At 40.3% G+C, this 144,179-nt stretch overlaps 6 protein-coding genes and 2 long non-coding RNA genes across 13 annotated transcripts; 1 reads left to right on the top strand and 7 right to left on the bottom strand.

The window, feature by feature from the left end:
• Window positions 1-14,111: 14,111 nt before the first annotated feature.
• Window positions 14,112-29,709, bottom strand: LOC147214059 (uncharacterized). Its single transcript, XR_015104452.1, has 4 exons — window positions 29,628-29,709; window positions 28,781-28,879; window positions 24,085-24,192; window positions 14,112-14,739 (listed from the first exon to the last, which is right to left on the bottom strand). It is a non-coding gene; the product is annotated as an uncharacterized LOC147214059 (long non-coding RNA).
• A 9,132-nt stretch (window positions 29,710-38,841) lies between these two features.
• card14 (caspase recruitment domain family, member 14) lies at window positions 38,842-61,818 on the bottom strand. Its single transcript, XM_086142571.1, has 20 exons — window positions 61,557-61,818; window positions 56,540-56,677; window positions 56,136-56,461; window positions 55,522-55,674; window positions 55,319-55,438; window positions 54,820-54,945; window positions 52,000-52,149; window positions 51,800-51,916; window positions 51,257-51,357; window positions 50,775-50,830; window positions 50,545-50,605; window positions 48,982-49,201; window positions 48,768-48,894; window positions 45,620-45,860; window positions 45,475-45,538; window positions 45,281-45,401; window positions 44,640-44,804; window positions 43,945-44,063; window positions 42,249-42,364; window positions 38,842-40,363 (listed from the first exon to the last, which is right to left on the bottom strand). The coding sequence occupies exons 1-20, from the start codon at window positions 61,768-61,770 to the stop codon at window positions 40,156-40,158; spliced, it is 2,943 nt and encodes a 980-aa protein (XP_085998697.1). The 5' UTR covers window positions 61,771-61,818; the 3' UTR covers window positions 38,842-40,155.
• Window positions 61,819-67,370: 5,552 nt separating this feature from the next.
• ccdc40 (coiled-coil domain 40 molecular ruler complex subunit) lies at window positions 67,371-78,885 on the bottom strand. Its single transcript, XM_086142211.1, has 16 exons — window positions 78,751-78,885; window positions 78,021-78,104; window positions 76,937-77,156; window positions 75,884-76,041; window positions 75,662-75,784; window positions 73,836-73,957; window positions 73,359-73,602; window positions 73,041-73,223; window positions 71,544-71,789; window positions 71,208-71,421; window positions 70,959-71,128; window positions 70,792-70,883; window positions 70,440-70,548; window positions 69,099-69,287; window positions 68,857-69,015; window positions 67,371-67,716 (listed from the first exon to the last, which is right to left on the bottom strand). The coding sequence occupies exons 1-16, from the start codon at window positions 78,883-78,885 to the stop codon at window positions 67,465-67,467; spliced, it is 2,700 nt and encodes an 899-aa protein (XP_085998337.1). The 3' UTR covers window positions 67,371-67,464.
• Window positions 78,886-79,304: 419 nt separating this feature from the next.
• LOC147214056 (uncharacterized) lies at window positions 79,305-80,322 on the bottom strand. Its single transcript, XR_015104446.1, has 3 exons — window positions 80,231-80,322; window positions 79,989-80,145; window positions 79,305-79,381 (listed from the first exon to the last, which is right to left on the bottom strand). It is a non-coding gene; the product is annotated as an uncharacterized LOC147214056 (long non-coding RNA).
• A 2,471-nt stretch (window positions 80,323-82,793) lies between these two features.
• LOC147214055 (coiled-coil domain-containing protein 40-like) lies at window positions 82,794-97,776 on the bottom strand. Of its 4 annotated transcripts, XM_086142585.1 has the most exons (20): window positions 97,659-97,776; window positions 93,089-93,249; window positions 92,896-92,996; window positions 92,166-92,223; window positions 91,298-91,434; window positions 90,984-91,067; window positions 90,352-90,571; window positions 89,575-89,732; window positions 89,367-89,489; window positions 88,754-88,875; window positions 88,253-88,496; window positions 87,992-88,174; window positions 87,439-87,684; window positions 87,137-87,350; window positions 86,888-87,057; window positions 86,721-86,812; window positions 86,264-86,372; window positions 85,446-85,634; window positions 85,207-85,365; window positions 82,794-84,768 (listed from the first exon to the last, which is right to left on the bottom strand). In XM_086142585.1, the coding sequence occupies exons 3-20, from the start codon at window positions 92,986-92,988 to the stop codon at window positions 84,517-84,519; spliced, it is 2,853 nt and encodes a 950-aa protein (XP_085998711.1). In that variant the 5' UTR covers window positions 92,989-92,996; window positions 93,089-93,249; window positions 97,659-97,776; the 3' UTR covers window positions 82,794-84,516. The 4 variants fall into 4 exon arrangements, with proteins under 4 accessions (XP_085998711.1, XP_085998713.1, XP_085998712.1 ...); XM_086142587.1 differs by lacking the exon at window positions 93,089-93,249 and having other exon boundaries at window positions 97,659-97,722; XM_086142586.1 differs by lacking the exons at window positions 93,089-93,249; window positions 97,659-97,776 and having other exon boundaries at window positions 92,896-93,069.
• Window positions 97,777-99,723: 1,947 nt separating this feature from the next.
• Window positions 99,724-126,477, bottom strand: LOC147214054 (testis-expressed protein 2-like). Of its 3 annotated transcripts, none has more exons than XM_086142611.1 (13): window positions 126,277-126,477; window positions 125,753-125,833; window positions 111,566-113,114; window positions 110,493-110,693; window positions 109,889-110,201; window positions 109,480-109,706; window positions 109,085-109,246; window positions 108,811-108,910; window positions 103,749-103,875; window positions 103,199-103,312; window positions 102,683-102,892; window positions 102,244-102,364; window positions 99,724-101,558 (listed from the first exon to the last, which is right to left on the bottom strand). In XM_086142611.1, the coding sequence occupies exons 3-13, from the start codon at window positions 113,087-113,089 to the stop codon at window positions 101,409-101,411; spliced, it is 3,249 nt and encodes a 1,082-aa protein (XP_085998737.1). In that variant the 5' UTR covers window positions 113,090-113,114; window positions 125,753-125,833; window positions 126,277-126,477; the 3' UTR covers window positions 99,724-101,408. The 3 variants fall into 3 exon arrangements, with proteins under 3 accessions (XP_085998737.1, XP_085998738.1, XP_085998739.1); XM_086142612.1 differs by having other exon boundaries at window positions 103,199-103,306; XM_086142613.1 differs by having other exon boundaries at window positions 109,928-110,201.
• Window positions 126,478-127,246: 769 nt separating this feature from the next.
• On the bottom strand, window positions 127,247-128,893 carry LOC147214053 (myeloid-associated differentiation marker homolog). The gene has a single exon (XM_086142734.1). The coding sequence runs from the start codon at window positions 128,669-128,671 to the stop codon at window positions 127,802-127,804; it is 870 nt and encodes a 289-aa protein (XP_085998860.1). The 5' UTR covers window positions 128,672-128,893; the 3' UTR covers window positions 127,247-127,801.
• A 5,411-nt stretch (window positions 128,894-134,304) lies between these two features.
• LOC147214052 (perforin-1-like) lies at window positions 134,305-136,132 on the top strand. Its single transcript, XM_086142209.1, has 2 exons — window positions 134,305-134,837; window positions 134,941-136,132. Exons 1-2 carry the CDS (start codon window positions 134,305-134,307, stop codon window positions 136,130-136,132), a joined length of 1,725 nt encoding a protein of 574 aa, XP_085998335.1.
• Window positions 136,133-144,179: the final 8,047 nt, after the last annotated feature.

Here is a 144,179-nt window from a genome sequence, read left to right as displayed (position 1 = left end):
TGCTGTGAACATGGTAGGTAGAGGCCAGGGTTCTGTATCCTACAGTCATAATTAATGCCTTTTAATTCTGAGACTGGAAGCTACGGATTACACTGGTACTCGAGAGAAACGGCTGAATTGCAGCATTAGAAGTATGTTTAGTGTGGGGGTGTGTATTTGGGGTATGTGTGCAGAGAGAGGCAACAACAGAGGTGGTTCAGGCATATTATGTTTAAGGGGAGATGGATGGTAAACTCTAAATGTGATTTTTTTTTTTTATATCCTTGTTTCAACCAACAACATAGAATTCAAATACACAAAAAAATCATAAATATAGATTCCAGCTTCATGATGAATTCAAATCCCATTTACAACTTACACAGATGCTGTTGTCATCCAGTGACCTCTCAGATTCAATTTTGCGCTCAGACACTTTGGAGCGGAGAGAGGGAGGTGTGTGAGAGGGAGGTGAGGAGAGTGAAGAAGAAGTGAGATAGGTTACGATGGAGGACAAAAGCACAGCGTTGTGCAGAGGAGAAGAAAAAAATGCTGAGGACCAAATTGGCACGGGTGGACTGATGGAAAATTGAGAGGAGAGGCGACGAAGATGGATGAGTAAATGGTGGCAGTGTGATGGAAGTTGCAAAGGGAGGGGGGGCAGAGATGTGATTCGCAGCTTCGCCATTAACACATTGTGCAGCCTGGTAACACAAGCACTTATTGTGTTCGAGATGTACAGTTTACATTCGCCTTTGCCCTGGACAGTTAAATCTTCCGACAACATACTCGACTTTTTTAACAGCTGACTGTGCAGGATGCTTTTTCTTTCTATTGACGGATGCAGGTATCTGTCAAAATTCCAGAAAGCAGCCTTTCTTTATTGTTCGTACTTACAGATTCCAAAGTGATTGCAAAAAAGGAACAAACGAAGGAACTGTGAGACTCAACATCTCATTAAGCTCTACCATAATTCCTTGGCTTCCTCCCGAGTACGGTCATGGTTGTACATCTTCAAACTGTGGTCAGAAAAACAGCTTGTTTGCCTCATCAAAGCTTGGGCTGCAGTGATATAAAGGCCTGTAGTAAAAAACAAAGGCCTCCTGCTTTGCTTGCCCCCTTCTCAAATGCAACCCCCCTTCCTCCACCCCCTCTCCCCAGGGACACTATCAGGACATGGAAAGGTCAGGGGTCTGGTAGCAGTGCAGTAAACACACACACACACACACACACACACACACACACACACACACACACACACACACACACACACACACACACACACATGCATTCAGAAAAACACCCACCCACCCCCACAAAATTACACGCACCCACACACACACACACACACACACACACACACACACACACAGAATGTGACCAAAATCTACCTGCTGGCTTCCGTTATGTTTATTTTCTTATTTAATGGTAATTAGTTCAATTTTTTTCTAAATTGCCTTTCCAATTATTACCTTCTATTCTTTCATGTTTAATAATGAGAAATTGATTATTGCTATTTTGTTTCTTTTTATTTTTTTGTTTGTTTTCTGCCGCTTATAGTAATTGGATAAAGCTTTGGAAAGACTTTTTGGATTTGGTATCTGGAATATCTGGAGTATCTGGAAAATGTGTACTTTATCTCAAATACATACATTAAATACAATCATTACATGATTATTTTTGGATATAATGAGCTCCTGAAATGATGAATCTTGGTTTTATTGATTAACCTTAATTTATATTCTGTCAGATCAGTTATATTTCGACATTTAGTTGTTGGAATATAATAATTCAAAATGTTGCGTGCTTAATGTATGAAGACTCTCTTCTCTATCTTTTAATTATCCTCTAAAAACAATGGAAAACAAATGACAGCATTAAAAAGCATGTCCACTAATAAGAGTCTTAACGTGAATAATTTTAAATATTATATATAATACAACAAAGATTGTCATAACTGATTTTAACATTTAAATATTTTTTTCTGTCATCCAGTTGAGTGTGTTTATTATTTTTAGCATAGTTGGACAAATGTTCACAGTCAACTATATATAGAGTGTCTGCCTGTAGTAAACTATTAACCACCAAGTAGGTCTATCAACACACACACTCACACACACACACACACACACACACACACACACATTTCTTGCTCCTCATTTTTCAAAACCATTCAAGACATCAGGGTTGGTTGGTTGGTAAACTGATTATTGGCAAATGTTGTATAATGCATGACAGAAGCCTTTGAAATGTGAACTGAAAATCATGCAAGGATTTTATTGTTTCTCTTTGTGTACATGGTAAATAATTCAAGTTCCTTAAGACTGAAACATTCATTTGTTCAAACTTTAAGCGATTATCTTTTGTTTTTCTCACTTTCACTGTCTAATTAGTGCACAACTACATGTGAGGTAAATAATGATGAAAATGTGTGTGTGTGTGTGTGTGTGTGTGTGATGTGTATTGGCGCCATAGGAGAGATGCCCCCCCCCCGCCACAGTATACAGTATCTCCTTAAATAACACATCTCATTAAGCATGCTGAGTAATGAGGCGATTTGGTGATTTGCACAATATGCCTGGCGTGGTGTTAGTGGCTCTCCGCAAGGGTTTAAGTGCAGTGATTCAGACAGAATGGCTAATATGGCTGTAGGTTCAGAATGTAATTACCTGAATGCTATTACAAATAATGTGCAGGTATGTAAAGAACAAATTACCTTAATTAGCCTCGGTTAATGTGTTTGCCTGCAAAAAAAAGTTAAAAAGCCGGCAGGATTAAGGAAAGGAAAAAAGGAAATAGGGACTGATAGATAGATAGATGGCTGTGGATGGGAGCTGAAAAGCGTCTGACTGCATGTCAACGGTTCTTTGGGAAGGGCAGGGGGGCCTCAGCAGTAGTGAAGTGTGCCATGGCTATTTATAGTCCCAGTTGATTGCAGATTTATGTCTGTGTGTGTGTGTGTGTGTGTGTGTGTGTGTGTGTGTGTGCCTCTGTCGTGGGGAGGTGCAGGTTATGAAAAAAGAACTATTGTGGGAGGAACAGCTGTCTGTCAGATGGAATCCATCAGTTAATTTCCTTTGGGGAAGAGGTGGAATTGAAGGCAGAGATGAGACAACCAGAGGTAAAAAAAAAAAGAATCAACAAAAAAAAAAAAAATCAAAAAATCGGGCATTTGACAGATTTTGATCAAATAAAATCCGATATCTCCCCTTTTCAGCTTTCAGAATAACACTTGTCCACGCTGCTTCAAAATCCGCTGACATCAATCGAAACAAGACTATTACACAGATGAGCATCTTGTGAACCGTCAGCCTCCTTTCATTCACCACAACATGAAGCTTATGTTCCATTAAAGCTCCTTTCCCCTCAGACATGTAGAAGAATTTGTAACAAAAGGTGGTAAGCGAGCTCTTTATTAGAAAGGTTCTTTTGCCATTTTGTAGTCTGCGTTCCTGCATTAGTGAGCTTTTGTCTTTACCGTGCATGTACGAATCAGGCAAGAAGAATAAAGCACAGACGTAAACAAGGTTGTGCATGAGCCTGAATATTGCTCTGTTTTGACTGGGGGATGGGAGGTACTGTGGCTGGTACTGTGGTGAAGTAAATGAATTCCTCACTGCTGGCACTTATGGCATGATGTTGATGCGGTAACTGCAATATACACACACATTTTCCAGCGTTACGTTTGTTAAAGACTGATAACATCTGCATGCAAATTCAAAAGGTCTACATGTCAGTCGTGGCGAATGTCGTATTGGACCGCCGGGTTTGTGGTGGACGATCGACAATGTCGGAAATAAATTTTAGGGGGAAAAAAAAACGACCAGGCGGCCTACTTCATGTTGGAACAACCCATCTGGTTACATTGTTCAAAAAATGGTCAATGGATTGCTGTAACGGTGGTAACAACTGTCATTATTTCTTCTTTCTTCAAATGGATCTGTTGATGTGATTTTATCGGTCAAGTGGAAGGTGCTGAAATAACACTCTGGCAGTTAGTTCTTTCCCCCGACCACTGAAAATGTTTTCTGGAAAACTGTGTTTTCATTGTTATCTTGTCATGGACATAGTCAGTGATCTAATATGGAAAAAAAAAAAGATATATGTCTGGCTTGGATGTCTTCAGCCTGACTTACACGAGGGCTTTGGCTGCAGTGCGATCAGTTGGATATCAACTGCAACAATTTTTCCAATGTGAGCCAGGGTAGTTAATACACAAATATAAAAGAACACTTAAACAGTCAAGTTGATGCTCTGCGAGAAAATGGTTAAACTGTGGTCGGGAAAAAAAATGCACTTTCGCCTTTTGCCTTTTTCTCCAAAATCCTTTTAAATTCATGAAACCAAAGGTATTGCTTTTTGCCAAATAGAGCAGGATATTCTTTGGCGTCTGATCGACACGTTTTAATCCAAAACTTTATTTTGTTTGTTTCGAATGCTGATTGGGAAAGAGAAGAAACGAATAAGCAGCAAAATGGAGTAGATACATCTTTTATATGGCTGTATATATATGTATACATATATATAAATTACACTGTTATGTCACTTAGATAGGCCAGGGGTGCAATAGAAACACACTAGCTGCATATTTTGAGAGCATAAATGAGGAGTTAAACTAAGACCAAGTATTTAAGCTGGAGAAAACCAACCAATGCATCAGACATTAAATCTGTTAAGTTATTTACACAAACCGTTGCACAAGGTAAGTCACCCCATTGACATTTCAAATTTTCTTTCACCCTTGCGCGTAACCTTTATTTAATTTTATTTTACTTTGTATCAGGACAATTTAGTCTTGCCTTAAATTCTCTGGAAAAAAAAGACTTTTGATCCCTGTCTGACAGAGGCTTTGTGAATGTCCATGTTTATTGGTTAGTCTCACGGTCAGCCGGGTCTCTAAATGCTTCTTTATTATTTTACAGTTTCTAACAGAAGACAAAAGCCAAGCTAATGGAAACAAACAGCCAACAGCCTAAGAGCTGTTTGGCTGATGAATGGCTGAATGATAAAAGGTTTTCAGGCGTAACCCTGACATTTCCTGAACTCTGTGGACCAAGTGGCAGACGGACTGTGCCAAAATATGTGAATAATGTGAGTGAGCTCAGTGCTAGTATAAATGATCCAGTCAGAGGCAGAGGCAGTTAAAATTAATGGCTGAAGCATTATTCACAGCGTGACTTGACACAATACTCTTTTGTTGTGATTTACAAGTACGATTAAGGTTTGACGATGAAACTCATTAGCTATGCATTTGATACGGAAAACACATGGACGCAGAAAAGTTGCAAATATACTTAAGTTGTGATCAAGGTTTTTTGGACGGAAACCACCATGAATTTGGGGTTTTGACTTGCCAAGAAAGCTTTTTTGGGGGCAGAAAAATAAGTGAGCACATCAAAATGTCATACTTTAACACGAGGGACTTTATGAGGATTTAAGTTGAGTAATTACTGGTCTGTAAAAGCACATCACTGTGGCTTGGGAGAAAAATATTGTTTACACTCACAAAGACGTGATGGACAAACAGATCAACACACACACACACACACACACACACACACACACACACACACACACACACACACACACAATCAATCCCTGATGCCATCCCAGAAGACCATGCCTGTGCCAGGTTGCAGGATCATGTGTACTGTAGCTCGCCTGGCATCACCACTAGTGATGGATAGTCGGAGGTTGGGATCCCCTACCAGCACACGTGCACGCACAGACATAAACACAGGCAGCGAGAGATACACACACACACACACACACACACATGCACACAGTAGTCTACTAGACTCTAGTCTTTCTGCTGCCAACAAAAGCAGCATTACAAATACCTCACATTAGGGGAATTATGTCTTTATGTGCCATCCAAACAGCCAAAACAATAGCACAAGGGGGATTGTGTTTCCATTACAATTAGATGCATGTTAATCATTTTTTCCCTCATCTGTTTCTTTTCTTTCTCTGTCGCTTTGCCTTAAGGGTCTAAGTGGAAAGGAACAACGCAGTGTTACCGAAAAACAAGACCGCAGCAGCATCGACCACGATGAGAAAAACAAAACTGCTCTGTGAAACGAATCTGTCTTACAGTGTGACTTAAGGGGATGGATGGGCAGATACCAAATCGTTTGTGTGTTTGTGAGTACGCTGAGTATCTGTGACATCCATTTGGTATGAGAAATGTCTGGAGATGTTATCGTTCCAGACGTTTCAAGACGGTCGTGTCATAACCTTGACAAAAGAGAAAAGAAGTCAGGGAATGATAACTCATATGTACACATATACACAAAATATTCCCAAACAGCCAAATGTGGAGGTGAAGGTTTCTCACCCTTTGCTTGAGTGCAAGAAGACCTGCTGCCCTTTAAAATGCAATTTCCTGAAACAAGACACATGGACCAAATTGGGCCATGTTTTCCCCTCCTCTGCCTGCCTATTACTGCTCATAGAGCTTTGTGAAAGCCCCAGCCAGGCTTTCCGCAGGCACTTTGGCAAGCATGAGCATCTATTTTTCTCAGATAAGGAGGGGGGTTGTTGGAGGTGGTGGTGGTATTTTTGTCTGCCTGTGTGAGAGGGAAGGAGGCGGAGGAGCGAGGGAAGGGCAGGGTGGGTGGGGCGGGGGGGTGGATTGATGCGGTGATGAAGGAGGGGGGTGATTGGTGAAGGACATGTAAAAAGCTAATCAATCAGCATAGTAGAGAGATGGAGGATGAGGACAGGAGATGCAGACACTCTGTACAGCTGCTTGCAGGGGCAGGATTCAACCCGTCCTCTCCTCTCTCACCCTGGCGGGCCTGTTTGTCCGCCTGTCTGCCACGGCCTTGGCTGGGGATCTAGGTGGTGCTGGGACAGCTCAAACATCCTTTGTGCGGTCAACCTTCCTCTGCAATTTGAACTCTGGATTCTCTCTGCAATGTTTTTGTTTTTTCGAGTCTGGCCATCTCAGAGGAGCGAAGCAGAGTCCCGCTGCCGCTTTCAGGTGCTCGCCAAAGAGAGCAAAACACCCCTTGCGCACCTTATTTTATTGCCAAAATGATTTCCCTCCAAGTTCCACTGAAACTGAAAAGGTTATTAAAATATCCCTCTGAGTTTAGCATGGACATTTAGATCATTTAGGGCTACATTTAGACAAGAGCGCATGACTTTTAACTTCGCTTCATCCTCTACTGCTGCTCATAGACTGAAAGCCCAGTGGACTCTTATAGCCTGAAGAGTTTCTATTTTCACAAGCTAAATTAGGAAGTTGAAAATGGCACCAGGGGCTATGTTAATGTTCCAGTTTTTCTATAATTTTGCTGTTGTCGGAAATCTGAAAATCACCACATTTCACCGGACTGTCGTGCCGGTTCGGCAGAGCAACGTTTCATTAAATAAGATAATCCATTTCACATTTACATTGCTCGCAGAATAAATGGCTAGGATCCAGAAATGGTTAAGGGCTGTTGTCAGTTGGCGTCCGGGAGATAATTTCGGTACAAGCAGACTGTTACTATGAATGTTACTTATCCAAAACCTTATATCATGTTCTGCACGACACCTTTCCGTTCTTTTCTGTTGAAGTTAATCTGAAATGTATGACAAAAGACAATCTCCCAAATCCCAAACCAATCATCGAACAAGTCCTTGCGGACTGTAAAAACATTTTAGAAATGTTTCTCTTCACCCTTGGAAACAGAACGTACTTTTTTTATAGCAGAAAAAAAAAACAAAAAATGTAAGTGTTTTTTTTCGTCTTTTGTTTTGTTCGAGTGTCCCTTTGAATTGTTTAGTTAGTTATCAAAAGTGAAAAAACAACAGCTTTATATTTTATTTCAAGATTTCAATAATCTTTCTCTTCTTCTGGAGTTTTCAGCTCAATAGAAACTGACCTCTGTAAAGCCAGAGGTGCATTAATCCCTCGTGGGAATGCCTGGTTGGAAAAGCTGAATGGACGTAGAGTCATGGACATAACCTATTTTTTTGTGTAGTAGTGGAGTCTTGAATAGCTAAAAGCTTCGAGTGCCTAACTTGGTCAGAAGGAACTATTATTCTGACTGGCATACACACAAAAGAGACTAGAAATACATTCAGATAATACATACTGAGCAGTAGAAACACTCGAACCCTGTTCAAAAGTGTCTGCGAAGGTTATCTAGGTCACGGTCAATTGTCGCCAAATCTTATCATGTCGACTAGACTCCGTCTCTCTCCTTGAAGACTTTACACTTTTTCAATTCTGTTTGCCTAAAGATTCCATATCATCAGCGGTGTGGGGCTCTTTGTCAAACTATCTGTGAATTAAAGCTTCTTAAATTAAAATGTCCCAGGAAAAACCTTTGATTTATAAAATCCCTACGTATTTCCCTTTCTCAAAAGGGAAAAATTCAGTGAGATGAATTCCCCTGCCTGGAGGTCAGGGTTTTCCCTGCCTCGTATTTGCCACACTGCGTCACAGCCGAGGCACAACAGGTCGAGCGTCCGGCCTACAGTTTGCCGAACGGTGTGACAAAACACACCGGGCCGGACCTCACTCGTCTTTCCGGCAGCACATTTCAATTTGCGCAGTTAGTGAAAATAAACATTTATAGTGCTACTCTGTGTCTGCTCATTACCTCCGGGATGGTGTCAGCGCATAAACTGGTACCATGAAATGTACTATCATCTAGCCGTTATCGCCGTTTTAAAATTCAGTCATTTTTTTTCCGGTTGTGCCCCGGTGAAGAGGCTGCAGTTATTTTGCTTATTTTTCACATTTACCCTCCAGGAGACGTTCAATGTGTTTCATCTACTGCGAGATAAAATAGGACGTGATTACCCGTCACATTTTAGTCGCCACTCTCAACTGTCATGCAACGAAAGGACAAAGAGAAGCCCCTTACTGTTACTCTGCTGCCATGAAGGCATTTACATATCAGGCAAATAAAACAGGCTATTTACATGTGAGCGCGGCTGAGATAATGTCATGCGGTGCCTCTCTTTAGGACGGCTATGATTTGCTACATTTTTGAGAGGTGGTGCCTCTGTATCATTAATCCATTCGTGATAATCTGAATTTATCTTCAGCACATTTGATGCACTGGGAACTCAACGTGTCTCTCAGAAAGCTGTTTCTAAAATGAAAAATCTGTCAAACAGAGAGCACATTCAAGGGAATTGAGACGTCTACCGCTGACAGTTTTCTTATATGTAAAACTTGAAAAAGCCTTAATGTACTGATGAAAGTGTTTTGGAATTGAGTAGCTCTCTGCTCCAGTCTCATTAAGAGCCTGCTTTAATTCACTCAAGGATCCACAGGACGCCCACCTACCTGCTGCACCTGAACTTAACCATCGGCCAAGAGCAATTTGGAAGCCTGTTGACATGTCAGACATGGATTAATGGCTTTTATTCAAAACTAGGGCTGAAACAGTGGGAACATTACACAGTTTGATAATTGCCTCAGATATATTAGTCACTATTTCACATTTGTGAACGCTGCACCATCGGCGACATCCTTTTAATCGATTTTAAAAGATTTGACAAAAATCCTCTATTATTATTAGCAAGTGATGTTACCGCTTGCAACTTTTATTTACCTTCCGATGATCAGTTATTTTTATTGTTGAGAGGAATTTTTTTTTTTTTTTTTTGCCATTCCATCACCACGTTATTATTTTTCTTGATCGTCATATTTTGATCTCGCAAACGCTTGGTGTTGAACAACTTTTTTTTTTTTTTTGTAAATTGTAACACTGAAACCCTAATTTGACTTTCCACACAGGTGTTTTTCCTCCCCATGCAGAAGAGAAGAAGATATACAAATTATTAGATAATCAGCAATCTTTTATTTTGATAACAGCACAGCGCTACAACGCGAATCAAACTCTAAACCAAATCTTTCTCTCTTCGCCCGTTTGCGTCCGAATACGTTTCCCATCATACCGCAATTATGTCAACACAAATAAAAGGAGAAGAACACAAACAAGACATGTGAAGGATGTGAAATTCTCAGAATAATGATATGCTGCGAAAGAATGGGCACACTTCCAAATGGATTAGCTGACAGCTTCAAAGATGACCCCCTCGGTAAATACAGACTCTTTTTGTGAGACCTTGAACCCATTGTGGGTGTTCCAGATCTGTGTATACCTTAAATCCGTAAAGGTAGCTTTGGCTGCTGTGGGTGTCTGGTGCGTGGGATGCAAAGTGAGCAAGAAAGTACATGAGAGATGATGATGAGGGGATCAAGATGGGACGGAGATGTGAAAGGGAAAAAAAAGGCAAGGGAGGGACCGGGGGCTTTTCCTTTGTCTTGAGCTGCAGTCTGTTTCATTAGCACACCAGCCAGCTTCCCTCCTCCTCCTCGCCAACTCCCAAGCTCCAGACGGAGAGCTCGGTTACTGTCCTAATGGCAGCTCTGTATTCATTATCACCTCCGCATACGCCTCCACCCCCCCACTCTGCTCAGGATGATGGGGGGCTGCTGTAATTGATAATTAAAGAGCAATAACACAGCGGTCAATGCAATCTCGCCGCAGGAGCTCCTGAGACCCCCACCTTTCTCTAACACACACACACACACACACACACGCACAAGCACGCAGAGGCAGAAAAGGTTGCACTGATCATTGGATCATTGCAGTTAACCCGCAGACGACCTGCATACGCTCATACAAAGAAAAAAAAACACAAAAAAGTCCTCTTTTGGCACAAACACACACACACAGAGAAGTAAGCGGTGCAATCAAACAGGCTGCAAGACACACACACACACACAATCACACTGAGAAAGAAAAAGCAGAGAAGCACTGAAGAGTGGAGCCTCAGGAGAAACAAAGAGATGTACGTGTTAATTCAGCAACACAGGCGGATCAATAAGGCGGCAAGGCCACATCACCATTCATTATGAATAGGGACGATTCTCTTCTGCTGGCAGTGCCAGTGTGTGTGTCAGCCTTATTAACATCTCGTTAGTCAGCATATTTCATGAGCCAGGAATACTTCCAGCTAATCCAGCTAATTAAAATGACACATTAATTCAAGAGCAAACAAAAACATTTTTGAAGTGTGTTTAGGCACTGTGATGAATAAAAACACCTGCATATGTGTGTCTTGTGAAAGGCGTTCGTGTCGACCCGACCGCTTGCGCCCGTTTGATCGAGATGTCATATAGGAACCTCATTCTGTCAAACAGAGTGACAGAGAGACAACAGCGATGAGACACAGATTCATTGCATAGGGCAAAATTGCTGTCTGTCTTTCTCACTCTCACTCTTGAATCTCATTTAGCACGGCAACAACGCTTCAGTTTGCCCCCCGATGTGGTACGTGGGATGTAATTATAGACGGAGAGAATGAGGCAGAGCGTCCGATGATTAGCTAGAGAAAGAACTTATTATTATGTATTTGTTGTAATTGTCTGTGTGGGAGACACAGGTGATTTTCTGAACGCTATGAAAACTACACGCGGTGTCTTTTCAAATGGAAAATAAAAATAATAGCATGACTTTTTAAAAGAAGTTTTCAGCAAAACTTTGTAAATAGTAGCCGAGACATGGACATAAAATGGTTTGACACGAACAGTTTAGTTTCTGTTTTATACGACGGTTCAGTATTCTGGTCATTTTCCGAACAACCAAACTTCATACATTAAAACTACCTTATTTTTCTCAGTTTATTCGGCAAACAGAATTTCAGGGTGTTTTTTGCTGCTTGTAACACAAAGTGTCACATTAAGGTTTTTTCACTGGAAAAGGATTAAATTAAAACAGCAATTTGTGTCACTTGTATTTGATTACTTTATTTTTATAACATCCATATTCTTAAGCTTACTTAAGATGATCATCAGTGTGTAGACCAAGACAGATAAGAATATATACTTGTGCAAAATGGAGCATTATCTTGAAATTACTCCCTATTCCTAATTTTGAAAAAGGAAAAATTTACACTATTGGGAAATTCAATATGTTAATACATCAAAATCTAAACCATGTCTTGAATTTGGTGACCTGTTTACAAGAAAGTGCACAATTTTTTAGCAGTGCCAAACAACTACTGGAAGCTGGCGGGTCAAGTGTTACCTCATATAACATTTTCTAAACAACTTTAATTAAAGTTTTGACTTTTGACAGAACAACCTGCTGTCTCAGCAGCACTGAGTCTTTTGTGCTGAGTGTAAGACTACGTATCAAATAATGTGTTGGTTTGAGTTTTGCTCATGAAATGTTAAGTCTTCTGTCCTTGCATGAGCTCATATACCGAGATATCGTTATATGTGAATGATACATTACGTACATAGCTGGACAAGATCAAATGCACGTCACTAATGCCTGGATAGTATTGATAGATTATTTTGTTCTCATTGTCTTATGGTTTTATGCAGGAAAAATTGTACAACTTGAGAAAAACTCATATGAGATATGCAATATTCACCCTGCATAATCATGAATAGGTGCTACTGTACAGAGGTTTTTAAACCTTTCCATTCTCCCTCATACGAGTAACAATGATGTGGTCCACAGCCCAGAGTAGATGTTTCTCGGAGGCCTGCGGTCTGTAAGCAGCAATTTTGTGTGTGTATATGTGTGTGTGTGTGTGTGTGTGTGTGTGTGTGTGTGTGTGTGTGGTTTAATGATGCTGCCAGCTGTGGCTCCTAAATGTGTAAGGTCTATCATGAGAGGCAGAATGGTCTGGGTCTTAGGGTCATTGTTATTATTTCAAACAGTGATGTCCATGATGCTTTTTACATGAATAATGATTTTAACAAACCCCTTGACATCATTCAATAAGTTCCTTATTCACTGATGATTTTTTTAAAATTTGCACAAATGAAATAAAAATCAGGGACACATCTTTTGACGGGAAATACATCATTCTTACAGTTAAAGCGGAAGTGAAAATGTCATACATACTGGGAATTGCAATCGATATGTCTCCATGGAACCATTATTTTCCACATTTGCTGTTCATATTTATTATCATTATGGTCACTGTAATGTTGTGTTGGTCAGAAACTACGGAAAAAGCGGCAGAGGGAAAAAAACAATTAAAGTACTAGCTGAATTTGGTTCTGTGTATCTAGACTCTGAACTCTGCTAGAGATTAGAAAATTAAAGATATTCCCGTATATGAGGATGATAGATTTTCGACTTATATTTGCAACACAATTACATGAAGAAATCCCTGTCATTGAAAAGGACTGAAACTTTTGTTGTTTTTTTTTTTCCCGTAGTGTCATTTGTCCTCATGTGTTGAGCATTTGAATAGGCCAGTGTTCTGGTTGTTATCCTGTGGGTGTTTCTGCCAACATCATCTGTTTTACATGCTTTGTGTCACTTATATTTTCAGAACTCCCCAAAATTCCATCCTTGAAAAAACACTGGCCAACAAATGTTGGCATCGATGGAAACAATATCATTAAATGAGGTTGCTGTAAAGTGTGTGGCTCAGATGAAGCCAGTCAGGATGACCCGCAAGTGCGCTCTATGTAATTGATCACATGATTGTGCTTGTCAGACATCACCTCTGGCAAACCTGGCCATAAATTGGCGCGTCACACCGAACCTCAAAGCACTGCAGGAACAACTGAGGCTGGAATACAGACACCTCACCAGGTCCTGTACTGGCCACTGGTTTGAAAAAAAAAATATATATGTATCTATATATAAAACAAAAAGGCCACAGACAATTTAAATGATGACAAGTCCAATCTAATCCCATGAGAGCATGTGAGATTGTATGCTAACAGGTGGTTTATCAATCCCCTGCTGACATCCAAATCCAAACAATCAAAAGGTCACTAGAAACAAAAAAAAAACAACAAAGCAAAACAGAAAATGTAGGTCTTCATTAAGTCTTTCTCTACGAAAGCAAGAATTCATCAGGATTTAAATATTGAAAATGAACGACTTCTCTGGAATTATGGTCAATTCTTACATCCTTTAAAAGACAGGCCACTTAAAATCAAACTTGAATTTTACTGATAACTTATTTCAACAACAAATATAAATAAATGAAAAAAATATAAAACAGGAATATAAATTCCCCAAAACTTTGTCATCAAGTTTTTCTTCATTTATTTTCAGGGTGACTTGAATGGGAACTGTGACCTTCTGGTTGAGCGCAGGAGTCTGCAAAGAAAAGCAGACCCTTCTCTAAAACTGCTCGGCCATTAGTGGACTTAAATGGGTTGACAGATTTCAAGCCAAATTACAACTGTTCAGTCTGCTGGTAGTCAGACAGCGTTTTCTTCACGTCCCTCATTCTCTCTGGGATGAATTCAGATTCAGCTCTCCATTCAGAGCACGTACCCTACTTGTGATTACGGTTTCATTATTAGCTCATTTATAGGTGGATGATGAAGAGGTGGTAGCAGAGACACGGGGAGAAGGGTGAATAAATAATAATGGGAGAGTGAAAGTGCGCGGGAGTGTGCATAAGTATGTGTGAACACTGGTGCGGGTGAGCCATATGCTGCAAAACGGTAGCCCAGAGGGGGCGAGAGACCGAGAAAGATGGAGTGGCGAGCGCAAAGAGAGGGAAAAAATGAGAGGAAGATTGTGTGTATTAGAACAAGAGGGAAAAACGCAGGGAGATAAAGAGTGCGCTAGCATGAGAGAGATACATTTCGGACTAGATTGAGCGGAGCGGAGCCGTCAGATTGCTGTGCGTCAAATATGGTAGGTGAAGCCTAAGATACTTGGGCAATTGCCCACTCCTCCCTCCATCAGTAGTTCTCAACCCCTTCCTGCGGAGTGGTATTGACTGCATCCAATCACCGGTGGCTGTTTCCATTCTTCTCTGCAGGAGAAGAGGAGACAAAGCAACACAACATGGATTTTACTTACAGCAGCTGAGGAAAGTGGAAAAAATGCATTAGTAACTGGAAAGCTGTCTCTTTCTGTCCTGTACACTCCCTTGCTCTTCTACTCTGTAGGAAACATAGTAGTTTTTTTCACATATACACATCAAATAGCTCCTTCCACCCCCTCATTCACCATACACACACACACAGACATATACACACACAAACACACTCACATGCACCTCTAAAAGAGGCCCAAAGCACTGCAGTGCTCTCTGTAGTTCATTCCCAGGAGGAGCCCAGATTGGAAGAGGGCATAAACAAAGCCAGGTACAGCAGTCCATCATTTCCACTCACACTCTTTCTCCATCTCTTTGTCTCACTTACAAAAACATACAAAACATTCAAAATACACACACAAACGCATGCATGTGCACGCACAGTTGTGCACAAATGCTAGTGTGTGCACTCACACACACACTCACACACACACACACACACACACACGCACACACACACACACACACACACACACAGACATACAGACAATTATCTATCTACATATTTACAGAAAACTCAGACATACAGTAATATTGGCTTACATAGACAAATGTAGACACATACACAGACATAGACACACACATACACTAACACACACACACACACACGCGCACACACACACACACACACACACACACACACACACACACACACACACACACACACACACACACACACACCTCTGAGCTCAGCTGTGTGGAATGAGGCCACTTTGAAGTGCTTAAAAACGTCCTCCCTCCATCTCCACCACTATCCGCTCCCCGCGGGATGTCTTCTGTGGCATAAAATACCTCTCTCACACACACACACACACACACACACACACACACACACACACACACACACACAGACACATACACACCTACAGACACACACACACACACACACACACACAAACATACAAAGATGCACTTGCTTGCTTGTGGACACACACACACACACACACACACACACACACACACACACACACACACACACACACACATAATTTTGGTCTAAATCACATTTGTGTGCATGAATATAAACATACATCACACAAAGAACAGCGTCATGTGTGCTCACAGCCCTGACATCATCTAGATCTGATTATATAGTATCTGACAGGGAACACACACACAACCACACACACACACAAACACACACATAACTTTTTTCAGCTTTGCCTATATGATGACGAACATGTGTTGTTGCGCTACGGTGGGAAAAGAGGAATCAGTTGACAGCGAGGAACTGAGAGATGCAATGAAAATAATTAATGATTGTGTTGTTATCATGTCATAACTTGTTACATTATTTAAATAATCAACAGTAATATTTATTTCCACTGATAGGGCCTGTGTTATTTCGGAATACCCATCATAAAATGATTTATCAATGGATACTTTATTTGGTCTAACGTACCTGCAGCTGCCAACGCAGTAATTTCAATTGAAATGAAACCGTCCAATTTTTTGGAAAGATGAAAAGGAGACTTCTAAATATTTCCCTTGGATATAACAGAGAATATAGCATCAAGGGATTTAGTCCATATTCTCTATCTTTCTGAATTCAACTTCTGAGAGAAACTGTCCCAATTATAATTTAAAATCAGAGTATAATGATCTCTGTTTTCCTTTCTCAATGCAGTTATTTATATTTTCTGAAAAATGATCAGCTCACTACGAGAGTAATGAGTATCAAATCAAATTTAAATCTCATTTTGGCAATCTTGTAAATATATCACACAGACTTCTTGTGTCATTTTATTCAAGATTATTCAAACAGGGCTGGATTAGTCTGGATGATGTCCATTAAAAGAGGATTAGGAGAAATCAGTCTCCCAATAAACAAGATGATTGATCCCTGCTGGGGTAAAGAAAAGAATTGTCAGTATTAAATGCCCCCTATTACCTCTTAACCCTGGTGGTATGAAAAATTGCTTTTCTTTGCATCTTCGGAGAATAGAATCACCCCAACTCAGGTTGTCCTTTGTCAATTGTTATTGAAATGGAAGCATTGTGATTTTGTGTTATTAATTTATGTTTACGCCACTTGTTCTTCACACCATGTTTTGGTGCAAAAACAGTGATGCATCAACTTGAGAGGAAGATTTAGATTTTATTATTGCCTCATTAAGCTTCACATGAGATTATTGACATGCCCTGCACAACTATTATGTGGTACATGGGCTGATTTAGTATGAAAATCTTTATAGTAAATATATTATTTTATTTTAATTTTTATTTGAAACACCCAAAGACAAATCTTCAACATGACAATCAACTTGTTTCACCAAATTTTTGGTTCCCTTTTGACTTATCGGGAACTAAATAACTGGCAATTCGTGCTTAATGCGTGATTTAACTGCACAGTGCTGCCTGTGAATGTTTTTTTCGCTTTGAGTAAAGTTACAGATCACCTCACACCTCCTTTCCACCGCTCAGTCACGAGCTCCAAATCCCAGTTTTTAAACTATCTCAGAATCACTGTAGGAATCGGTGATCCCGTCTGCCAGATCAGATCAGATGAGATCACCAGCTCGTGTCTGCGTAGCGGTATGGCACTACCTACCGCTCTGAGAGTACATCTGAGCTCCCAGAGTTTAGCAGTGAGCTCAAGGTCGGAACCCTGCAGCCTCTCTCTGTCAGTTAGAGAGAGAAGTCGATGCACAGTAAGGAAAGCCTGTCAAGCGGAGACACTCCTGCGGGCGGCAGCTCTGTCTGTCGGAGATTGAACGACAGGGAAAGGCAGACTTATGTAAATGTACAGAAGCCTGATCACTAATGGAATCGTTTCTATTTATTACAGCTGACACATTCAGGTATATGATTGGTGTTTAACCAAATTTATGAGCCAAAAAGTGAAAATGAACCACATAAAAATAAAATATTATGTCGTTATTCTTAGTGTTCTGTGCTGATCTCACTTCACCTGAAAAATAAATAGATACATGGAAATTCTTACATGAGCTCAAAGTGCCTAGCACCTGGTGGAAAAGCTAAAAAAATGTGCTGATAACATGTATAGAAAGGACTACAACATATTTCAATATTCAAAATAGACTCTTGGCCATCTTAGCATGTCCCACTTGCGTGGTTGTTGAAAGGCTGTCAGAAAAAGAATCAGTAACATTGGATGTTCAAAACATGACGGTGTCATTCAAAAGATCTAAATCCATTTGTATTCATGAACAGATCTAAATTAGCAAATTAAAAGCAGAAATGCACCGTGTGCTCTTCGCCAAACACTCAGACGGTTACATTCAAGAACGTTTTCCATTTTTAGTCACATGTTATATTGCCCAGATGTGTGAATGAGGGAGTAAGTGGTTGTATATCTAATTGTTCCCTGTGATCAGCCGGTCCACTTGAAATATGACATTGACCATTTATGTGTATCTGCAAATTAAACCAGCACAATTATTGACGTATGCCTGTGGAGGTTCTCAGTCATCCAGGCAAAGTTTAATTCTGGTCAAATTCTTCTTCTCATGGCAACTGTACTTGATATTCTTCCCTGAAGATGTTTCACTTCTCATCCTAGAGGTAAAATGTCTTATTTATTTGTAATTATGGACATATTTGTTTTTTTAGCTACCAATATCTTGCTGCAAAACCACTGGGGAATAACGTTGGGGTATCTTTAGTTTATGTCAACTGATAATACCTAAATTTCAGATTAGCGAGGTGGCCTGCGCCCACCGTCCAATACAAAAAGAGTGCAAACGGGAATAAAGTGAATGAAATCAAGACACTATTTCTCAAATAGAAAAACAAGATTTTTTTTAATGGTTTAAACATAAAAGAGCCCCGACTGTGCACTGCGGCACACGAGTGTTCATTAAGTCGCCCTGGCTGGCTGGGTTATTATATTGTCTTTCCTTTTTGTATTTCTCTTTCATCAAACACCACCATTGTTCTCATACAGAAAGGGAAAAGATGCATTCTGTGGAATGTTGCTATGTTTCTGAGTCTTCTATGCATCGCGTGTAGCATCCTAAGTGAATCAGTGTAACATTAGAAATTTATCATATCTAATTTTTGTTATGTATTAAATATCAAATCGATATGAGTTGGAAAACCATTTGCGAGCAGGTGTATAAAAAAAATGTGTAATACATGTCAGATGCCACATACTCAGTTTCTTTTTTAACCTAAAAGGAATCGGCAGCAGAAGTCAGATTTATTAGTGCTTGTGATATTCATGTTGTACTCGATTCTACTTAAAACCGGATATGATACACTGGATAGGAGTTAAAGAAAATGATTTTCACAAGGTCATATTTACTCATTTATTACAATCATTTCTTGTATTCCATTCTTTCCATTCATTTACTTTATAATCATACTGTGGTAGACTATTACCATAAAAATCCTTTATACATATTTCATAAGAGGTTGTCTGGGGTGCTCATTTTAATAGGTCTGGCCATTTTTTAATGAATGGTTATTTTGTTGTGAGCAGAGTAAGATTATATGGTCTATCTGCAGAGTCGGTTTTGTTTTTGAAGGTGAGAACACAGTAATGCTCTTGTTCTGTGATGTATTTAGGAACCGGAGCGGAAAAAAACCAAAACAATCCAAAACAGAACTTGAGGTTTATAAGCAGCCCCGGCTATAACCGTCCCGTTTTTCCATGTACTCCACAGGTAGTTTTGCCTGTTTACACACAACATATACCCTGATGGGGCAGCGTGAGTGCCAAACCACCTGACCGACTGGTCACTCCAGTTTAGCTTTTGGAATCTCACTCGGTTTAAAATGTACAACGCTGCCCTGATTTGGATCACGGCCATTTGCACTGTGCTTAACTCTCCCTCTCCGGCACGCACATTTTTGTCCCAGTGAGCGAGCAGAGGTCGATACTACATGCTCTAATCCTAGCCCACAGGCACCCGCCACACATGGCCCCCAAATCTAATTTTGCCGCGGGCAATTTTTTTCGGGAGCCGTGTCGGTCAGTCCAGGCACCACCAAGCCTCCATTTCACAGGTATTCTCTCCTGTATTGACTGAATGGGTTCTGCCTCCATAATAAAGGTAATTTAGTGCTGTGATTTAGTGCCACGGAACATTATATCCAAGATAGGCTCTTTCCAATCCTAATGTAACATTTTAGCCGCAATTTTGGGATACTTACGCCTCTCCTTCAATCCCTGAACCAGACTGTCACCTCCTCCCAAAACCCCCTGGAGGAGCACTCAAACAGCCCCTTGAGACCACTGATTTACAGGATCATCTTCCCGTGTTTGTGTATGTATGAGTGTAGAGTGGTTTGTAGATTGCTGAGGGTTGTAGACTGATTTGGTTTTGTTCAGCAGAGAGGATTTGCACCACAGCAAAGCTTTAGCTCTTTTTAAGTCTCCGTCTCCCTTGATTTTTCTCTCACTCGGCTACTCTTTTCAATAGGGACGGGGAAGTAATTAACAGCTACTTAAATGCCCTTGATGGATTTTGTGGACAGAGGGGAGAGGGGGAAGGGGCAGCGCGATGAAAGATGTGCTCTATCCTCTAAAGCTCATTCTGATGCTCGGAGAGTTAAATTTTGCCCGAGCAAATTTCTGAGACTTGTTAAAATTTACGTCGTGTGATGAAACATTATTCAGTAATGGAGCGGAATAATGCAAGTTGCTGCTAATGCACTATGAAAACCTTTTTGCATTTTTTCCCGCTGACATTGATTACAAGACATTTTCAACTCCCTCTCACTGCTCAACATAGACTACCCTTTCATTGTGAATTTAATGGTAAATTCTTCGTTGCCTTTCATTATAGATTTAATGGTGAATTATTTTTGTACATGCTTTTCTCATTCCCCAAGGCACTTCATCTATGTTGTTTACTCTGGCCGTCCTGCCCCTCAAATAAATCGCTCAAACATTTTAATGATTTCGACTCAAGCACAGAATAACTTCCCGTTGGCTTCGTCACACCGTGCAAGCAGCAACCAAATAAGGTTTTCCACAGTGCCTGGTGGAACATTGCCATCCACCAATCAAAAAACAGCGCTCTCTGCTAACGCGCTTCAGGTTTCTCGCTGGTGTTAACGGCTGTGTCATGTGTGTCAGGGCTGCCAGATCAAATGTCCTGTGTCTTGCGCAGTTATCAAACCAGACAATGGACCTCCTGCTGCAGGCAGAAAAAATGCCGTCTATCCAGAAAGCATTCATTTCCCTTCCCTGGCTAATCCGCCATCCCAAGAGAGACAAGCAGGAGGCTAATGAATACAGAGGAGGAAATGTGAATCTGCAAGATGCTGCTCCGCACCATCAAACACCGATGGTCTTATTACACACATCGTCTAGGTACATTTGTAGATGCATTAACACACCCACACACATACATTTTACATTGTTGATAATTGTAAATCATTTTTATGTGTGTTCTCTTCTGATTATTGTATCTATATGTATGTGTACACACACCCACACACACACAGACACACACACACACACACACACACACACGTCGTATATTTATTCAATAATTCAATATATATATATATATTCAATACAAAAACCTCTGACCAAATTAATTAACATTGTAATGGTGGTTGAATTTATCCCATCTGAGTTTTTTTTCTAATGAAGAATAATAATGAATTTTTTATTATGGTACATATATTTTAATAAATTATTGTATTACACATTGTTTTGCTTAAAATTAAAAAATCAGGCATAATGCTAAACGCACTGTGAAAGGACACACACAAGCACACACATGGTTTATTTGAAGGATTAGCAGTTAGATAAGTCCTATTATGAAAGAGTGTGATTACGGAACCAACATGGCTTACTTTACACACAGCTGGCTGTGTACTGGAGTGCTTGTATGCCAAGGTATGTGTGTATTTGAATGTGTGTGTGCGTATGGGTGTGTGTGTGTGTGTGTGTGTGTGTGTGTGTGTGTGTGTGTGTGTGTGTGTGTGTGTGTGTGTGTGTGTGTTGCATAACTGTTCCAAAAAAGTATTCACTGTCCATCAAACTAAGTAAACCCTATCCAGGAGCTCTAACATGAATGATTCATCCCTATTGTTAAAGACCTTGAATTTTTCTCTATATGGTTGCAGCAATTTTTTTGTCACACTGTCAACTAAATGTATGTACTTAAAATGTAAGTATTTATTTAAATATATTTTCAGTTATTCATACAATGCAAGATTCCAACAGTTGTCTTAAATCCTGCCATTTTGCAATATTACAATCAGGAAAAACAAGGAACAATACGTCTTTGCAAAGCTGTATTGGTCTTAGTTGTATAATGTTGTAGCTGGAACTTAAAACAAGGGCACTGGGGAACTTTCTGTGAGGAATTTGCATGTTCTTCCCGCGTCTTTGTGGGTTTCCTCCCACAGGAACATGCGGCAGGTTATCGGAAACATTTGAAAAATTGCCCAGATGTATGAATATGGTTTGTCTGTCTGTTGCGATCTGGCCCTGCGATTGACTGCCGACACGTCCGGGGTGCATCCCTTCCCTCGCCTGACGGCATTGGGATAGACTCCAGCATCCCCTGCGACCCTGAGTAGGATGAGAGGATGGAATGGATGGAACTAAAACTAGGCTTTGAGTACCAAAATAACAAACTTTGTTTAATTTCAAAGCTGGATCTCATACACTAGCCAAGGGCCGCAGCGACCACGAACAAACAATAGCTGTCTTCACTTATTGCCTGACAAAAAAAAAAAAATTGAGGGGGGGGCAAAGAAAAAAATAAATGTTTAGACTCTCCTCAAATGCTCCCATTTTCTTTGCTTATGCTTTTCAAAAATGAAAGCATAAGAGCAATAATGAGTGCAAATATTTGCCAATGTGAGGAACTTCAGTCTTTTAAATCAAAAATTTACAATTAAGTTAAACACATTTAAGAAAACGGTGCATTGTTTTAACTGAGTGATAGGAAATATGAATTTATTGTTGTAATGCTTCTAGTCCTACAACATTGACATATTCCCATTAATTTCTGTTCATCTGTTAATTCATGTCAGTTGTGACTGTTTGATATTCAGTAGTTTCAATGAGATGATTGCATTGTTATAAAGTGAATTAGCATAAAACTGAATGATTTGGTTTTGGAAGCACACTGACATAGCACTGCCACCCGTCTAAGTGCCAGTTTGCAGACTCTTTCCGTCAAGTGTGTGATAGGTTTGGATATAAATATCCACCGTTGCAGGGAGCATGACAGGGGGCCGATCGAAGGACTGCTGAAACTGTGGCCGTCCTCTATGCACACACTCACACATACCTTTTAGCTTCCCTTAAAAGCATTACCAAGGCCTTTTACACCCCACTAGGTCAATATATTGGCTTAAAGAAAGAGTTATCACTTCTATTTTGAAAACAACTGCTCGAGATTATCAACTGAGGAGGTCTGTGTATGTACGTATGTGTGTGTGTGTGTGTGTGTGTGTTTGTGTTTAAGTGCCAGAGCCATCTCAAGCTGAGGGACAGATGCCTTACCAACTGCCCTTCCCCTACATTGATCGCCTTAGCCTTAGGTTTTAATTAGCTAATCAGTGGAACATGGGCTTTTAAGTGTAGTGGAGAACGAAGCTAAAACTTGTAATCAATACCCATTAGATGGGCTGCCTCAGCTGTAACTGTGTCAGGAAGGCCACAAAGTGACAGCCATTGTATTCTAGGCTGTATTAAACAGCTATTAATGCTGTTTTGTTTTTTTTTTGTTTGTTTGTTTTAAGTAACCAATTAAAAAAAAAATCCATGCAAAATGTATTCATTTTCTTTGAATCTCTCATAAAGATTACTCTTAGCAAAAACTTATTTCCGAAAATTCAAAACAAAATTCTAATTTTTCCACGTCACTTCATATGTGAAACTCTGACATCAGATCACAGATGTTTTTTTTTTTAATCATGTTGAGTTTCAGCAACGATACTTCATCCATAAAGGACGTTTGTTTCCCCGTGAGCAAAATATCGTGAATCTGCTAAATTTCCTCGCCACTAGCCGCTGTGCATACTTGTCATACGATAAAAGTTAAAATGGTGTGACGTAGAATCAGGACACAGGCTGAGCATTCAGCAACTGCTGCAAATTGTTCGGTAAATAATATTTATCCACATTAGTGTGTGTGTCAGAGGTTATAGTGGCGATGAGTGCGCGTGCCAGTATGCTGTGATGACATGTGTACTTCGTGCGAGTATGTGTGTGAACACCCATGTGTGAAAAGGCCTAATTTATGAGCTTTCAAGGCATGTAAGCAGACCCACTGTGCGTGACTTTGCGCCATGTTTTTGTATATGCTTGCGGTATGTGAGTATCCTGGTGACATTCATGTTTACCTTGAGCTCAAGCCTAGGGGTGGCGCCTGAGTTTGGGTGATATCACACAAGTGGTTTTAGAGAACTGGGACATCAGCTGTTGTCAGGATTCACGGTCCAGCCCGCAGACTAAAAAAAAACAACAAAAACAACAAATACCTCAGACACAAGCAGGAAGGCAAATGAGAAAAACATAGAGCTATAGAGCGAGGGAATTAATTATTAGTAGATCTTGTAGATCAGGATCAGTTTATTGCTTTTAATGCTTGGAAAGATTAGGAAATGATGAGAATATATAATTAAAGGAAAAGAGGGTGTGTCAACAAGCGACTGCAGAATAACCAGGCGTTTATTTTTCCCTACCTGCTTGACACTTTCTTCTCCATGTCAACATTAGAAGGTGCCTGTCTCTGAAACAACACCCACATAGCCACAAGTGGCCTGTAATAACAATTTTAGTTTGATTTATCTTCACTATGATTATATGTTAGGAAAACAGAACTGATGCAACCCAGAGTAACTGTTTAGTCTCTCGCTGCTCAGTCGTCTCCATGGTGCCGACACAATTTTATTCAAGAATCCCAAACTGCCTATACTGGCCGTTTCAAACACAGAAAATGATATACTTTTCAAAGCCTCGAAAAGGCAGAAAATCCCTGTTTCAATGCGCCCTTGACCTAAAATGTTTAGTGATGTGAAATGATGTATTGATTCCATTTAAAGCCATTGTCCTTTACATAAGTCCAAGCGCCCTTAAAACCAGTTCTATAAACCATAACCAACAAGAGTTGAATACTATGAATGTCTCCACCCAATTTAATGCCAGGCCACCTCCAGGTTTTTGAGTTTAGTTGTGTTCAGCCTCTACAACACAGTGCGTCAAAGAGCTGTATATAAGAGCGATATATGGTTGTGTGATCACAAGAATCGCCGGCAAAACTGCAGTAATGACTTATTTACTGCTCAGGAAATTACACTGTCATGGGGGAATTTTGGGGTATGTGGTCAGGGTGTGTTTTTTTTTTTTTTCAGAGCAAACAAAACAAATAACGAATGGTGAAATAGGATAATTTAAGAACAGGAGCGGTACGTTTGAGCTTGCTCTAATGACTTTTGGATACAATTACAATATGATAAAAGATTGTGCTGTTATGGCAAGAGGGAGAGATGGAGAAAAAGAGAGAGATTGAGATCGAGAGGGGAAGAGAAAGGGAGGGAGAGAAAAACATGGTTGGTTTGTTTCTAATATTAAGAAATGGACTTCGGGTTAATTTATACATTTATAAAATTTATAAATTTCTAAAAACTCATGTACTCACAACATTCAATCACTCAAATGTCTTGCACTTGCTGTGTACCCATTCTCAGGTGCACAAATCAAGAGAATTAAAGGATTTGCATGTTTTTCTGATTTCTTCAGCGTGTCTTTTAAAGACAAAGTCATGTAAGCAAAGGTTTGCTCAGAGGAAATCTGCATTCCCCCCCCCCCCCCTAAATCTTAAGTGAAATGGAAAACAACATTTTCTTTTAAAACATGGCCCATGGAAGCATCAATTTAAGCAAATACCGGTAAGTCAATCAATACCCCGTGACAATTTTGTTGTTGTTTGGACACAAAGTCGAACAACAGGCCTTAGATTAGCACTTAGATACATTAGCACCTTGAATTATGTCTCAAAAACGGAAGACGTTTATCCTGGCAGATTAAACCTAACACACACACACAGAGGAGGGGAGAGCATCACAGAAGATAAACAAACTCGCAAGGAAAAATAGGGCACTCCCTGTGTGTTGATTCAGTCAATGGTTGGGTCAAGATTTTCCACAAATAATTGTACACATGGGCTGCACTTCTCCTGAGTTCACCTGTTTTGTTATTGAGGAGGGAAACTTCAAAAACAGCAATTCCATACAAACAGAGAGAGAGATGAAATCATAATCTATACCAAAGAAGTAGAGAACACTTTAGAATAAATTTGATTCAAGTTGTTTTGTCAAAGCACTAATGCTGTCACGACAAACAAATAAACAAACAAACCGTGGAGTGTGTGGTGTACTGTGAGTGTTTGGAAAAAAAAAAACCTGAATAATTTGATGATGAGTCGTTCATATCTAATTAAATGAGTGTGATTAAACAGGATTATAGTGACCAGATTCATTGTGAAGGGTATATGGCTGCAGTAAAGGCTTCCAGTAATTCCCTCCACATGTTCAAAGTACACTTGAAGCCAAAGTGGAAATGCCAGTTTTATTACTTGCTTTCTAACAGGCTAGGCCTTCTCATCTTAAGGCTTAATATAATAAAAATTCTTTCAGCTCAGATGGGAAGATTAATGTATTTGTTTTGATTAATAAGCACAAGTATAGTATGAGTGCATCGGTAGAACATCTGTGACCTGGAATCATTTTGGGAATTAATCTTGATGTACTCGCTCAAATTTATTTTCACCTGATTTAAACCCAATTATTACTCATTTTCATTCATTGAGAATTAGAAGAGATCATGATTTATTTCCTTTTACCGAAGAGGTGTCAAATAGATATTTGTCAGATAGACAAACTGTTTTTGTCAACAACAGTTTTTCAAACTGCTTTTCATCACAAGTTAATTAATCATAGAAGTGGATACTGCATAGCATGTAGACACGTTACCATGACAACAACAGCTTGCCATGTGGAAACATTCACATGCTGCATGCAACAAAACTGACATGAGGTGGCAACATATTATAAGAAAGTTTAGAACTAACTGGGATGGCTGAGGCTGCTGTCATCAGAATTGGTTGCCAAAATATTTTTTACAGCCCAAAAATTCCCTCCTGTTTTGCCATTATTTACAATTCATGTTTCCTATCTGCTGTTGACCGAGTTGACGGAAGTCGTATCTTTCAGCATGTCATGGTTGATGAATAGCTCAGTGAGATTAGTTGGATTTCCCCTGACAGGAGATAAACAAATCTATTATCTTGCCCTCTACTGCCCAGCCATCCTGTAAAGTTTTTATTATATCTGTGTGAGCCGGGTGAAGTAGGTATAGTGTACTTGTACATGGGACACAAAAACACTTGTACTAAAGTCAGTGTATTGCAGTGAATCAATTGAAAGTATGCTGTTGCATAAAAACACTGTCATTTTGAGAATGAAACAATTATTTCACCTTGTTAGATGCGGTATGTGTATTGTTAACGTATTAGATTGTGGTAGTGTGTGTAAAATATTAGCCTCAAATTTAGATAAGCGACCCAAATCCTTTTCAGATTGCAGTTGTGCACAAACTTAAATACACTGTAGCATATAATTAGTCTTGTGACAATAATCCACCCTATAGTAGTACCCAAGAAATGCACCCAAGAAATGTTTCCAATTGTATCACAACTATTTTTACGTCATGGAGATGTTTTTCAAAATATGATCAAAATCACAAAACCTTTGAAAACATTTTACCCGAATGCTCTGCAGCTTTTTGTTATTAGCAAAAAGCTTCTCGGCGATGTTTTTTTTTTAACCACAAAAAAATGTGTGTACTCCCAACATGAAGGCACATGCCATTCTCCATAGGGACAAATGTTGTATGCTAAACAGACACATCTGTCCCATAACTGAATCTTCTTCATCGGCTTATGCTCCACCCACTGACCAGGCCTCGTGAAGATTAGGTCTGGTAATTTGTGTAATCCTGCCTCCACTTAGAGTGGGTTTAAAAAAAAACCCTCTGCATTCATTCTGCTCATTACTGGATAACAATATCTCAAACGCAGCAACATATTTTTTTCCTAAATACATTTATCTAATTTCTAGATAAAGAATGGAATTAGATATAATGCAAGACAATCCCAGCTAGTTAGATCTTAGTAAGAGTGTTTGTGACAATAAAGTCCCTTTGCAAGAAACTAGTTCAATTTTGCAATGGCAATTTGTTTAGCATATCAAACACAGTGCTAATAGTATTTAATCAAGAAAATATTTATTCGATGATTCCGGGTTTAGCATTTTACTGCAATGCCCCCAAATTGCAGCAAAGCAAAAGTCGAATGGCAGAAAATATGTTTGATGTTTCTTTCACCGCAACATCCTGCTGGTGTGCACACTCCTCAATATGCCACATCATCCACCTGCCACGATAAATGAGATCACCAGCACTGTGCTGCTTTTCAAATTCACGGCTGCTTTTATGAGGTGGGATTTCATGGCCCTGAAAACTCTGGAGAATTTAATAATTTTTCCAATGCATAATACACGGTGGAATATGGCAATAAAAGAAAGAACAACACGAGTGTCCATTTTGGCATGACATTTGTTCAGTGAGGAAAGCCAAGTAGGGCATTTGTGTGTATATGAGTCTATTTGTTTGTGCCGGCACATGCGTTTGAGTGCGTGTGCGTACATGTCAGCGGAAGCTTGGGGTCATTCACTGCTATTTTATGATGACAGTGGAACAGAGAATACCACTATCAACTGTGGCGACTGTTAACGCAGACAAAGACACAGTGAAGGAGCATCCACACTTCAGAAAATGGAGCTTCGCTGTTGTCTGATTAGAAATATCATTTGCCGATTCAAGTATTTTCTAATATTTGATAGGATGAAGCTGAAGAAGCATGGGTTTCATGTGCTGTTTGAAGGAGAGATAATTTAGGATAATTTATGATAGGGAGGAAGTTCCCTTACCAGCAGCTGAAGCTAACAGGAATACAAGTACACAAATGATCACACTAACCTTACTCAAATCGGTAAGGTGAAGGCTTTCATCCAAAATGTCTGCGTTTTTTTTCTTGACTTTGCCTCCAAGTGATCAATCTCCTATGTCTTTCAGCCTCTGGAATACACAGGAATAGATGAAAAAGCAGTCGTCAGTGACACACACACACACACACACACACACACGACAAATGACCTTTCACACATATTCCAAATTTTGCTGCTGTGGGAGATATAATCGTTAAGTAAAGTGCGGTTCGCGGTGACATTAAGCAGTTGCACTTCATTGCTATAACTGTGACGGTTGTTATAAATTAGTATCATCATCATTTTTCATGGGGCTGATTATGATGTCATTTTTCACATTTGTATGTTCAAATGACTGCTATGGCACTTACTATTATTTCATGGCTCATTTGCATACGCGTGTGACGTGCGTGCATTTTCGCGTCTTTAAACGAAACAGACTCGACTTCCCAGCCGAGTGACTGAAATGGCCTGATAAATGGGGAGGTAATAAATAGCCCGAGCCCGTCACGAACAGCATGCAGACAGCCACGAACACGTTAAGGCACACATGCGCGCACACTTCATCTCACTCCGTCTCTGCCCCTGTGGCCAAAACGGCATCTGCTGCTCATGCTGATGTCATCTGGAGATAATAACCAGCCCCAGCGTGGCAGCGGGCCACAGCCAGAGCCTCAGCCCACCCCTCAATGCCGCCCCACCACCACCTCCCTCCTCCCCAAAACAACACATGTGCTTTCTAAAATCTGGCAACCCGCATCAGTAGGGTTTGGAAGAGCAAGAAAATGGTGCAGTCGAGGTGTTGAAGGTATGTAAAGTATAGCTGCCGGGCCGCTCACCTCGAGCAAACGTTTAACAAGTTCCCCTGCATGTGCTGGATATAGTTTTCTCTCCCGCCAGGAGCCCGACAGCCCTGAGCTCTTGTACAGCTGAGGGAGCAGCACTGGCAGCGGCTCTTGGGGGATATTTTACAAGCAATGAAGACTCTAAACAGCTGGCAAAGCCAACATGTAAACAAAGTGCTTCAATGAACACCGCACAGCTCTGGATGGTTGCCTTTGGGTGCAGATTGTGTGTCATTCGGAGTCAGTGTCCCGGTGTGTACGCACACAATGTGCTTATCATCCAGTCCCTTCTAGTCTTCTCACATAACAGCAGGTCTAAAGATTGATGTTATGTTCAGGTGCCATATTGATTTTTCCAGCATTTTACAATTTATTTACACTGCGCGACAAAATGATCAATAGGTTCTGAAACAAACTGAAACCATGTAATAAGGTTGTTCAGACATAAAACACAAACAAAATTCACGGCACTGTGCTGAAAACAAAAAAAAAAAAAAGATGGTCATGAGGATGGCTCATAAGACAGTTTCATCGTGATTTCCTTTCTGCTTTATCTCGGAGACGGCAAGACCACCTCCGAGTTTCCCTCAGCACTAAACAAAAGAAGCACTTTGGAGAGTGTTTGATGTGTTGCGTGTATATAATGCATCGGTTCTAATTAGTAAGGACCAGTGACACATGATATACATTTCCACGCGAAATAACCGCTTTCAACTATGTCATATTACAACATTGAGGCCTATATAAACCGTCTCTAGAGCGCAGTCAAACTGCCTGACGCAAGCGCCTTTGGGAAAACATCCGGTCGATTAGCGTTTGTTAAACACGCAATCATTTTCTGAAGCTCCTTCATTTATACCATTATACGAGAATTTAACATGACACTGTTAACGATTTTAGATCTTGTGCATTTTTCACATCATACTTTTTTTTAATGTTTTTGCCGGTTTTAGTAAACCTCATACTAACAAACATTTCTCCCAGTGCTCTGACTTTCTGCTACCGCAAAGCACGCACTCGGCACGCACTTGTCACACATGTGCGCACATGCACACACACACACAACATATTTCTAGTATGTTTTATGTGTACATAATGCACATAATGTACACTACCCACAAACCAAAGTGACATTGTGTTTCCACAAGTTGGGTCACCCTCGCTATGATTCACCTTGGCCCAGTCCTCTGTGGTTTTGTAAATTAATATGTGAACATGACTGGTACGGGGAGAATAGCAGCTCCTGACCCCAATGTGCTGAAAGGAGGAAGAAGAAGAAGAGAATAAGACCGAGGAATTTTGTTCCTTTGGACTGGTTATACTGCGCTGCGTTATAGGAGCTATTAACGGAGCTAACAGCTGTCAATCTGCCCATTTTGACTGCAGCGAGTGGGAGGACTCCCTGGCTCCCTGGACGGCCTCACCTATTGTCTTCCTGTGTTTTCCTCTCATTGATGCACTCAATTGTTTTTTACTCTATCTCTCTTTTTGGTTTATTTTATTCATTGTTATTTCCTTTCTCCATCAATCTCCATTTGCTGCTTTATCTCTGTATTTGGATCACTGTCTTTCATATTACCTCCTGTGTCTTGCTGTCTGTATCACTCTTCCCCTTGGTTTGCTTATCCGTCAGTCTCTGCCATCCCATAGATCCGTTTTTCTGTGGTGGGAAACCTTCTCCACAGCGTGTATTCTGGGAGAAAGAAGCTTGAAGACAAAGAAATCAAATTGTCTGCACGCATCTAATTCCCCCCGACATCCACTTCAGCCCGGCTGGCTTTACCCGCATCCTGGAGGGGAGAAGAGGGGGTGATAGGGGTGGGGTGGGGTTGCAGGGGGGAGCTGTATAGCTCTTCAGTGTGTGTGTGTGTGTGTGTGTGTGTGTGTGTGTGTGGGGGGGGGGGGTCAGTTGGCTGCGGGCTCATTCTGACTCCCTGTGTTTCTTGACGTGGATCAGCCCATTGCTCAGACCTCAACTCTGCATGAATTTCCAATACCTACACTCTCTCTCTCTCTCTCTCTCTCTCTCACACACACACACACACACACACACACACACACACACACACACACACACACACACACACACACACACGCATATTAACACAGTTATGTATTTATTACATCAACTGCACCAAATTCCTGCCAATATTTGTAAATACATTGTAAAGCAAATTGTTCAGATCTATCTACAATTCAGTGTTATGGTTTTTAATTTATAACACATATTAAGGGACTTGATTTCATTGTTCGACTCAAAATAAATCTACATAATTTTATGCAGTATTTTTATATACGTATACATATACATATACATATACATATACATGTACATATACATATACATATATATTTTTCATGCACAAAGCAAGCGTGATTCTTAGTGTCTGGTGGTTGGCCCGTTGGGGATTTTTCTGATTATGTAAAATTGGAAAACATCATCCATCTAAAAATTGTAAGACAATGCCTCAGCTTTTTTATAATATTAAAATAAACAATAGCAAATGAGTTGCGTCTAATCCTTAAATCAATGGTAATCATGTATCTCAAGAAAGGAAAAAGTCATTACATAATTTTCTGAGAGTGCTTTAGGAAAGGTCGGTGTCAGTCTTTTCCAAATGAAATCTGCAGAATGGATTGCAAGCCATAGTTTTGGTGAGAGGTATGATAGTATAACGTATAAAGAAATTAAATATTAACCTATTTTGTATCTGCTGTAAGCACTAACTGTTTAAGTACTGAATGAATCCCCAAATGCCCAACAGAGAATCTACTAGTATCTCAATAAACCTTCTTTTTGTGTCTGTCATAAATGTCTGCCTTTAGAAATGTTTCCCAACTCCCATATCTTTGGATTCCTCCAGGCACTGAGGACAGATTCTAACACTTCAATCCAGAGGCTCCACAATGGGGTCGGTCGCAAAACAGTTGACACCTTCTTTGAGACAAATCCCATGAAATGAGGTAATAATAGGAGACCTCCAGTCTCGTCATTATCTGTGGTTCACTGTGAGTAAATGACATCATTATCAGGAGGTATTGATTGTCCTCTAGCTGGGTGACAGCAGGTCAGCTAATAGATGTTGGTTATTTCTACATTTATAGACTGGAAAGAATCTCAGACCAACACATTAGCACTTGGGTGGAAATAAGCAGTAAACTACGCGATGTGATTATCGACCTAAATTATTGACCATTTCTGCAAAGAATTTCTGCATAGATGAAAGTATCTCTGGCTGCGTAACAGTGGTCACTACTGATAACCCTTCATTAAATAATCATAAGTATTACCTTCTAACTCACACACAGCGTTCTGTCATCTGTTCAGGCCTGCAAATTTATGAACACCTATTTAAGGCAAATCTTTACCTATGTGTTTAATCTTGATGTGTTATTTGTCATTGTGATAATAGAAGGTGAGCATCTCTCTCTCTCTCTCACACACACACACACTCACACACACTCACACACACTCACACACACTCACACACACTCACACACACTCACACACACTCTCTCTCTGTCTTTTCCAGTCCCCATTAATTTGAGTTGCAGAGATGAAAGTGATAATGTCTGGGTGTGGTCCAGTAAGTCATTATCATACCCTTATGACTTCTCAATGTGACTTGGAAAAAGAAGACCGTAATATGAACATTAAAATAGTATTCACACAGAATTGTGTCTGAAAGGGTTAGATTCAGTTGAGTTTGTTTTCTTGTACAACCTTAAAATTAGTGATGACCACGAAACAAGCTATTTTACAGTAATAGTGAAATCATTTTCAGATAATTTGCATGGATTTATTGGTAGGATGCGGTTCAGTCTGTTGCTCGATAAAGACCGGGCCCAATTAGAATTTTGGTTGTAAAAGCTCAATACTCTCCTCACATATTGGGTGATTTATAGTCCTTTATTTTTTTCATGATCCTCCACCTTTTTCCCTCCACTGTTTTCGCAAATCCTCCAAAATCGAATAGTTCTGCCAAGCGTTCAGGCCAGCGCTGCAGTGACTGTGACCCTTGTTTTTGTGTGCGTCCCGACCCCCACTGACCTCCGGGCACAATGACTCCTCTCACTGCCGGCAACAACTTTCACCGTCAGACACAGGCTGGAAAGGAAGGAAACAGCAGACTTGGGAGGGGGTAAGAGAAAAAAGAAAGGGAATGAGGTTTATATTTGCAGTATAATGTTTCCGACGTGTTGTGGAAACTGTGACGCCCATGAAGCGGAAGGTGTTTCTCAGAGGATGGGGTTCATATTGAGTGACTGTGCAGCTGATTTAGAGGAGCCACCAAGAAAAGGCTGTCAGTGATGGTGGACCCACAGTGGGTAATAATATCAGCCCTTTTTTTCTTCCTAAATACTCAAACTACTGCAACTGTGTTTTATTGGATGTTAGTCATGGGATTCTTCTAACATTTCCCAAATTGTTGGATGAATACTTGCGTCATAAACATCTCAATCTACAGTCGTCACAAACTGTATTATAAATTGGCCAAAATAATCCACTTTCCTTGCTTCGTCTACAATTGATGTGAAATTCGGATTTGAGTCAAATCTATAAATACAGCTCCAAGAACTCCACCCTTTTCTGTCATCGTTAGATATTTCCCATAAATTACCACTTGGCTCTTTTTATGGTGTGCTTCTTAAAAGCCATTTATCAAACAAGGTGGAGATGATAATGATGAGCTGCTCACGTATCAATTCTTAAAAATACCAAAACTAGCGGACATTTTACTGATGGGTCTATAATTACGAACAAAGTCACACCCAGCTTTGGACACGGGCTCCCTTATAGATGTATTTCAGTAAAAGTAGATACAGCCCTTAGAAACGGTTGGGTTGACAGACAGACAGACAGACCAAAGATGCTGCAATAGAAAACAGTACAATGTTTCTGGCATCACAGTAAAATGTACAAACACACACTTTCGGATCAAATGATGACAAGTGGCACAATAATCTTTATCTTGTTTTAAAATTAATGTAAATGATCTTGTTACTGAAGAGAATCAAGATGAAAATTGTAGAAACTGCCTGCTTTGCTACGGTAAAGGACTCGCACGCTCTTTGCAATTTCCATGTGGGTTCCAAGACTGTCCGTCTGTTTTTCTTTCCCCCTTTTATTTTTAATGTTTCCAGGTCAGTCTGGCTTTACCGCTTTCCTCCACAATCGGGGCAAACAGCAACTGTCTTTTCAGAGCCTTGTTGACCTTGAAACCCTTGAGTAACAATGAATTTGTGTCCAATTATCAGTTAATTTCCATACATTTGCACTTTCTCAAATGTTCTTTTCATCAACCTTAGTCAATTGTTTATTCCAGCGACTGTCCTTAGTTTTATTCAAAAAAACACAAAAACAAATTTGTCAGTATATTCCGGTAAATATTCTAAAGGCATACTCAGACGTTTGTAGGTCAGCATTTGTGACGAGATCAGAAAGACAATATCATATTTAAAATCTAGATTGATATTCGAGACTTGAAGAAGAAATGAAGAAGTCCAAATTTAGGAATGATGTTTTAACTTGATTTTTCAGTACTTTTTTTTTTTTTTTTGTTACTGATTGTGTTAATCTTTACCTTGAAGATTTTTGGAGAAGTTTCATTCCTGATCTATCCACTCAAGACTATTTTGATATTTGCGGTTTTAATCTCTTTTTCTTTCCTTCGGGCTTTTACTCAAAAGATCAGGGCTGTGGTTAAATTGTAATTGTTCAGTGATGATTAATCACCAGTAAAATCCAGCCAGAAACCAGCCTTACGTGATGTCTGTATAAATGCATCAGTTACCTTTTTGTGACATATTACTGGTCATCATCTTGTCACCTTTTTCTTGTAGCTCTGTGGTTAAAGATAATGGTAAACGTTCGGTATCAAAAAAGGCTTTTTGCAATAATACTGCAATACCTCTGACCACAAGAGTTGGATAGCATGTTGATTCTGCTGTTCAATGGGAAAGAATTTCTGACAGAGAAAGGCTACAGCCACGTGCAACCTACACGCTCGCTTCTGTCCAACAACCACAACAACCAAGGTGATAGACAATGATTCATCGGCACAAAATAAATATTAATACATTGACGAGTCATGCAGCTATCTTTATTTCATTTGAATTTATCTTGCTATCATTTATAGACAAGACATTTACCCTGTGTAGATCCGATAACCTCGTGATAAATATCCTAATCATGTGTAACATACAAACAACCGCTTTGAAAATGTAAGTTTTTTGTTCTTTATTTAGACATGTGTCGTGAAAAGCAGCTATGTAATATGCATAGCTTTATTCAGGATTTTCGTGTAGTGCCCCTCTTTGGTTTGATCTGTATTTTTTGAGCATAAATGGAAAAGAGGAGCCAACTAATGAATAATTGATGTAAGGAAAAAAAAAAAAGAAATCCCTCAGATAATCATCACCAATGCTTTACCCTTGCTCATATCTTAAAATCCCATTGAATTGAATTTTCTTTTAGCACATTGCTCTGGTAGGAAATATATCTTGGTGTATGATACGCTTACAGAATCAAACGGCTGGCAGACAAAAGCTGTGAAATAAACAGAAAGACGACATGCATCTCCCTCATGTGTATGTTGAAGCCAACAGAGGTTGTTGCTGTTCTAAATGAATACCAATGTTTCTGTCTATATCGATGTGTATAAACCAACCTTTGGCAGAGCATCAAAACATGACCCGTCAGTCTTAGTGGCTATAGCTGTTCATACAGGTGAAAATAAGGTGAAATACATGATTGACCGATAATCAATTTAAATAACTATTTCTATTACATCGGGGTTAGCGCTTGGACATCAAAGCACGAAGGACTCTGGTTCAATTCTGACAAGGGGAACTTTCTGTGTGGAGTTTGCATGTTCTGCGTGGGTTCCTCTGGTTTCCTCCAGTCCAAAAAACATGCAGCAGGCTACTCGGAAAAATTTGGGAAAATTGAGTGAGTAAATGGTTATAAGTCTGTATATGTGGCCCCGCGATTAACCGGCGACCGGTTTAGGATGTGACCCGCCACCCGCCCAACGGCAGCTGGGTCGGCGGCAGCGTCCACCGTCACCCTGCGTGCGGGATAAGTGGAAGAAGATGGATGGATGGAATATAAATTTAACTAATTACTCCTCATATCGTAAAGGCCTCACATTCATGTGTTTTCATTCACTCTGGCTCAAGGCTTTAAGGCTATTGATGTGGTCATATTTCATGGGATGGATGGGAAAGATTCACATTTTGGATTTGTTAAGTGTTCAGATGATTGCACAACCCGGATAGCTTATATTTCTGAAGAGTTTTTATTAATTTGCACTGACACTGTTTGACATGCCAGTTCAATCTGGGTTCAATTACAGTGAAAAACAGACCTTTGTTGATGTGAGACATTCATGTTTGCTTGGATTTTTGGCTCTCCCTTTGTAATCATAAGCCTTGAATTCAGGATACACTGACTTATGGGCCATGAAAAGGCATCAGCTGATTTTCACCTCATTGACCACCAGAAAATTTCTCATGCAGCCGCCGTTTGGAGAGTAGCCGAATTCGGAACGAATAAGTGAAACCATCTGTGTAGGTGGACTATGTGTGAGCTGGTGTAGGAGAAAGGTGTTTATTGCTTACCAATAGCGAGAGGAAAGGAAAAAAATGAACTGATTCTCTTGGTCGAAAAGGAAAGCAAAAAGAAAACATGCCGTGCGGTAAAATGCAAAAATCCAGCAACCGTGCATATTTTAGGTCTTAGTCAACTGGAGCCATATAGAACATAAGCCATTTGCAGATTGTAAATCTTACACAGGACAGAAAGTAACATATGGGGACAGACAGAGAGAGAGTGCACGGTCTGAATGATTTGTGAGTCTAAATAAGTCTTCTTTGCTAAAAATTGAACCACTATTAATTAAACGGCAGCTGTTCTTACAAACAATTTTGCAGATAAACACTGTCTATTTTAATCCAGAGAGCTTATCCTCAAACTGGTTATAATGCCAGTGAGTGGAGAAAACGAGTTTAATCTGGCCCTGCAGTGCAGTATGCTGTGTGTGTGTCCGTGTGTGTCCGTGTGTGTGTGTGTGTCTGCGTGTGTTTTTGGGGAAGGGGGGCAGGGGGGGTGAAAGAAGAGGGAGCCAGAGTTGATGAGCATAATCATTTTTCTTTTAGAACCCCGACCTTTCTCTCTTTTCTCTCTCTTTTCTCCAGCCAACCGAGGTTTCCCTCTTCTCTCGCTCTCCCTCTGCCCATGTCACTGTCTATAATACACTCCGACAAGACACAAATCATTGGAATGGTTTCCCAGCAACAGGAGGGAGGGTTTGGGGTTTTGGACCCCGATGGAGCCAGAAATGTTTTCCAGGAGAGGAAACTGAATCAGTGTAAGTCTTCAAAAATCCTGAGATCTAGTCAATAATCACATCATAAAAAAAAAAAGCGGCGTTGCAGAGGGGAAGATGGTGTAGGGAACGCCGCTTGTCCTTACTTTCCGCTGCCGCACAGGAAATGCAAAGGTAAGAACAAGGGCTGGAAAACGGCCAAAGAAACAGCATGACAGTCTGATAAAACACAGAGGAGCCTCAGGCTTGTGGTCGGATCAAACCGTCCTCCAAAACATCTCCCAGCTCTCCCTGCTCTCAACAGCAACCATGTTTTCCTTTTCCAACCACTCCCTCTTACTGACATTCACTTCTCTCTGCTGTCCCCCTGTGACAGAACCAGCTCACAGCACAGTTTTTGTCATAAAATGATCAAATCCATACATATGAACAGCAATAATGATACTAAAGAAAGTCAGAAAAAGAAAAAAATAGTGACGATGATAACAACTCAAACAAACGGAGAGTAAAAACTGTTGAAATGATTTAGCAGAGGAAAGACCATCCGGAAATTCCAACAGGAAACTCTTTTGTTGATGTTATCTTTCGAAACCAAATCTGTACTTATTAATAGGCACTGAAACAAAAAGCACAGAACTGATGTCAATTTGAGAATCCATGCGATCAATAATGAGGATGTGGTTCGTGGGTTTTAAAGTGAACGGTTCAGTATCAAACCGACTGCATTGTTCCCGTTTCTTTAACGACAAGATATCCTTTTGGCTTTTAAAATGAGAATCGTTTTGAAAATGATGCACATAAATGTGTCATACAGAACTGAGAGCATTTTTATTTAAAAGAAAAATAAACTTACAGCATGTCACAGGAGTTGTGTGGAATATATTGGACACAGTACTGTAATGACATCTGTTAGAACATAGAGTCATCTATTAGTTCCCCGGAGACATTATTGGGCCAGTAAACAATTGTCCAAATTTTAATATTAGTAAATATTCAGAATTTAAAATGTATTATGTTCAAAAAAAAATCCTCTCATCAGTAATGTGATGTTGTCTGCTTCAGTAAAATGAGATTTTAGGACTCATTCATCTGATGACAGCTACCTGACCTTTTCAAAATATTCAAAATGCTGCTCAGCATTCCGTCACATGATAGATGATTAAGATCCTCCGAGACAAACTCATAACACGCAAAATAGATGTTGCCAAACAAATATTTTCCATGTTTTGAAGGCCGATTTTGACTGTCCAGCCAATGTTAGTGTTTTTTCCATCCCTCTCTCTTTGAACTTTAAGGGATAAAAAAAAGAAGACAAAACCTAACAACCTCTGAATCAAATACAATATGTGCGACGCAGGCTTTGTTTACTAAAACATTCTCTTCAGGCTACCCGATGGTGCAATTTCACATCCCCGGGATCGTCATTGAGAAAAATGGTAGAAATCTAAACTCTGCGAACTGCAAAATCTAACCGTAATCCTGATTTAGAATGCGGCTTTCCAGGCCCATTACCGGTCAGTAGTTTTTCTTTTTTTAATAATTAAGTCAGAGTTGCTCAATAAATCGAAGACAGTCAATTTTTTGAGAGCAATGTGTTTTCTATGACTTCTTCTAAAAAAAGTGACCAATGGTTAATCATAAAGGTCTGAGCTCCTTGCTACTGATAGAGATCAATCTGGGTTAACTATATAAGCTATCTTCACCGCATGTGTCGATAGTTTTTAATTTTCTCTATGTTGCATACTCTCAACTGAAGTGTTTCCCTAGAGCATGACGTTCTCATAAATCCCGATGGGCGGCTCAAACAGGCCACAGAGAGAAATAACAAACACGTTCTCGTCACGGCACATCCTAAACATACATTAGAACATTTGAAGCCAAACCCCTGAAACCAAGTTTTTTCTAAACAAATGCCTCCAATAACAGAAGCCAAACCCTCCATGGGAAATGTTTCGAAGAACAATAGACTTAGATTCACTAAAATGAATATATAAAGCATGATAGACTTTCATTACCCACTTACTAAGTATCATAGATACATACTCGTGTTTACAAAAGCACCTCTTGTAAAGTGTGTTGACAATCAAATACACATTTTGAAATGGAATGAAAAATCCCTTTCAGAAAATGCAATTCCTAAAAAAACTTGGGAATATCGTCCCCGCGTCTCCCTCGACGTTTTTATCCTTCGTTCACCACAGATCGGGCTCCACCCACACAATCTTCTTCTGCTCCTCCCAAATGATGGATTGCAGGTGGGTCAGCAGTGACGCCTGGTCGCACCAGTTGTCTGGAGTCACTCTGTGATAGAGACACGGCAGCTTATCCAGCAACGGCTCCTCGCCCCTCGAACACGCCAGCAGCTGCTCCTCCCACTGGTTGTGGCGGTGCAGTTTTGACCTTGCAGATTGCAGGAAATATGGTAGAATTCAACATTTTATTCTTTTTTTTTTTTTGGGTGACTTTGCCCCATACATGTGTCATGATCACGATGTATATTTGAATAGCAATAGAACTCAAGCAGAAAAAAAATGCTAACAGTGAACATTCAGTTCAGCATGGGTTGAAAAAACAAATCAGAGTTTGTGAATACTCAGTCGTGCACGTCATAAGACTCTTTGATAAATCTTATCTGAAGAAGCCTATTGGATAAGAGCTAAAATGTCCTCAAGATATGAATCAAGTGTGGATGCCAAGTCAAGATTTACAAACCTGATTTTGATTTGACCGTGCAACCCCTTTTCTTGCATTAGGGTGTTTAAATGAGCACAAATGATACGTTTTCCTGTATTTTATTTCTCAAAAAAAGAGAAGACGAAAGGATATAAAGTCATTTGGAATTCACATCTGGACTAAGATAAAAAACAGGCCCCCTGTCACGTAGAAGGATTAGCATTTTAACAGTTAGTCAGGTTCAGCTAGGGATTTTCCTTTCTGCAAGGAAGGAAACTTCACTTTTCAGCCAGGTGTAGTGGCATAGTGACAAGTTCTTATGCCACAAGAGGTTTAAATGAAGGATGAGAATTTACGTAATCAGCGACTCAAGAACTACTCTGGAAAGAACTGTTGACATTCCAGCCTGGATTAGCCCTGCACCAACCAGTCTTCCTGGATTCTGTTTCTTGTTTATACATTTTTTCCCCTGTCTTTCAACGTGCAATGATTTAATCTAAAAAAAAAAAACTGTTTTTTTTTTTTTTTGGCTTTATGGTATTTATTTTCCAGACAACATTACATTGTTGGTCATATTTGGAGGCATCACAGGCTGGTAATTAATTCCTGAAAGAATAACTGGATGGTAAAACAAGCAAACAGGCAAAAATTTGTAAGAACTATAAAATGAATGAATAAACCTAATTAAGTATTTTATATAAAACAGATGTAATGGCCTACATTCTAGAACATTGTTATTATAGAGAAATGCACGTCTTTTTTGTGTTCAGACTTCAGACTTTTTTTTAGTTTGCCTGGTGACGTAGAATATATATGCCAGTGTCCACAAAGAAATAGATTTGTGATATCTGGCACAAATTGGCAGGAAACCTGCTTGGTTCCTGGATGTGCAGTGAAATTGTATTTTGTCAGTTATACAAGAAGTGTCACTTACACAGTAGGTTGCCATATTAAACTCAGATTGCATTCGGCTCTGTTTAGGTCTGCATTCAAATGCTTTTAAATGATCTGATCCTGAAACGACGAGACTTGATACGGATGTAAACGCACCTGTTTTGATGAAAGGATGCATATTAACTCACAACAGCTAAAGTCGGAGGTACAAGCGCATCCTGGGCCAGATTTAAAGAAGGTCTACACACCTGATCACCCCTGTCGTCATGAACATTTGTACCTTTTTCAAGTGGTAACTGTGGCACTTTATTTTTGTACAAAATAGTGAAAAGCCCATAGTGAAAATGATACACTGCTGTTTCTCTCTCTATTCCTTTGTGCTCCATCAGTTGATTGCCTCCACCTCTCTCTGTCATCATCCTTACTGACAATAAAAACAGACAGAGCTATTCCACATTGTAAGATAAAAAATGTGATTATTTGTTTAACTTATTTAATCCCGGAAAACAGAAGATTGTATATTGTATTTGCCGAAAGAGCGGAGAAGCGAGGTCCAGTCACATGTGATTGATACGACTTTTGGTGACACCACGTGTGAAAACACACACTTACAGCGGCCCACGTATGATCAGACCGCTGTGGATGGGCGACGGTGCTTTCATGCTGGTTCAGAGATAAGAAAAAAGAAAGCTGTTGTTATTTTACAAAGAGAATTTACCTGAGTTTACGTACGCTGCGTGCCGACACACTGATGAAGATAATGATCGGGAAGATCTTGGCCCTGTGTAGACGACGTACACAGTCCAATCCGAGAGGCAACACGCAGTGAATACCCTGCGGATAGAGAGAAAGGGCTTTTACCTCATGTTAGCATGAAGCCTGACAGCTGTAAATAAGTTAGTCTGTTCCACAAAAGTTAAATATTAGGGTTTTCATTAAGCAAATCGACTCCACCACCTGCTTACTGTTGACCAGTAAGAAAAGTAATCGTTCAAAATCATTGACGTCAACGTCACAAGCAACTTTCAAACCCCGATGCAAATCGACATTTTTATGTGGATTTGTACATTTTATGTAGCTATACTTAATCCTGCTGTTCTGGTCTGAAAGATACTAGATGTTTCAAATTGCATTCAGCGAGGCAAGTTGATTCTTGGTTCAGTTTTCATGTGCAGTAGATATCAGTTCTGATGGATATGAAACATGTAAGGATTACATTTTTTGGGAGTAATTTGAATAATAACTGGAAAAGCTGCACCAAATAGTCGGTTATCTTACCTCACATATTTCAATATTTATGCAGCCCGGCAGGGGAAAGAATGAAGCAACATTTTGACACAATATTAACCGTTTTTGATGCACCTTATCACTAACCTCCCCATAGAATGACCTCCATAAGACTAAACAAGGTGACAATATTACTGTTTTATATTTTAAAAAATTCATTGGCATTGGACAAACCGGCCTTGTTTGAATCAGATAACATAGAGAATAGAGAAAATGAAAAACGGAAAACATTTAATCTCAATGATGACAGAAAAGGTGAATGTTGAGGGAGTAGAAATAAAGAAGGTAGAGGATTTAAAGTACTTGGGGTCAACAGTTCAGTGTAAGAGAGAGTGTGAAAAAGAGGTGAAGAGACATGTGCCAACAGGTCAGAGTGGGTTGGTGAAAATTGTCAGGGGTAATGTGTGATAAAAGAAAATCAGCAGGAAGAAAGGAAAAGTGCACAAGACTGTTGTGAGACCAGCGACGCTGTATAGTTCGGAGATAGCGGCACTCAGGAAAAGACAGGAAGCGGCACTTTCGGCAAAAATGAAGATGCCGATGTTTTCTTCGGGAGGCCTGAAAGACACGTACAGAGGAGGGATAGTGAGCATATTGGTTGGAGGATGCCTACGTTGGAACCGGCAGGCAGGAGGCCTGGAGGAAGACCAAGGAGGATATTTATGGATGGAGTAAGAGAGGACATGAAGTTAGTTAGGAGTGAGAGAAGAGGTTGCAAAGAATAGGGTTAAGATGGAGGCTGATGATTGGCTACGGTGAGCGCTGAAGGGAACTCACAGGGAAAGGAAGAAGATCGAGTCTCTACGGTGTCTCTATTATTGTGCCTTTTCATATTCATGATGACCCACTGACACATTCAGATATGACAAGCGATTTTGAAAAATGGACATGAGTAAATGAACAAGTCATTGAATAAATAAATAAATACAAACCGACATGTAAATATTTGCCAAACAGTGTCAGAAAAGATGATCAACTTATCCTAAATATTCTACCCTAGATTGATCATTGCCTCAATATGGATTTCCCTGTGCTGACAATATCTGAATTCCTAGTGACAAAAAATATAAACGGAAGAAAGACTGAATTTTTCCTTTAAGAGAAAGGAAAGAGTAAAAATCTCTGACCTTCTTCATGACTTTCTCAACACTTTGCAGGGTGTAGCTACAGTCTCTTCTCTGCTCACACTCTTCCAGAATCTCAGACTTCTGCAGCCGGACGGCGTGATCACTGGAGCTCAGTTCCTCTGAAGCAGGAGTTATATTTTGAAAAAATTGTTTACATACACAAAATCGCATTACAAGGTGATCCTGCACAAGGAAACCATGATCAAGCACTAAAAAGAATAAAACGTTTGAAAAATCAATTTATTATGTTATACATTTCAGACTAATATTAGGATATTGCTCATGCATGGGGGAGTGTTTGTGTGTTGAGGGTGTTGGTAAAGGAGTTTCATAGAGTTTGTCTTACATTTTTTTTGTGTATTATCTTAAACGATACCTTTTTATCATCACAATCACTGTAGAGACGACTGCTAATGACTCACTGATTTATACTGAGTTTCCTTTGTGGTTTGCAACAAAAACAAACATCAATATTCAGTACTCTAAGTTAATGCAGCACACTCCCGTTATTCATTACAGCATAAAATCCAAACACATTGCAGACACTGTACAAGCTGTTTCAATATATCATGCAGTCTCCCAGTGAATTTGGCTTAAGAGAGTGATAAGATACACTCTGAATTAAAAAGCCGTTTGGGTGAAAGAGAAAAAGAACTCAGTTCTGGCTCATGAGATTGGATTCTTTTCATTCTTACCGGGCTCACAGAGCTCAAAGCCCTGCCAGCTTGACAGCTTTTCATTCAGGAAGCGTCCTAAGAGCGAGGGCAGCAGCAGGATGGGCCTGCAGGTGGGTGGGTAGTGTGGGGTGACCAGAGAGTAGGGCATGAGGGTCACACAACTTCTGGGTGTTGATGTATCACCTGCAAAGGAGTATATCATGTTCAAAAGAATAATAATGTTTCAAGAAATCTGGGACAAAAATATGTAGCAGCAGTCAACCAAAGCAATTTGGGGTCTTGTAGTTTTGTGAGTACTATAATAGCCACTACTACCACTACTAATATGTATATTTGAGGGTTTCAAATTTGTATTGCTTGTTTCCACAAAGGACATTTCACACAATTTCCCCATTTCAGGTGATTTATCGTTGACTTTTTAAACATCACTTTAACCCTCTTATTATGTTAAGGGTCAATTTGACCCATTTCACCCATTGACCCAATGGGTCAAATTGACCCTTAACATAATAAGAGGGATAATATTCATTGCTAACATTATTTTCCATCATCAATTATTATTTATTGATTCTGAATATCATCTTAGTACTTCCCTTCCTGTGTCTTGAGGGCCTCAACTCAGCATTTGGGAACCAGTGTCAAAATACTTGTTCATTTACCTGAATCTGCACTCTTTGTCATTTCATCTTCCACGCTGACCCACATGGGGTTTCTTCCCTGGTGCCCCGTGCTGACGATCCTCACCGCTTTCTGTTTCGTCGAGGCCGCCACGCGTCCAGCCTGCGATAGGACGGCGGTATTCTCCGGTGTGAATTTGCACAAATTGGAGAAGCGGTCTTCGGATCTTTGTTACCTTTAGTGACATCTTTATTTGGAAGTTCATATCTTCGATTGCTTTAATCAGAAGTCCCTGCGCCCTGAAGAGTAGAATGATATGTTTTTGTCAACCACATCCGCTGACTGCCTCCACTATGTTTATAATAGAAGTCTTCATCTACCTGTAATAGTTTGGCACTGTTCCTTTCTGCAGGTCTAGGAGTTGGCAGGGGTGAACTTGGCTGGCGTACCACAGGTCCTCGGTGACCACTGGCTGTGTGTTGGTCACGTGGAGGATGTCATTGCAGGTCAATGCCAGACTTCCGTTGGGTCCAGCAGGCAGGGACATGTTGACACGCACGTAGAAGGAGTCTCCTGATGACATTGCATTCTCCTGAAGCTGCTGCAGCAGTATCTGGTAGTCTTAACAAGGGGCAGAGAGAGGGAATGAAAAGGAATCCATTATAAATGTTGATGTGGATAGCTAAACAGCTAGGTAGTCAGACAAATTGACAAATAAAATCTGATTCTGAAATACGAACAGTCATAGATGTGTTCACGTCTTCTTCTCCTTTTGGCTTTTCCCTTCAGGGGTCGCCACGGCGAATCAACCTTTTCCATCTAACCCTATTCTCTGTATCCTCCTCTTTCATACCAACTAACTTGATATCATCTCTCACTACGTCCATAAATCTTCTCTTTGGTCTTCCTCTAGACCTCCTGCCTGGCAGCTCCAATTCCAGCATCTGTCTACCAATATATTCACTGTGTCAAAGATGTGTTCACTCAAAACTCCCAAAAATCTCAGTCAATGCTGTAAACATGTTGTATGTGTAGTTTTTACATGTACACATGTTATATGTATCAAATTTAGTGATACAAGGCCCATCAGCTTTAGCTATACAAAGAATTACTCATTAATTCATTGCCTGAACTGTTTGTCTTGCACACAGTCTTGGTCTTCAATTGCCCACTCCATGTTTTCAGTGTCTCAAAAGTGGCAGAAAAACCTCCAGAAAGACAGGCCTCATTTATAATGTCAGGCAAAATTACGGCCGAATGTGCCAATGCTTTAAAGGATTAGTCCGAGTGATGAGGAAAAATGTGGAGGCAATAGATACTGGGGACTCAGGTGCAAATGTCTACAGATGCTTGAGCGTTTCTTGTTTGTTAAAAAGCACTGACCTTGTCATTAAGTTTTGACACTTCCAGTTATTGTCATAACCTTTTCCACTGTTATTACTGTTATTTCTTGTTATCATAATTTTTTGAATTATATTTTCATTCCTAAAATTTAGAAGAACCTGGGCTATTTACTTGCTATATCAATGAGGATAATTTTTCCTCAATACCCTTATTACTGTGTTTTACTAAAACACAGAATGAAAGAATAACTTGACATGGACATTTTGTAGAAAACATGGTCCAACTATGTCTCAAGGCATCTTATACTGATAGTCACAATTGAATAAATATATGAAATTAAGGCATTAATTAGAATGAAACCAAAGTGACAGCATAAGATTGTTCCTTTCTCTGAATATTTGGATGCTAATAAGTCAGTAAATTTTGAAGACATAAATAGTGCAGGATTCTTATTTAATACACTTCATCCATTCGCATAGCAATTTCAGCTGATTATTGCATTGTGCATTAAAAAGGGAACATTAAATGTCCATTTTTTTATCGTCTTTTTCTTTAACTGATTTGGAAACGATGTTATCTGTATGGATAAATGAACACGACGTAGCTCTCGCAACTAAGACGTACCGAGGAAGTCATAAAATGTTAGCAAGATCTCAAACACATGTGTCTCATGCCTCATCACGTTCTCACTACCCCGGTGCGGAGCTGTTATCCGATACATCCGAGGCAAGATGACATTTATGACTGTTGTTACCGGCAACACTGCAGTGGACTTCCCCCTGCCTCCCAGTAAAATACTGTCATGCAGGGCGTTGTGTTTTCCCACAAAGGGTCCGGCTGGTATGTGAGATTTGGCTTTTTGCAACCTTGTTTTAATTGACAGTAGCTCATGGATGTAATTCAGTAATTCTCATCTCCAATTCCCAGCGATTAGAGTGCACCGTTGGTTTATAAAGTGGTAAATTAAAATTCTAGTGTGTGTGTTTTAAATCCCCTTTTTTTTTTTCCTCTTTTCTCTCTCTCCTTTTCTTTTAAAAGGTTATTCTTTTCAGCTCTTCCACAAACTCTTAGTGTGGGTGGTGTAAGCACACTGACCTTGCATTCCTACCTTGGGGGTATTTAACTGTTTTATTCATATCGATAATAAATTCTGAATTAATCTATTTTGAGGACTAACCACCTTGTGTGGTTATTTTACTTAGATTTTTTTTTTTTTTTTTGCAGGAAGCCAAGAAGCAGTTAAGTTGTAAATATGCTGAAAAATCTGGAGGTTATATATATATGTATATGAACTTTATGTAAACTTCGTATCATAGTACCACAGCTGAACTCTTTGTATGAGTAGAATTATCAAGAGAGCCTTCTATCTCTATTTCATTGTATTGGGAGATGACAAGTCAGGTTTTAGCTCATGTGACAGCTGGCCATGCTGTTTATGTTAGAGTAAAAAAAAAAAGAAAAAAAAAGAAGTACTTCCTGGATGCCTTACATTGTCACCTTTCATAAACACGTGTTTCAACTGATCAAGATACAGTTACCCAACCAACCAAAGTGTATTTGTATATACCGATGAAAAGTATAAAATTCAATCAGTGTAATCTATTTTGAATTATATAATAATGATTCTTCTTAGCTGACATGATACAGACAAGTATATGAGTGACATCTGTTGTCCCCAGAGGGGGATGAGAAACATGCTAAACACATTTCATGTGAATACGACTGACTCCAAAATCTGTCTAAATTGTACCGGCATTGTCTTGTGGGTATCGCTTCCAAGACAATGCCTTTCAGTATATAGCTGCATTGCTGTGCAGCTATATATTCCAAAGCATGTCAGAGTAACCCGTCAAATGGCTCTCCATAATGCCCACTTTTTAGATTTAAAGGTGGAATTTTCTCTCCACAATTTCAATGATACCTCTCCAATGCTGACAGACTGCTAAAAGATAATAGCACCTGCTGGCAATGACCAGTCTCTCCAGAATGTGATGATTGTGCCAGGGATATAGGCTTTGTGTTGCAAGACAATACCTCTCTTGGTACAGTAAAAAATACATTAATAAATGATAAAGGCAAGGCTTCCTCAGTATGGGAAACAATGATGCAGATGAAGTAATATGACGGATGGAGGGCAAAGTGCTGGCCATAAAAAATGGGATGCAGCCATGCTACGGGACGTACCATCTTGTCTAGGCCGGACAGAAAGATGACAGAGCCCTGTGACCTGTCCAAGAGCCCACATGGCTTCTTCCAAGGAAGAATCCTCCAGTTCCATCCTCAGAACTTTCTTGTCTTGTTGGTACCTCACCTGCAGAGCAACGGTGTGTTGGGAAACAACTTGACAGACTGCAAGATAATCAGAAGTATGGGACAACTTACACAAACACACACTTACCTGTACTATCTGTGCTCCAGAGGTGATACCAACAGTATGGGCAGCACTGCCCTCTGTCACCTGATGCACAAACACTCCGGTCTTATTGCCTCCTATTACTGACATCTGGCTAAGCAGCACCTCCCCATGGAAGGAAATGGTCAGAACTCGTCCGTTGACGCGAATGGCTTTCGCACGAGAACGCACGAGGAAGGGAGGGGCTGCGGTGCGTTCCGTGCTACTGATGGGAGGAGCGAGAAGAGGTGGGGAATGTCACCCGTGATTTAGTGTGAAGGGAGAATGTTACAAAAATACAATTGCAATATTATGACTCCATTTGATTTGTTTTTTCTTCACAGGAGGTGTGCAAGAGGGAGAAACAACACAAAATGGTAAATCTGTGTATTTGTTGTACCGTAACAAAACTTCTGCTTTGTTTTGATATGAAATCAAAGAATACACCCAGAATCAAGGGAGGAGATTGAACTTATCGTGGCACCGATTTATATGTAAAGCAAATGTTTACAGGATGGAAGAAAAGCTTTGATCGGTCCAAACACCTAGCGAGGCATCAATGAGGATTTTGGCAAAAGGTGCCTTTAAGAACATAAAGTGAACCAGCTGGACAGCCAGAAATCAAATCCTTATTGAAGATTATTCAATCAATATAAATTGATATATGTTGATAAAATGGCATTTGTTTGAGCTGTTGCATAATTGATACGCAGTATAAATAGAAATGGTTGTTGCTATTTCCATTAGCTCCATTGTGGTCAATTTAAATCCGTAAATCACATTTCAGCAAATAATATAAAACAAAATTAATTCAACAAGGAATAATTGAGTCAAAATAAAATTCCAACAACTGTTTTGTATTTGCCCACTTTTTCAAGGTTTCTATCCTGACACCTTTGGAGCCAATTGGATGCTCTGAAGGATACGAATGGTTTTCGAACCGTTGGTCATCAGTTAATACAGCAGTGCAAAGAACAGAGATTTATCACGTGTCCATTTTACCTCACTGCATTGTCATGGCAACCAAGGGTACCTCACCTCTTGCCCGATGTCATCTGGGATTGGCTTCACCTTTCCCCATCTCTCAGTCAGCTAATCATTTCAGCTAATGAGTGAACTAATGAATTGCAATATTAAGTCAAACATCACTGCTTTGCCCTCATAATGTTTTTCACTTAAAATGTGATGCACTGAAGCTGACAGCAAAACTTTGATTCAAATTAGTGAAATACATGTTTTTTAATGAATGAATTACTAAAAAAACTGCCATTTGACAATGTTGGGCATAATGATGTACTGGAATTATAGTTTGGCATCGGGGCCCTGAAAGGTTTGAGAACCAATATAAATGATTCATTATACAAACCCACTAAACTGTCAACTTTCTGCATTTTAATCATTTTGTTTTGCCACCAAATGGTCAATTATTTATTCATCCTCTGACTTATTATCGGTGCCTCATAAATGTACGATTGACTTTAGCAATGCACATTGATTTCAGAATATGTTGCATGCTGTAAGATCGTCAGATCTTCCGAAACTATGTGTTATCATGTGAAACACCCTTACCTGCTGGTGTCGGTGCCAGAGGAAGAGGAGAGTTTCAGTGTGTGTTTTTCTTCACTTCCCACTAAACACCAGAGAGGCAGATTAATGATTCACCATCAAGGTTGGTTTCCCTTAACACAACAATCTGGAGTAAATGTGTCACTGTGAAGTCCTGGCAAATATTTTGCATTTGACAGTTGCTAATTAAAGTTTTATAAATCATACACAAAAAATGTGTTTCTCATGCATACCATCGGGGAGGAAGACAAAGTCATCCAAGACGGAATCCGTATCAGCTTTTTCCTGGCTTCAAGAAAAAAATTAACCTGCATGAGCAGCTGTAAAGCATTTCTTAAAAAAAAAATCCTTAAAAAATCTTTTCCCCATCCCAAAAGACATGCACACACACTGTGAGTACCATAGACGAAGTCTTGACATTAATTTAACACATTAAAGATAACAATCTCACTCCAATATCGGCAACGGAGTAATTACTATGATATGATAGCAAGACTGAAACTTTGTTTTTTGGTTTTTCAAAAGAACATTCAAAAGGTTTCTTGAATAGTACAATTCCGGCAAAACAGTAAGTGAAAAGTTAAGACACTGAAATTTCCCAGTGGTCCTTTGCTTGCTCTTAATTATTGCCATTGCCACTGCCCTGTCCTTCACGGGGTTATTTGATTGTGAATGAGATAAATAAACTATTCTAGAAGAATGTGGAGACACACACCAGGTCTCTGCGTACAGCTCGTCCTTCCTTCTGCGGAAAGATTCGGGACCAGGGGGCTCGGCACCGCGGGATCGCACGCTGCTTGCCAATGCATCTTCAAACTTCACACAAATGAAACACATGAAGATGCGTTAAAACGCAAATGATTTTATGAACAGGCAAATATTTAAATTTTGGTAATTTGATCATTTTTGAAATAATATTCTGGTTTAAAGCCTGACCCTTTTCTAGCATTACTTCCTTTGATTGATGATTATTAAATGGATCTCAAGAGAATTTCCTCTTCCTAGTAGTGTTACATACAAGTCAAAAACCTTCATCAAAACTCTCACATTACAGTGCTCTATTGTGAAAGTGCTTAGTGTCAAATATATGAGGGTTGAGAATGTGTTTGGACAAAGCTCAAGGCTGGATCGGGTTTCAACATTTCCCTAAGCAAATACACAGATTTTAAAAAGCATGAGGTTAGAAAACAGACTCCGATAAGATCATTAGAACTCTGTGGTTGACTTTTCTCTCCCTCTTTCTCTCTTGCTCACACACATCTGAATTGCAAGAAATCCATGACACAGGATTAACTGCATCACTGCGGCACAATCTTCGTCTTCTGGGGAACGAGGAATCTTCACAGCTGGATCTCTCCCAATTCATTTCTTTCTCCTTGGAAAAAGACACAAAAACCCGACATTAAAATTTTAAGGTCCTCATGCTCGTAAGCCAATTTGTTTTGTGTGAGCGTTTACACAAGGGATGCGTTGATCTTCCCCAGAGATTCGTTTGGTTTGTAAACTGAAGACCTTTTCCTGAAGCTCCATCATCTGACACCTCAGTGTGTCTTTGTCAGCCAGGGTGTGGGCGATCATGGCTTGGGCCTCATCTCTGGAGAGATATGCCTAAAAAAATAGGATGCTTTTGTGTTGTTTTTTTTTTTTTTTTTGTTGTTTTTTGCAAAACAGACTGCAAGAGATGCGCCTTACTAATGCACCATGCAATGTCCTTTAACTTCCAAGTGTCTCATTGAGGATTGCTAAGAAAAACATAACTGGTAATAAACCAGGTTGCGAAAATGGTGTCAGGGTTCATGTGTCTGTCCTATACATGGATGCATCATACATGACAATGTATGACACATTCTTAAAATGACACACAATCACAAAAATGCAGAGTAACAACTTAAGGCTTTCTGAAGACACATTGATTTGTGTTTACAAGGGCTCAACCCAACACAGTATATTTGGTTCATAGATAGAATCAAAGTCTTCTTCTTTGCATATTAAATTACATATGTTGTCATTATGGATAATGAGAAGCAACGCCAGCTTCACTTCTCTCGAGTTTACATGCACACTCTGTTGCATGTAAGGAAGAAGAAATAAAGCACGTAGAACTCCGAACACAGTTTCATTCATGTGTGTAGCTGTGTCACACCTTATACAGAAGACATGAAACGATGAATAATAACACCAAGGAGCTGTCAGCAATACCAAACAAAAATCCGCAAAGTTCAGGTGAAGCAGTTGGCAACTATGTGACTTCTTTGTGACCAGATGACATGTGGGTGGATTGTTCATTCCTTTCTTCTGAGGTAAAAACAACAATGCCAGGACAAGAAAAGCAAATGCTGGTAAATTGATTCAACAAATGGAATACAATGGAACCATTACATTATCTGAGGCGGGAAGTGTAACCGCGAATGCACAGTGATTATGAAGCTCTGCTTTCCTGTCGGCTTTTCCCTCACCACAGCGAATCGACCTTCTCCATCTAAATTCTGATATTTAGATACAAATGGTCAGAGATGTGTTCACTTCTTCATCTCCTTTTGGCTTTTCCCTTCAGGGGTCGCCACAGCGAATCAACTTTCTCCATCTGACCCTTTTCTCTGCATCCTCCTCTCTCACTACGTCCATAAATGTTCTCTTTGGTCTTCCTCGAGACCTGCTGCCTGGCAGCATCAATTTCAGCATCCGTCTAGCAATAAAGTCATATACTTTTCCTAGGTCTACAAAAACACAATGCAGCTCCCTCTGGCCTTCTCTGCACTTCTCTATTAGAATTCTCAAAGCAAATACTGCAGCTGTAGAGCTCTTTTGAGGCGTGGATCTGTTGTACATCCTTTCCATCTTTATCTCTCTGTTTCACCAACCTGTATAGATCACTCTCTCCCTCCTTACTGTCCAACCGAGCATACAGGTCATCGTACGCCCTTTGTTTTGCCTTTGCTACCTCTAGCTTTACCTTATGTTGTATCTCCCTGTACTCCTGTCTGTTCTCTTCAGTCCTCTCAGTATCCCACTTTTTCTTTGCGAAACCGCTTTCTCTGTGTATACTCCTGCACTTCCTCATGCCACCACCAAGTATCCAAACCACCATCCTATGCTGCCTTGCCACACTCTCACCTACAACTACTTTGCAGTCACTGATCTCTTTCAGATTACCTCCACTATACAGGATGTAGCCTACCTGCATTCTCCCACCTCCACTCTTATAAGTTACCCTATGTTCCTGTCTTTTAGGAAAAAAGGTATTCACTACTGCCGTTTCCATTCATTTTGTAAAGTCTACCACCATCTGTGCCTCTGCATTCCCATCCTGGATACAAAACCTGCCCATCACTTCTTCATCACCTCTTTTGTCTGCACCAATTACCACTCTCTCACCTCTGGGGATATTCTGCATCACTTCATCTAACTCTTTCGAGAACTTCTCCTTCTCCTCTAACTCACATCCCATCTGCGGGGCATAGCGGCTAACAACATTGAGCATCACACCTTCAATTTTCAATTTCAGACTCATAAGTCTGACATTCTTTTCACCTCCAGAACATTCCTAACAAACTCTTACTTCAAGATAACTCCTACTCCATTTCTCTTCTTGTCAGTACCATGATAGTACAACTTACAGGCTGCTCCTAAGCTTCTAGCCTTACTTCCTCTCCACCTGGTCTCCCGGACACACAGTATTTCCAGCTTCCTTCTCTGCATCATGTCAGCCAACTCTACCTTTTCCTGTGATGATCCTAATTAATCCCAAAATTTTCTATAATGGTTATGAAATATAAAGTTGATTGAGAACTAATATTGAAATATAAAATATGGACGAGGGCTATTGTGTGCTCACATAAACCATTTATTGCTTCAAGTTGAGATATGGAGGTCTCCAGGATTCTGTACCAGGTATTTGTGACCTGACGCTAATCTGATTAGATTTGATGCCACTGCTTGGGACGATTTGCCAAAAAATAAATTTGGTATTTTTTCGGTAAATATTATCTCAATGGCCCACATTCTTACTGCACTGTCTGAGGTATTTAAATACACACACACACACACACACACACACACACACATATATATATTTTATATATATATGTATATGTATATGTATATGTATATGTATATGTATATGTATATGTATATATATAAATGTGCAACAGGATAGTGGAACAAACACTACCTTCCTTTTGGGGGCTTTCCTTTCAACCCTGATTGTTTTTTGTTTCTTAAAGCATTTCTAAACCCTCTCCCTCCCCTGATTCTAATGTTTTCTCCAAATTTCCTTACTTGATTTCTCTCTGCCTGCAGCTCTCTCATCTGGTTTTGGATCACAGTGCTCTTCTGTTGGTGCATGTTACAGTCCAGAGTCAGCTGCTGCACCTGCAGGCTCAGATGTTCCTTCTGATCCAGGAGCTGAACAAACACACATAGGTCAAAGTAATGTGGTTGAAACTATTGGTATGCATTTCAAAATACACACAATCTGTTGAGCTGAGACTGTAAAATGTCAAATACTACCCCGTTTTCCCACCATATGTTATGACTTGAGTGCATTTAAGAAAATTCGATTGTTTACAAGCTACTTTCAAAAAAATAAAATATATTCACCAGACCGGCAACATCTTCCAAAACCAGTTGGTGAGTTAACCAAATTCTTTTAGAAGTACTACCTGAGTCGCTGCTGGACAGTAATAACGTATCATATTTCACTGGACTGTGGTGGCAGTGGAATTTGCATGACATCTCTATATATATTCAGAGCACACTTTGGAAAAGAAAGTCAAACCTCCTCCTTCTCTCTGAGTAGCAGCTCATTCTCTGCTCTGTGGCACCGCAGCTGCTCCGCAAGTTCTAACTGACTGTCGATGGCTTCGGCCAAATCCTGTGCAAGAATATCCTGACGGGCCTGATTTGGCAGAGGAAGCTGATGAGATGACAGACCACTGGCAGCTTCAAACTTGTGTAAAATTGGTAGGTAATTATTCTCACCGGGTTCAGTTTTTCTGCTTTCACCAGCTGGCAGCGCAGAATCCTGACTTCCTGTTGCAGTTGAAGGGCAGGAGTTGAACACCTGAGCGAGCGCTGCCTCTGGAAATCGTTCTCCGTTTGGGCCTTCTGTAGCTCTGTTTGCAGTTGATACACCTGCCATTGTGCAAAACAAACAAGGTAACTGATTGACTCTGCATTTGATGATTGTTACTTTTATGCATCCGGCTTCATGTTTCAAAATCATTGACTTGAAAATTGTGACAAAATGGAGGGAAATGCATCCTTCTGCCTGCCCCCAAAACAAAATACACAAACAAACAATAACAATTCATCCCTAGTAAAAATAAAAACTTGAGAAAAAAATCATAAAAATAATATAAAGTAAACTAAAGTACATTGTGGTATTTGTTTATAGACCGTGTTAATCCGGGATTGAGATTATGCTTTTTAACCCTCTTATTGTGTTAAGGGTCAATTTGACCCATTTCACCCATTGACCCAATGGGTCAAATTGACCCTTAACACAATAAGAGGGTTAAAAATGTTAGGTCTCCGTGCCACGCTCTTGATGAGGAATAATTGTATTATCTAACTTTATCAGAGGTTCCACTTACCTGCAGGTTTAGGTCGTGAAGCCGCATATTGACAGCAGATTTCTCCTCGATGGCTGCTGTGTAGCGCATATACAAATCACACTTTTCGTCCTTTAGCTTGGTGACTTCGTGCTGCAATGCAGACATGTGTCTGCGCATGCGTTCATTTTCTGATTGCAAGCACCTGACTTTCTCCCCCTGCTCGCCTATCTGTCCGATCTCTGACTCCAAGGAGGCACATCGGGCACTCATTCGCCCGGCCTCGCTGCGTGCCTCCTGGAGCTCTCCCTGCATCCCAGTCACCGCTTTGATTAAATACTCCGTCAACTCTGAGTATTTCATCAGGCCTGCCATGAGGTTTAAGAAGTCAGACATATAGCAAGTAAAACATTTGCCATTAAAATGCTATGAGACTTTTCACTAACCGCTGAATCTCGAAGGCTCAGTGCTGGGCTTCCGTCCAGTAACGTGGGTATAAAGGTTTGGATAGTGGATCATAAAACTCTCCAGCAAGGCGATAGCACCGTTCCTACCCTGTGTCCTGAGTAAATCCAGCATGTGACCTAGAATCAGTGGAAAATGGTCATCATATAAATATTTGCCTCAGCTGGAACTCAACCGTCCAACCATCATCAATTATATAGTTTAGTGATCTCACAGCAACATCACTGGAAAAAGGAAATAGTTGTTGTTAATTACAAAGACAGTTAACTTGAAATCTAAATGAAGGCAGAACCCCATTATTTGTTGAATTGTTGCGTAAAGCAGTGCATTTCAAGGTGTTGGAAAAGCCTTGTTGTATCAAGCTTGAACTTTCCACCAAGTGTTATGAAAATGGATGGAAATGGTGTAAAAGATAACGTTATTAAGGATCTCTCAAAAAAAGACAAAAGGTGAGAGTCACTGCCAGGCTGAAGTCCATAATATTGTCGCGACCAAGGAATAAAAGCTATAGGCTGTTGACCTGCCACTCGCCGCCACTTTGCTGATCACTGGACGGTGGGCTTGTCAAATAGGATGCAGTCCGGTGATTTGGGGGAAGGGGTGGGGAGGCATTGATGTGGGTGGTGAGTGGGAAGATTTGAGAAGTGAGCAGAGTCGAGTATGGTTGTATCAAGTGAAGTGTTGGAGTGAAAGCCGTTGCAGACGTCTTCACTGAAGCATTACACTGGTGTCAAAAGTGACGGCGTCTGGGCGGAGGTTGGCGCAGTTTTGCTCGAGTTAGCCTGTTAGCCAGCACTAGTATGGACGGCGGCAGAGAACCGACAGCAAAGATGGTGGAGATGTCTGACGGCGGTGCTTTCAGTTGGTCAAAAGCGCCGCTGCGGTGAAATTGGCTGGCCTGACGTCATGGGTGGGTTAATGAGGTAACTGAGCTGTTGAAGGCTGTGGCACTACAGCCAACATGTAGGATATGCCTGGAGCCCAGGACCTGCTGGGGGTGTGGCCATCCTGGATATTTGGTAAGAGAAGGGCCCCCATAGAGGGGGGTATACGGCCCCACCGGGAACGCAACCTCCGGATTCCCCACCACCGCAGACAGGGTCCCAACAGGACAACTGGGTTGCCAGGTGCCACCCCATCCAGAAGCAATTGTCTTTAGTTGTTCAGGCTAGGAGCCGGTCGTCGTGGTGGGACGGGCCACTGCAGGTGACTCTTGTTATGTTCCCGTCACTGTAAAGGTGGTGCCTTGGTCAGCACCAGTAGATATGGGGCCCACAGTGACTGTGGTGAGGCTGGACATGGTACCGGACAGGACACCGCTCAATGCCAACAGGGTGCATCTATGCAGCCTCACAGGTGAGCTGGATCATATGAAGGGCAGGGGCATGATGTTTGTGAAGGTCGAGGGAAGAATGATACATCACCCAGCTTGGATAGGTGCAGTAAAGGACCCATGTATCCTGGGTTTGGACTTTCTGCGGGCTGCCAGTTGGATCTCCTGCAAGGGATGGTGAGCTTTTTCTGAAGGGTCCAATGGTCACATTGTTTCCCAGGGTTCTTCCGGACACACCCCATATGTCCTATGATGAATGCCGTGGAGACTGTCACTCTTCAACCCACCCCCAGACCCCCAATTCAGGTGTCTTTTCCCCAGAGCGGCAAAAGCCCCTCAAGCCGGAGGAGGAACTCTCTGCTGCTGCCCCACTCTGGCTGCCACCAAATGAGAGAGAGGGGGAGCTGTGGGTTGTGGAGGAGGACGAGGGATCCTTCGAGTGGCGGGGGGAGGAGCTCCTATGCCAGGGGTGGGGGGCAGTGGATACGGCAGTGTGGAGGCAGCAAAAGGGTCAGGATGTGGAGCTGAGACCTGTTCTGTAGTGGGTGGAGGCACAACAGCAGCCGCCATGGGAAGAGGTGGCAGCATTCTCCACAACAACCAAAGAGCTATGAGCCATGTTTGACGTGCTGCGTCTGCACGCATTGTGTGCTGCAGCAGGTATGGAAACACCCTGGAACACGGGAGGATCGATGGCAGGTGGTGGTCCACAAGGGCCTGCAGGACGGGGTGCTCAAGGCAATGCATGGAGCCACCTCCGCCACCTCCGCCAGGCGTTCTACTGGGGGAGGGATGTAGAGAATTTCTACCACGGCTGTGACCAACGCACGGCCTGCAAGTGTCCCCCTGGGCCGGTCTCATGCACCACTCCAGCAGTTTCCATATTCTGCTGACACAGCCGCAGGTCCTGAGTATGCCTGGAGGCTTCAGGACCGCCTGAATACAGCACACAGTTTTGTCCGAGAGCAGTTGCAGAGGACTGGTGTCAGGCAAAAAAATAAACTATGATGTGAAGGTTCAGGGAAGACACTTTCGAAGAGAGAGTTGGTTCGGGTGTACAGTTCTTGGCGCAAGAAGGGCCAGTGCTCGAAGCTGAAGAGCTGTTGCGTGGGGTCTCTAAGTCCAATGGTGGCTGGGGGAAGTGGCATACAGGATGCTGTTGGCTGGCAGAAGAAGAAAGGTGGCCCTGCATAGAGACCACCTGGGTCCTTGGAGAGGGGGCCCCTCTGGGTTTCAGAGGACAACAGAAGACCCTTCCCAGTCTTTGTCCTCTCTTTCCCCACCTATAGCTCCCTGGTCTTGGAGTGGCCGGTAGCCTACCCAGACCCTCCTAGTTAAAAAAAAAAAAAAAGAAGAAAACATTTTGTTTCGAGTTGTTGTTCGTGTTGTTTATGCTTTGTGATTACATGTTGGCGGGACTGTTGTGCAGCTCTTTATGTCCCTCGGGGGTGACGACCTTTGTGGTGCGGGAGTAGTTTTGCGACCCCAAAATAAAAACTAAAGGCTGCTGATCTGTCACTCGCCGGCCTTTCACCGATCACTGGACGGCAGGCCTGTCATATAAGATGCGGTCCGGTGATTGAGGGAGAGGCAGGGGAGGCATTGATGGGGGTGTTGAGTGGGAAAATTTGAGAAGTGAGCAGAGAGCGATGTGGAGTAGGGAGTCGAGTACGATTGTACCAAATGAAGTGTTGGGAATAAAGAGACGACATCTGGAGTGAAAGCCCTGTTGCAGATGTCGTCATTGAGGCATTACAATATTTTAGACCCATTTCACTTGTGCGTGAAAATGGCAACGTTTCAAGATTATTTTTTAAAAGTCCTTTTTTTTCCAATGTGTGCTTCTCTGTTTCCATCATCCCTGACTTCCAATTTACATTTATATAATACTTTTATTGTCCTTGATTGGCCTTGTCAGTGTGTGTATTAAATGGAAAACTTCAGTTTGTGGAATGTCATCTCTAACCCCCTGAAAATCCTCTTGTTCTTGGCTTTCAGTTTTTCATTTCCCCGGGGATGATTGGTGGCCAAATTTATAAATCACTCCACTGCTGCATCCTTGCAAATCGGAATCTAGGCAATGTTTATCATCTGGTGAGCATAAAGAAAGGAGATCAATGGAAAAATGCTTTCAACACCCCCCACTGCCAACTTTAAATATTTCGTAATGCCTCTAGGACTGATTGAAGCCCTCAAAGTTTTCTGAGCTTTAATACATGTGGTTTTAGAGATTTGTGGCCTGTTTTTTATGTCCATGTCAACATAACATTGATTCCTTCCTATTCTCCTTAGTGACACCACTTTCTTTCCACATTATTTTGCAGAAACTCTCCCTGGTCTGAACCTCTTACATGGCACATCACTTGAGTGTTTTGATTTTAACTGAAAGAAAAATTCAGTTTGGCTGCTACGGTGGTTCAACCTGACACAGGCCATTGTTGAGGTTATTACCTCTGAGGTTGGCGTCATTCTCAGTAATTAAGCTTTCTTTCCCTGCCGTCTTTCTCCAAAAGATTGAATGAAAATGAATAATCTTATATATTTGGCACAATGAAAAGAAAGTGGGATGTATCAAAAATGACCCATGGCCTTCTGTGCCACTAAGCCAGTTTGTCTTTCACCTTTTGCCATTTCACTTTCACCTCCAAACCCTGCTCTCTTACGGGTTTTAACACCATGAAGCTAAACGCTGTCCTGGCGGACATCCACCCAAGGGTACCCAAATTACCATCAACCCTGCATTCTCTTAGGCCCACTCGCTCACTTTGAAGACAAAAAATGTCATGAAACTAGAAAGGTCGGCATCCATTCAATTATTTCCTGTTCTTTTATTCCCTTAACTTGCATCGGGCTGCATTCCATCCCTGGAAACTTTTTAATCAAGCATTCTCTGCCTCAGATCTCCTCCCACCGGATAACAACGTTCAGGCCGGTGGCAAGACCCGGATAACGCCGACCGAGAAGCAGCCGTTTGTCGTGCGAGAGCTATAACCCTGAAGATCACGCATGCCAAGATACACTTACGACAAACTGTTATTTTGATACAATAAACATGTTTCTCTTTGAAAGCCACGGAAGCTATGTGCTGCCAAAAAGTTTGGTTATCTTTGCAAGATCATAAATCAAGCTACTCTCACACTCAAACTGTGAAATTCAATGCTACTCAGCTGAAATTAAGATAAGATAATACTTTATTATGTCATTATGTACATCTTCTTCAAATTTACCGTGCATATTTAATGATATGGGCATTTTCTAAATGATTATTGAAACTGCTACAATTAGGTTTTCCGGTATTGGTAATACCGGTAAACCTATTTTGAAAACTTGATATGTTAGTATTGTGGTACTTGGTAATGTCATAATACCATTGCATTTTTAACAGATATTCTTTTAATATATGGCCATGACATAGATTTTGAACAACAGGTAAACTTATTAATATCCAATGTTAAACACCTGCAATAATATTTATCTTTGGAGTAGAAAAAAGAAGCAGCCACAGATCTTTAACAGAAGTAAAATGATCCTGCAGCTCTAACCGGATTTTCTTTGCCCATTTTTTGGGGGACAAAGCAAAATCTATGTCATCTTAATCCAGAGGTGGATATTAGGACAGCATGACTTTTTTCAGATTTCAAGAAACAACAAGTCAACAATCTCACTTGTTCTCATGGAGCGGTTGGTGAGGTTATGGCAGGAGATGATCTCGTCCTCATCCAACTCCGTCAGAACCCGAGCCTGCCTCAGGTACGGGATCAAGATGCCTGGTCGCACCCCTAAGGATATCCGGTGCCGGTTGTCATTAATAACTTCCCAGAGATCTTCCTCACTCATCTCTTTTAGATCCAAACCCTCAGAAACACACTCTCCCGCCATCCTTGGAGGGTTTTTGCATGTGTTAAAGCAGAGGTTGATTGCCACTAATGAGACAGCAGTCAGAACAGAGGTAAAGACCCAGCCTTAGCAGCATGGATTGTTTGTCACCTTACTCCTTACCGGAACATGACAAAGCAGACGACTGATTGGATGAGGCTGAAGAGCACTATAAAACAGTCAGACTTTTTCCACGCCCTGTGGGCAATTTTGTCAAAGCACAGTGTGTGTGTGTGTGTGTGTGTTTATGTGTGGCTGTGTGGGAAAACCTGTAAGACAAGACCTCTGATGCAGCACAATAAGGATAGGAATCTAAGTGTCTTGGTTAAAGCGTAAACAAAACAGCCTTTCTTCGTTTATGATCCGTGGCTTTGTAAATATTTGTTTAGAGGTGGATCATATAAATTATTTATCCCTCATACTAGAAGCGTTTGTTTGCTTAAAATGTCAAACGATTGCAATTTTAAAGCCTTGCTGAGACTGTATATTTTGATTCGTTGTTTGCCTTAATAATTCTTGACAGTAAATCAAACACGCATACCACGCTGCTCACGGGAGCAAACACTGAGCGGTTAAGTGCAAAGTCCTCCTTTAAAAAAAAAAGGGAACGAGGCCGGCAGGTGTGGCTGATATTAAGCTGGAGGTGTGCCGTCAAAGTGTTTCTCATTCTGATAGCTAACTTGCCTCGCCACCAATCCACAACAAATAAAAAAAAATAATGTGATGGTAATGGAATTATTCCATGCCCCAAACCAGAAATTTGTTTTGGTGTCCTTGTTGGGAGACAATTATTCCAGACTTTAAAATCTGTTTCATGAGCAATATCAAAGTATAATCAGGAAAGGTTCAAAAATCTCTTTTTAAGAAAGGGACCAAATCATCTTCTGGATGTGGCGATAAGGGGCGTTTGTATTTTCATATGTATCAGTACTTTTCTCACATTAGACAAATGACTATATGTATTTCCCCTAATCTAGTATTTAGGCTTTTTAAAATAGCCAAATGAACCAACCAATGGGCGTGTTCCTAGCTTCATCTTGTGTAATGAAAACATTGGTGGAGCCTATATGATCTTTGATTCATTCATTCGAATTCAAATTAAATATATTTATAAATTCATGACCCTATTCAAGGCTGTAAAGTTTGCTCAGTAGCGATAAGTAGAACATATAAAGACATTTCAAAGAGGCCTGATGCCTAACATCAATTTATTGGCTTGTTCTAATCTGAGGAGGAAACTGAGAGGTTAATGAAGTTACATCACTGCAGGGTTTATGTGAACTGATGAGGATATTAAAGCTGCTATATAAAGGGTGAAGTTTCTGAGCTTAATAGACCAGGTAATATTCCCGGCAGTGCTTAGATGTGAAATGTACACCAGGAAGAATTTGGATTTTAAGCGGCAAGATAACATTGTCTTTATATGCTCTGTACTGGAGTCATCCTACGTAACACCAAGTGACTCAAAAAACCATAGCACTCTTAAGTTTAATCATAACCATAAAAGGCCATATTTTGTGTGGTTTCACACAATATTATGAGTTCATCAATGCATAGCAGAAAGAACCTTCAAAGATAATGCGTCAATCCATAAGGCAAGAACAGCTCAGTGGGCTGGTGGATATGGGGTTAATAACATGGTGTTAATGTGTCCCCTGGTGATTCAAGGTTCAAATTTCATATTTAGCCTCAATAATCCTGCACAGAGAAATGAAACCTGTTCTCAGCAAATGTAACAGTCGGTGGACTACCTGGCTCAGAAACAGCAACATTGTTTCAAAGTCTGTCACTAACATTAGGAATATACCATTAATATTAAATTGTACATTTAGATTATCTCTATAAATGAACTCCCTCCAAAAACAAAAAAAGCAAAGAGACCATAAATGTTTTTTTCCCCCAAAAAGCTGCATTGCAATTGGAAAATGGTTAAATCACTCTGCACCCTTTACCCATGAAAGTGTAGCATTATCTCAGATTCTACCATATGGTATATCTATATATTACTAAAAGTATTCTAAATCATATGATCTGATGAAAATTCCATGTTTTTTTTTTTTTTTTCAATTCCTGGAAAAAGTGTGGTGACAATAAATTCTGCTGATTCCCATCCCACAAGACCCATAAGGTTCGAAAATGTTGCATTTGGTTGTCGTGTATAGGAAACAGGCCACATAGAAGTATGAGAATTGCTGTGGAAGAAGATTCAACTCTCTGTACGCAAACTGCCATAAAATCTAACAGATGATTAAGAAGACAGCTCTGACGACACGGCTGAGCAGAAAGGGACAGGCGGAAGAAGCACAAGAATGTTTGTGTTGGGAGCGAAGGCTGAAGGTAAATTGTGCATATCAAACTTTTTCTTTTTTGAAGGATAAGCAGACTCGATAAATGAGCTTGAAAGCAAAATAGACAGAAGGAGAATTGAAGTAAAAGATGTTAGAAATACCAAAAAAGAAGAGTGGCCACTAGGGTTAAAAGACCATTTTCACAGTGTGAATTCTGAAGCGAAGGAGAAATTTAAGGTGGTTGCTATGCAACACCAGAGTTGCCAGACACAGTAAAACCCTAAAGAAGATTTTAAATCTCTGGCCGACAGAAGTGCTGTGTAAGGGATACTTACTGCAATCTAATTAAATAAGACCAATTAAAAAACCTTGCATTCAATCTGTGACAGTAAAGTTGCGTGTACGTCTATACTTGTAATCCTCATCGCATCGATGACGGCGACACACGACTGACACTCAGCAACAACATGCAGAGGGAATGAAAATCACTGTGATGATGAAAGGCCTCATTCAGCTATACTCTGGAAATTGAGATCTTATTTGCATGTTAACCCGTGCACTTCTAACTCTTGAATTTGCCACTCTGGTCAATGTTTATTCACTTTTTTGAGGTGAAAATGAGATTCCGCCGTTTTAACCCTCTGGACGGCACCCCTACATGAAAACAACACATACAGTAAATATGCCATTTCACAAGGTTAACTCTCATTTCTTACAAAAAGCAGGTTCTTCAGTGACGCAGGTGCAAATTGGCAACATGGGGTTGCTCTGATACCAGGGAATTGCAATGCACCTCATTATTGTTGCTCTGTATTTCGTTCCTGGGCTCTGTGGGTTTGACAAACCATCTATACTTCACACCTCAACTTGGTATCTTTACACACAGGAGGCCAGTAACAAGTTTTTCTTGTGAACTCTAATTTGCCCCGAGGTGGTGGTGAACCACTCCTTTCCCTCCGGTAAAGGGACTGAAATCACAAACAGTGCCGACGACTGGGTCAAGCCACGCATATTTTTCACTTTAGTCCTTCCTGGAAAAAAAAAAAGAATGAATTTCAGTCACTTAACTCCACACAGGGCCCTCTGGTGGTGAGCTTGGAGGCCCCGCAGGTCCCCGTGAGAGGACTTAGGCAAGAATGTGTCTGTTCAAGGAATACCGGAGAGTTACCATTCATAATTTTAAATGAAGTATCAGTTAGTCATCTTTACAAGGGTGTCCATCCTTCTTACCTGCAACACAGATGAGTGGCTGGAGATCCGGTATTCTCCAAGCCTTTCATTCTTCATTCAGAGCAGAGGTATCAAACTCACTTTGGTCCAGGGGCCACATATGACCTAATTTAATGACAAGGGGGCCGGAGCAGTAAAATCATTACCTAGAAGAAACAGTAAGTCAAATTTTTCGTTTTTTTCAGTGTAAAGGAGGTTAACAGGTAAATAATAAAAATCATATGTCATGAACTGTTCCTCTAAAAAATACATGACAAATTAATATTAAAAATTAATATTAAAAAATTATTGATATTGCAAAATTACACCCTAAAAATATTGTTGAGCTAAAAGAGAAAATCTTGTCATTTGTAGACTGGTGTCTGAAAGATTGGTAGCATGTTTAAGAGGAGGTATAATGTTTACAAGGCTATTCTGGTTATTAAATCAATCTTTTTAATTTTGCTGTTTTTTTTTTTGCTATCATTTTTGGGTATTTTATAGAAATAAGAAAATTAAAGATCATTTTAACAATGTCACTGGCAAAAAATCATTTTGTTTTTCAAATTTTGAAGTAAAAAAAAAAAAATTGTAAAGTTACTTTTTCATTTTTTCCTTGCACATTTTTGTTTTTAAACCCACTGTATGAAACCCCCGGATGCATGTGAGGAAAAAAAAAACGCGTGCCACACTAACACAAATTTTTGATTTCAGGCAGGAGGGCACAAAATATTGTTCCGAGGGCAGCAATTGGCCCGCAGGCCGCGAGTCTGAGACCCCTGATTTAGAGCGATTGACAGATCCAGTTAGATATCCATCCTCTTCAGCTTATCTTTGTCCAGGGCCAGCAGGGCTTCCACAACTTCCAAGGAAACATCTGGATAAACCTTAAAGGGGATGTTGAGGTCAGGCATTGGGCCAAACCAGAGGATCCCTTTAAAATACTCAGCTTGCACACACACACACACACACACACACACACACACACACACACACACACACACACACACACACACACACACACACACACACACACACACACACACACACACACACACACACACACACACACACACACACACACACACACACACACACACACACACACACACACACACGGGATGAGTTGATGATTACAAGCCCACATATGCACCCACATCAATGGAAACTTGTGTCAGATTGCACTTATTTTTAAATTTGTCTTAATGCTTATGGAGAAAGCTTCATGAAGACAGGAGGAGTCCTTGAATATGGACTTATTTTCGAGAACTTTGATGAGGTAGGCCGCCTGCGATGGAAGCCATCGGAGTATAAACACTGTCATACACTGAAATCCTTGCTGGTTACTTTGTGATTCCAGAGGCGCTGATATTCCTAATAGTTTCAACAGCAAACAAATGAACAAACTTTTGTTGTTCGCTTCTGCTGTTCAACTGTCCAGGCAAACATCCAGTAACCTTTTAGTTTCCTGTTCAAAACTTCCAAGGAGCAGCTTTCTTCCTCTTTGACGATGAGTTCCACGCACAATGTCCCAGACATGTATGATCACTGGTTTTATTGCATTATCTGACTATTGTAAATTTGCCCATCAATATGTTTGATGAGCTGAATATCTGTTTTTCATTGAAATGACAAGCAGCCATGTGCCAGTAGTCTCAGTCAAAGTGCACGCCCTGTCCTGTTTCACTTTACTGTCTTCTATGAGCAGGTTTCTGGGAAATGTTTTAAATTCTTGCGTGGGAGAAAAAACAACAACATAGGAGAACAGGGTTTTAAAATAGCACCTTTAAAAATAAGACATTTTCCATTAAAGTCCACACATACTTAATAAGACAATGAAAAGAAAAATATATTTAGGCGCTGTTGTGGAAGAGGAGGTTGCATTTATTGTCTGGTCTGCTAAAAGACATAAATGGTAAGAACTATCACCCGCATCCGGCCATCTAGGATGTCCTTAAATCCTTTTTTATTTGTTGCTTTCAATCTGCAAACGTGTTTAAATTGTTTTAAAAAGAAATAAAGATATATAAATCAGTGGCTACATACCATCATGATATCTCAATCATGGATTTTTTCCATACCACTGAGGAGGGGACCTCACCAGAATGCTGTTTCAGTTTTGTGAAATTTCATTTATACTATCATACCGCCTTGGAAAACCTTCCTCATTAAATAATCGTTTAATTTTAACTCCCGACTTTCACAAAAGGTCTAGTTCCAGGGATTGTGCGCGTGCCGCAACTATCAGCGACAGCCTGTGGAGCACCTCCTGGTGTTTGGGGAAATCTTTACATACGCGCTGCACAATGCTGCGAGTCGCTAGTACTCGCTCTGTCTGGTTGTGAAGAGAAGTTCCCACTGATTCAGAGGTGGATGAGACTTGGTAGCTGCCGTCACACACACCCTGCAGCTTCTTGCTCCGGCTCTGAAACGTCACCAGACTGTCTAGATTCTAACAAGAGAGAAGCAACGGACAATGAGAATATGGGTTTTCTAGTTGTTTGTTTGAAAATGTATCGCTGGTGCCGGAAGGTGAGTAATATTGAGTGGCAAATTCTGGTTTCTTGGCTTGTGGGAAGAATATGATGCTCGGGCGGTCATATCCGTATGACCCGGAAACACAGTTGAGCAAACATTTGAGCCGTGGATAATATGAGAATGCTCTGACAAACAAAAGATTGAGGGTTCCATTCATTGTTCTGTCCAAGAATTTTTCCGTTGTTATTTGACAGATTGTGATTTTTACATCCTCAGTTCATATTTTTTGAGAATGCTATCAAGAATGAATAACAGAAAACAAGATTGAGTCATGACAACGGAGATAGAGGATATAAAGGGCCCCACTGTGCTCCCCGGGACATTCTTCTATCCGAAACCTGTCCTGTTTATTTTTGGTAGCATGACTATTTCCTCTACAGTTTTGGTTTCTCCTCCTGTGTGGCTCGCCGTCTCTACAGTGATTTTATTGTCAGCTGGAGAATGAATAAGCTATACAAGAAGCTATTCCTCCTGTCTGTGCAGGCCGCTTTCTCTATATGTCAAAAATGTTTAGCAGCACCCTTTGCCTCCCTAACTGAATCCTATCTGCCCGCATGGCACACAATGTGGGCCCATTGTAAATTTTAATATGCTTTGAGGCCACGGATCATTTGGAATCCATCTGAACCAAATAGGCAGACGTATGGTGTCTAATTCGTAACATGCAGCGCAATCTCACATATGTAGCAGACGTATGACTCATGACATTCATCCCTCTTCTGTCCCTTGTGATAGTAGGATTCTGCCATCTGCTTAGTAATTCAAAAACTGTAAACAAGGTCTGGCATGAAGCGTAGGAGATACCCACGAAAACCAGCTGTTTTAAGCACAAGTCAGTGTCTGAAATTGCCTCATTTGAAATTGATCAATTTAGATCTTATTTTAGCAGAAACCAAGCACCCTTCCAAACAAGTAACACGTCATTGGAATCTGATAGTCACCGTTTACCGTGTCTGTCAGTGTGGATCGTGTTACAGAAAATCAGCGTCAATATGTAAAAACTTGAATTTTCAAAGTCGCCTGTATTGTTTTATATGAGTACAAAAGTCCATACCCTTTCTTTGGTGTCTTGGAGATGTAAGAAATCAAGATCGAGTGTGTAGCTGGCTCTGCGTAGTTCCCCCAACTGCTTTTTCTGCCACGCAAGCCTGTCATTTAGGCTGACCTGGCTCTTTTGGAGTTCCCCAATCTCCTGCTCACACTCTATGATATTCTAGGGAAATACATAATATACTGTGAGAATGATCATCCAACAACATCCCCTGAAATAACATGAAAAGAATCAACGTCCTTTGCCTTTTGTAGTTCTAGAATCTTGCGCTGCAGTCGCTGGATTGCATTGTTCAGCTTTTCCTTGGTCGTCTGTTTGTGACAGCTTTTGATCATGGCTTCCCTGCGCAGGACGATTGTGTCCCTCCTGGAGACCGTCGCCTCGCTTTCTCTCAGCAAGAGCTCCTGCTGCTTCAGCAACTGGGTGAGCCGCACCTGCACGGATTGAAAATGCGCATCTATTCATTCGTTCATTCATACATTCGGCACTGCTTATCCTGCAGGTCAGGGTTGCAGGGGAGACAAAAGGTGGACAGGAAATATACAAACTCCACACAAAAAGGCTCCTTGTTGATATTCTATCAAGAACAAACATGCTGTAAGGCGGGAGCGCTATAACCACTGTACCAGTGGACCAGTTATGCTTATTTATTTTATTTGATCTTGCTTTGTTTTATCTTATTCTGTTTTACTTTATTTTATTCTTATACTGGAATTAATGATTATCATTTCGGGAGACATTTGAAAGAGAAGCAGTTTTGTGTAACAGCACCCTCCTTTGGCTGCTACGCATTCATTTTACACCCACTACTATATGCAAGTTACCAAAGAAACCCTTTTGTTCATGCTGTGACCTTTTTGATTTGAATAATGCGCCAAACATACAAAATGGAATGCTGATGAAAAATAATACCAGTGTGAGGTTAAAAAAGTTACCCAAAGGAAAACAATGGATACGCAATACATCGCATGCATTATTAAAGCCAGACTTCTGTGAGCAAAGTTGTAAGACGGAAAACAGTCGCACAAGATTCCAGCGACACACAAAAAGTACAAGCGATAAAAAGAGTCTGCACAATGTAAGACTCTGGATCAAAACAAAGTTATCATGCTAAACCAGTGCCAAAATACATACAATTTGCAGCAGCCCATTTCCTGGTTGCTGCTTTTAACCACACTTAATAGTAATAACACTCAAACTGCTCAAACTGCAACATCACCAAAGTACTTATGCAAACCAGCCTGCTGAACGGATGCTGAACAACACACACATTTTCACATCCTGTTCACATCTAACACACTTTATGGTCCCAGGCTATCCTTAACTGCCCGTAAACATGCCCCTTTGCATATGGAATACATCAGATATGTGTAAACTGGAAAGCCCTGGCAGATGTGTAATCTAGAGGTGCAGGCTACGGAGGGCCCAAGGCTACAACTTCATTCGACAACATGCCTTGCGTACCCTCATCTTTTGACAGATAATAGCATCAGCATGACTGATGCTTTTTTTTCGCCCGACCGTATTGCCTTACAGCCCGACTGCAGCATCTTTACTGCAAAAGGATACATAAGTAATATATTTACCTCCATGCGGTGTATCTCGGCCTTTAACAGCCGAACGTCTCCCTTTTCTACTGCTGAACGAGTTTCTTTTAAAAGTTGAATCTTCTTCTCCCAAAGCATGATCTGCTGCCTGTTTGCCATTTATGTAAAACACATGCACACTAGTTTTAAAAACAAACCATATATTATATGAATACAGCATTAAAAGAGCAATACATGTTTGCCATTTATGTAAAACATATGCATACTGGTTTTAAAAACAAACCATATATTATATGAGTACAGCATTAAAAGAGCAATACATGCATTTGAAAACAGAATTTGATTGTGGAATAAAATTCTTATATGGATTAAATATGAGCAAATAACTCACTCAGCCTCCACCAGGCTGTTGAGGAGTCTCTCTTTCTCTTCCTGGGTCTTTTCCTGTTTCATCTGAAGCTCTATAGACTCGCGCTCCGCCTCCTAAAAACACAAGTTTAGTCATCAACGGGGTCAGCAGGCACAGAGCCGTCAATAAGCTCATCTGCAAAAACCTGCCTTCAGTCTGTGAAGGAAGTCTGTCTCCATCAATGCGTTCTCCTGCTCCAAGGCCTGGCTGAGATGTCCGTTCTTACACAGCAGGGTGTTGAGCTTCATCAGGTCTCTTTTAAGCATCTTGGAGTTTTTCTCAAGTTCGGCCTCCTCGCGCTGCTCCATCTCCACCTTACCTGATGGGGTTGGAATAAATATCGGCACTTGCAATATTACATCTGTGTGCATTTATTCGCTCCCTTTCTTCATACATACTTTCCAGACGAACTTTCTTCTGCCGACCAACAGTGTATTCCGCCTGCAGCTTATGCATGTCTTTGCTGTTTGACTGTATCTCTTGCGTCAGTCCTACAAGTGTCCCCTGCCGTTTCATCCAGAGCTGCTGGTCACTCCTGATCTTCACTGCCAGCTCCTCCAGCTGGGCCGTTATAGCCTCTGTTTTGATCTGGAGGGGACTGAGGTCTTCATGCTGGGGGTGCGAGCAGATAAATCCCTTTCAGCGTTGTTTGATTCAATATCACCATCTATATTTGCTGATTCATGTCAATTGAGAAAAATCCATTCATCGTTTCACTCTTCAGGATGTCTCACCCCTGTGGAAGCTGCAATTTGATAGATCTTTTTATTGTAGTTGGTGATGGTGGTCTGTTTCTGTCCAATGAGCGTTACATATGAAGAAATCTTGGCCTCCGTGGATAAGACTAACTTGTTGTATCTTGCGATCTCCTCGTCCAGCGCCCTCTGGGTGAGGGCAAGGCTGTCAAGATTCTGTCCCACAATGCTGCTCTCCAGTCCGGCCGCGGCCACCTCACTCTCGATCTGCCACAGCTGGGCGATCTGACGGCAAAAAAGAAGACACGGAGCGGGATGCAGAGTTCAGCCTTATTTTAAGCTTCCTAATCCGATACATAATATGTGTTGTGCATGCCTTTACATGCAATGATACGACTTCAGTGTGTCTCATCTATACCACTGCAGGCCCATCATAACAACAAGTATATTTATCTTATGTTTAACATGGTAGTGCATTTTGAAACAGATTAATAAAACTGACATCATTTTTATATCTCCTCTGATATAGAAACAACAGGAAAATTCATGAGCGCTTTATCTTATCTAGGTTATCCAGGTTATTAACATTATTAATAACCACATTATTATTATCATTCCAAAAAAAAACCCAAAACAAAACAATCTAATCACTCCTGCCCCAACCCTCCATAAATCTTGAACTCCTTCACCGAGGGTCCTCAGTATTTTAAACTTTATTTAGTCTCAGTGTCCTGCCAAGGGTATTGGGGTCGCATGAATGCAAGTCATTTAATTGATACAATTCCAGTCAATAAATTCAGTCCTTTCAGATAAATCCTTTTGTGGTTCATACGGGCTTTTAATAAAGGATCTGATATTATGGACGTTGACCAACTGTCTTCCCTAATTTTTGTGACTTTTCACCAAACCAAAGTTATTCCTCAATGTCACAACCCTACCCATCAGTTATTATAAATGAATGAGGCTTATGGCTCCAGCTAGACACTATCAATAACAATATTGATCCAGGAAGTTTTCCTCTGAGATTGGTGGTTAAGAACATTTTGGTTGACATGTGCAAAAATAGATTAGTTAGCATACTTTGCTCCAGATATCAACAAAATGCCAGTAGCTCTGGTGTTGTTGAGGCAAATGGGAGAGATGGAAGGTCGTACAATTGGGTCAAAATATCAAACTCGGGTGGGTTGGATGTCAGAGGGGGAAGAGAATGTGAATTTATCACACATCAGCAGGTTATCAGATAGTGATGTAGAGATTATAGAGATCTAACTCCACAAATTACAGGTTCATTGGTTTGTTTGTTTGTTTTGTTAGTCCCGCAATGTACCGAAAATGTAATTTTCTGCATAATATGAGATTTTTATCCCCCCGAGATGCAGGCTCTTCTCTGGAATGCATTTGGGCTTATTGTAACCTGATAAAACACAATCATCTTTTAATATAGTTTTGATCAACTTGATTGAACACAATTGTCAACTAAAATGTGATGTCCACTCAAATGAACGTCAGGTCTTAGGAGGTCACAGCTCGCTTTACCTTCTCCTTTTTGAGTAGAGCCACCTTGTTGGTAAGCCGTTGTGAATACTTTGCAGCCTTGTGATGCGTGAGCTTTTGCTGCATGTGCATCATGATCTTGTCTTCCAATTCCAAGCGCACATCACTTTCTTTCTCCAGCTGCCGCCTCTGATCGTTCACCGTAGTCTGGTGTGCGGTGGTTTCCTATAGAGATCAAGGAAGGCAAAAAAAAAAGTTGCCTAGAATGTAGAAAAGTTGAGTGAAATTGTGAAAAAAAAAAAAAAAAAAAGACAACCCAGCCGTCAAAGTCTATTCCGAGAGGTTTTGTATGGGTTCTACCTTGCTGAGCCGGGACAGTGTTCGCTCTGTCTGCTGCAGAGTGCGAATGCAGGCGGTGTACTGGGCCTGCAGGGCCTCTTGTTGGCTCTGCTTCTGACTGATGAGCTTTTTGCAGGTCACCCCGTCCATTTGGGACAAGTTCAGCTGCATAGTCAGCGTTTCATTGTGCTCCTGCTCTTCATTGGTGGATTTCTTGAAGCCTTCGATCTCTCTGTCCAGTAAACTCACTTGATTTTCAAACGTGCTGTGGGAAACAAGAACGGCGGCAAGAGATGAATTCCCCCCCCTTAAATCCATCTGTTTCAAGTCCCACTCACCACAGATTTGTGGTCCAGAGCCATTTCCAGCTGATATTTGATATTCTCATATAATTTCATTTTTAATAAAGGGTTTCCACTTCTGTATAAAAGCAATCGCGACAAGCGCATTGACTCAGTCACATATGAAAATTCAGCCCTCTCACCACCTCATCCTCACCGTATGGCCTCCTGCATCGCGTTGAAGGCTTCACCTCGTTTTCTCATTCCCACAAGGCTGCCATTCCACTGTTGCAGCAGCTGTTTTCGTGCCATCACGAGAGACTCCATTTCCATTTCAGCCTGCAAATACACACATCCAAGCAAACGCACACATAATATAAGAGGAATAGTTCAGCCTGATATGGAAAAATTTCAGTACAGAAGAATCAGAGACTCAAAGATTCAACAAATGAAGTTGCTTTGCAGCCACCATTTATATCCGTTACTTCCTCATCCAATCCACAAGCATGTATCCAAGATTGATCATGTTCTTATTCACAGGACAGAGGTAGGTGCCCGGGAATTTATTCACATTAGATTTCAGAATATACACAACTCCTATGGTTTGTGGGCATTTTTGAAAAAAATATAGTCATGTAAACACGATTAATTCATTATCTATGATGCTTGCCCTGCAGTCAGAGTAAATGCAGGACTGGAACCTAACCCAACTGTTATTGTGCCAGATGCAGGATACACTCTGGACTGGTCGCCAGTAGTTCAGAGGGCCAAAATATAGAGTATCATTCTCTCCCTCGCTCAAATGTCTAAGCAATTCAGGGTCTCCAGTGAACCTACGACCTACAAACCAACAGTTTTTCGATTGTGGGAGGAAATCAGAGAAGCTATGCGTGCAAACATAGGGTGACCGAGGAAACTCTACACGGAAAGGCCCCTTGACAGAATCAAACCCAGAACCTTTTTGCTGTGCAGCAGATGCACTAACCCCTTAGCCACTGTGCTACATTGATGTAAACATGCTCTTTCCAAGTAGTAGTAGCAATTAAGATGAAAATACACACGTTTTATACTGTAATTTTATTACATTTAATCTGATCTCCGGTGTTCATTTCAGTAAACTTGGAAGCACACAAGCAGGCAGTTTTTCTCAGAATACACTCGGTCTTCCGGAGCTAAGAAACTGCCTTGTATCAGCATGAGGAGAAGAGGATGATTGAATTTAACCTTTTTGTGAAACTATCCTTTTAAAATGTGTTTGTGCTGTGAGTACTCTCATAAAGCTTCACACTGTTGTTCTCACAGTTGAAACAAAGAAATCACAAACAAATAGCACAAATCAAACACTTGTACTTGCGTTATTCCTGGAATATTATGCTGTATCTGCATTGATTTGACCATCAAATCTGTCGTGCATTTTCCTTGTATCGTAGTGGCTCATGTTGCCACAATTCTTAAATGTTGATGAAAAGCGGGTCATCAAACAAAAAGGGGTTTACGTCTTTACAGATCCAGACTGAAGCATTTCTTTCATTTCAAATGAAATTTTCAATGAAACCGTAGCTCCAACTTGAGCATGTATGATATAACAAGAAAAAGGATGCACATAATAACAAAAACCTTCACCAGGAAGGATGATCTCGAATTCTATCTGCAGCATCACTCTCAACAAACCAGTCTCCAGCCACAAGGGGCAGCTGTTTCCAAACCTGTTGTACTGACCATAAATGACTACAACATTAAACAGCAGGGTCAGAAAGTGATGATCAATATAATGTTCTGGTCACATGGCTAAAGCATATATAGGACCATAATACTGCACTCTTCCAATATTGTAGGGATAAACTATTTATAATTCATAACCCTGGTATGACTCTGTGGTTGTTCAACTGGTGAACGCGGTACCGATCAGTGGTGTTTGTATAATAAAATTGCAAAATGACAGTGTTGTATGAGACATCTAAATGGAAATTCACGTGATGCTTTTAGTTTTTAGTGTAAAAAAGTTTTAGAAATCGGTTCAGTATACACTATGATTGTACAAACCTCAGAGAGGCCCTCCTTGGCTACCTGGGACTCTTGTGCTTGAGCTTTGGTCTGGGCCTCATACATGGCGACCTGCTGCGTCGCCCTCTCCATGTCCTTCATTAAACGCTCCACATACATATCCTGGCAGAATAATCAGTTTCATCTTAAGTTTCAGCGCTTATATTATTTAATCCATATGCATATACTCCATGCTCATAGATTACATTTCAGCATGCCTACTTGCTGGAGTTTCTGGTCTTCAGCCTGATTCTTCTCAGTTCCTGCTTTGTGTGTCACATTCTGCAATGTTTTCAAGTTGGAGCGCAGTTCTTCACTGACTTCTTGTGTGAAGATGAGACGCTGGTTCAAGTTGTCCAACTCTGCTTGTAGCTGAGACACTACGAAGGAAGAAAACAAGTGCATCACAAAAAAAAAAAAAAAATGTCACAGATCACTGAGGGCAAGTGGTGAGTATGACAGCATTGGTTGGAATATTAAATACAATAAATCACCATCATTTTGGATTAGCTCTTAAATTATATGTGCATGTGAAGGAATGGAATCTTGTCCTATTTGAACTTATGTTTGTACGTCGTCATCATGTCACACTTTGTTGGGTGGACTTGCAAATAATCTCTCGGGCGGGGAAACATTTCAGTTGCAAGAACTGTTTGTGCAAAAGTAAATAGGTATGGAACACGAGCAAAAATTGTTTTTTGGTAAACCAAAGTGCAGGGTGGCCTATGAGCTGAACAGCGAATCAGAATGAATCAGAAAAAAAACAAAAAGAATAGTTGTACTCACCAAAAAAGGAGATTAACAGTTTATCTTGTCTTGTATCAATAAAGCCTGCCCATACTGATGATATAGTAATTGCAGGCTATCCAAAAAAAAGTAACCGGCAAAAATATACTAGGATATTTTTAACCGCAGTTGTGTTACATCAATATACCATTTAGGTCCGTATGCGCTACAAAGTTTCTGCGATAATCTTCTGCTGTGATCAGTGTGTTGTCATCAATCCCATTAAGTTTTGCTTGAGGGTGAGTTTAATATGTTTTCATAGCTTTAGGTTGTTGAAACTTAATCTGCATGAAGAGACTGTTTTTATAACTTTAAAACAAATAAAAAAAATAAATAAAAAAAAAAAAGCATTTTTATCTAAGGTGTATTCCCAAAGAAAGCGAGTGGTATCGTCGTAATTTGAAATCAAGATTTATTAGACTGTAAACAAGATGAGAGAGCAAACCAGTGAAATGAAATTCACAATTTAACCCTAATCCAGAGTCTCACCATTAGTCTTGGTTTTCCTGTCCTGACTGATAACGCTAGAATACCGGGCCTTCATCGCCCCGAGCTGCTCTTGCGTCTGCTGATGTTTCTCATCAGCCTGAGACTTGGTCTTTTTGCGGTCCTCGAGTCTTTGCTGGAGTTTGGTCAGCTGCTCCTGGATCCTGAACATCTCAGCGCCCACGTCCTGCATGAAGCTGACATCTGCCTTCTCAGCTTCGCGCTAAGTGAAAGTAATAAAGCGAGGAGGAACACAAATCAGAAATTAACTGTCAGTTCAACTTTTCTTGAATGCACAAAGTCTGTGTTTTGCTGATAAACTACTGTTTTGATTATGTTAATATTACTATTTGATTAAAAAAGTGGTTGCAAAGTGAAGGGATTTTACATAATAGCGCAATGACGATAAACCTCCTTGAAACTGGGTGTAAGGCTCGTCAAAAACGATCTTTGTGATCCTTCACAAGGCATTTCTTTTACCGCCTATTAGGTTAGAAGTCTGACAAGACAGAGAGCCACAGAACACTGCGATGAGCAATTCTTTGGGCAACTTTTATAAAAGAAACAACAAATAAATGAAAAGATGAGTGTTGATAGGCTTGTTTCTATTTTGTGTGGGAGTTTTTTCAGTATCACATCTCTGTCAAGCCTGTAAAAGATTATTGGGACACTAGCCATTGTAAACTGATGCCACAGAGACCAGAATGGAAGAATATAGCCGCAGGGTGTAAGAATAAGGATGTAAGCATTATGTCCAGTGTATTTTCTGCTTTTGTCTGGTTTGGTCCCTTATATTACTGTGGTGATTTTGGACTCCACTCACATTAGAGGGTTGGACCTGGATTTTCAGATTCAATGTGAAAATTGTCAGGTTGCTAATGAGATGGTGAGCAGAATCTGACACGTCTTGCATTCCCCTTATTCAAATACTACATTTCACAGCAAACTTTTTTTTTTTTTTTTTTTTTTTTTTTGCTTTACAAAAGGTTTCAGAGTGAGACCATTAGTCGCCGGTAGAGGCATTATCATGCAGAGGAGAGAGAGCAAAGACGAGAAGAAAAGGTAAGTGAAAAAAGAAATATCCAACCTTTTCATTTAGTCCCAAGTTCACCCTCTCCAGGTGTTTGGTGAGATGGATTTTCAGTGCAGCTTGTTGCCTTCTGACCAGGGGCTGCCGAAAGATTAAACTTGAAATCAATAACATTTATAGTGTACAAGACAGTGATGAAACCAGCGATTTTAGAAACAGTTACAATGAGGAAAAGACAGGAGACAGCGCTAGAGGTCACAGAGATGAAGATGCTAAGGTTCTCTTTGGGAGAGACCAGGATGGATAGGATCAGGAATGAGTCTATTAGACGAACAACACATGTTAGATGTTTTGGAAAGAAGGTCAGAGAAGCCAGACTGAGATGGTTCTGTCATGTACAGAGGAGGGATAGTGAATATATTGGTAGACGGATGCTGGAATTGAAGTTTCCAGGCAGGAGGTCTCGAGGAAGACCAAGGAGAAGATTTATGGACGTAGTGAGAGGATAAGAGGGTAGTTGGTGTGAGAGAGGAGGATACAGAGAAGATGGTGACGGTTGTTTTGCTGAAGGGAAAAGCCGAAAGGAAAAGACGAAGATAGTAATATTGTGAAAATTCAATCAAATCATTTTACTACGGTTCCTGGAGCTGTCAAAGTACTATATATTGAAATAGTGCACACCATATTCAGAGGTGACAATAATGCTATATTCATTTTCTGAATAAGGGAGATTATATCAACTTAATAAACACTAATCTTGTAAATATTAAAAATGGAATCTACAGACATGATCAGCATCCAGAATGATGAAATCCTCCTCCACATCCTCATCTTTCTTCTTTGATATTTCATCCACGACGAACTCTGCCGAGTTCCGGTTTGAGGGGTGGGGGGTCAAAGGAAGAGGACGAACATTTTCCATCTCTAAAATGCCATATATATTGGACAAAATTAAATCTGAAAACATGTTATTTGAAAATATAGTAAATTTGGTTGAATATTGGAGATATAATATGAATATGTTGCCGTTCAGACCTCTTATTCAATTCAAAAACCTTAAAGAACAGTTGAAGCTCTTGAAGTCTCACAGCACTTGAACAGTGAAACTTGCTATTTTAGATTCAAATCAAGCAAAAGCAGTAATGGATAACAGTCTGACGGGACTTTAAAAATACATATACCACTAAATAAAACACAAATAATGTGCATCGGTCAGCCAAATGAACACTTATCTTTAATACCATTACTTTTATTTCCTTAATAATTTTAAAAAAAAGGCCCTGCTTGGACACTATTTGCTTGGTCGTATCACAGTGAGGAGGCTGAGAGTGTGACTTGCCAACAGGTCCACTTATAGGGCTGCTTTGGTCAGACTGAGGCTGCTGGTCCGGGTCATTCACTCCTGATTTGGACTTGTCCTGTGCGACAAAAAAAACAAAAAAAAAAAACATGGTAAAATGCCTTTGACAACATAACAATATTGCTGCGCTTCGGATTTCGAACTTGTTTTAATTTATATTTTTAGACACAGCCCGCAACTGTCATTTGACTGGATATTTGATAATTGACCAAAGCTCCTCTCTTGCTTTCATGTGTTATCAGTGATAGAAGTGACTGATAAATTCATTTCTCAATCAGCAATTCAGCTGTCCAAATATCCAAAATTAAATTCAGAGATTTGGGATTTTTAAGTTGCACAACTTTGGGTTTTAATGTCCTCCTGGTTTGCATTTTCATCCAAACGAAACATCTGTTTGACCGCATTACTTCAGGAGGAAGCCTAAATCAAATAATTTTTCAACATATGGCTCACTTTTTTGTTTTCTGAAAAAATTACTCAGGCGATTATTTTAAGGAGGCGACAATATGAAGTATTGATCAACTCCAGTCAATGTTATTGGGTGATGCTGAGGTCAAACCATCTAGTAACAGCTGGGTAAAGATAAAAAATATCTTCGTGTTTTCTAAAGGAACATAGATGTAAAGAGAAGAACGCCTTGCATAAACATATGAGCCATTTGTTACCTTCTCATCAGGCAGCTTATTCTCTCCTTGCTCCTTTCCTGCATTGTCACTTCCACGCTGTTCTTTGCTGTCTTTTTCATTGTGTTCCTCTCTTCTCTCCTTGCCCTCCATTGTGACTCTGGCTAGCAGACACTTAGTTCCAGACTGGAGCTTTTCACTTTAAATGGCATTTGAAAAACAAAAAAAGGCCACTGTGAAATGTTTGCAAGAATGTATGTAAAGCAACAAGTATGTTTACTTACCAAAGGTGGAAATTATTTGTCAAAAACAAACGGAAAAAAGACTTGTTAATGTTAAAACGTCTCAACTATAATGGACTGTGTGTCGTTTTATTCTCTCTATCACGGTTTTTGGTACCGACGGCCAGCGACTCACATCACAGATACTGCACTTCTCCTTTTGTCAGCGCATCACCTATGTGACATCACAGGTGACCATGACAAATTCACAGCGATATCACTGACACAGTGTTGTGACATCACAACAGTTTACCCTGGAAGAAGCTGAAACATAGCAACCATCCTGAAGCCTCCTGTGTTGTATGTTGTGATAATGTGGCTTTGTGATGTTCTCATTTACAGTGACTTCTCAAGCGGCTTCCCCTGTGTGACACCATTGTCTCCAGTATGACAGGGAGCGGGGAGGTCGGGTAAATGCGTGCTGACCTATTTATTTGTTATCTATAAAGAGACGCATTGTGAAAGACAAGCAGAGACATCATGAGCAGTGGGTGGGATTTTCACATATTGGGCACACTATAATGTCACACAGCATGCCCTGCATGGCACATCTCCACCGGGAGGGGCTGAGAGGAACACTCATCAGTGACTCATTTGGTTGCAAAGAAGCTGTTCATCTATCTCACATCCCATGGCATGTGACCCTGTTTCTAAGGCAGCCCAGCAACCCCACATGGGAAAGTTATTTTTGCATCCTCTAAATGCAATCTAATTTTCTCAGTCACTACTTACAGCTTGTAATGACTGTTGAGAGATGGAAGGTAAATTGACCGGTAAATTGACAGTATTGCTTTCCAGCTCAGCTACTTCACTACAAGAGATGCATTTTACTGCATTTGAATCATGACTTCTGTGATGTGGTTTAATTTTCCATAAAACAAAGAGGCATCTATCAGGTTGTGGCGCAATGTTTGGAATGACATCCATGATGGGGTGAAGAGGAGGTGCTCCAGTGTTGTGATAATTTGATCAGTTCTCCATAGATAGCTCCATAATTGCTCAGAAGTTACTCCTTTATGACAGTTGATATGGTTTCATGAAAATGCATTAGAGCTGTGATTGTTATTATCAAACTATATCTACTTGGCATGCTCTGAAGTTGAAAAATGGAGGGGGAGAGGGGGGGGCACGGAGAAGTGTCTCCCTGAGCTGGTCCCAAGCCTGGATAAATGCAGAGGGTTGCGTCAGGAAGGGCATCTGGCGTAAAACTTTTGCCAAAACCAAATATGCGAATCAACCATAATAACCAGATCATACCGGATCGGTCGAGGACTGGGTTAACAACGACCGCCATTGGTGCCGATGACCTACAGGGTACCAGTGGAAATTGGGATACTGTAGGTCAAAGAAGAAGAGAAGGAAGGCGTGTTCGGACCAGAGGAAAGCCAAAAGTCTGGGACTGAGAATAGGGACTTTGAATATCGTGACTACGACAGGAAAGCTATGAGCTATGGAGCTATGAGCTACAATCTGGTACAAACATCTCTGCCTCTGTACTTAATGTAATTGTACACTGTCCTAAACTTCTAAACAAACAAACAAACAAACAAACAAACAAACAAACAAAAGGTAAGCAAGTTGGTTGACATGATGCAGAGAAGGAAGGTGGATATACTGCGTGTCCAAGAGACCAGGTGGAAAGGTAGTAAGGCTAGAAGCTTAGGAGCAGGCTTTAAGTTGTACTATCATGGTACTGACAAGAAGAGAAATGGAGTAGGAGTTATCTTGAAGGAGGAGTTTGTTAGGAAGGTTCTGGAGGTGAAAAGAATGTCAGATAGACTTAGGAGTCTGAAACTGGAAATTGAAGGTGTGATGCTCAATGTTGTCAGTGGATACGCCCCGCAGGTGGGATGTGAATTTGAAGAGAAGAAGTTCTTGAATGAGTTAGATGAAGTGATGCAGAATATCCCCAGAAATGAGAGAGTGGTAATTGGTGCAGACTTCAATTGACATGCTGGTGAAGGCAATAGAGGGGATGAAGAAGTGATAGGCAGGTTAGGAATGCAGGGGGGCAGACAGTGGTGGATTTTGCAAAAAGGATGGAAATGGCTGTAGTGAACACCTTTTTCCAGAAAAAAACAGGAACATAGGGTAACTTAGAGGAGCGGAGATAGGAACACGCAGGTAGACTACATCTTGTACAGACGAGGTAACCTGAAAGAGATCAGTGACTGCAAAGTAGTTGTAGGTGAGAGTGTAGCCAGACAGCATAGGATATTTGATGTTTTGGAGAGAAGGTCAGAAGCCAGACTGAGATGGTTCGGTCAAGTGCAGTGGAGGGATAGTGAATATATTGGTAGACATATGCTGGAATTGGAGCTGCCAGGCTAGAGGTCTTGAGGAAGACCAAAGAAGATTTATGGACGTCGTGAGAGAGGATATGAAGGTAGTTGGTGTGAGAGAGGAAGATACAGAGAATAGGGTTAGATGGAGAAAGTTGATTCGTTGTAACGAACCCTGAAGGGAAAAGCCGAAAGAAGAAGATGTTATCAAGTCGTAAACAAAATATAATAAACTTTTTGTTTATTCATTCATTATCAAGTAATATATTCAGTTCAAACTCCCAAATGTACGCGCCGATCAGTTTTCTGTCTTTGCTTTTTCAACTAACCATACTAATATTCCTCGTCATCCCTGGTTACAGTTTATGTTGATAAATAATATTCATCAAAATGGATGCTGGTTGACGCATTCTGTGCAGTGGGTGTGGCTGAGCGCCTCACATTTGCAGCACCCAGACAATAATGCACTTGTTTGGATATACTAATAGACAAGACAGAAGCTCTCTAAAATTAGAAAGTGTCTCTTTGTTTCCTGGCTAAAAACTGTCAGGCTTTCAAAGCACTAGTTGCAGGCTGTCTCACACACACTACGCTGCCCTTGCTGTGTGTTTCCCCCAGAACTGTAGCGGCTTCAGTCTTCCCAGCAACAAGCCAGTCATGTGACTTTGAAAAAAAAAAAAGCATTGGAGATTATCCACTCCTGGCTGAATCGCTTCAGGAGTACATGAATTACATTTATTTCATTATAAGGAAATTGCGATGTTGAACTGTTCAACAAAGCAAAATAAAATATTAGTCTTCCAAAGTAAGGATTAAAATAAAGAACAATTATTTGGATTACCTTCTTTTATTATTCTACTATTTAAACTGTTTATCAAAGAATGATTTATTTGGTGAGATTACATATTTTCAGAAGTTAGTGAAAATTGTTCATTTAAATGATAATATTATGCATGACATTAATATTAACAGTGTAAATAAATGCCCAACAAATTTCAAATGAGTTGCCTCGTCTGGTGGCTCACTTAACAATTGAGAGCTGCTGTATCCCCCACTGTTATGGTGAGGTAGGCTTAAAAATGAAATAAAAGAAAATGAAAGAATATAAAATAAACAATAAATTGTGCCATTCACCATTGTTATGTGCATGTGGGATTGATAGCAGACGCATGGCTTCAAAATTATTAATCAGAAACCACTTCTAATTGTAATTGTGAAAAAATGAATCTGGGAAAGCCCGAACAAGCATTTCTAATTGCCCATTGTTTGACTGTGCTTGTAAGATAAGGGAAGGTCCCTGTTCTGTTTTGGATATAAAATAAAACAATTAAAAAAATAAAATAAAATAAAAAATGTTCATAATGTATAAGGGAACAGTTTGTTTTTTTTCCCGAAAATCAAGTTATTTTATCCAGTTATTACTTATAAATCCAATCCCCTCTACTGCATTTTTAATAAGAAATATTTTGAGACATTCCTGTCTTAAAACTGTTTTTACTTTATTACGACTCATTTGGAGAAAGAATCATGTTTATCTTGTTCAGCCTATTGCTGCAGGGCCCCCAAAAAGGAAAAAAAAAGGATATTGATTTCCACTCAGTCAAAGTACGTGATTGTGCACAGACCGGCCCCCCGGATGGATCAAAGATGATAATTGTTGCGAAAGGGAGAGTAAAGATATCAAGGACTCCGGTACTCCTGAAGTGTTGTAACCCCATTCTGAAACTGGATGGATGACATCCTGCTCACTTTGATTCAGCTCCCGTGCACTGTCACACTATTTGGAAATGTTACTTTCTTTCAGCTCATATGCCTTTTCTCTCAGCTCGAAGCTATTTGAGGCAGTCACCTTAAGACTACGCATGTTCCCATCACAAGTTCTTCCACCACTATTGCTGCCACATGATTTAAGTTTTAAACTGTGTACTTAATTGATTTGACATCCATCACAATTTCTTCATTAATCTGTGCTGTAATATCTAATAATTGTCCAACCAAACCCCTCCATTAGCATATCTCAAGTTCCAGTGACTGTGCATATGATGCCAGCGTCCGTGTCAGTCTGTGGAGCTCTCCCTGGTGATGGGGGAACTCCTCGCAGACTCTGTGCATGATCGTGTGGGTTGCGTGCATTCGCTCTGTCTGGCTCTGAAGAGAAGTTCCCACTGACTCGGTGGTGGATGATGGCTGGTAGCTGCCGTCACAAGCCCCTTGCAGCTTCTTGTTCCAGCTCTGAAGCGCCACCAGGTGGTCAAGATTCTGGCAAAGACAAGATGGATTTTGAGAGTGTTCTGTGTATCTTCTAAAAAAATTCCAGTGGCAAAAGGAAGGGAATTACAGTGACTTATGTTAACTTCTGTTATACTTGCTTTGAAAATATGATACACAGTATGTTGGTTGGACCCAGAAATCAACGCTGATACCATTTACATGTTTAAACAAATCAGGCTGCACATTTCACTTCTTGGATTTCTAAAATGGGGAGTTAGAAATATAAGTGATTTTTGAAAATCCATCTCTCATCCCAAGCCTGTGGGTTTTTATTTGGCATCTATTTGTCCTTGCACAATGTCAGTGTGGTTGAAAAAAGTATAGTCCAAACATCTGAGAGTCAAAATTAATATAAGCTGCATGCACGGGAAACAGATTCAATCTAATTGTGTTGTTATAGTGCAGTAAAATGAATTTGTTGACTACCTTGTCTTTTGTATCCTGTAGATTTATGGTATCAGGATCAAGAAGATAGCTGTTGCTCCGCAATTCCGTCAGCTGCTGTTTCTGTTGCTTGAGCCATTCCCTGAGGCCACCCTGGCTCTTCTGCAGCTCCTTGATCTCCTGCTCACACTCTGCCACAGTCTGATGAAAATACATTAAATACTGTAAGAAAGGTAATTTTTCAGCATACTCCCAACAGTATGGAGATATCAGCAGCCTACCTTGTGTACTTCCTGAATCTTGCGTCGCGCTCCCTGGATGGTATGATTTACCTCGCCTTTGGTAGTCTGTTTGTGAGAGCTGTTGATGATGGCCTCCCTTCGCAGGAAAATAGTCTCCCTCCTTGCCACCGTTGCCTCGCTCTCCCTCACCAGAACCTCCTGCTGCTTCATCAACTGTGTGAGCCGTACCTGCGTTGGTCATCACACATTAAATGCCTTGACAGTTTGAGGGATGTTGTTACGACACATGGGTAGAGCGGGCGTCCCTCCAATTTAAAGATTGGCTGTTCCTAGCTCCTCCTGTCAGCATGCCGAAGTCGCTCCTGATGGTTCTGGATAGTCACTTACATGGTAGCACTCCGACCATTGGTATGTGTGTGTGGATGTGAATGTGATCCAGTGTAAAGCGCTACAAAACCGCAAAGTGGGAAAGCACTATGAACGTGGACTCCGGCTGACATTGGTGGTGTCCAGTGTGATTCCACGGCAAGATGGTTTGACATCTTGCCTGCTGTAATTCCTGACTTAGCACTTCAACTTTCCTAGTCTGAGTTGAACCTCCCATAATTCTGAAAAATTATGCTCTTTAGTGCATTGAGGGCTGTGCAGTGGCTGTGGAATGGGGGAGGGGGTTGAGTTTTGTAGAGCTTAAGTGTGATTTGAGTATTGAATGTACCATCTGCACCTATACAATCTGCTATCTCTGGCTGATGTCGTAGCACCTTAGACAGGAGTTTGAACTTAATTTCAAAAGTTACAAACTTTTCGATCCTCTGATTCATTTACTTCCTCGCCTTCTGTATAAACGGTAAATCTACCTCCATCCGGTGTATCTCGGCCTTCATGCTGCTGAAGTCTTGTTTGTCCAAGGCAGAAATAGTCTCTTTCGCAAGCTGAATCTTTCTCTCCCAAAGCATGATTTGCCACCTGTTGATCATTAATGAAAATCATATGCGAGCGGAAAAAGAGGACACTTAACCTTTAAAATTTTTTTTTAAAAAAATAGGTGAGTCGTGTGTTAAAATTAATGCTTTGCGGCTATCGATAATTCTGTTACTAAATATAAAAAGCAGCCACAGCAAACTTGAATTAGAAGCAAACTATGAAAATAGATTGGACTGAGAAACATGATTTTCTCTATAAACCATTTAATAGTAATATATATTTCCACAATAAGTCTATTTGAGAAATAAAAGGCGACAAGGTTTTATGTAAAAAAAATATATACATACATTTCTATAAAAATATATATAAATATGCTGAAATCCAACTCACTCAGCCTCCACCAGGCTGTTGAGGAGTCTCTCTTTCTCTTCCTGGGTCTTTTCCTGTTTCATCTGAAGCTCTATAGACTCGCGCTCCGCCTCCTAAAAACACAAGTTTAGTCATCAACGGGGTCAGCAGGCACAGAGCCGTCAATAAGCTCATCTGCAAAAACCTGCCTTCAGTCTGTGAAGGAAGTCTGTCTCCATCAATGCGTTCTCCTGCTCCAAGGCCTGGCTGAGATGTCCGTTCTTACACAGCAGGGTGTTGAGCTTCATCAGGTCTCTTTTAAGCATCTTGGAGTTTTTCTCAAGTTCGGCCTCCTCGCGCTGCTCCATCTCCACCTTACCTGATGGGGTTGGAATAAATATCGGCACTTGCAATATTACATCTGTGTGCATTTATTCGCTCCCTTTCTTCACACATACTTTCCAGACGAACTTTCTTCTGCCGACCAACAGTGTATTCCGCCTGCAGCTTGTGCATGTCTTTGCTGTTTGACTGTATCTCTTGGGTCAGTTCTACAAGTGTCCCCTGCCGTTTCATCCAGAGCTGCTGGTCACTCCTGATCTTCACTGCCAGCTCCTCCAGCTGAGCCGTTATACCCTCCATCTTTATCTGTAGAGGACTGAGGTCTTCATGCTGGCGTTGAAGAAACAAAAAGCAATTTCAGTACTTAAAGCAATGCAGATTAAAAGCAGACAAACATCTATTTTTCAGGATGTCTCACCCCTGTGGAGGCCACGATTTGACAGATTTTTTTATTGTAGTTGGCAATGGTGGTCTGTTTCTGTCCAATGAGCGTTACATATGAAGAGATCTTGGCCTCAGTGGTTGTGACCAGCTCATTGTATCTTGCAATCTCCTCGTCCAGCACCTTCTGGGTGAGGGCAAGGCTGTCAAGATTCTGTCCCACAATGCTACTCTCCAGTCTGGCTGCAGCCACCTCACTCTCAATCTGCCACAGCTGGGCGATCTGATGGCAAAAAAGGATGACTGAAACGACTGAAATTGTTTGTTGCATCTTTACATTTTGTCCAAAAATCCGATGCAATAGTCTGTGAAAAAATGAAAATAAAAAAAAATCACGGAATAATAACTTTTCAGTGAACACAATCCTATTTATTCATCTAAAACTGGAGGATTACAAGGCTGTGAATCTCAAAATTCATGTCAAATAACACCATGTTGTGTCCCAGTTGCATATACTTCTTTGATAATGAACATGATTCTAGGCTTCCATATTTCCAAACATATTTCCACACTTTTAAAGCTAGCCTTACCTTCTCCTTTTTGAGTAGAACCATCTTGTTGGTAATCCGCTTAGAGTACTTAGCAGCCTTGTGATGGGTGAGTTTTTGCTGCATGTGCATTAAAATCTTGTCTTCCAGCTCCAGGCGTATGTCACTTTCTTTCTCCAGCTGCCTCCTCTGATCATTCACTGAAGCCTGGTGAGCGGTGGTTTCCTACAGAAACCAATGAGAGACAAGCCAGTGGTCAAAGTGAGCACAGAGCCTCCCTCTCAGTCTTTCTTTTCCATCTACCTTGCTGAGCTGTGCCAGTGTTCGCTCTGTCTGCTGCAGAGTGCGGTGGCAAGTGCTGTACTGGGCCTGCAGGGCCTCGAGCTGATCTTGCTTCTGACTGATGAGCTTTTTGCAGGTAGTGCCGTCCGCCTGGGACAGGTTCAACTGCATAGTCAGTGTTTCATTGTGCTCCTGCTCTTCATTGGTGGATTTCCTGTAGCCTTCTATCTCTCTGTCCAGAAAGTTCACCTGGAGCTCAGCTGTGCTGTGGAGAAACAAAAAAATCAGATGTGATGCCAAACACACATCATGCTGCCCGTATGATCAACTAATCATTTGTGCTGTGCTGTAAGAGAACACCACGGTGCATTTAAGCTACTGGAGTTTGTTTATTCCCTATCCTTTTTGATGATATTTGATGAAAATATTTCATGACTCAGTGGAACAAATAAAAATCCCCACTGTACCTGAATATATGAAATATTAATATAAAATTAGAGCCTTTCACCCACTAATCCTCACCATATGGCCTCCTGTATTGCACTGAAGGCCTCGTCTCGTCTTCTAATTCCCAACAGGCAGCTGTTCCACTGTTGCAGCAGGTGTTTGCGTGCCATCGCAAGAGACTCCATTTCCATTTCAGCCTGCACATACACACATCCAAGCACAAGCGAAACAGACACAAACACAGACACACACACACAAATTACACACTCTCTTGACATAGATGTGTATTCATGCTAGGTGATCTACCTCCAATGCTTGTGATGCTCTGTCCCCTGCTTCTAACCACATACATACAAATATGAATGTGCACAACTTATTATATATTTTTTAAACATGTACACACATCCCACTCACATTCATGCAAAAGCATCCAGTTAATGTTTTTTTGCATTCATTTATGCTTGTTCTTTTTTTTTTTCTTTATGGAGTTTCCAATCCAGGATGAAAATGACAGGGGGGGGTTACAAGGAAAAATAGTGCCATCTGATTGAAACAAGTAAAAATGCAAAATGTAAAATGTAATGAGAAAAACAAATGATCAATCTTTATGACTGATTTAGAACTACTAGTTATTTCTATTTCATCATTTGGTCTTTTTGAGATCTGTTGAATGTATTATTGCACAAACCTCAGAGAGGCCTTCCTTGGCGGCCTGAGACTCCTCTGCTTGGGCTTTGGTCTGGGCCTCATACATGGCTACCTGCTGTGTCGCCCTCTCAATGTCCCTCATTAAACGCTCCACATACATATCCTGGCAATGGAGCGGTTTGTTAAACAATTTTAATGCTCATAATGTGTAATCTTATTGCTTCAGCATTACATTTCAGCATGCCAACCTGCTGCAGTTTCTGGTCTTCAGCCTGATGCTTCTCAGTTCCTGCTTTGTGTGTTGCATTCTGCAGGGTTTTCAAGTTGGAGCGTAATTCTTCACTAACTTCTTGTGTGAAGATGAGACGGTGGTTTAAGCTGTCAAGCTCTGTTTGTAACTGGGATACTGTAGATAGGGAAAAAGTACAATATCTAATGTAAATGACAAATAATACACAGCTCAGGTTTGTATAACATGAACTCAGCGAAAGGAATAAACATGTATCGAGGCTCTTAAATAATTCCTCGTTTTTCACAAATTCTTATGCATGACTTGAGTGAAATTGGATGTCAAAAAGGTATTTTTATGGGGTCTTTATGCTGTGTTAGTTAGACAAGCATTAACAATGAAAACAATATTCAGTTGCTGTAATTTTTAAAATGGTTCCAAATTGTTCTGCAGCAAAACCAAATCAATTTATTTGACAGCACTGTATTGTTGAACAAGTGATAAGTGAATCAGGTTTTAAAAAAACAAACAAAAAAAGCAGAGTACAATTTATATCTGGCATCTTGGTTCTCTAATCACAAAAGAATAAATATATGCCAAACTGATTGGATGCCAAACACTGATTGCTGACAGTTCTTAATGAACTATGTCAAGATTACCAAACATATTACCAATTACAATGGAAGCAGCATGACAGGAATAAGGTCAGTTGTCGAGATTGATTACAATGCAAATGACATGAGAGAGTGAACAAAGAAAATGGAGTTCAAATTTTCACCCTGATCCAGAGTCTCACCATTAGTCTTGGTTTTTCTGTCTTGACTGATAACGCTAGAATAACGGGCCTTCATCGCCTCGAGCTGCTCTTGTGTCTGCCGATGTTTGTCTTCAGCCTGAACCTTGGTCTGATGATGGTCCTCCAGTCTGTTCTGGAGTCTGGCCAGCTGCTCCTGAATCCTGAACATCTCAACACCTATTTCCTGTATATGGCTTGCATCTGCTTTCTCAGCCTCCCGCTAGATAAGTCACAGAGCGAGTTGAAACAGGAATCAAAAAACAATCATCAGTTCAACTCTGCTTGGTTTCCAGGTGCAACAATAAACTGGTGTTGTATCGTAGAGCACCAATGTCCTTTCTATATGGACCAACAGTGCCACCACATGGGCGAAGTGAAAGCAACCAGATGCTTTTCTGTGTGAATGTATGCTTGAGATGTTTCCTTTTCCATTTATTCCATTGGAGTTTTGAACAGTTCACAAAAATATGAGTCTAGATATGACTGTTTCGGCTGAGTTCACTACACATCTGGGGTGTAATTGGTCAATTTCTGGTTGTGTCCTCTGTTAATGCAAGGTGTGTGAGGAGTGGCTGACTATGTGCAGTTTGGACATTGCACACTGTTAATGTGAAGAAAAAAAATGATCTAACCTTTTCCTTTAGTCCCAGGTTCAGCCTCTCCAGATGTTTGGTGAGATGGATTTTCAATGCATCTTGTTGTCTTCGGACCAGGGGCTGCCAAAAGATTAAATTTGAAATCAGTTAGATTTGATTTGTATTGTTTGTTATGGATTGGAAAATCAGATCAATCACTATGAAAAAGCTCTTGAAGCCTTAAAATAAATTTTAGAAAAGCTGCTGCTAGTCGAGCGCAGCAGACATCATGAACAGAAGAGACAAGGATACCAGAAGGATCAACAAGGAGAAAATAAGTACGTATTGAGTAAAAAGCAGAAGCTACGCACATGTTCAGCATCGAGAATGATGAAATCGTCTTCCTCGTCCTCATGTTTCTTTGGTGATTCCTTCGTGTCCATGTCCTCTGGTAAGTTCCCATCTGAGAGGAAGATTGTTGGGGGAACCTGGGAAATGCCTTCCTGCTCTAAATGCATAGAAAAGCCACAAGTTTTGAGCTATTGCTAATTTGATAAACAAATATAAATTGTCATAAATTCTGATGTGGGATAAGATGATTTTAGTGTCTTTCTTTCTTTCTTTCTTTCTTTCTTTCTTTCTTTCTTTCTTTCTTTCTTTCTTTCTTTCACAGTATCTTAGGGATGTTATATTAATAGGTTGCTTTGCTGGTTCCAGGCAAATAGATTTAAGCGAAGGTCTCAGAGCACTTGCAGATAAAGCTTTCCTTTGTCAAATTGAATAATAAAAGGAAGATGATAAAGTTCAAAGTATTGGTTTATGATATACAGTGTTGCTCCATCCATCCATCCATCCATCCATCCATCCATCCATCCATCCATCCATCCATCCATTATCTACCACTTATCCCACACGGAGTGTCGGGGAGGATGCTTGAGCCTGTCCCAGCTGTCATTTGGCAAGAAGCGGGGTACACCCTGGACTGGTCGCCAGTCAATCGCAGGGCCACATATAGAGACAAACAACCATTCACTCTCATTCACACACAAGGGCAATGTTCACATTTTTTTCCAATTAACCTTCTCCAGGTTTTTGAACAGTGGGAAGAAACGGCAGAACCCGGAGACACAGGGAGAACATGTAAACCTGTGTGAGCCCCAAAGGTCTGCAGTGGGAATGTGTTGCTTTATACTAAACTGTAATTCTGTAGTAGAGCTCAAATGAGGCTGCTATCATTACCACTTTGGTCTGGATGTTTCTGTTGAGCCAGGTCTTCTGGTGCAGTTCCAAGCTGATCCTGTGAGTCACGAAGATGGAGAAGGTATGGAAAATGTTGACATTGATCATAAATTAAATGTTTGGCGATGTTGTTGCACGATCGGACACAGGATCAATGGCTTAAACTTCATCATATCTACATGTAATTTCACCAATAGAGGCTACAGTTGAGGTACCAGCATATGTCTTGAACACAACAGTAGCCAAAACAGAGTTCATGTAGGTCTCGTCCGTAAAGAAAGTTTCATTTGGATTGGATGTTTTATGCCCTTTGTCAACAAAAGCTTTGAATTGGCAAAGCAAAATATTTTGGTTTTTGTCTAGGGATTTTTTTATTTATCTTTTTTTTTATTATTTTCAGGCAAATGGTGACCTACTTTATATACTTTGAGCCTCTGATGGGTTGATAGGAGAGAGAGAGGAGGTACATAATGGCACTGGCCACCAGATGTGACCTCCATATTAGAGAAGGTACTCATCTCAAGCATAAGAACATATGAACAAACATATGAACAACATATGAACAACATATGAACGACATATGAACAAACTAACATGGTTGAACAGAATCGAATATCAATGATATAAACAGGTACGAGGAAACAGAAGGGCATTCATTTTGTATGCAATAAATCAACTGTAAGAGTAAAAATTAATAAACTAAAATAATAATAATAATAATAAAAAACACCTCGGCTTTGACGTCACTTCCGCCTCGATGCTCACTGTCTTTGTCGTCGCGGTCCATTACTTCTCCTCCCCGCTCAACCCCTGCTGTCTCCATAGCGACTCCTGCGGAGCAGATACACACATTAGCGCCGAAGCTCTTCTCTCAATTGTATTCGAAATAAAAACTTGGTTAATTTTTGTAACAACGTACTTACGTTTTTGGTTCTTCCCTGACCGAAAGAAAGTATCTTTTGGCCGTAAACGTTAACCGCCTGGCTCTCAATAAAACATTAGCCTCTCTCCCACCACAGCAGCATTTCAGGAAGACCACAGCGCAGCCGTTACTAGGTAACCGCAAACTTCCGGTCCTTCTTATCTATTCAGTGTGAAGAAATCGATGCGATCGTCTGTTAGTTGTTTGTTTTGAACTTGTGATGGAAAACGCAATGCTTTTTTGTGACTTGAGTTATTATCAGTCACTCAATAAAGAGGATCGATTTTTCGAGTCAGCAAGTCAGTCACCCAAGAATAGTATTTTTCCTCCCCCAAATTAATGTGAATTTAAATGCAACTGTGCGAAAAAAACAAAAACAAAAAACAAAACATCAACTAATAAATAAAAGTGCAACATTTGAATACAGCAACTAAGGCAAATTTACTTAATCAATGGCGAACACAACACATCACAAATGTATTGATTTATTTGTTTGAATATTTAATTTTAGCTTAATTTTTAACTTGTGGGACAAACATCACATTTATAGTAAAAAAAATTCTTTCTAAGGCTCTGCCAAGGGGCAGGGCGACACCATGAGTCATTCTTTTCATGAGTGCTTAGGGCTACTCAAGAGTTGTTGAATGTGGCGTATGGACCTATGGACCTTCAGTGTCAGCACTAGTACACCATGAGGCACTGTACCTATACCTCACAGTAGAGGCTGATGCGAGGCACACACTGCAACAATAATGATACTGACCAGATGCATTCAACCAAATGGTGATGAAGGGCTTTGAAAAACTGGTCCAGTCACATGAAAGCAGTACTTCCCCAAAGCCTCGACCCCCCTCCCCCAAGCCAATGAACCACTCCACAGAAAAGACCCCTGACATGGCACTTCATGCTGCTGTATAACACCTGGAGCAGCAGGGGGAGCTATGAATGCTCTTTATGGGCTGTAGCTGGCCAAGCAGGGGGAATGGGGACTTCCATACATCACCTGTTTGTGGATCAACAGCTTCCTATCTGATTCCAGACAGCAAGTCACAGTGTGCCATCACACATCACTGCCTTAGAACTAAATCCCCACAGGGCTGTATTCTGAGACCCCTGCTCTACTTCCTATACACACCAGCCTGTGCCCACACCCATCACTGCAACACCACTGTGAAATTTGCAGATGACGCCACGGTGGTAGAGCCCATCTCTGGTGGGGACAAGTCTAGTTACAGGAACGAGGTGGAATGTCAACATGGTGCTGTGTCAACAACCTGCTCCTCAACACCTCAAAGACCAAAAAACTCATAATAGAGGACAGAAGAAAGAAAAGAGATATACCATCATTAATCATCAGCAGGGAAGCAGAGAGGGTAGCAGACTTCTGCTTCCTGGGAGTTCATATGGAAAAGGGCCTGACCTAGTGTGAAAATGCTCAGCACAGACTACTTTCTGAAAATACTCAGTAAGAACACCATCACACAGAAACTACTGGTGTCCCTCCACCGAGCTTCCATTGAGAGCATACTAACATATTGTATCTGCATATGGTACACCAGCTGCACAGTGGTTCAGAGGAAAACACTCCAGAGGGTCATGAAGACCACCCATAAGATCATCAGCTGCCCTTTCCCCACACTGGTAGACGTACAAGGTTCCCATTGTCCAAAAAAAAAACCCCATAACATAACAAAGGACACTTACCATCCTGGCAACGAGGTATTAGACTAGTAGACAGTACTATTTTCTTATTAATTTACTTTTCTATTTATCTGTTAGGTATAAATGATATGCCGATTGATGAGTACTTTAAATTTTGTGCTTATGACACTGACAATGAAAATCTATTGTATTCTAAACACTATAATGGACTGAAGTGCCAGTTATGTATTGATATGTGTATGTTCGATTGTGTTCGAACCAACATCCTGAGTGACGTACAGCCCTTTGTTTCTGTCTCACATATCTTTAAAGTTGATACGAACACAATCGATGGATTTAACAAACAAAGGTGAGAGACTGCAACGGCATCATCCTCACAGAGATGTGGCTCTAACACCATTCTAGATGCCGCCATTCAGGCGAACACACTAACTACATTTTCATCAATATCAACTGGTATACAAATGCCAAAATTGTCTCAAGCTACTGGTCTGAGGATATTGAATTTCTAACACTTAAATGCCGACCATCTTACTTGCCAAGAGAATTCCCCATCAACATTACAGCTGTATATTCCACCCAGTGCGAACACAAAGGACACACTGTCTACACTGTATCAGTCTGCCAGCTCAATGTAGAACTCTAACCCAGACTCTTGTCCATATAATCATGTGCAATTTTAATCAGGCAAAATTGAAAATAGTACTACTATATTACTACAAACATGTGAACTAGGGGAGAGAACACTCTACCTGGTCTGAACCAACATCTATGCTAATGTTATGCTAATTCCAGTTTACAGAAAACTATTGACCATACAAAGCCATCTGTAAAATAGATCAGTGCATGGCCAGAAGGAGCTACCTCAGCTTTCTAGGCCTGTTTTGTCAACCTGGCGGACGAAATCAAGTCTGTGACTGGGTACATATCCTAATGCATTGAAGATGTGAAAAACATCACAAGAGCTGACGACAAACCCTGGTTCCCCAGAGCATTATGTGAGCTTCTGAGAGCACGAAATGTTGCCTTCAAGTCAAGGGACAAGGACGCCCTTAGATCTGCCAGGAGCCAACTTGATCCTGAGCGTGAGAATTGAACCTGAGCGTGAGAAAAGCCAAGTGTGCTTATGGACAGAAAATCCAAGTACAGTTTGCAGATACAAGGGACCCCAGGCGCCTATTGCAGGGCATCCAGTCAATCACTGCCTACAGGCCAACACCACCACTGTCTGAGGACAACATAGACTTTCTCAACTCACTTAACACCTTCTCCAGCAGGTTTGAGAAAAGCAACAAAGCACCAACTAAAACTCCTCCCTGCTTGGATGATGAAACACCACCTTGACCCAGCTGATGTGCAGAGGACCCTGCCCAAGGTGAAACCAGGAAAACTGCAGGTCCTGATAACATACCAGGACATTTACTCAGAAACTGCACTGACCAACTCACAGATGTTCTTATGAACATAAACATCACCTCTGTGCCAAGCCATCATACCAGCACGTTTCAAAGCCACCACCCAAGAAAACCCCAGCCTCAACACTGCCATAGCACTCACTCCGACCATGATGAAGTGCTTTGACAGGTTGGTCAAGGCCCACAGTTTGCATACTGTCCCAAACGTACCACCGATGATGCCTTAGCAACAGCAATCCACCTATGCCTAGCTCATCTGGAAAATCAAAAAAGTTAAACCTACTACTACAACACAATAATCCCCCAACACCTGGAGAATAAAATAAGCGCAATAGACATCAGCACTCTATTATACAACTAGTTACTGAAAATCCATAAAGGCAGACCACAGACAGTGAGAGTTAGCAAAAACTCCTCAAAGACCATCATCATGAACACCAGAGTCCAACAGGGATGTGTGTTGAACCCTCTAGTGTTCAAAGTGATTACATGACTGTTGTGTCAGACACAATTTGAACTACACCATCAAGTTTGCAGATGACACAACAGTGGTGAGCCTTATCAGAGATCATGATGTTTCAGCCAACAGATAGGAGGTACATTTACTTATCTATTTGTGTGACATCAATAAATCATCAACTCAACATCGACAAAACATAGAAATAATGGTGGACTTCACACTCTACTCACATCAATGGCAGTACTGTGGCGTCTGTGAAAAGCACCAAGTCTCAGGAGGTACATATTACAGATAACCTGTTGGGTTCACCAACACCACTACCGAAGACAAGAAGGCACAGCAATGCCCGATGAGGAAAGACGACCTCGCTCTTCTGCCCTCATCGCCTTCTATAGGGGTGCTATTGAAAGAAACCTTACCAGTAGCCTCTCATTCTGGTACAGCAGTTGCCCAGTTGCTCGTCAGGGCGAAGAAAGATAACCAGATCAGCCATACCATTCATCCACGACCTGTACACCTGCTGCCTCAAGAGAGCCACTGTTATCACTAAAGACCCGGCATGGACTGTTCACCATCCATTTGGCAAGCACTATCGACTAAGACTTTGCAAAAACTTTTTCCCACGGGCCATCGTACTACTCAGCTCCCCATAGAAGATTCCATAAACACAACAATCCTGGCACCAACAAAGACCAACTGACTGTAAAACATACTGCACACATGTTTACATTATGCATCCCCATGCTGCTACTCTGTACTTGACCTTTCAAAAATTCATCTCAATTAACATTATTTTTCACAACAACCTGAAATGCCAGGGATGATTCTTTGAGGCTTATTTTAAGCATTGTGTGTGTTTATCGATGGATAATGAGCGCCAATTCCATCCTTGAGCTAATAAGGGAAAAAGGTCTTGCATTGCAACTTTTATATTGCATATCATGCATGGTTTATTGAGAGGTTAATGAGTAATGCTAGAATACCACTCCGGACATGATACACTGCTGTAATTCTATGATGATTGTCTTCCTTACCTTTAGATGTTCAGTGGTTTACCTGGATTATTTGAGTTTATCTACTGTTAGGCAAATTCGTCACTTCCTGAAATAGTTCACAGATGGTCATAGGCAAAGCTTTTATAGCTTTATCCACCACTGTCAGCATTTTTTTGGCTAACCACAGCACATCTTCCAGTCTTCTACAGAGTCTTCCAGGTCAGACAGACAGTCAACCTGCAAAGGGTAGGGATAAGAGACAATGGACCCTGATACATATACTGCACCAAATGTTTGATCATACTTTTTCAATAAATGATGGACATTTAAAAAAATTCACATCACACATATGTAAACTTCGTGAAAATTGACCTTTATTTCTCTTACACACAAAAAGCAAATCTAAACCAGTTAAGGGTTTGCAAAAACATCAGGCTACAACTTCTCTGCCATCATGCATGAAGAAGCTACTGAGAAATGTTGTATTATTGAAAATAGCAACTTCCCACTGTCCGGACCCTTTAGGAGCCAAGTCTTCTTGTAAGCAGCCATTGCTCCACTGATTTACACCAAACTGTCCCGGCCATGACAGGCTTTGGATGAAAAACTCCTTGCTTGAATTGTCCATTCCCTCTCAACGAACAGGCCTGCCCAACAGGTGTCTTTTGCATGGTTCTATCTGACTGCGATGTGGGATAATGTTCTAGATGACAAATATCTCCAGACTACGCAAGGTGTTCTTTACGCACTGTTGTTCCTTTACTGTAGAAATAGCCGACACTGTTATGCCCTTCATTATCAGGCGTTTTTAAACTCCCCGGGACAGCGCATTCACATACCAAAGCTGCAGAGAAAAATGGCTTGAACCTGCAGACTACTGCACAACCGATCTTCAGCCTCTTGGAAATAAATCAACTTTTGATCGTAATCGATGACTTTATCGTTATATATTAGAAATCATGTTGAAAATATCAAGCCTATTAAGCCGGCCTACAGACTATTGGATTAATGACTGCTTTTCGCCTTTTCCTTAAACTGCGGTCGTCTAACAGCGAAACATCTTCATGCACCACGCCGAGGGCTGAAGTCCGATGCTAATGCCACTAGCATCTTACCTGCTGTCCGCCGCCTTCTCACCTGTAAACGACACTGAAACATTAAAAGTGCACTTCACTTCCTCAGGACTTTGGGTGTGATGACATGTGGAAAACACAGAGTTACACTTCTGCCAAGCCGTAGAAATTTCTGCTAAAAAAAAAAAGCTAAATTGTTCCCTCCCTGCCACAGGCGTCTCACGCTGACACCGTTGCCTCGGCAACTTAGTTTCGCCCGGTCACTTCCGGTTCACTCGCTGGCCACGCCCCCTAGTTTGTAAACTGTACACAAAACTCGAAACAACAGACTTAATTTCCTGGCGAGATCCAAGATTTTTGCAAAGACCGTCAGATGAACGGCTCACAATATTTGTCTCACAATCAAGTCAGATTTGACAAATGAAAGAGTATCGATATTATTTGTTAATATTTCCTAACAATAATATGGAGGGGCGAATCCTTCAGTGTGCCTTCTTTCCAATTTTCATCATCAAATCTGTTATACACATGGATACAGCACCCCATATCTTACCAATGTTGTTTATTCCTAATGTATATTATGTCATATTATGTCCACTGCAAAAATGGCAGTGTTTGAAATTGCAAAAACCCCAAGTTGTGCGCACGCTTACAGTTCATGATTCTAAAACATGCAAGGCTCTACTCAATATTATGTTGAGTCAGTATGCTAAATTGAGTACAATAAAATGGATTACATTTTGCATTCTTAGTCTTCTGCCACTGAATTTACCGGTAATCATTATTGATGGAGCGCCGGTAATGCACTATCAAAAGGAATGACATAAATTAGAGCATTTTTTGGAAAAAAGTTGTAAATGCAAGACTTAAAAGTCTTTCAAACAGGTTGACATTTGCTACATTTACTTCTGCAAAAAAATTGATATTTCATCCACTAGGATCATACAGCTGCAGCAAACAAAGCTGTTCTGCAAACTCCCTTCCACTACCAAACAAGAAAATGTCCAAATGAAGAGCCATGATTTCAGTAATAGATATTTGCAAAAGCAAAAAAAGGCTTTAATTGGCATATTTATTTTTGTCCATAAATTGAGGCAGATGCACACAATCACTGAATTTGGCCTTAAAATTACACTTTATCTTAAAACGTTAAGTATTCACAGATAATTCTTGACAAGGTCTTCATATATCCAAATCAAAAATAACTCTTCTATTCATTCCAAAGTCATCATACAGCATGCGCACGCACAAAAAATACAAAAAAAAAAAAAAACACCCCGCTGAGTAAAAACAAATATTTAACATAATACAACTAAGGCATAATGAGAAACACAATCATGTGCTTAACATTCTTACAGAAGAAAAAAAAACAACGAACTCTTGTAAACAATGTAAACGCAAGTATTGTAGCACAATTGTTATTACCACACAATGTGTACCTTTTTCGCAGAGGTCTGGCGCAGAAGGGCTTTGGTTAACATTAACATTGGAAATATTTTGCAACTGAAAACCTGTCTTCTTAGCAGGGTTTAAGTGTGGCTTTAGATTCTTGGCAACAGACTCTACTATGCTGTGTGTACCCAAACTTAACCCAAGTGAAGTCAAACTTAGATTGTTGTCTCTTTTGTCAAACAGAGAGGAGAATTTTTAAAGCACGTCCACGTGTTTAACTTGGTAATGGGTAAAACACAACTATGGTTATTATCAACATGAACACTGTTAAGTGTAAAATATAGATAAATACACCACATACTGATTGAAAGACAGGTATTGCGGGAAAAAAAATCAAATCTATCAAAAGAAAATTAAAAGAAAACTCTCACTTACATTTGTGCAATAGTAGATAATTTGTATACCCCACTCAAAATGAAGTGGGTTAAGAGTGTTCATACAATCACATTAAGACCCAAAATAAATCCAACTTACATTCAATAGATGGATCCTTGTACTTCTCGTTTTTTTCCAATAACAAAATACAGAATCGTTCATCAGCCTACGCAGTGTTTCATGTCATTGCACTTATTTAAATGTTGTGTCATCGGTATGGAATGTACAAAGTACTGACACTTCTCTCAAGTATTGAGTTTGATCTTGAGTACGATTTCCATACAGCAATTAAGGGCATAAATGGCAAAGAAAATAATAAAAAAAAAGATCAGGGTGTATTCACAGCACATACTAATACTGCTTGCCATCACCTGTTTCTTTTTTAGAGGCTTAAATGAAGCCACTTAAGGTTTATCATTTCTTCTTGTAAATAACCATAGTTGAATTGAGTTTTATTTTCAACTTAGCATTAACTCGTCATTGCTCTTAAATAAAGGGGCCATCCTGCCTCCTCTCTTGAGCCTCAACAAAAATGTGTCACCTGAGGCTTAGGCTAAGGTATCTGGTGAATGCTTTCATGTTAAAGTTCATAGATTATCATTAGGTACTTTTAAATGTGTACCCCACCCCGACCCCTGACAACATAAGATACCGTAGTCTTGAGCCGTTCAAATCTTCAAAGAAATCATAAATACTACTGAACAGAGCAGCAAGTGACTGTTAGCTTTTAGTTTCCATGAATCTACCTTATTCTCTCATAAAAATATATTGGATATGTGAAAAACTTTCACAATGGGAATGTCTTTAACAGTAGCATCTGACCGAGCTACTTTGGCTCCAGCTCCCACTTTGAGACTCTGTTACCTTTAGAAAATACTGTAAACGTTCTTCACTGCTGGTTTGTGCTGTCCTTCTCCGGCGGGGAGATGTCGGAGTTGGCTTTGGGCCCAGCTTCCAGGCCACTGGATGTTCGCTGGTCCATGGCAGAGTGCATAATAGTCAGCCACACATCATCCATGTTTGGCATCACAAAAATTTTCTGGAAGAGTAGAGAAAGAATGACGCCACAGTAGGTATTACATTTTTTTTCCCCTCTACTTTAAAGACACAGTAAATAAAGGTAATATACTTTGACTGCTATTTTCCTCTTGAGTTTCCACCCTTTCTTTAAATGATACTGCCCCATTGCACTTTCTGGACTACTGATCATCCATTTTTGATCAACAAGGCTTTTTTTTTACCCTTTAATGTGGTCTTCCCTTTGTGCTGTGGTGCAACATTCACATTATAATTTAAAATGTGTTTGAATGTCAAGTTTGCACCGGTTACCATGGTAACATACATAAACTCCATGTGGTTAGGCAGTTCATATGAATAAGCCTGTGTTAGTCGATGTACATGAATACTGAATGTAGATTGATAGTACACATATTAAACACACATAACATTATATGAGATCAGTCATTTTAAATTCAATCTGAAAATGGTATGGACCTCTTGAATATTTGAGGAAAGTGGATAATATAACCTTCGATACAAAAGGGAATTGTAGAATATCTCATAGTAAAACACCTATGACCACAGTAAGTTGGAGATTCCTCTCTATGGCGGGACAATGAGAAAAATATTTCTGTGATTCTTTTTTTTTATCTTTCCTTCATGCAACTAGATGGCATGCATAAGACAAATAACCTCTTTAAGTACAACTATAAATATAACTATACCTGAAACTCCTGGTCCAGTTTTTTCTCTATCCAGTCTGTGACATGAGCAAAAGTGACTTCTCTTTCTCCCAGTTTAGGACGTGCCTTCAGTTCGAGGTGAGGTGGCCTCCTAAAGCCATACCTGGTAAGAGAAAAAAAACAGTGTTGTTACCGTCAGAGGAGGGGAGTAATCTATTCGAAAAATTTCATACTGATAGATGAGATAATAAAAACTAAGTAATACTTTTTAAATAGGGTAGGAGGAACTCTAATCCTCTGTCATTGTGTGTTACATATAAAGGAATTCAATGAAACGTCGATTTGGGCATTTGGTAAGTACGACAGTGAGCCCCATTTTAAAATATGTAGAGTTTGTTTGACTTTGACAAAACAGTCAATTTACTTAATGCCATTTTTCACAGATTTACGGGTAAAACTGCTCAAAGTTTTCTAAATATACCATATCCTGTCAGTGGGTGGAGGGGGTATATTGACAGCCAGTGTTCCTTTGAGTTCCTGCATCTCCACCGTGAGCACGAGGGGTGTGTTGGACACTTCCTCCATCTTCTTTTTGATGAACTCCGTCTCAGTGGCTTTCTGGAAGTATTTGGACTTGGCTATTTTGTCAACAAAGCGCATGATCTTGCTGGGCTTGTGGCCTCCAACCAAGCTATGATGATTAGAATGGGGTTGGGGGGGTTGAAAAAAATAATGTCACATTGTTAAAATGATCGTCTTTTACAATATTTATTAGACTTCAACAGCTGAATGCCTATTCTGCTTTACAGATTGCACAGTCATGTAATTTGCTGTATTTTTCATTTCTGCACTTGATTTCAAAGGCTACATTTCCCTGCTGGTTATTTCACTGAACATTTTTCGTCTTATAATAAATGGAATGACAATGCTATATTTATACTTGCTTTCCAGAACAGTGATGTGTTTTGAATATTATTTTATATGGATCCATCCTCACCTCTCAGCTCCAGGTGACTCATTCGACAGTTCTGAGGAATCTTCTTCATCTGATGAGCCTGCACTGGAGGACTCCTCATCACTATCAGCAAGGCAGTAAGTGCGTGGTCTGTATCTACAAACATTGAAAATCAAGAGATCAGTCAAACTCAACACTAATCTCAAGGTTAATTTCACTAAATGAGTAGGTTCTGAGATTCTTACACTTCACTGAAATAAAGGGAGTACCAAAAGATAGGCGTGCAAAGATGCAGATTAAGAACTGAACATCGTGATGAATGGGATTAAAAAGCAAACTCACCGAGGACAGAATTGCATCCAATTAACAGCCACAAATAAGTTGAGTCCAGACAGCAGAGAGGGAATAATTGAGAGGGAAGAAACAGAAAAAAAATGAAAGTAAATAGAGCAGCGATTGGGTCAGTTAAAGTGTGCGGTAGGGAGACTGGTAACAGAGGAAAGTGAACCAAGTCAGGTGGGACACACGCACATTACATTGATGGAAACAACCTTTTTAAAACGTGCCCTCTAATAGGACTTTGCTGTCTTACCCATCTTTACCAAACTCCCCCAGGCGTGGGCTTTCCCCCTCCTTTCCCAGACGAATCAAATTCATCTTTGTCTCAAGGGTCATCAGGAAGGAGCCGCTGTAGGAAATGTCCAGGTCGAACCAGAGGCCTGCAGGACACGCAGTGGATTATACAAGTGTTGAAGAGGAGGATGGTGGAGTGTAGGAGAACGGCGATTGTTTGCCAAAAAGTGGCATGTACCACATGCAATCCTCTCTATAGTTTTTGTTTGATATCAGCAGGGATGAATCCTCTGCACTGCAAAACCTGATGTAATGTCAATTACATAAAGTCAGAGGACACTCCCAAATAAATGGCTTTTCGTGCAAAAAAAAAAGCAAACCTTGTCTGGAAACCCAGCAGAGGGCAGCACAGGTAAAAAATAAGGAAAAGACTATCTATGACAAGAATCTAAGCCCAACATTGTGCAATTCCATCCTTGTTTTACAAAATCAAAAACTTTCCTGACGGTGGCATATGGACTCAAGAGTGCAGATGGGGTGATGTGATTGAGAAAGTGGAGAGAGTGCAAACAGAAAACAGCATTAGAGTTGCTGCTTGAGCTAAATGATATGATAATGCACTGAGTCTGCTGTGATGGAGAGGAAATCAGTGGCTGAGAGTTTAGTGTGGGTGTGGCATTTACAACACAAATGCAGAAAAAGCTACAGACCATCAGACAGACTGTAAACACCCATGGAAAGAGGGAATTGCTTTACCTGCCTGTCCAGAGCGATTTTAATGCTCTGGATCAGGGTATTCCTGATGGTGCTGAAATCAGCTTCGAAGGAGTTTGGACTGCACACTTGACTGATCGTATATATTGTGAAACATACATTTTTGTAGAAACTCAAAGGCACAGCAATAAAATGTGAAGCTGCATGACCCCATATGCACAAGAGCTCAGAGGCATGGCTTGTGAGGTCAGGTGCTCGAACACCAATGTGCATGTGCGAGCAAGCGCACCTACACGCGCGCACACAAATACGTACGCAGACACGTACACACAGCTGGAGGTTCATCGATCCACTGCAATTAGTATGTGTGTTCCAGGAAAGAGCAGGGCAAGGAGGAAATTTAGATGCTTGGAAAAATAAACCTACTTTTGCAGCTGAGGAAACCTCCCAATGTAATAAATGATGAACTAAATCAGTTTCACTTGACAACCTTAGCAACTTTATGGTAAAATGCATCAGAAAAGAGGATGAGGCACGAGTCTCACCGGTTCGGGGTGCAGAAAACAAATACTATAAATCTGAATATATTAAGCTATATAAAGTCCAGTCAATCACAACTGTTTGGTTTGGAAAACAAAGATGGTTCAGTTTTTCTGTTCCCAACTTTGAATTACATCTAAGCGCTCTCTAAAAATGAACCATTTTTATACTGTATAATCAAAAGTAATAAAGATCAAGTCTCAAATAGCCTCAGACAAACACATCAAATAAACCTGGCAACATATTACAGTTTGAGAATGAGAGAGAAAGCCATCAAAATCTGACGCACCGACAGGGTCAACGTAACGGTGGCCTCGTCACCCTGGTTGCTTTTTGTAATGCTTACTGAGGTGCCTGTATTGGTGCCAAGAAAAACACCATTTTCATCTCTCTGGAAGATACAATCAATTTCTGCCTTCATTACGGGGTTTTAGGAGTAGTGTGGTGATTTAAAAATAAATAAATAAAAAATAAGAGGAAGTGACTCAGCACAGGAGGTAATAGAGATTCCAAGCGATGCAATAATAAGTAAAAAAAAAAAGAAAAGAAAAAAGACAGAAATAAGAAATGTGAGGGAAAGAGAAAATTATGAAGAGGAGACTAGAGCTGAACTCGAGCCAAATTTCATACAACTGCAGGGAGACAAAGCCCCGTCCCCTTGAAATGGTAAGCCTCTATGTAGTCCACCCACGGATAAGACCTGCTAAAGTACTTACAGCATACGGTATTGTACTCAGCCAAGTGTTCTACACCCAATCAAATTCCATTGGACTTCTGTAAACAAAGTATGCACTTAAACAGTGTTTACCAGGATGTGAACTGTGCAACACCTTTGCCAAAGGAGATTTATTGGCATTACTCGAGCACACAAGCACTTTTGTACAACATGTGTGTACATTAGTACATTCACAAACCAATATGTTAATGTCCAACACTGAAATCCAAGCAGATACTCTCGGTCAGTGATCTCCTCTGGCAGCCATAGGGGAACGCAAGATCTGTAATTTCATTAACCCATAAGCAGCCAGCAGCGGGTCACCACTTCCTTACCAAGTGTGAACACACAGTTTTACCAGTGTTTAACTAGACCTGCTGTTGGTGTTCTGCTATGATGTTCCATGAGTGATCCCATACTGAGGCTGAAAAGGCCTATACTTTCTATGAAAACTGTCTCAAATGTCACCTAAGTCTAATAGTCATTCAAAAGTGAATGAGATAAATATTTACCCACTGTTGTTACACTAATGCCCGTAAAAGATTTTGGCAATCATTTAAACATTGCAACCATCTCAATGTGAACTGAGTCAAGTTTGTAAAATGTTTGAGACAGCAGTGAGTGGAAGGTCAAAGCCACCCCCACATAGCGTGTGGCCTTATTAGTCACAATGAGAAGACTTGAAAAAGAATTGCGGCGGTGGCTGATCATGAGTTTAAATATTACTTCACGCTGTGTTGCAGGGTGGATTGCAAACACAGCGTCTGACGTTTTATGTTATGCAGCTATGAAGAATTTATAGCTGGTATTTTGTCATTTTACAACGTATATATTGATATCACCACAGTGGAGGTGGAAATAAGCAGTCAAGATATTAGAACTGCAGTTTATTATGTTTAATGATGGTAAACAAATGATGTAGGAATTAAAGGCATAAGTTATTACTATAATTTCTGGACTATTTAGCATACCTGAATACAAGTTGCACTCACTAACTTTGGAAAAAAAAAAATTAATTCTACATATATTAGCTTCACTTGTCTATATGCCACAAGTGTCCATTTGTAACATGAGATATTTACACAGAAAGAATTTTTTTTTAAATAATTTAAATAAATACGCACCATAAATGCTTTTCCCCCCCAGAGGTGCTTGTGACACGTCGGGTCACAGAATCTAAAAATACAGCAGCCTACCAGTAAAAGTCTTTGATCACTATCTTCATCTTCATACTGCACACTAAAACCAACAAAGTCGTTTTCTCAGTGTTGGAATTTAACAGTCTCAGAACTTTTACATCACACACTTCCTAAGTCTTGGTTTCATTGTCACTTTCAGAGCCACTTGAGTAAACCACATGCGTGTTTTACCGAGTCTATGTCTAATTTCAGTGGTTAGATGTGACGAGGCTAATTATTTGTCGTCATGAAGCTCGTAAGCCCATAAAAATCACAAATTAGCTTCATCATAGTTCAACCCAAAGTGTTCAAAGCATGTCAAAAAAGTACTGGCTAAAGGTCCCAATATGATAAGGTAAATTTTACTTTTGCACCTCAATATTCAAAAGTCATTGGATGAAAAAAAAATGGTTGACCACATGTCCCAATAATTTTGTGACACCAAATGTAAGTAGAACATGATTCGTTCACATTATTGTCCATTCACTATTTCTATTCTTTTAGTACTATAGGAGTACATTAAAAAAAAAGAAAGTGTGATGCTTTTTTCTGGTGCACAGTAGAAAGGGACAAATCTTAATTTGAGAAAGTCATTATTTTCCACTCTTGCGCGTGTGTGCATGTTGAAGAGTGTGCTAGATCTTGTAGGAAGTCAGAGCAATTGAAAACAAAAAAGACCATAAACAAATAAGACCATAAGAGGAAAAGGTTTAGATGCTGAAAAGAGATATACTGGATGGAGAGAGTATTGCTTAAACGGTACCGAACACTCCATTCTCAACGTGTTATCGGTGTTTCAAAACCTTGGACAGCAGCAGTAATTGTCTTGCCTGTAAAATCGCCGCCCACCTTTAATCCATGTTGATTTTAATATTAAAAAAAAGCCTTTTGCCTGAGTTTTTCCAGATAGGCTTATAATTATTTTGTAATTTGTTTCAAAGTGGATTCTGGACGGTTTCAATATTTTGATCCTGACCAATGATGACGGAGCAACTCTAAGGAAACTTTAACTATATCCACTTTCATATGTTAGAGTAATATTGTCAAGCTAAGTTTCTCTGAAGGGGTGCCATATACCCCATGACACAAAAGTAAAGATAAACTAATTGACAGCTGGGCTCACCAAAGATAAATCAATCTTAGGGGTGAAAAAAACAATACGCACACTTTATTACAGCTCTGAACATTTCACACTCCAAACCATTAGCAGAACCATGGGTTCAGACTGCTGAATATCAACCCATGCTTTTATATATATATATATATATATATATATATATATACACACACACAAACATAATTACACACACACACGTATATATATATATATATATATATATATAACACACACACACATATATGTATGTATATGTGTATATATATATAGCTATATATCCATATATATATATATATATATATATATATATATATATATATATATATATATATATGTATGTATGTATGTATGTATGTATGTATGTATGTATGTATGTATGTATGTATACATGTATATAGCATATACTTCAAAAGACCAAAACATTGGTTGAAACTTTTCAACAATTCAGCAACCTTAAAATACTCCAAAATTTGTTTGTGATGATCAGCTTTGGTTGGTGACCAAAAAGGTAAAAAGTAACTGCTGAAAGACTGGATCAAATGCTAGATGGTGCCACAAACCTCCTTGCTGCAGGAGTATGAAATAAATGATTGTTTTCAAGACAATACTGTTTGAAAAGCTTAACATAGTTGGCTCTTTAATGCTACACTGGTTTGCGGTAACTAGGTGATGAAGTCCCTCAAGAACAAAGAAGAACAACAACAGCTCTTCTGTGCTCATGTTACTTGCCAAGCGTGAACTCTGGCGGGATTTCGTTTTTAAGAGCTCACTGTGTTGATCTGTCTGTTTACTCAGGTTTGTCAGTTACTTGTCTTACCCCTGCAGTCGATGAAAGGATTGGATGCTCTGAGGAGTCTCGGCGTGGCCACACCCATGTCCAGTTCTGTCAGCGTTAGTTCATTCATGAAGTAAGGCAACTATAAAAGATAACACATTAGGACTGACCTTAGCACTTTGGATATAATTGACAGAAAAGACACTCAAACTGATAGAGTAATACACACACACACACTATATATATATATATATATATATATATATATATATATATATATTCATAAGGATGGTTACAGGGGGTTTCTTCTGCTCACCCGAATCTTGCTGAGCTTCATTTGAATCTTCTTAGAGACTTGTATAGCCCAGTAGGGCTCTCGTAAAAAATCCCAGACGACCCGACCAAGAGCAGCATTCACCCATGCAACAGCATCCTCCTCTCCTTCGAGCTGCTCCTGACCTGAGGCACATTTTTCGAGCTACAGAAAAGCAAGGACTTTAATATTAACAAGACTATCCTGACAGAATTATGAAAAATGGTAATAAGATGACCATTTTGTCACTCAACTCACACACACCCACACAAACTAACACATATACATATATGTGTGTGTCTGTTTATATATATATATATGTACACACACACGCATGCACACACACACGGAGGCACACACGGACGCACATACACACACAACAGTGTAACAGTGTCTACCTTTTTGTCTGTCCTAGGGCTGCTATGGGGACTGCGGGGGGCAGGGCTGGTAGCTGTGGGACTTGTAGTAGCCTGTTTTGGCAGTAAGGAGCCCATATAGACACTGTAGTCCAACAGCACATTGGTTTTGGCGTTGCCAATTGTTTGGGAGCAGGAAGAATCTTTTGATTTGGACTGAAATGTCAGTGTGTCATCAAGGCTGCTGCTCAGCCCATAGACGTTTAAACCTGTGGGCATTGACAGACACAGAGAGATGCAAAAAGTAACTGCTGTGGTATATATATATGCCAAATATTTAATAACTGTAATTACTCCTGCTTTTTATTATAAAAATGATAACAAAAACAAACAAATTAAGAGATCTTGACTAAAATTCTCATGTGCACCGGAGAAAAACACATTCATTCACCATTTTTAGACCCAACGGTATGAGAGGATTTCTTCATACCCTCCTTGGGCTTGGAAGCTGAAAGAAAGCGCTGGAACCACTCCTCTTTCTCCCTCCCAGTCCTTCCAAACAGATAGAGGGTAAGATCTCTGCTGGGGGCCGGTGAAACCCCAGTCCCCTCTCCTTTGTCCCTTGTGCTCAGTCCATCACTGGTCTCCCACCGGTCACCTTCAGCCTTTGACATGAAGTCATCCTGTTTGCCAAGTTCAATGCAGATGGGATACTTTTTGTTCCATATACGTTTCCTAGCAAGACCAGGAGGCACTAGATATACCTGCGGAACATTTGGAAGAAAGGGGACTCATTAAATTCACATAACATATTGTTTACACACAATATATTGTTGCTTTTTAGACTAGGACAACATGAGCCTCTCATATTGTCATTTTAGCTGTTAAAATACCATCGACATATCTTTTCATGAAATAACCTGGAACATTTGTTCCTCATTTATTAAATCAATATTGATGAACAACAAGGTTAACAAAAGGATACATTCGTCGTGAATTTTCTGAAAGCTTGAAAGGCGTCTCGTATGCTGGGAAAAGTTAATGCAACTACATACCTTACTGTTGGTCAAGTCATAGATCTTCTGACTGATGTAGGTGACGTCAACTTTCGGTTCATTGTGTGTGGCCCGGCGGGCAATGTTGTGGTTGGGTTTGGACAGACGAATAATTGAACCCTCCAACCGGACATATACTGAATATGTGAGTGTGGCATGGTAGGATTCTGGATCATAATTTGATATCTCGTTCATCCAGCCCTGGAATAAAAGGCATAAGCAGTCTATGAAATGTAAAAACGAAATGAAATATAAAACAAAACAAGTCAACATTCAAACAGCACTTGAAAATTAAGAATTAAGGCAGTACAATTATTCACTTCCGGCGCTGTCTCGGGCGGCTGCCTGCCAGAGTTTCTCTTCACCTTAGTGTCTCTTTTTCATAAATTCTCTACTTCTATTTTTCTATTACTTCTTCTTGCTTTAGTAATTATTAAGTTAATTGATCAACAATTTCCTTCGTGATTAATAAAGTTGTTCTCATCTCATCTCAAATATTCCCCTGCTTACTCTGTGTTATGGCACACATGAAATGTATTTCAATTAAGTAAAAAAATTAAACCCATTATTTTCTCAAAACTTCACAGTGATCAAAGTGTCTTTATAAATGATATCGTGATTTTTTTAATTTATTTATTTATTTATTTAATCAAGTTATATTTTGGCTTCCACTTTAACACTACTTGGCTATATTCAGCACAAAATTTAGTTAACTTTATGAGATGCTGTCATTTTAATAAATTACACCATCAATGAAAATGGTATTTTAAAGTCAAACTTTGGCTGCTTTAGAGGCAACCAGCAGATACAGTGACCACATACTTCTCCCTTCAAACATGGCAATCTATGTTATGTGACCTGGATAGATTATTTTCAAATTTTATACTTTAAAGCAACTGGTTGACATTGTTGTCTGAGGCAAATGATTGACAAATGGGTAATCAGCCCCTTGAATTTAATGAACAACGTGACAGCGAATATAATCCACTTTAAATATCAAGTGTATATTATTAGAAGGGATAAAAAATATTTAAAACATGTAACAGTTAATAAACTTAGGAGTAGAGACTGACCTTAAATATTTCAGGTTCTTTAATGTCCAACTTGGTCAGCTTCATGTGGCATCTTGAATGTCTAAAGACACTTCCAGAAGGTTTTGGTCCCGTCAGCCACACAACGCCAATGGCGATGAAGAATCCCAGTGCAATTCCAACCAACATTCCTCCAATATAGTTGGGCAAAGGCAGTACAAAATAACCATAGACCAGAACAGTGAGGATGAAAAGTGTGCAGTAAGGAACACTTTGCCCTGCCTCAATGTTGTCCAATTCATCCTCACTGCACGGTTCAGAACATCCAGTCAGTGGCAATTTGGTCTGACTGCCAGCTCTGGCATCAACAGTTCGATCACCACCATCACCCTCAGTGTCAGTACAAATCTCAAGGTCTTCTGTGTTAAGAATGCAAAAGTCATCATCCTCCTGCTTTGCAAGAGCAGACATGGAACATTTGTCTAATGACAGCGAAAATAAAGATTTGTTGGGGTTCTTGGGGTCTAAACAAGGAGAAAGTTGTGATTCGGCCTGACCAGAGACCCCAGAATTGGAGCTTTCGGCCTCTAACTCACCTCCTTCTTCCTCCTTAATGCAGTAATTGTTGTTGCTTTCCATGTGACCATTGACAGAAGTAATGCTAGAGAGTTCTGAGGCACTGGCAGATAAGGTCTTTGGGCGATAAATGCTGCTGCTGCTGTTGCTAACAATGCTGCTCTTTTCATCTATAATCTTGCTGAGCAGTTGTAACGGTTCGTATATGACCTCAGAGAGACGGCGCTTGGTGTCTTCAATTCGGGCCTCAACTTCTGAGACTTTAAAAAAGCTGCGATTATCTGATGAGGTTAGTGGAGACGAAGGGGCAGTTTTTGAATCAACAGCCGATGAAGAGGTGGCAGTTGGCATCCGGGACTGTGTGAATTGTTTGAAGAGCTGCAGGTTAAGGCGGGATTCTGGAAGACGGTGGGGTGTGGAGGATGAGGAAGAGTCCTGAGACGTGTCTGAAGATAAGGATTTAACAAGAGACTTCATCAGATGCCTGTGCCTTACTGTAGGTACAGGGATGCCATCGCGAGGCTCTGTGTCAGTGGAAAGAGATTTCACCAGACTCATAAAGGGTTTTTCACTGGAGGGAAAGCTTAAAGATTTTGTTGGTGGGGAACTGGAATTCTTTTGCTCAATTTTAAGTGATAATGAAGAGTCAGAAGGGGAGCTGGTAGTCTGGTGACTGGAAATTGGAGAAGGCCCAGGGGATTCGGGAATAACAGCAACTTCGGCTGGCAAATCTACTGGCTCCCCTTCAAACATCTCCTCGCTTGCTTCTAAGCCCGTCACGATATTAGACTCATCTGGAGTTGTGAGGGAGTCTGTTGTTTTGTACAGTTCCATTTCCTCCTCCTCTTCCTCTTTCCCAAGAGCTGAGAAGTGGATGGTGATGGTCTCCTTTGACAGTGATCCCTGAACATGGATCTTAGGAGCCATGAGAGGGGATTGTTTTTCCGTGGAGTTGGTGCGCTCTGCATTGCTTTGGTGCTGGCTATTCATCGCAGCAATCCCGCTTAGTTGTAATCTGCCAAGAAAGACCAAAATAAATATATTAAAATTTGATCTTGATATCTGGATACAGATTATATAGCAAGTAATCTAAGCACAGTAAGTACAATTTATCCAAGTTATGTTGAAAGCTATACTACCTATAAATGCATGCGATATTGGGCTCCTCCAGTTTACGCGGTGTACTTAAAGCCATTACGTAATAATATATTAGATTCCTATATCTCTAAGTTTAGATATATAGGCCAATTGAATTTACAGGTGTTATACTGAGGAACCCATTATGAAAGATAACAGGTATAATCTAATCTAAGATTATTGTGGACAGAGATTTATGTAGTACCTCTTTTCAGCCAAATTGCCATTCAATTTTTGCATGACATTTGGTAGCGAAAGAAAATTAAACAAAACAATCAGTATACGGCCATCACATCAAGCAAAGAAATTATATTTGTCTATCTAACATTCAACGTTTTGCTTTCATATTATTCCTTTACTTGATAAACTAGGTCATGGGAAGAATGTCAAGGGCTGCCTGTTTACAACTGAATGACATCCTCTGGTGTGACAATGGTTATGGTAATGCCATGTTGGCATTGGGAAATGGCATTCTTGTGCCTTGTCTGGACAACAACGTGGCATGAGGTCATGCTGGCTCACTCAAAATCAGAATCAACTGGGCCACTCGCAGTCACATGGGTCCAGGCTGAGCTTGTTACACATCTGGCCTAATGCCAGCATCCCTAGTTAGGGTGCTTTTGGTCTGTTGCCATGCAATCAGACGATTTTGGTCAATGACCAGTTCGACAGAATATTCATTAAAACAGAAAAGTCTGATAGATAATCTAGCATTTGCTTAAAGCACAATGGGAATGTTAATAAGGGCATGTAAGGAAATTCGCCCATTCTTTTTTTCCCCAACACATAGAAAGTCAAACTTGTCAATTCATGTGCTATGGAGTTATTGATTTAATGGAACCCTAGCATGTGAACAGGTTTACAAAATGTGAATACAAGAAAAAAAGAGAGTATTATTGATGCTCAAGAAATGAATTATAGAAGAGGGTCAGACAAATGATCCCTTCTGATTTACACTCATGACAATCATGGATATGACTCACTTTTTTGTTTACACAATGAGCTTCAAAATACACATGAGGATATCCATTTGGACTAAGAAGCGCCACAAGACATCTCATGTGTGACAAGTCAGTGTCAAATTAAATCAAATCACCTAGAGGGGAACTTGTTGGCGAAGTGGATGGCGGCTTTTGAGTAGTGACAACATTGCCATTTGTTTTTGCATTTATGACTGTCCTCATGAGTTATTGGCCCAAATGTTTGTAATGTATAAAAGCAATGTCTCATGAAGAAGATACTGATTAGTTGTTTTTGACCTGCACCGAGGTATGTGGCAGTCAACCACTTCAAATGCCTGAATTGATTTCTAGATATATTAAAAGAAATTTGTACTCTTGTACTTCCAGAGGAATATGTAATTATGTCGTGACAATGTCATTTTAATGACATGACCTATTGGGAAAAGTAAACAACCACTACTCTGAAAGGACAGGTCCTAGTCCCCACATTTCAATTAGGTCAATACATTTTGCCCTAATAATATCATTTGACCTGGCTGATTTTTGTATTTCAAGTTGTCCGGCCAGGTGATTTCTCGTCAATCCAATACCCCATGTTAGTGCCACACATACCATCTCAAATATCATGCAGAGCTGTTTCAGATGATATCAATGACATTAAGTGGTGCATTCTAGAAGAGACAAACAAAGCTAAAGTGAACACAGCCATTGCAAAACCAAAACTACTTTCATCATTACTCAGTAGAAGATAGTGAAAACCCACTGCACAGTGCAGGTTGCCTGGTAAGGGAATAAAACAAATCCCACATTGAGACTGTGGCTTTGTTTGTGCCTTTGAGGCCATGTACCTCTCAGATATGCAGTCATAATGGTTGATTTTAAAGACCAAAAGCCCAAAAGCTAGAGTCCTTGCTGAACTAGGAATAAGCTGTTGTGGACATAAAGGGTAACTTGACTGTAGATATATTTGTGGAATGACAAGTATGTGCAGTTTGGCTATTTTTCAGATGAATGTAACATCTGTGTTTTAACTGAAGGATAAGACAAACAAAACACCTTGTTTCTGTAGATACATGCAGCAGATAGTGCAAAGACTGGGCAGGGCATTGTGGCACTGACCTGATTAAGCAAAGTCAAAGGGCTGTAAATATTTGTGTGAGTAAGCATGGACATCTGTAGCAGCTTGGTGATTGTAAGAATTTGTGGCGCATTGGTAAGTGAATGAATATGAAGTTCAGTCAGATAGTCAGCGGTGAAGTTCTCAAAACAAAAGCTCAACTGAACTGGAACTCAAGAATGTGGTAAAACAGGTGAAAGGGGATTGGGTAGAAGTGCAAGATCATCATAACGCCCAACAACATGCTGCCAATGATAACACCTTTACCACTGGAATCAAAGTTAACATGAGGTGTATTGACAAAATATGATTCTGTTTTTGCAAGAACAAAGCAAACCCCCCTTAGTGTTTTTACAAAATATGATCATGTTTTGTTTGTAAATGAGTAGATTATCACTTTAGTTATTTGTACCTATTGTTGAAATAACTGCAGCTGTATGTATTTTGGGCATTACCCCTTATCACTACTGTTTAAATCTTTCAATTATTTTCAGCTGCTACTTGGTGGCCTGGCCCTCATGGGGCTCGGCCTGGCCTCAGCCTGAAAGGCCAATGTGGGACCGGAGCTGTGGCTGTAGGCGGTAAACCCCAAACCTGCTGATGGAGCTCTCTGTGGGAGGAGTTTGGTGAGGCCATGGAGAACGACTTTCAGAAGGCTCCAAGGAGATTCTGGTCCACCATTCGGCGACTCAGGGGGGGGAAGCAGTAAACTGTCAACAATGTACAGTGGGGATTGCTGGTTCTAAGTTCCTTAAGGCTCTTGACAAATCTATGCAACATTGTAAGGAATGTGTGGGAGACAGGGGCAGAGCCTCCGGATTGGCAAACTGGGTCGGTGATCCCCTTCTTTAAAGAGCGGTGTGTTCCAACTACAGGGGGATCACACTCCTCAGTCTCCCTGGGAAAGTCGACTCAGTGGTGCTGGAGAAGAGGGAGCAATGTGATTTTCGTCATGCCGTGGAACATTTGACCACCGTTAAACCCTCAGCGGGGTCCTTGAGGATGCTTGGGGGTTTGCCAAACCAGTTTACGAGTTTTTTGTGAACCGGGAGGAGGCATTCGACCTCGTCCCATGGGGAATCCTGTGGGGGCTGCTCCAGGAGTATGTTTTTCCGAACCATGTAATACAGGCTGTTCGGTCCTTGTATGATCGGTGTCAGAGCCTGGTCGACATTGCTGGTTGAAGTCGGATTAGTTTCCACAGGGTGTTTGGGCTCTTCCTTCAAGATAGGGTGAGGAGTCTGGTCATCTGGGAAGGACTCAGAGAAGATGTGCTGCTCCTCCAAGTGGAGAGAAGCCAGATGAGTTGGATCAGCCATCGAGGTGCCTCCTGGATGTTTGGGGCATGTCCAACCGGGTGGAGGCCTCGGGGAAGACCCAGGACACGCTAGAGGGATTATGCCTATAGGCTGACTTGGGAACAACTCAGGATTCCCCAGAGGAGCTGGACCAAGTGAGCAGGGAGAGGGAAGTCTGGGCCTCTGCACTTCGACTGCTGCCGATGCAAACCGTCCCCGGATAGGCAGTAGACGATAGATGGATGGATGATGGATGGATATACAATTTCTTGATACTTGGGTTTAGATTTGCTTCACAAGTGTGTAAGCAAAAAGACAGATGCATTCTTCCCGTCATTAATACTTACTGGACTGGTGCTTCTATTTCACTGAGAATTTATACAGGTTAAAAAATGACAATGCCTTACTTACACACTGCTTGAGCTTTGTGGTAACGTGTCACCTCCGATATCCTTTTCTGTCTGCATTTGTTCACCGATAAAAATAATTTGGGTCATTGGTTGTAAGACACAATGTCAACTGGTGCGAAGGACCCTTTACCAGAGTGCTACCTATGTTGATGCAGTCCCTCACAGGATGATCATGTATATAGAACCTATACCACTTTTTTTAAGTTTGCAGACATTTACAAATTGAGAATGTTATCCACAGAATTAGCCTATCATGTTGCAACTGTGACATTGACAGTTCCAACAAATTTGCCTGCTTCATAGTATTAGATGGTGAGAGGGCAAGAGTGGTCTTGTTACCATCAATTCTTCTTCATAGAACCTGTGAAACAGGCATCATAACCGGGAAATGTACTTGTCATCATTCTGATGTTGTTCCTGTGAAGTGTGATGACTTCAACTTTGGTACATCATAACTGAATTGAACATCATTCATTCATTCATTCATTTCAGCTAAACAGGAATGGAATGACATAATAGCCCCTACAAAAGCATCATCACAGCCTGGCTCGATATGAATGTGTCCTATTCCTGCAGGGGTCGGAATTTCCTATAATTGCACTTCCTGTGCTTGCGTTGGCCCTTATGACATACTTTTCATACTTTTTCTTTATAATTTCTTCTGCATCAACATTAGTGCACACAAATACACTGGGAGATTGGGTAACAAGTATGGGGAATTGACTAAAAATGTTCAATATTGCTTAATTCAAGGGGGAATCAACCTTGTTCTCATTTTCCATGACCTCAGTTCACAGAACTAATAACCCAAGGAAACACCATGAAGTAATTCATGGATATTGCTTTTATAAAAGAGTAGGACAAGAACTGTCTGGAGTGTTCATGATTGAAGGCCACAACAGATATGGGAAAAGACCTAGTTAGTGTGTGCAAGAAAAGAGACTTGGTCCCTCACAGCGGCACAACCCGATTTTGACATCGTCCTGACAGTCCAACAGGAAATAGGATGTTGCATCTGAACATCAAAGATCAGATTACACATCCATCCATCTTCTTCCGCTTATCCTGCACTCAGGGTCGCAGGAGATGCTGGGGCCGATCCCTGCTGTCATTGTGCGAGAGGCGGGGTATATTGTGACATTATGAGTGACATTGCGAGGGAAAGAAGAGTCTGGGAAGCCTTCCAAAGATCTCTTTCCTCCTTTGAAACCTGCTGAAGTGGCAGATTTGACAACCGAGGATACCAGGGATTCTAGTTTTCTGGATTAATCTGTAAATCAGCTGGTTGCTTTACAGGTCTCTTGACAGTCTATAAGCCAACAAGTTGAAGAGGATTCTGCCCTTGATGCTGATATAACCTTGTTGCCAATCCCATTCAAGGGGAGGATCCCTCAGACTCTCCAGCAAGATGCTAGCATATTCTTTTTTGCTGCAGCCCCTTCATGGGGGGAAATCATAGGATCTTTGGTACATGTTTGCAGAGCCTGCATGAGATGCCATTGGGACCTTGGGATGGTGGTGTGCAGAATTTGGGATCTGTCAAGCTGCTTTTATTATCCACTGAGTTGTCCAAACCATTAAGACTTTGACAGAGGTGATCTACACGGTTAGATCTGAACTTGATAATTACAACTAATGTGTGACCTTGACCACGTGTTAGCGAAAAGAGCACATCTTTTAGTATAAGTGGGACCCCACCATACTCCAAAATAAGAGAACTAACTTCCTTATATATGAGTGTGTCAGTGTGCACATACATATACAAATAAATATAAGAAGTAAAATTGGTACAACCCTAACAGTGACCACTCTACTCATCTTTTACAGACTAGAATCATGGACATGCTTTGGTTTAACATGAACAAAGAGAAACACCTGTGGCTTGATAAGACAAAGTCTCTGTAATTTGTCCCTGCCTCTGCATCCACTTTATACATAAACTTTTATAAAAGAAGTGGACATGCCACAAATTGACCTCCCTTTTCCCCTTAAATCCCTGATGAAAAGGGATATGGCTGATTTGACAATAGCTGTATCAATTTGAAAAGTTTAATACTAGTTCAATTGAGAACTTTTAAATATAAATCAATTCAATAAAATAGATAAAATAAAAGCAAAAACCGTACAAGAGCACTGAGGTTATAAAACCACTGGTGTGTTGACATTTTACTGCTGCTGATATTCAAATAGTTTGATGCAAAGGCCATTGTGTCAGACTGAGAAGAATTACCACTTGTTCTCAGATGGCCATCAGGATAGCTGGAACGCAAAACTATTGGCAGCAGCGGCTCAACTGTTGTTGATCGCAACAATGAGAACACAGTGGCTCCAGAGAAGTATGTGACAGAGTGTCCACTGGGACTGGGGAGTTAAAATGAATTCAGTCCTCGGAAAAAGACAGAGAAATTAAGGATGAGTTTTCATTTTCAAGCCCGTTTCCCTGACTGGTGTTTTGGTAAAACAAAAGAACACAGGAACCTTCTGTTTCAGAAAGCAATTGAAACACAGTTGGTGATTTCAAAGTCGCCATGCCAAATCGGTGACCCAGACCGTGTTCACGTTAAATAATGCACTCTTCATTCAATTGTGTCATCGGCAACAAGCCCTCATTATTTTTGAATGGACTGCTTGTCTGCACTGCTGACAAATCTGTGACACAGATCACGCCGACTACTAACTACCTGTTTTTCCCAAGCTACTCGAATATGCCAGCAATCCAAGATTTATGACGGCTTTCTCTCTCTTTTTCACTCTCTTGAAAAATGTCAATTTTAAATTTTACCAAGGTTTCAAAGCAGCTTTACACTGAAAAATTGAGGTCCCTGATGTCAAAGGCATGATGAACCTTCGGATAATCATCACCTGGATTTGGAATCACAGTCAGCTTTACAGATAATAAACTCGAGTGTAGGCTTATCTTTCCTCAGTTATAGCTGCACTGTTAAGATTTAAAATGACTCTTGCCTGTTATTATACACAATTTGATGGATTATGGATTTCACAAAAACAGCTTGAAAAACACTTTCAATAATAACAGACTTGTGATGGAAAAAAAAAAGCAACAATTTGTACTGAACATTTAAAGCCTTAAGAGTCTGATAGATCAAGTGGAGTTACTCAGGACAGTTATTAAAAAGAAAAACAATTGTTATCTGATGTTTATTTGTAAAATTTTGATGAGAGCACTTGTTTGTCAAGAGCTTGCTTTTGCCATATCTGCCTAAGGATATTTGAAGTTTATGTCAACCCTCCAGGTAGTGAAGGTATTGCAGACTTGAAAGAGTTTTTCAACATCAATTTTTGCCCACAATGCAACAGTTATAGAAAGGAACTTGTGAGAGGTGACCAAACACAAAGTAATCTTGCAAGGTACAGCTAATGGTTCTTGGAAGAAAGAGTTAACCTCGTGCTTTTTCTTCTGAATGCAAAAGGCCAGCCGAGTAATCATGCTTTTGCACAGCCTATCAAGCCAAACCATGACTCTATTCCTTCAGCCTTGACATAGATAAAAGCACATGCCTTATATGGTTTATTTTTCTGAGGAAACTAGGGCAGTTAAGAGTTACACACTATCAAGTATAGAACACCAGCCTTAAGAGCCAGAGTACTTTCTCTTGAATATGAAAACAAGTACAGAGAAGCCAAGTTTTGCACACATGACATCATGGGCATGTTGAAGAAAGTCGGGTAACAATCTTCAAATAAATCTTTATGACAAATGTCTGGCCATCCAGCCACAACTGATATACGAAAGCAGGAACTGGCAAGTTTGCTGTTTTGAATCAATAAGTACACCTCTCCTTCCACAAGCACTCTCGATGCCTGCATAATGGGCATATGATATCTTTTCAGTAATTCCTACCACTGAAAATAACAAGTGACACAAACATGTTTACATCATAGGAATATTAACTAGTGGGAGTTTTCTCAGTAAAAGTGTATTGGGACAACACCCAACCACCCACCACCCTTTTTATAATGCCAGTCTTCAAACTAAAATATACCTTGTTGGCCATGAGTAATTTAGTTTTCTGTTCGTCAATAAAGTCCTCGTCAGGCTTGATGTGCAAGTTTGAACATACATCACAAGTGAATAAGAGGTTTTGTGAAGTGCATTTATTGTTGGGGCGTCATTTAAAAAACATGCACATTTGATGAAGAATTGATCACCAAGCGCTCACAATGAAGCATATCTGTGAAATTGTAAATGTGTTAGCAAGTCATTTGTTGCTCCATGTAGTACATGGCTGTGCACTACATCAAACAAAAAGGTAAAACCTACAGTGTGGCAAGGTGTTATCATGTATTCATTATTAGTTTGGTTTCATTGAGGGCCTATTGCAAAACATGTCCACAAAAAGCTTAATCACCAAGGCTAAAACTGCTTCCATATGTGCGAGCAGAAAAACTAAAAGATGGTTGCACTCTTCTTTGTGGATATAAATGAAGCAGCAAAAGGATTTACAAACAACCAATTGCAAGCAAAGATGCTCAGAGTAAGGGCTCTGAAGATTCTGTTGCACTGTTTATTATATCAGTCTGAAGTAAAAGGTGAGATGTTATATTTTTAGGCAGGCTATATTTAAATTCCCCCAGCCCCCAATAATTATTATGTCTGCAGTAGTGAGATGAGTAGTTTCATCAGCACACACACCAAAGAGAGACCCTGAAACAGGCCACTAACAGCTGCTTGGTGGCTGACACATTCCCCTAGTGTCCACATAATGGTAATTATTTCAGTGGTGTGATATTGAGGGAGGAGTGGACTGTCGGTTAGACAACATGCGCACTTTGTTCGCCTGCCTAAAAAGCTTAGAATGGCAGCTGAGAACGACGTCACATAAAACGCTTATAAAACATCTGGAAGTCTAGGAGAGCAAAACAAGTGTTAAAAAAAGCAGTAAGCCAGAGGCCCTGCAGCAAGGTCCAGCCAACACTTATTCCATGGATCAAAAAGCTTCATTGTTTAATTATGAGGCATTACTAAGGTGGTTGGTTCAATTTGCTTTCATTTAATCCAAATAAGGCTTGTGTCAGGTGCCTGGAAACTGTGAAATTCTCAAATGTCAAATACGTCTCGCATATGACAGTGGGCTGACTTAACTTGGTTTGCCCAAACTACAGGAGAAGTAATGAGAATGAAAAACAGTGCATCGTCCAAGTATTTAAAAATATGGTAACTTGACTTGAATAGCACCTTTTCCAGATAAGGCTGAAAGGGTTTTGCATTTGATGTATTAAAATAAGAACAAAAATTTAGAAAAGACCAAGCAAAAGCAACAAGATACAGAATAAAGGTATATGACATCTTTCAGCACGTAGACAGTGCAGGTCTTGTGAAGAGGTTAAAAAAAATATTACAATGCAACGCCAAGTTGGTGAGTAGAATTGATAAATTGAAACTTGGTGGTAAAGTTATTGGAGTATTTCCACGGAGAGACAGTAAATAGGTTGGTCTATTTAAAGAATGTGACTTCAGAAAAAATGTGATTATATTTATCTTTCAGTATATTGAAATCTGAGATGTCAAAACAAGCCTGATAAAGCAACAACAGTTCTTTGCGAGGAGAGCTTGGAAAGCCACAAAGTGAATATCTCCTATTATCATGAGAACAGGGGTGTGGGATGAATGCATATGCAGACAGTATACACAACACGTGTTGGTTGACAGAGGTTATGGAATTATGTTGTTCTCCATTTAGTGTTGGAAAAGTCACAAGGGAAAGCATAAACTGCCGATACCGGTCTTACTGCATTGCAACAAGCAGTCTTGACATTCTTTCAAAGTAAAAAGGGGTAAGAGATGGGAGATGGAAAAATAAAAAAAAAACCTATCAAGGATGGCTTAACTTATCACAGTTAATATTCAGTGCAGGTCTGGGATATTGTTTATTTTTACCTGCTTTCACAGTGAGGAAATCAGTTGGATATGCCACTGGATGTGCTGCCTGAAGACACCAAAATGTGACATCTCCCTTCAACCTTCAAAATAATGCTGTAACAATGACTGTTCTGCTTGATGTTCACATTTCTCGAAAAGGATAGAGATAAGAATTCAGTTGGAAGGAACACTGGGAAAGCCGCCCACTATTCCTATGGATTTCTAAATTACTAACTGTCTCATGCTAAATGAGGCGATAGAGGAATTACCGTGGCACAGAAACAGTCAATACATTCATCAATTAGCAATTGACCATTCTGATAATATTTTATATTAATCTCAGCCTTTTTATGAATCTGTCTCCTCAACTGCCTTTATTACCATTTTGTCCCCCAGTGTTGCCACTGAACTTTAGTACACCTAAATGCAACTCCAAAGTAATTACAGTATAAATACTATCTTCATTGAGAGATCAGCATATTCATTACAACTGTCATCTTTAAAACCTAGGTTTTATTGGTGTCCATACTGATAGGCTACGGAAATTAGATGTCATATTGAGCCATGGAAACTTGTAATAAAGAAAATTCACTGACTTACAAAGACCAAAGAAAGTTCTCATACAATTATCGTCACCTGATCATATCGATCTTTGGAAATTATGTTCAAATCAAAAAACATTTAAAATGTCTACAGTTTGGAGCAATGTGAACAATTGCATCCGAGTGGGCACGTGCATAGGTTTCGCATTGAATTTTGCGATCCATTATCATTATCACAAGATTCAAGCTCTTTGATTTCATGCCCGCTAACAGCCCATTCTTCAAATCCATCATCTGTGAATGTCACTGGGAGTCAGACGAAATGTTTCAAGGCTGGAGATGTAGCTCGTTTATCGTCGTGTTAGCAACTCAACAATAATGCAGGTGAATTTTAGAAATAATATCTGTAACTGGACAATTTGATTGCTTCAATATCAATGCATTTCCAGGTTTAATCCTCCTCTTATGGAAGAGGAGTGTGGCGTTCTGACCCTTTAATTTTTTGCTGTTTTTTTCAAAAGTGAATGTACCTTGCTTCTATATGACAGAATATGTTAAAATCAAATCAGAATAAATTAATTTCTTACATTTTGGTGGTTACAAAAAGTTGAGATGCTATCTCTAACAGATCAGATCAGATCTTAAATGCAGGAATGCCGGCTTTCCTGCACTGAATGCGGCTAAAAAAGTGTGGAAGAAAAACAACTGATCTAGTTTGGCCCACAATGCAAGGGACCAGCCAATCCAACCCACTATGTATGCAAATATAACACACAGACAGTTAATGAAGAAAAAGATTCTGCAACCGTGTGACTTTCTTCAAAAATGTAAGGCAATTTGGCATATGAGCTACCATGTCTGTTCCAGTTTGGATATCAAAACAAAACAAGAACTCTATCAAGAATTTGTCCAATATGGTGAAGACTTGAAATGACATTGATTCTGTCTTCATTGGTTTACATGCCAACAATCAGAATTATGGTCTTAATATGTTTCCATCTTTATTTGTACAGGGGAACTCATGAACTCAAGAGTTTTATATCTTTTCATTCAAATTATATTTTTTTGTTAAAGATATATGGAATAACATGTTCTGAAACTAATAACGTCACATCACAAATGTCACATTTTTTGGGTGTCTTGACAACCCTGGACTGACTATATCAAACAAAAGTCAGACTCAAATGTGACTTGTCTGTTCTCACTACAAGGTGAATTAAGCATCTGGCGGTCAGGTTTGGGTAAAAACCTGTCAATGTTGAAATTCAACGCAAGACACTTAACTAAAGAAAAAGAAATAACAGCCAACAGACCGAGACACTGTCATCCAGTTGAAAAGACTGAACTACAGGATGGAAACTAGTAATTCAACGGGTGGAAGGATCTTTATGCGTAGCAAGTTCTTCAAGAGTTTAAAAGGTACCTTCAGGTCATTGTGTGCAAAGAAACCAGTGAAGCACCTCCCTGCAATTTCCTTTTACTAGCTGAACTTCAGTGCAGCTGTTGCAGGGCCCTGAACTGTTGAGGTGAGCCCACATTTGTAAACTGTTTTAGCATCTACCTCCAGGCCTTGAGGTCTGTGGGTTTTCTGACGTTAGGCAGACCTAAAATTCAGGTTTGTCGAGAACCTATAGGCCCATATTTACAAATGCTGCATTTGTGAGCACTCCAGCACACACTAAAAAACCCAAACTTGATGAGTTGTTTTTCCTATGAAGACGATAATGTATTCATAACAACTGTGCCAATACACACACACACACACACACACACACACATATATATTCTAGACCAGACCTGGTTATCTTACTGCCCGTGGGCCACATTTGGCCTGTGTTGCCTTTTTATCCGGGCCGCTGAACTACTTTCTTTGAATATTTTAATAAGTATTTTCAATCAATATAGAATTTAGAAACTCTTTTTTTTGTTTTGTATGGATGATTACATGCGAAATAGTGTCAGTATATTTATATGATCATTAATGATTTTAAAGTTGGAATAAAGTGCCATAAAAAATGAAATATTTAAATTGCAATTTTCATTTTTTTCAAATAACATGATACCAAGTTGGACCACGCATGAAAATGAAATAAGAAATGTGGCCCGCCAGCCAAAATAATGGCCCACCCCTGTCTTAATTAAACCAAAAAGCCTGAATGTGTTCCGGCTTTGTTTTCCATGAGCTTCAGTCTGCAGTATGATTTTAGTCATCCCTCTCCCTTGCTAGACTTTGCCCTTTCATGGGTCATCTGTAGCCCAGGAAACTGATCAATAAAGAGTTCAAATTTACTGGCAAAGTGCATTACCTTGTATCCTCAGTGCCATTCGATCCAGCCTGGGACTTGCATCTGCCTTAGAGCAGGGTCATGTTTCAAACGTCCGCGGTGCTGAGAAATCATATCGACCACACAAGAAATCTCGATGATTTAAAACACAAGGGACCTCGTTCATCTCGAGTGACATCTTGCACGTTAAACCCGACGGGCAGTTTTTAAAAGTGAATTCAAACAGTTGTAACAATTCAAATTACTTAGCAACACTAACATATGTTTTACGGTGAGGGGAACAAAAGTGCTGACTGATAATCGTGGGCACTTGGGCCAGAATAAGACTTGTTTATATGTCGAAAGGGCAGTGAGCGAACAAAAAAAAATGAAGTTGTTTGAGTTAAATGTAACGGCTGTTTTTAAAATCAGCTCAGTGCCATGCGAGGAAATGAGACATACAGTTACAGAAAGTAACAAGTTTTGTCCTACTAGTCTCGAAGTCCATGCTACTCGAGTTTATCTGATCAAACTATGGTAAAAAAGACAAATAATGTGTGTCTCACCGTAGCGAGTGTCCTTCATTTTTTTATAAAAATACGCCGAACAGTAGCGTCTTCGAAAGAGTCCAAATGATTTTCTCGGCACGACAAACGTAAATACACGTTTTAGAAATACTAGCTTGACGTGCAACTTGTCCTCCTGCTCGTTGCTTCGCTCAGCCTGTTGACAACTAATTGGGTTCAGTTCCTTAAAGAAAAAAAAAATCTGTATTCGGTTAACGCCAGAGTAATCGATTACGAAAAGCCCGATTCAGTAGATCGTCGGGTTATCGATTGTGCGCGAGCGATATTTCGACAAAGCATCTAAGAGGGTCTTGAAAGAGTTGACGGGAGAAAGTAAATAGTGGAAATAGTAAATAAGTCATCGTAGATGTCGGGAATAAACTCAGAAAAAAGAAACTGGGATTTAACTGCTAATATTAAACGTAATTACAAAATCGATAGCTTAACTAAACAAGTTTAATTAAGGGAGGACTGAAAATGAGTTCTTGCACGCGCGCGCATACACACACTAATACACACTAACACACACACATTATACAAGTTAACCACTTTTATTTTATTTTATTTTTCTATTTTTATTTTTACTGGCACTCTTCGAGGCCCTTCTCACGATCTCTTCACTTTCAACGTGAATGCATTTTTATCGCTAAAATGTTTAAACGTCAATTGTTTTTACAATGAATGATGACATTTAAAAAGGGAAAGCTCGGCTTAAACACATGGAATTATAAATATGTTGGGGGCGTAATCTGTGAATAATTTCTGGGCCTTTGGTGCACATTTTGGTCATTTCTAATGGAATTAGTGCCATCTAGTGTAAATATATTGTAACTGCTGCAAGGAAAGCGTGTCCGAGCTGCAGCAGCATCACATACAAGCACATCAGCCTCAACTTAAAAATGTCATATCTACGTGTGAAGATATATGTATCGATATACGGTATAGCATACTTTTGTTGATTGTTTTCGTCTTATAAAAACATGAATTAGAAACAGTTTAAAGACCTAAAATGTCATGAATTGTTCTTTTTAATGTGATTACCTGTATTTATGTGAATAGAAGTTGTATGTAAAATATATGTTCCCAAGTTCAGAAATTCTGGCTTGAATTTCTGAGTCATAGATGGACGTAGTTGACAGGATATAAAAATCATTAACGTTACTGCTGTTGATCATTAGGAGTGTAACATAATTGCATGTTCATGCATCAGTGCAACTGGTCAATAACCAAGGTAAGCACATTTCCAAATGGATTACATCATTAGTGTTATGTAACGCTCTCAAAAATCCTCAAAGTCAACATCAGTTACAAGACTTTACAGATCATTATAGTGCTACACTGATCACCGCTTTCATACTTTTTTATTTGTGTTGTTTTGATTCATGAACATTAAGTATTCTTATAAGTCATCTAATAATTGTCAGATAGATATTTACAATTCATGCTAAAGTCATCAATTCTCTCTTGATTGTACAACAATACCAGGGCAAAAGATACTGGTCAAAAAAGAGATCGTCTTAGGTCATTAATGACTTCTGTTACACAACAGTTTAATGGAGAAAGCTAGATCCACTGTATAAGCAAAGAGTGTAATACTGACTGCCACTGTGTCCATAATTGCCAGCTCTAAGCATTTTCTGTCTTTTTTTGCTTGCCTTAATTTGAGTATGTTAGCAAAACAAATCACCGTGGCCACCATGTACACCAGCACTCCAAACAAACAGATGCCTGTCAAAATTTTGTCAAAAGGTAGTGGACACTTTCCGGCAAAGTCACACAGTATCACTACCAGTATAACGAGTGACATGGAAAGACAGACACACACAAAACCTGTGTGAATATGCAGGTGGTTCAATTTCAAGCCCAGCAGTATCATCTGACAGCCTCCCCACAGCTGGATGATCTTGAGAAGACCAGGCATGCTGCCCAGGTAGCCCCTTTGCTCCTGGGCTTGAGTGCATAGAATATAGGACTCAGCGGTAAAGGCGAAGAATGTGATGCACGAGGCCACGGCGGCCACCACCGGGCACGGTCTTACATTCGTAAGATTCACAACGATCCAAGAAAAAAGCACGCAGGCGCTGAGACACATCAGTGAACCCAAGACCGCCACGGTCACAGTGAGGTTCTTCCAGGATATCGGGAGGAGGCTGTGAAATTGGATGATGCTGAGAACATGAATGAGGAGGGAAACGGTGAAGAAGAAGCACCACGTAACCATGCAGTAGATCCTGAAGACTTGGGGATTTTGTAAGTCTGCTTGGTTTGTGAAAAGCTCTGAGGGATCCAGAGAGCTCACCAGACTGAAGGTAGTACAACTGGCCAGGACTTCACACGTCCGAACCCAAAACAGTGGATTGGCAAAGTCTTTAGCTTCCAGCACAATTACAGGCATTGCAACAAAGGTCAAGTTGATATTTCCCAGAGACCAAATTATCTTGTGGTTGTCAGAGAAATTGCCGGACACACTTCCTCTGAATTGAAAATCCGCTGGTTCGGCTTCCAAAATATCACTTTTGCATTGACAAGAGTGCACAGAGACAGTCCAATTTCCCCGAAAGATGATCAGAAACTGATGATTCCAAGAAACTGATCATTCCCATGGAACTGATGTTTTTCCCTTTTTAAGAAATCAAATTTAAATTTGGAAATCAGAATTAATCGTAAATCTTGAATTACCAAAAAAACAAATGGAAAAACAACACGTCATTCTATGATGTCTTCCTCAGGTTTCTTCCATTCTTCATGTAAATTACAACCTCAACCTTGCACCTGTTTTGTAGGGCTTTCTCAAAATAAGCCTCACCTACTTCCTTTTTGGGGTTTCCGCAGCAAAATGTTTGCTGGGTACAAATGCACATATAATATTGAGGTATACGAAAACAAAGCTACTTCCCTGAGGTAACTGATTCTCTTCATATCTGGTCATTTTTCCCTAATTCAAAACCTGTGCTGATATAAGAGATATTCAAATATAAAAGACTTTGAAAGAGAAGTTGAACATTTGGCGGTTTCTTATCGCTTGCAGTCTTATCACACACACACACACACACACACACACACACACACACACACATGCACACACACACACATATATATATACTGTATATATATATATATATATATATATATATATATATACTGTATATATGTATATACAGATACTGTGTAAATGCAGCCTCGGGGTGGCACGGGCCGGTCCCTCCCAGAGCCGGTCCCAAGCCCGGATAAATGCAGAGGGTTGCGTCTGGAAGGGCATCCGACATAAAACTTTTGCCAAAACCAAACATGTGAATCAAACCCAATAACCAGGTCATACCAGATCGGTTGAGGCCCGGGTTAAGAACGACCGCCATTGGTACTGATGACCTACAGGAAACCAATGGCAACTGGGCTACTGTAGGTCAAAGAAGGAGAGGAGGGCGTGTTCGGGAGCAGAGAGAGAAGAGGAAAGGCATGAGTCTGGGACTGAGAGTAGGGACTTTTAATATCGGGATTATGACATGAAAAGGTAGAGAGTTGGTCGATGTGACACAGCGAAGGAAAGAGGATATACTGTGTGTCCAGGAGACCAGGTGGAAAAGAAGTAACGCTAGAAGCTTAGGAGCAGGCTTTAAATTGTACTATCATGGTAATGACAAGAAGAGAAATGGAGTAGGAGTTATCTTGAAGGAGGAGTTTGTTAGGAAGGTTCTGGAGTTAAAATAATGCCGGGCGGACTCATGAGTCTGAAACTGGATTTTGAAGGTGTGATGCTCAATGTTGTTAGTGGCTATGCCCTGCAGGTGGGATGAGAGTTTGAGGAGAAGTTCTGGAATTAGATGAAGTGATGCAGAATATCCCACAGAAATGATAGAGTGGTAATTGGTCCAAACCTCAATGGGCAAGGTGGTGCAGACAAATGAGGGGATGAAGAAGTGATGGGCAGATTTGGTATCCAGGATAGGAACGCCAAGGGACAGTGGTAGGGGATAGATTTTGCAACAAGGATGGAAATGGCTGTAGTGAACACCTTTTTCCAGAAAAAACAGGAACATAGGGTAACTTAGAAGAGCGGAGGTAGGAGCACGCAGGTAGACTACATCTTGTATAGACGAGGTAACCTGAAAGAGATCAGTGACTGCAAAGTAGTTGTAGGTGAGAGTGTAGCCAGACAGCATAGGATGGTGGTTTGTAGGATGACTTTGGTGACAAGGATGATCAAGAGGGCAAAGGCAGAGCAGAGGACAAAGTGATGGAACCTGAAAAGGGTGGAGTGTTTTGTGGTTTTCAGGGAGGAGTTGAGAAAGGGTCTGGGTGGTCAGGGTGAGCTTCCAGATGATTGGACAACAACAGCTAGTGCTATCAGGGAGACACGTAGGAGAGTACTTGGTGTATCTTCTGTGAGGAAAGTAGATAAGGAGACTTGTTGGTGGAATGGGTAAGTGCAGGAGTATTTACAGAGAAAGCGATTAGCAAAGAAGAAGTGGGATACTGAGAGGACTGAAGAGACCAGACAGGAGTACAGGGAGATACAACGTAAGGTAAAGATAGAGGTAGCAAAGGCAAAACATAGGGCGTACGATGACCTGTATGCTTGGTTGGATAGTAAGGAGGGAGAGAATGATCTATAAAGGTTGACGAGACAGAGAGAAAAAGATGGAAGGGATGTACAACAGGTCCAGGTGATTAAGGATGGAGAGGGAAATGTATTGACAGATGCTAGAAGAGCGATGGGAAGATGGAAAGAATACTTTGAAGAGCTGATGGATTTGGAAAATGAAAGAGAAGCAAGGGTAGAAGAGGTGACTATCGTAGACCACAGAATAGCAGAGATTTGTAAGTGTAGTGAGGAAGGCATTGAAGAGGATGAAAAGTGGAAAGGCAGTTGGTCCTGATGATGTATCTGTGGAGGTGTGGAAGTGTCTAGGAGAGGCAGGGGTACAGTTTCTGACTCGATTATTCAACAGGATCTTAGAGAGTGAGAAGATGCCTGAAGAATGGAGACGAAGTGCCATGGTGCCTATTTTTAAGAATAAAGGGGATGTGCAGAATTGTGGCGACTATAGAGGGATAAAGTTGATGAGCTATACAATGAAGTTATGGGAAAGAGTAGTGGAAACTAGACTGAGAGCAGAAGTCAGCATTTGTGAACAGCAGTATGGCTTCATGCTTAGAAAGAGTATTACAGATGCAGTATTTGCTTTGAGAATGCTACTATAGAGAAGTATAGAGAAGGCCAGAGAGAGCTGCATTGTGTCTTTGTAGGTCTAGAAAAAGCATATGACAGGGTGCATATGACAGGAGGAAATCTGGAGTGGCAGAGAAGTATGTTAGACTGATGCAGGACATGTATGATAGCTGTGAGACAGTGATGAGGTGTGCTGTAGGGGTGACAGAGAAGTCCAAGGTGGAGGTGGGACTCCATCAGGGATCAGCTCTGAGCCCCTTTGTGTTCACAGTGGTGATAGACAGGCTAACAGATGAGGTTAGACAGGAATCCCCATGTACCATGATGTTTCCAGATGGCATTGTGATCTGTAGTGAGAGCAGACAACAGGTAGAGGAAAATCTAGAGAGGTGGAGGTATGCTCTGGAAAGGAGAGGAATGAAAGTTAGTCGCAGCAAGACAGAATGTATGTGTGTGAATGAGAGGAACTCGGGTGGAACGGTGAGGCTACGGGGGGTGGAGATCAAGTAGTTGGAGGATTTTAGGTACTTGGGGTCAACAGTCCGGAGCATAGGAGAGTGTGGAGAAGAGGGGAAGAGACGGGTCCAAGCAGGTTGGAATGGGTGGAGAAAAGTGTCAGGGGTACTATGCGACAGAAGACTATCGGCTATCTGAATGGAAGGAAAGGTGTAAAAGACAGTGGTGAGACCAGTGATGCTGTATGGCCTAGAAACTGTTACAACGATGAAAAGACAGGAGGCAGAACAAGAGGTCGCAGACATGTAGATGTTGACGTTCTCTTTGGGAGAGACCAGGATGGATAGGATCAGGAATGAGTCTATCAGAGGAACAGCACATGTTACATGTTTTTGAGAGAAGGTCAGAGAAGCCAAACTGAGGTGGTTTGGTCATGTACAGAGGAGGGATAGTGAATATATTGGTAGACAGATGCTGGAAAATTGGAGCTGCCACGCCAGAGGTCTCGAGGAAGACCAAAGAGAAGATTTATGGACGCAGTGAGAGAGGATATGAAGGTAGTTGGTGTGAGAGAGGAGGATACAGAGATAGGGTTAGATGGAGAAAGTTGTGCTGACCCCTGAAGGGACAAGCGGAAAGAAGATTTGCTCTCTCTTTTATCGCTAGATGTAGAGCATTCAAAACAGACTGACAGCTAAATGTTAGCAGTCTGCCACTGTAAAATAACATATTGTATATATTTATTGAATTTGATTTTTATACTGTTTTTCAAACCGCCAATTTTCTGCAACATGAAGTGTTTAAAATGATTTTGACTTTGTGCACAGGACCTTCAAGTTGCGCTGAGAAAAAGGAAAAAAATGGACAAAACATCGGGACACGGGTAGCCGTCACCTGTATACTCCTCTGCCTAAATGTGGTGCCCCTGCAGGAATTTCAATTTTTCATAAACCACGGAAATTTGAAATACAACATGACTCGTTTGCATGTTGTTTTTCAAGAGCAGTAGCAGCAGGAGCTGCAGAGGTACCTGCAACGCAGTCGGTTAAGGACAAATATGGAACTTGTTTTTACCAATTAAATTATCCTCTGACAACATTATTACAGAACATACAAGCAACTATCTGTCACACAGCTTCTGACATTTTTGGCTTCACACATTTCAGTCAATTTAGACTCCAGTTCTACATCTTTATGGAAAGACCATTGACATCACTGTAAATATAGAGAATGTGTGGTATGTGTCTGCACAGTATACTTGTTATAATCAAATGGAAAGCAGTTCTTACACATCAGAAAGGTTCAATCCTGATTATGTAGTCTTTATGCTTTTCACAAAAAAATCTTATCTTTTGCAGCAAAATGACATGGTAAAGAAGCAAATTCACAAACATTCTGTAAAATCAGAAATCCTTTTTGGAACACATGTGACATTATAAAAAGCAACTTGTGTGATTCATTCAGCAACCTTTTACTTTAATTTTCACAGAAACCGGTAAGCGTATCTTACTCATGCATCTGCAAATATGCAACACCCACAGAAAGCACGACTCTATCATACCATGCAGGAAGTTTGATGGCTGTCGCTGCTCTTTGTCTGTTCGTTGTATGACCCCTGGCATTAACAGAGAAAATACACAAAGTTATCATTATATTTACTACTGTTTCACTTGAGAAAACAAACTCTTTAATGAATATCATTCAGGAATTATTCAGTAAATATGAAAAGTATAAAAGCACAATACAGAGTCAATATTGAATCACAAACAAAAACAATAATAATAATGGCAATGCATACATTTAAATTATCATCTATATTCTACTTTGTTTCCCAAAGTCGGCTCACAACACTGAAAATTGTTTTAACACTGATGATTCCAATATTCGGAAATTGTTGTTTCTTGTCCTTCTCTAGCTATAAGTTAGAACTATAAATCTATTTTTGCTTTGCACTTGCTTCGACATATTCAAATGCTAGCCCAAAAGTCAGTTTTCCCACGTTTGGCCTGTCCAGTTTTTAACTCTTCAGGTGTGAAGGAAGTGAAACTATCACCCTCTTCTTTATCTCGACATATAACACATTTTGGTCCCCACAGACTGACCAGTTAAAATCAACAAGGCACCACCTCCTCAGAGTCCGATGGGTATTATAAGTCCGACATCATCACTAGTTGATCAGCCACCGTTTGATACTTTCAAGAGTCACAGCAAGGTAAGATCACCAAACACCCCTTTAGCTGAAGCCAGTTGCAGGTGATTACATTTGCATGAAACTGTTTCTGTACCTATTTGAGCCTAACATCATCAGTTGTTTTTTTCTCAATCTGAAATTGCACACTGAAAATCTGCATAGTCTCCACATTTATATTCTTTTTTCTCACTTCAATCTTTCAATCGAACAGATGCCAAGCCTTTTGCAGGTCCACCTCCTGTGCTGGGCATGGATCCCACTGTGTCGTCCATCCACTGTCAGCTACATTGGCACACCACAAGAGTGTAAAACGGCTCACTTTGTCCCCGGTTACAATTTGGGTGGTGAAGGCTTCAACATTGTCACGATGGAACGATGCGGCACCTATGTCATCGACACTGAAACGTGGAATCTTGGCAATGGTACCTGCAGGCTCTACAGAAACACATACCGAAATGGAGAGATGCAGAAGACCCCGGCTGCTGTGATAGACTGGAGAACCATCCCTCAGTGCAATTTGAAAGTCTCAGGTTTAGTCTATGACTCTGTTGAAAGTCTTGTGAATGATTCAACATCAGCTGTAACCAATGACTGGAAACTTGGCCTTACACTCCCTTTGCCCTCTGTCACACTGGGTATTGGCCTTGGAGGTTCCCACTCCAAAATGTCTAATTTTGCTATGAAGAAGTCGAAACAGGACCGTAGTTACTTCTGCCGTCATTCTGTTGGGTGCTCATTCTACAAGTGAGTACACCGACAGATAATATGAATCCGATATGTGGGCAATTAGTTAGTAACGGTCATTTTTATACGTTGCTATTAACTGTAACTTTGTTCTGTGTTTCAGGTACAGACTGGCAAATAATGCTCCTCTAAGCTCTGACTTCAAATCAGCCATCAATGCCCTTCCTCCCTACTCAGAAAAAACTGAGTCATTCTATAGCAATTTGATCGATACATATGGCACACATTACATCACACAGGTATCTCTGGGAGGCGAAATAAAAAAAATCACTTCAGTAAGAACCTGTCAGGCTACCATGGATGGACTGGAAGAAACAGAGGTCCAGAATTGCCTAGCCGTTGAGGCCTCTGCAAACTTCAACAGTGGTACCAGTATTCAAGCTATGGTAGAGCACTGTCAAGCTAAGAAAGAGAAACTGGGATTTGGCCAAAGTTTCAGCAGTAAATACAATGACCATTACTCCCACGCAGTCGGGGGAAACGTCAAAGGAATTGAAATACTCATGGAAGGGCAGAAAGACCCTGCTTTGTTTCGAACCTGGTTTGACTCACTGAAAACCCAGCCCGATGTCGTTCAATACAAGTTAAAACCTTTGCACAACTTGCTGCCACGTAATCACCCTGCTGCTGATGGAGTGAAGCGCCAGGTGGAGAACTACATCATGAAAAACGCGGTGCTAAAAACATGCTCAGAAACCTGCGAAATTGGACAAAGAGCTGGCAAACGGGATCCTTGCGCCTGTGTTTGCAAAGGTGATGACAACATCAAGCCAAACTGCTGTCCTGCCGGAAAGGGTCGCGCAACTTTGCGAGTCTTTAACCTCTTTGCGACGGAGCTCTACGGCGACTATTTTACCCGGACGGACGGATCGGTAGAGGTGACGTACGGTGATCAACATTATCGCACCAGCATCATTAGTAACAATGACAATCCAGTTTGGCAAGAGGACTTTAATTTTGGACCCATCATCCTTAACATGAAAGATAAGCTTATACTGGATGTTTATGATGAAGATTCTTACTGGAACAGTGATCATCTTGGCTCTTGCTCATTGGATTTGGGTGCAGGTAGACAGGACATAGCCTGTATGATGAACCACGGCACACTTTTCTTGTCCTACACAGTAACGTGTGCACCAAGTCTCGCCGGTCATAAGTGTCAGGAGTATGTAGCTTCTCCCATGAGTCCTCCTCTGGCAAAAATCTTTCAGTCCAGAAATGGAGTGCTTTACAACCAGACTGAGAAACTGCATCCTACACTGAACAGGAAGCCAACTTTGGGTCAGCTCCTTTGATAACACCGTCTTTGGCGTTATTCTTTCATTTCATGTGTCTTGCATGCACAAATAGTTACTCAAAGGACTACTAATTTTCAGCACAAGAATTTGATTTAAAGAGATGTTATCAAACTGCTTTCATCGTTCTCTGTCGTATCTTTCTTTCTGCCAATAAAGCATCAACCAAATCAACATCTTGTATTGGTTTTGCTTCAAAACTCTTTTTTGTATGTGACCCTTTGACTGACTGGCATTTTTGGTGTAGGCAGTGCCTCGCCTCTTGCCCACTGACAGCTGGGAAAGGCTCTAGATCCCCCTGAGTGCAGAATAAGCTGTGTAGATAATGAACGATTGAATGAACGAATACTTTTGAAAGTACTCTATTGATTGATTGGTACACCAGTGCAGTTGGGACATCACATAGAAAACCATGAGCTCTCCAGTTTCAGAGAGTGAATATGACAATCATATTTCAAAGGGCAAAGTGTTTATATTTGTAAAACAGGCCTGTACGGGCAACCATAGATTATAATGTGTTCCCGGTTCTCAGGTGTTTTGAGAGTTAATACATTAAGATAAATTTAGAAGAATAGTTATCTTTTATTTTCTGAACACATGTTTGAATAAACATTTAATTAGAACTTTTCCATATAATTTTTGGATATAATTTGTTTACCCCAAGAATTAGACCGAGGTGGAGGGGTTGGTGAGAAAAAGACACCATTTTTTTTTTTCTTTTTTCAAATGTAACTTTTTAAACAGCCATCACATTTCAGTAAACCATTCATATGAATACTGTTTATTGATGCAATTGTTGTTGTAGAACACAATGATGTTGTAGAACACAATGATGAAAGCATGAAAACACAGCAAGTCATTTTGTCTTAAAATGTTACATTTTCAGATCAATTTTTTTCTAAAAGCTATTCAATTTACATGTCAGATGTTCAGGGCCATGTTTGAAAACATGCTCATTACCATCACCAGTATTTATCAAAAGTATTTATGTGAGAATGATACATGAATAATAATCCATTGAAGGAAGTATGTCTTTTACTCCTTTAAAACTAATTGTCAATAAAATCAATTATATTTGAAGGTCAAGAACAAACTGGTAAAACTACTAACAGAAATTAGACATTTATTTTTACAAGCAATATTGTAATATTATCATTTTCTCTTATATCTGCTTGGTAAATAATATTTTTGTGTGTTTTTAAGCAAGGTTCTAATCATTTTTTACTATATTATCATGTATTATGTCATAGTTAGTTTAGCCGTTTGTTTATGCATTGACAAATAGATATACATCGTTAGGAAATTAAAGCTTGAAATGTACCCTGGAATCTATCACTATTACAGTGTTGCACCAAAAATATTGAGAAAAGGACATTTGAAATTTAAAAGTGTGCAACAGTTTCCTATTCAGTGGGTATGAGAACACATCTTCTGTCTCCAGGCTCGTTGATTTAAGATATTGAGGAAATAAAGGGAAAATAAAATCTTTACATCAAATAACGCTTGTTTGCCAAAGTATAACTTTTGGTTTCTTTGTTGAGCAAACAAACAGAGTTCAGGGTGAAGGAAATGTACTCTTCAATCATGCATCTTTGAAAAGCACGCGAGAGGAACTGAAACCAAGATACAGGAAGAATAACACATCTTATCTAACAAGAGAGGATAAAAAAAGTGTGGGCCACATAAAACATGTGAAACAGGAAAAACAGACATAACATACTTAAGGTTTGCAGTACGGATTCTTGCAGTAAAACATCCAAATGTTTTAATCTTAAAAGCAAATGATACAATACTGAGCCAATTTTGAATGGAACAAATAATCTTTAATTAACAGAACTACAGCAAATTCCATACTTTAAACCAAGGCAGTAATTGAGATAAACAATAATCCCTTAATAATCACTTAATAACAAGAGGACTTTCAGAGTTTTCCAATAAAATGATTTACTCCTGCCTAAAGGTTATCATTTAAGGATAAATTGATCTTGAAGTTATATCACTTTTTTATTTGTCCAATATTTTAATCAATGAATATTAAATAATGTTATTGAAATATTAAAGGAATATTTTTTTTCAAATCTTTTTAAATTTCGACACCTTCTTTTCTTTTTTTGACGCATTAAGTTTTATAAAATTTAATGCAAATGTTGGTAGGACAGGATGGACACACACACACACACATACATTTGTGAGGACAGTCACTGCCCTGTCTCTGACAGTAAAACTATAAAATCATCATATAACCAGGGCTTACTACCAATCTGTTAAAAATCAAGTTGACAGTAAAAACCTGGGATAGGGTTGGGGTGGATCATATATTGTTAAAAAACAAAAACATTTGGGCACGATATGATCAAAGTTGATTTAAACTGTTCAAATCTTTCTCAAGTTTATGCAATACAAAAAAATGTAACAATTCTCTTAAGAGCAGGATTATCAAAGCATGATTACTTCCGTTTTCAGAATTCTTTATTTGTCCCCTGAGGGCAATTTCGAGGTGCCTCAACACTCAAGGACACTGTACATACATAAATCCAGATTTAACAGAAACAATAAAAAATAAATACAACAAAAGTGACGACAGGGTATAAAAAAAATGAAAAAAATACAAAGAAATGAGACCAGAAAAATGTACAAAACCCTCAAAAATGCAAAATTGCATGCATGAACACTCTGCATGCGCTAATATTCCATTTGGATTCATTTAATAAGTATGCTTGTGTATAATTTGGTGAAGTGTGTGTTTGTCTGCATGCAATTTACACATGAAATTCAATTCATATTTTTGGTCCTTTAAAAACACAAAACCTTCTTTTCACCTGTTTGCCATAATTCTTATGTCAAGATTAAACAATGGATGCTCTGCTGTTGTCTGTGCATGCATTAGGGAGCCAGACACCCCACTCCCACTAAGCAGCTCTGTATATTAAATGGTGTTCTGTGAAATTGGAAGCTATAATAATTCATTCATTCAGTCATTTATTATCCATACACTTATCATGTCTTCTGTAGTCTGAAACCTTTCCCAGCTGCCATTGGGCATTTAGAGTCAGGGAAGAACCTGGAGCGGTCACCAGTCGCTCACAAGGCCACACATAGACAAACAATCATTCACCTCCTCATTCACATACGTGGCCAGTTTAGGACCTCAAATGAACCTTCTGTACATTTTTGGACTGAGGGGGGGATCTGGAGAACCCGGGGAAACCAGCGCAGACATGAGCAGAACATGCAAATTCCAAACCGAAAGGCCCGCTCTAGGAATCAAACCGGTCACATTCTCACTGTGGAACGGGAGCAGTAAACACTGTGCCACCGTGCCGCCTGCCACAGTTATAAAAATACAAATTCATATTTAAAAACACAAATGTATGTATTGTGACATGCACATTTACCATTTTCGTTCACTAGCATTTTTGACCAGTTTATTGAAAAAGCAATACCATGTTTTCCAAATGCACAGCGTGGTTTTGCCTGAGGCAAGCACAGGGGTGACCAGACAACTACCAACATTCTGGAACAAAGAGGGAAAAAAAATATTAATTGGGAAATAGGAATGATTATCTCATATAATTTCACTTAATTGTTAAGCCATTTCGATATTTCATTCACAGGGCCCTGCCTTAAAAAATCTCTAAATATTACACCAACATGTAGAAATTAAAATAAATATCCTGACAATGAGCGCCATTATTCATGATAGGGTATGCAAAATCCCAAATGGACTTATAACATTGCACCATGTGATTCAATTTCCATCAGAAAAGCCGTTGTCGCAAACGGACGGGGTGAGGAAAGAAATGCAGGAATCGTGAAGAGAGAGGAACTCGAGGTTGACAAAGTTTATCAGCTAGAATATTTACTCTCTTGTTGACACACAATGTGATCTGTTAAGGACAGGCCTTCTGGTATTGAGTTATTATTCTGTATTTAGACTGCGCTTGAAGGTGCCACATCAAAGTATAGAGGATCACTCCTTAATCCTCACTTTCCTCCAGCCAGCTATCAAGCAATGACCCCTTCAATAGCATGATTCATACTCGCCCCACTTTTTCCGAAACAGGTCATCTCAGTTCTTCAACTTGACAATCTCCTGCTGGTCTGGCTTATCCACACCCCATTCCTTTCTCCTTCCCTTGCTCGTGGAAGAAAAGAGTCAGAGACAAGGGGATTTGCCTCACGGTGGGTAGCTGTTTTATGTGAGGCATATGAAAGGAGAGAGAAGAAAGGAGAGAGGGTTTTTTGGTGAGACTCGCCAAAGAGAGCCAGAAGCCCACTTGAGGAGCAGTGGGTCTTAGTGCTGGATGATTTGTTTGGAGAAGCTCTCTCCAGCCAAAAGAAGGATTAGCTGCGCGCAGGTTCCCATGGAACCAAGGAGAGGTGGAGAGGGCTTTTGGAGGTTACCACACCCCCGCAGTGCATGTAGACACAAATTGCACAAAGGCATGTACACAAATCATAGACGTCACGTCACAACCGATGGCGCGGAAACGGGCAGGGATGCAAGCTTGTCCAAAACAGTAATTTCATACGCAAACTCTTAACATAGCTTCTTATCTGCTTGTCCTGCCTTGCTCATGCTAATAGGATTGGCTTTGCAAGTTCTTGCAAATGTGTTATTGGGCTTGCTGTACAAGCTACTGTATCTATGTCTGGCTGAAATCTGTGCAAACCATGAGTCAATGTGCATGCCGAGGACGATACGGCGGCCTCCAGATACTTTCATTTCTGTGCATGAAAGACCTTCAGTCATTGCGTCTTCTGTATTCAGAAATTCCTGAATGTTTGCAGAAATTCCAAGGAACACGTGAGACGACGATGCTCAACAAAAGGAACAGGTGAGTCTCAACCCAGGTTGGGCAATTATTTTTGCTGGCGGGCCACATTTCTTTTTAATTTTTTATGCACAGGCCAACTAGGTATCATGGAAATTGGACAAAATGAAAATTGCAATTCAATTAATAAATTTTTTTGCCCGTTTTATTTCAACTCTAAAATCATTAATGATCATATAAATGTACCGATATTATTTTGTATGTAATTATCCAAAAAAAATTAAACAAAAGGAAAAAAATAAGGGGTTTCTAAATTCAATATTGATTGAAAATACTTATCAAAATATTCAAAGAAAACGGTTTGGCGGGTCGCATAAAAAAGCCCGCAAGTGGCCCGCAGGTCGTGCAAAACCCAAACCTGACTCTCTCCTCTCAAAGATTATATTTAAAAGACCGCAAGTTCTTCAGACAAAGTTTTCTGTCTCGATTTCATTGCCATTTGTAAACTGTTACAGCTCCTCTCAGGTTGAAATTCAGATTCCCTGTATGGTATATGACAGTTTTTATCTCTTGTAAATGGATCATGGTTCATTCAAATCTAGTCACCTCTAACATTAATGATGGGGTTGGTCACTATTATGGGACACATCTCGAATATTTGCTCATTTGCAGGAGTGGCTGTTTTTTTATGATAATATGAGTCTTAGACTGATCTGAACAAGTTTATATTTTGACAAAACCTTAACATAATATATCTTTATCACCATATTCCATCTTTTGCATATCAATCGTACCCTGTCATCTTTGGAACACCCTCCTTTCCAGATAATGAATGAATGAGTGAATAATATTAAAAATACCTCTAATGATTTAGTGATTTAAAACTGCTCCTCACAACGATCAGTGACTCTTTGCTGTGAAACCTTGTTCAAATCCAGATTAGGTTTGTAGCCAACTGTTCTTGTCATTGAGGAATTCTGATAAGCAGACTCCTAAGTCCTTTAGATCACCTGAAATTTTCAAATCAAAGATCTATAGCACAGAAATCATTATTCTTCATGGGAAAAGCCCGCGGCCAAAGGCAAGTAAATCCAAGTCCTCCGATTTAAACAGCCATTAGTCAGTTGCTGCAGCCCTCTGACGACAATGGCTTTTTCCTTCCATTTAAGTTACAAATCAATGTTAAAATGAGATAAACTTCAGTGATTTGCCAGCACAGCCGATTTGCAGGTGACCACCAGTTACCTGCCTTCAAACACTTTCTCACTGGCTATGCTGAGGATCAATTTTCTTGGTTTCCTGTGGTTGTGGCTTCGATTGTTTGATTTTTTTTTTTTAACCGCTTGCGTTTTAGAGCCATCCTGTTGATTTCGTTTGAAGGACTCTCAGTTGGTATTCTTCCGGATTCGAGAGCTGATTCCCGAGAAATGGGATATGTATAGAAGACCATACATTTAAATGGACTCCTCTTAGTCTGCTGCTTGTCCTGCACTTAGAGTTGCAGGATGCTGGAGCCTTAACCAGCTTTACCATGATAAGTAATCACTCACTCACTCACTTATTTGGGGCAGTTTTACAGTTTTCACATTTTTTTCCAATTAACCTGCTGCATGTTTTTGGACTGTGGGAGGAAACCCACAAAAACAGAGCATGCAAACTCCTCAAAGAAAGGTCGGCGCGTCAGAATCGAAACGGAGTCCTTCGTGCTGTGAGGCTGAAGCGCGAACCAACCGCTGCCCCACTGTGCCGCCCAATCGTTTAATTCATTAATGAATTCATTCAAATACTGATCAAGAGATTTGTAGAACCGGAGACATGCATGAGTCAGTCGGCAGAGAGCGAGAACCCTGCATCAAAGAGAAACAGGGACACTTTCTTCTTCACATTTTCAGAGATTTCTGCAAGAAAAAGGGACGAGGACACAAACTGCTCATTAAGCATGACTGCTGCCATCTGCTGGAAAAATTGAAGTATAGACTTCTGATAAACTCCATTTGAGAAACATGCCACAGCAGAATAACAAATAACTAACTCTATGCTTTTTATTCAAGCTTTTATTATGGTTTTCTTAAACCTTCTGTTTCAGACCTGGCCACATCCGGCTCGTTTTACTTTTTTATCCGGCCCGCCAAACTAATTTCTTTGAATATTTTAATAAGAATTTTCAATCAATATTGAATTTCCTTTTGTTTCATTTTGTATGGATGATTACATACAGAATAATGTCGGTACATTTATATGATCATTCATGATTTTAAAGTTTAAGATTTAAAAATTTAAATATGTAAATAGCAATTTTTCATTTTGTTCAATTTACATGATACCTGGTTGGCCCGCATATAAAAATTAAAAAAGAATTGTGGCCCGCCAGCCAAAATAATTGCGCACCTCTGTTCTATTTCAATAACTCAGACTTCAAATTTTTCAGAAGTTGTTCAAAAAGTTTTAAGGTTAAAACTTTCTTTCTGGGCACTCAGACAAATCCTGACAGAATCCTGACAGAGCATTATTGTCCATCTCCACACCTACATAACTAAATTTCACTCTTTTAAAGATTAGTTTCACAAATCTTGAATATTTTCCATCCATTTAAGTTCACAGCCGGACTGAAACGTAATACAGGAAACCAACAAACTTTTTTTTTTACAGCAGCTGGAAAGTGATTGGATTGCTTGTGTGTGTGTGTGTGTGTGCGTGTGCGTGTGCGTGTGCGTGTGCGTGCGTGTGTGTGTGTGTGTGTGTGCGTGTGCGTGTGCGTGCGTGTGTGTGTGTGTGCGTGTGTGCGTGCGTGTGTGTGTGTGTGTGTGTGTGTGGGTGTGTGTGCGCTTCGGCCTCGCAGCACGAACCCTGGTTTGATACGAACCAGGGGTTTTCTGTGTGGAGTTTGCCCCCCCGACCCTGACTGCTGAATAAGCGGAAGAAAATGGATTGATAGATGGATAAATAACATGATTAATCACATTTGATTTACATAAGCTATCTCTTTTTTGATCATAATATATGCTGTTATTGCTTTCTTTTGTCTCTCAAGGTGCCGCTTTGAAAGGTTTTGAGCACCCTCCACTGGCCATTACTTATAATAAAAAAGGCAGTAACACCTGTAACCTCTGTAGTTTGAAAAATAAGGCTTGTGTATTTGACATATATGGATGTTTAGCTCCAGATTTTAATTTGGTGTCAAATGGCTTTTTATGTAATTATTTTCTTTGCATGGGTTTGTTGACATATTACCTACCAACAGCATTGCTTTTCCGTATGTCAACCTTACATAC

The sequence above is a fragment of the Fistularia commersonii genome, chromosome 35, assembly GCF_037954325.1.
Source record: "Fistularia commersonii isolate RoL2024-O1a breed Wild chromosome 35, RoL_Fcom_v1.0, whole genome shotgun sequence".
Classification (NCBI taxonomy): domain Eukaryota; kingdom Metazoa; phylum Chordata; class Actinopteri; order Syngnathiformes; family Fistulariidae; genus Fistularia; species Fistularia commersonii.
Note: the sequence above shows the minus strand (reverse complement) of the source record. Positions and strands in the feature narration are given on the sequence as shown.

Bases quoted from the DNA above. Each gene is read 5' to 3' on its own strand.
- card14 (XM_086142571.1), bottom strand. From the start codon at position 61,770: ATGGCGGGAGAGTGTGTTTCTGAGGGTTTGGATCTAAAAGAGATGAGT. The intron at 55,439-55,521 runs GTGAGAATAATT...CTGCCAAATCAG, and splicing joins AAGCAGAAAAACTGAACCCG to GCCCGTCAGGATATTCTTGC. The intron at 42,365-43,944 runs GTCAGAGATTTT...CTCTATCCGCAG, and splicing joins TTGAGAAAGTCATGAAGAAG to GGTATTCACTGCGTGTTGCC.
- ccdc40 (XM_086142211.1), bottom strand. From the start codon at position 78,885: ATGGAAAATGTTCGTCCTCTTCCTTTGACCCCCCACCCCTCAAACCGG. The intron at 71,790-73,040 runs GTAAAGCGAGCT...TTTTGCCGTCAG, and splicing joins CTCTACTCAAAAAGGAGAAG to ATCGCCCAGCTGTGGCAGAT. The intron at 71,129-71,207 runs GTATGTATGAAG...CAACCCCATCAG, and splicing joins GAAGAAAGTTCGTCTGGAAA to GTAAGGTGGAGATGGAGCAG.
- LOC147214055 (XM_086142585.1), bottom strand. From the start codon at position 92,988: ATGGAGACAGCAGGGGTTGAGCGGGGAGGAGAAGTAATGGACCGCGAC. The intron at 88,876-89,366 runs GTTTGTGCAATA...GTGTATGTGCAG, and splicing joins CCAAGGAAGGCCTCTCTGAG to GCTGAAATGGAAATGGAGTC. The intron at 87,685-87,991 runs GTAAGGCTAGCT...TTTTGCCATCAG, and splicing joins TTCTACTCAAAAAGGAGAAG to ATCGCCCAGCTGTGGCAGAT.
- LOC147214054 (XM_086142611.1), bottom strand. From the start codon at position 113,089: ATGAATAGCCAGCACCAAAGCAATGCAGAGCGCACCAACTCCACGGAA. The intron at 109,247-109,479 runs GTAGACACTGTT...GCTTTTCTGTAG, and splicing joins GCCCTAGGACAGACAAAAAG to CTCGAAAAATGTGCCTCAGG. The intron at 101,559-102,243 runs GTATAGTTATAT...CTACTCTTCCAG, and splicing joins AACTGGACCAGGAGTTTCAG to AAAATTTTTGTGATGCCAAA.
- LOC147214053 (XM_086142734.1), bottom strand. From the start codon at position 128,671: ATGCCTGTAATTGTGCTGGAAGCTAAAGACTTTGCCAATCCACTGTTT.
- LOC147214052 (XM_086142209.1), top strand. From the start codon at position 134,305: ATGCCAAGCCTTTTGCAGGTCCACCTCCTGTGCTGGGCATGGATCCCA. The intron at 134,838-134,940 runs GTGAGTACACCG...TCTGTGTTTCAG, and splicing joins GTTGGGTGCTCATTCTACAA to GTACAGACTGGCAAATAATG.